Source organism: Spinacia oleracea, chromosome 6 (genome assembly GCF_020520425.1).
Source record: "Spinacia oleracea cultivar Varoflay chromosome 6, BTI_SOV_V1, whole genome shotgun sequence".
NCBI lineage: Eukaryota > Viridiplantae > Streptophyta > Magnoliopsida > Caryophyllales > Amaranthaceae > Spinacia > Spinacia oleracea.
The window spans coordinates 45,540,389-45,684,567 of NC_079492.1; the positions used below are offsets into that span (position 1 = coordinate 45,540,389).

Sequence of the window (144,179 nt, forward strand, 5' to 3'; positions counted from 1 at the left end):
TTCCCAGCGGTGGAAAAGATTTCATAATCTAAATAAGACGATGACACCCTACCCCCCCCCCCCCCCCCCCACCAAATCTCCCATGTCTTATAAAGGAATCAATGGAGTACTCCCTCTAATGCCTCTGTCCGCTGCTTCCCCAACAAAGGAATTAAGCCAATGGAAAAATAAATTTTAGAACTAAGTTCAAATGAAATTTAGTTTCCAAAGAAAATGCAATTGACATTATAATTTCATCTGATCCAAACACGGCCTTAATTGAAGCTCATTTATTGTAACTCGTGACCTAGATAAGGATTATAGTTTAGTAAATCAGTCACATATTACTTACGGCAATGTTTGTGAGGTAAATCAAGCAATGACATCAAATTAAGGATGCATCTCCGATGTTTTCCACAGATGAATCTAATATTAATTCTAGGTGGATCCAACAACCATTTTTCAGATTAGCAAAATCCAATCAAAAGAACCACCACCAAGACCAATTAGCCTGTTGTCAATGTCTGGGAAGGTCAATTAAAAATGTACGCAAACTTAACACTATCTAATCAATGTAGATAGATTACAATTCACTACTCATTTGTTGATCAAATGTAACCCTCAAGCTTGGATCCCACTGATCATGAAAGAAAAACATCCAACTAAAAATGGAAACAATATTCTACGCCTACATTATCATTTGAAAAATCAAAATTCAAAACAAACAAGTAACTGAACACCCAATTACCAATATAAACAAAATCTAAAATCATTCCACAATCAGATCTGACCAAAATTGAGCTAAACTGAACAAATGAAGCGAAATCAAAACTCACCGGCGCCACTCGCGAAGAGCAGACCCTTCCTCATTCATCTGATCAGGAGGAGGAAGAATAGGACCATCAGAGGAGAAAACACCATCTTCATCAGCTCCCAAATCATAGGGCTTCCCATTACCATTTGAAACAGGGATCGGATCACCAAACGGCGATTCAGCATAATTAGGGTTTCCACCACCAAAAGGCATTGAAGAATCGTCCTCCACCTCCTCAGACTCAACGGTGACCTCATCGACGGCAGAGTAATCGTCGGAAGCGTTGGTGAAGGCGGAGGGATCGAAGCGCTGTGAAGGGAGGCGAGGGTCGTAGCCCATGTAGCCGTCGTCGAAGGGACGATCAGAGGGTCTGAGCTCATCGCCGTCGTTGCTGAAGGTGTCGAACGAAGACATCTTTTCAGTCGCTCAAGTTTTCTCTCTCCTAAACACCTTATTTATCTCTCTAGATTCTATCTCTCCTCGAGAAGGCTGGGAGCTCGGAGTGTAGAAATGGCGGATCTCGGTGATCTGAGAAATTGAAGTGGTGCTTCCAAGCTTGCGAGTTTTTATACGACTTTTAGAATTGACAGTCGGTCCACATTTCTATTCTTCGACAAAAGATTAAAGAAAATATTTTTTGAACTTTATTATTTAATCCGTACATACCTTCTATGATTTTTTTCCCCTTTTTATCTCGTGTTTGTAAGAAAAAAAATTACTCCCTCCGTATTTATTTAAGAGATACATTTGATCGGGCCCGGGTATTAAGAAAAAGAATTGAATGAAAAAAAGTAATAAAACAAGTGGGGTTGGGTACATATTTTAACAAGTAAAACAAATGGGGACCATTTCATTTAGGGGATGGGGGGTGGGGGTGGGGTGTAAATAAATTATTTAATTAGATGGTGGGGTTGATAAGTTACTAAATATGGCAAATGTATCTCTTAAATAAATACGGCCGGAAAAGGCAAGTGTATCCCTTAAATAAATACAGAGTGAGTATTGTTTAATGCGTGTTTATTCTCCCTTCGTCCCAAAATTATAGTCCTGTTTTTTAAATTGGACGTCCCAAAATTATAGTCTTATTTCTAATTTTGGTTACTATGTTAATTAAGGTCCACTTTCTCATGTCCTATATTAATTAAAAATATAACTCCACTGATCATGTACTATATTAATTAAGGTCCTCACTTTCATATGTACTATATTATCTTTCACATGTACTTTGTTTCACTTTTCTATACAACTCAATCATCATTTGTACTTTATTCCATTTTTTCATGTACTATATTCCATTTTTCTTAAAACCCGTGTTTTTGGTCAAACGAGACTATAATTATGGGACGGAGGGGGTATCTATCTATTACTATATACTAAGAGAGACACCAGGAATGACACGTGTCATTTCCTGGTGCAATTTTTTCCCGCCAAAATATTTTTTTATTTGTTTATTTTAAAATAAATAAATTACATTACGTTTTTTTAGGAAATTAAGATAAAAATATATTTTAATTACCATAGATGTGTACTGCATAATATATTATTGGAGGAGAGCTAAATCAATATTATTCTTTCCTTTATGATATAATTATTTATGTATTATTATAACTTTTTAATCTGGTAAGAAATATAAAAAAATATTGTTAAATAAACTTCTAATGTTAGTCTACTATTAATAATATAATACATGGTAACTGGTAGTAAGGATGTTAATTAAAATAATAATACATGCATGGTAGTAGATTTTACTCAATTCAAAATATGTTTTATTTGACTAACTCGGTTATGCTCGGGTCTTTTCGAAAATTAGTCTTGAGTCATTCGGGTTTGGTTAACGTAGTTAGATCGTTCTACATACAAATAGATGGCTATAATTTTAAACTTTGCATAGTAATATCGAAATTTAGTTCATTTGAATATTTTTTTTTACACAACTTTGAATTTATACTTTTTCATATATCCTTTTTACTCTCACGTTTTCCTAATATCACAAGTCTTTTAGTTACTATTAAAATAATAAATTGTTTTAGTAGTAGCCGTGCGTTGCACGGGCCCTAAACTAGTTATATATATAAGCAGTTATAATTCAAATAAATCATATGGTTAAAACGTAAATAATTAATACAAATAGGCATTATTGAATAAAACTATTGATATACAGAGTTGATCAAACAATAAAAACCAAGTTTTATTTCCTACGGAGTAATAGTTTTTATATATTTTCAATGTTATGGAAAACCCTTTTCGCCCCATTTTTATTTTATTTTAATAATTTTTTGATTGATGTGGTGCAAAATAGGCAATTTAGGCGGACTTCGAGCTTCTCGAGAGTTGACTTATAAATTAGAGATCAATTTTTTTGTTTGCGTTTCTTTATTATGTTGGCCAGTGTAGACTAGTGTTGAACCGCTAATGTCTTTAGTGCTTTTATATAAGTTAAAATAGATAGAAATGTTAGCGGATTTTTTGCTTAAATGTGAAAATGATGTTAGCGGTTCTATAGTTAAAACCGTTAATAATGTTAGTGGTTCCATAATTAAAACCCTAACCATGTTGGAATTTTTAATAATGTATGAAATACTTATTGAAAAATCTAGTTTGAAGCAAATTACGTTAGCGGTTATAAATTGCATAGAACCGCAAATATGTTAGAAGTTTTAAGCGTAGAACGACGAATGTTTATAATGTAGCAATTTTACACTAAACCCAAAGGGAACAAAATTGCCAATCCTACGTGGGCGACACTAAGGGAACAATTTTCACAGCAATGCAAACAAAAATTTGATTTTGGTATAAGCGACTTCTACGGTTTTAAAAGAAACTAATACGTAGTAGTTTTTTTCACATAGGTTTTGTGTAAAATCGGTAATTTAATTAGTGGTTTATTTGAGTTATCGTTGACCGTGAAATAAAAAAAAAGGACTAGTCTACATGCTAAACCCATGTGGATGGTATATAGGAAATTATTTTTATAATAAATGTATCTTAAGAACTTATTCTTTTTTTTTTGAGGGAACTTATTCATTTTAAAGCACTATAAAGAAAAAAATAGTTCGTTTAAATGAAAATACAAACCTTATTAAAGGAGACGGTTAATTATTTTTTTTAGCGCGAACGAGTTAGTAGCATTACGTACAAATGGGGTTAGGGGTAGTAAACTTCTAACATCTTGTATACAAGCACTCAGTGCCTTTTAACTTATGTGACAACATTGTTTAAATCCATATGTAGAGGAAAATTCTTGCTCAAATCCCCCACTACCCGACTACTTAAGCATCTTGGAGAGTTGGAGGAGGTAAGTTGTAGTAACGGAAATTTCATGAAATGCCCCCGAGTTTTGCTGTAATTCACCAAACGCCCATCAAGTTTCAACAATTCATAAAATACCCCTCACAATCCGTACAAATGCCCACCATACCCTTACTGTTAACAGACGTTAACTCTCCGTTAGAGGGAGTTTACCATTCTGCCCTTATTTTCCTTTTGGACGCCATAACCCTTCCCTACCCCTGGTTACCCATTCCAAAGTTGAAAAAAATCGCGACCCTGAAATTGCTTTGCTTCTCTCTCTCTCTCTCCCCTGTTCTTCCTCCTTCTTCCACCATAACTGCATCATCAATCTAACAAAAAGCTTCTGAATTTTGGTGCGCATTTAGTTGGTGAAGTAGTTTTCTGGGTTTTTAACCACACACGATTTCTCAAAAAGGGGATTTTGGCGAATTGGGCAAGGAAGCTGTAGAAGTTCAAGTGTGAATTTCGTGTTCTTAGGTTACTCGCGCATCGTTTAAGGTATGTAATGTCAATCTCTCAACTTTTTTTCGTTTTTTCAAACTTTTGTTGCGCAAATTTAGGGTTTCTGGAAAATTTGATGTTGGATGATGACTTGTTTGTTTGTGTTTTCATGAAATAAAGTAGGAATTTAGTAGTTAAGTGGCCTGCATGTCAAGTTGGAAATGGAAATTTATGTTTTTTGTTGATTTGCTTTTGTGTGTTAGGATGTCTGCTATTTGGTTGTTGCTGCACTATAAGTCCCATGACTTTGATGTGAGGGTTGTAGACACTGATAGATGTCAGTTGATTGACATATTCCTAGATATTTTTGAGGAATCGACTAAGCAAAATGTGTTTTTGCCTGATAAGTTTAGGTTATACACTAACTCACCCACTGGGAGGGTAGAATTGGTTGATAATAGTGTAATGCTGAGAATGTGGGGATGGAATAGGGGGAAGGACACCATAGAATTGTGGGTAGAGGAATCAGACATTCCAGGGGTAGCTTTTAGGTCTGTTGTAGCTCTGCTTGAGAGGCAAAGGAAGGAGGATGAAAGGAAAACGAGGGAGAGACATGAAGAGGTTTTGATGATGCAAAGAGAGGCTGAAGAACAGAGGAGGGAAGAGGAGGAAAATGAGAGGGTCAGGAAGAAAATGGAGGAACAAATGACGTACACAGTTGCTACGGAGGTCTCCGAGGTGGATGTTGAGAATGATGGGGTTGAGTATGTGAGGATCATTACCTCAGATGATGCTGATGAAGTGTTTCCTGGGCTTTCTCAACCAGAACCACAAACACAAGAATCTCCCTCTTCTAAGAAACCTACCAAGACTAAACCTAAGAAGAAACTGACCCCAAAAAAGAGGACACCAAAACCTGCCAAGACTAAACCTAAGAAGAAACTGACCCCAAAAAAGAGGACACCAAAACCTGCCCTATAACAGCCCGCCCTTAATGAGCTGCTTTCTAAACACACTTAGTCTTAATTTAAACAAACTCAACGAAATTACAACTTTAAACCGTACTAAACAAACTTTAAATGTTCAAACAACTTCAAAGATTTAATCACGGGTTTAGCCTATCTCAAAGACACTAATCAAGACCCTTAAACTTAATTAGTTATTAAAAGAATTTGGCTGCACTTCCCCTAAATATGGACAACCTAAAATACGGTTTAGGATATTACGTTAGATTTTCTTCCACCTGCTATTACATCATTCCAGCATATAACATTTCCCAAAACATCATTAGAGTGACACCAAACTCAACAAGGATATAAAATCCATAAATAATAACAAAAAAAAAAAAAACTCAAGAAAGAAATAATACAACCCATTAATAAATTAGGAAGGACTTAAATACACTTGGAGAATCCATATGCTCGCCTTGAAACATATAAGGCCTCTGGAGGACTCTACGCACCTTGAACTTGAACCGAGACTCGATTCTCGCTGCCTGCAAAACATATTTTAACTCTGCCCTCACCAGGAAAGGTTCATTGAACAAAATCAACGGAAATCTGAGTACACACATCCAACCTAAAATGCATTTGATAGATGGCTCAAAATAATTTTTGTTTAGTTTGTAGGTTTTGTCTTAAAAAGCAACTTCTCTTATCAAACTCAATTGGAAAACATAACTTGATAAAACGTTATAACTTCTTTGAAATCTATTTTGCGAAATCCTTACTATTCAAAAAACGATTTAGAAAAAGATACACTAGTATTACTTTCAATGACTTCAGACCTTACTTACCACAAAGTTTCTAATTTCACAATCACATAAATATAATTAGACTCAAATCCTAAGATTAACCTAGCTTTCTTGATACTCTTAATCATGTCAAACCATGACCATGTCATAACATTTTTATATAATTCCAATATCATGCCCAAGAATCTCTCCACCATAAACTCTTTTCAAGCCATAAATTATTCCTCAAGGTGATATTCATATTACTTATTTATAAGACATTCATAACTTAAGGCAGAATCCATTATTCTAGAAACGGAACTTCATAGTGCTTATTCATACACAATTCACAATTCAATGCGAAACTCATTGCCAAGTAATACAGTTTTGCTTCACAAAAATACTAGCAAACACAATTCAATTTCAACTTAATATTTTGAATATGGGGAAAGTGAACACGAATAGAGAGGGTCAGCACGACCAGCTGTCTCTATGCGGTGGGGGTCATCACCCTCCTGATAAACATACGCTTGCAAGACTTAACTAGGACATGTCCCTAACTACGAGCCAAGTCCGCTTACCACGAGTAATACTCGCTTCCAAATATGGGTCAAGTCCATTTACCACGAGTCTATTGATATAGAACTCGCTTCCAAATATGGGTCAAGCCCATTTACCACGAGTCTACTAATGTAGCACTAGCTTCCAATGTTTTTCATCACCGATGCATGTGAGCACTACGCCACACATACTCGGCTACTTTCCCCAACTTAAGCATTTTATTACCAATTTATGCAATTTCTTTCTCAAAATATGCATTCCCTCATTCATGCATTAATTCTTCCTCAACTAAATTCAACTCAGCTTCTATCTTATATGACTTCTTAACCCGATTCCGATCTCAAACTCTAGACTTGCTGACACTTTCTCTTACACTTAATCAAACCGTAACAATCTACTTAAAATTGGACTTTCTTCTCAACTATTCCCTTTTAACTTAGGATCACTCCTTATCCTTGGTTATACTCTTAGACCATTGATTAGTAATTGATTGTTAGTGAGTGATACTCATTAAAGATCCCAAGGTTATCAATAGGGCATACTTTCCTCAAATCCGAATTCATTATTTAATAGCTTAGTGTGCCTGAAATGTATTTTACAAACATTTACATAAAACATAATTACTCAAACATAATCTTTATTACTCATTGAAATTTCCTCTCGATAGATTTCAAACTATTAGGTTATAAAAATATGAAAACTTGATTATTTATTTTAAAGTATATTTGTTTTCTTTATAATAAACTCTTTTTTAAAACTTGTTAATGATTTCTTTATTTGCAAACTATTGTCATTTAAAGAAATCAAAATAACACTGAAAATATCTTTCATTATAACCTTTCCAACTTTTAAGTTCATTATATAAACACTTTAATATTGTTCAAAGCTAGTTTAAGTTCCATAATTCATAGTTTTAGGAAAAACATGTGAATTTTAGGAAACTCTAAAATGAATATGGCTTGTTAGGAAAGATTATAAAACCATGAAACGACCATTCAAGAATCATTAAAAACTCCGCTTTTGTTATACTTAAGATAGCTTAGAGATCCTCATTTACTACATTAAAAGAATTCTTTTATTATTAACACTTGATTAAGAAAACAAGCCTCTTTTAAGAAAATTAAAACAAGTATGACCCAATTGAAAGAAAACATAAACCTTAATTGAAAACAAGAATTTAGAATTAAAAGTGGTGTCTTTGGTTCCACTAAATCTTACTTTAGGATCTCTTATATAGTTTAATACTAAGACCTCAACTCCTTAGAAACTCAAGTAGGACTACTTCCATTATGCAAGGACTTTTACCTGATCATTAACGTATTCACTTATGATTAACTCTTAATTAACACCCCCTTAAACTTTTGACTCTTTCACATATTTCAAGATTTCCAAGTTCGACCTCAAGATACTCAATGAACTCAATTTTTCTAGTCGAAAAACCTCTCAACCTTTGCCATCTCTTACTTGGATTCCCAATAGCACCAATATTCATTCAGAAGAATAAAGATTCTTAAATTATTACAATTCAATTGCGAGACATAGTTCAATTCATGAAACATACTTAAATTTGTAAAGCACAATTCAATTTGCAAAACACGATTCAATTTCCGAAGCACAATTAAATTTGCAAAGCACAATTCAGAATCTATACATATACATATATACACATAATACTTAAACTTAAAATATGATTTCAACATTGAAGATGGTTGGACGATGTGTACCTTCAATAAACATTCATAAATCCCAAAGCTACATATTCGATCATCATTCTTCGCTTAACTTTATGACTTGAATCTTCTTAAACCATTCTTCATGAATTCACCTAAACAAGAAAGACTTAAATTAATAAACTACTCACTCTAATATATCTAGAACTTAATGAATTCTTTTTGAAATCTTAATTGATTTTCGAAAAAGTTAATTTAGATTTTAGAACTAACATAGCACATATTTTATTTTAAGAAAGCTGTATTGGATGGCTAATTATAATCCGGGATTGAAAACATATAGTTCAACAATTTAAATTTGTATACTTGATGAATATTAGTCGTTTAAATTATCAAATTGGAAATCTTAATTACATAGCTATTCAAAACTTTCTCGAAACAAAAATCTGAATTACTCAATTACATTATCAAAACCCGTTTAATTCGATATTTAGAAAATCAAATTAAACCAATAATCAATAACAAATTAAATTCTCATAACTTTATGGAAATGGATAAATTGAAAAGTAGATAGAATAAAGTTTGGATTGAGTTATACCCTTAAGGAACATAGAAGACAGAATTAGCAACATGAGCTTCCACATCAACAACAACAAGGTGGACACTAATAATACCAAGACGCAGCAGCAACAGCAGCTACGCCGCACCGCCGCAGTGGTGGGCGAGCCTGGCAGGGAAGAGCAAGTGGAGAGAGGAAGAAGAGCAACAACATCAGACAACTAACAACCACCACGTACAGGGTGGGCATCACCACCACCAAATCACGGCTCCGACGGAGGAAGTGGTGCATCGAACAAGAGGAGAGAAAAAAAACCCAAAGAAGAGAAAGTTAGGGTTTTATGTTTTTTTAGATTGAAATTTAAAATAGTAAATCAAGGGAGGGAGATAAATTGATTACCAATTGGTGAAGAGGAATAAGTGATGGTGGATTGGTGGACACCACTAGCGGCGGCGACAATGGCGACACGACTCGGAGCAATGCGAAAGGGAAAGCACAAGCCGCCGGCGAGGGAACCTAATCCCCAAATGCACCGGCAAAATAGAGGAGAGGAACTGGCAACGGAACGAAGACGACGGAGGAGGTGCTGGCACAGGGACAAAGGAACGAGGAGAGGGGAGGTGAAAAGGGAGATCGGGAATGAGGAGAGAGAGAGAAGTGAGAGCTTGGGTTTTTTTTAATTTACTGAGTATTGTTAATCAGGCAAAAGAAGGTAGTAGCTTCTAGGTAGATTTACAATAAGGTAACTTTTTGGGACACTTGGCAAGTAAATGGGTTGTTGGCTTCCATTTGAGCTGACACGTTGCAAATGAGGAGATGCAAACGTTGAAATTTATCAACCATAATCATATTTATAAATAAAATTAAAACTTTAAGCTAGGAGTAAATAAGCTTAAATATAAATAACCCTATTCTTAAATCAAATTCTTACAAACTAGTTTATGATTCATTTATTTAGGAATGATAATTAAACACAAATAATTTTAAACGAAAATAATTTATTTAGGATTAATTTCACAATTAATACTAAATTTCAAATAATTTACTTTGGAATAACAAAATCTCAAATCATTAAACCAATCAAATTCCAAAAATTTTCTTTAAGGTTTGATCACTTAAGCGATAATAATAAAACCTTAAATTCACTCGTCAAAATGATATAATTCCTAAACCTTAACCCTAAAGTAGTTTCAAAAAGCGATTTTTAAGAGCGGTTTAAGATGATAAACATAATTACCACGAGATTAAGAGATGCTTAAAATATGGCTTATTATAATATACCACCCTTAAAATAGGTTTTGTCCTTGAAACTTCAAAACATAGGATTTATTTGGATAAACATAAATGTAATACCTCGTATTTTTATAATATTTATAAGTATATTTTATTATATTTATAAAGCATTTTACGATTTATTAACATTTAAATAATATTTAAATGCATTTTATTTAATATATTTTAATTAATTAGAATATTTATTATTTTAATTAATTACGAAACGAATTTAATTCTTGAGTCGGGAAATAAAATGGGTTGCAAATGATTTTTAAAGGCTTCGGGTTTTAAATGAAAAGTCCAATTCGTTTTATTAAATGAGCCCAATCAAAAAAATTTAATTCAAGTCCTAAGCTAGCCCAATCATTTAATCCCCTAAGCCAATTCTAATTTCCTAAGCCTAGCCCATTAACAATAAGGAGCCTATAAATAGGACTCCTCATCATTAAATGACCCCCTATTTTGTCATAAACCCTTTTCTCCCTTTCTTGCCCAACACTCCTCTTTCTCTCTCCTCTTTGGTCCAGTTCACCCGCACGCACAGCACGAGCACTTGTCGTGCCTTGTGTGCTGCTCGTGCCCTTGTTGCTTGCCCCATGTTCTCGCCCACTCTCTTGCTCGAGCCCAGCCAGCGCGCCCCTTGTGCTGCTGCTGTGCCATTGTTGTTGTTGTTGTGTGCGTTGCTTGCGCCAGCCACACCCGCTCTCCCTCGCTCGCTCTCTCGCGCTAGCGCACGCTGTGCCCCTGCTCTCTCGCCCCTCCGCGCGCGCCCAGCGTTCCGTGTGGCCCTGTCCCGCGCGCCAGCGCTGCTGCGTCCCTTCCTCCCCGCGCGCACACACACAGACGTGTGTGTGTGTGTTGTTCGTGTTCGTAATTCAATTCCTTTTTCGCCCAATCACATTAATTAGTGGTTGTTCCGTGCTATAGGTCGGATTGGTATAATTCTCTTATACCTTACCTATTCTATTTAAATTCCGTATTTTAAATTATTATATTAATATTGTTTGAGTAATTAAAATGCTGGGAACCGGTTATGAATACCGTGGTTTGAGGATTTGTGTGTTGTGATTCATTAGGGTTGTTTTAGTTATTAAAGGATAAATTTTCAGATTTGTTTATGGAATAAAGCATTGATTTTTATGATAATAAACTAGTGTTATTGGGATTTTCAAGTTAGGGTTTTAACCTAGACCTAATGAGTCAATTGATTAGCATAATTAGGTGATGATTTTAATTATGATAATCAATTATATTTTCAGATTTGAATAAAGGTTTAAAGTGTTGATTTTTATTGATTTTAAAGGCGGAAAAAGTATGTTTTCGTACTAGGGATTGATTTTGCAAATTGAGACGTTTTTATTATTGAAAAACGATTGAATTCTAAAGTCTAAAGGAGATTTTAAATTTTATAAAGTTTCTGGAAATTTAATGAACATGGAAATAATTTAAGTCTCATTATTTTGATGATAGGAGGTGATTTCTAGTTGAGTGCTCGTTATTGCAAAGTGGCCCCTACGCTTAGGTATTCAAGGTACGTACAAGTCTAGGGCGACCACACCTTTTGTCAATGACATTACATGATTGTTGATGATGTGAATTACATTATGTGGAATCATGTTTATTTTGGTGAACGAGCATGTGATTTGTGATGTTGTATTTATTGGATAAATTGTTGAACAAGCATGTTGGAATTATTATGAGTACGGATTTCTTTGTCAATCATGTGGTTCAATATTTATGCATGTATGGTTTATTTCACATGCAAGGGATGAATTATTTATTTGTATGCTATTGTACGGGATGTCTAGCATACTTTGAGCCAATTATTCGTACTTCGTTGTACTATTTATTTTACCACATGTGAAGGGTTAGCTCACGTAAGCCACCGCACATGTAGGGTTCAGTTGGGAATATTTTGTATGAAACGAATTAGGATTTGTCGTGCAAGGGCACAACCCTCATGTTAATGTGCATGATGTGGAGTCTCACTTTGGTGAGGAGGAACATGGTAATAATATCACAAGTGTCTTGTTTGATTGATCACAAGTCTTAAAGCATTAAAATAAAATTGTTTTGGTTGATGTTTATTAATTGTATGTGTGTACATTGTCGAGTCTTGAGTTCACCTTGAATAAAATATTAATAAACGTAAAGTGCAACCAGAACAAGCTTCAAAACTCTTGGAACGTATATACCTTGAGTATGAACAATGGGGGGAGTCTTGCCGGAAAGCTCGTACTCCTACTAATGATACAAGACGTTGTTTCATTTATATTATGCGCAGGAATTCCGTCGGTATGGCCCGATTTTATTATTATATATTTGGTGTATGGTTGGCTCCCATCACCCTTTCCCTTTGTGGATTATTCTTTCGGCCCGTTCGAAGCTTATTCTAATTAAATTGTGAGTCAAGAGTCGAGTCAAGAGTCGAGTCTTGTATTCATGATTGATTGTTTATTATTATATGGCTTTTGCATGTTGACTAGTACTTCGCGAGTGATGCATATTTTAGTTTCATTCACTCTATGCTTGTAAGTACTCAGCTTTTGCTGACTACGTGCTTTGTGTGTTTTGGTCATGGCCTTTGCCTTGATGACCCTATGATGATCTATCATTTTCACTTGCATTGATGGGGAGTAGAATAAAATAGCAGGTTGGTAGATCGGAATCATGTGGCTTGGGATGATCGAGAGAGTTGCATGTTTTCGTATTTTGAACTATTTAACTTTACTTTAATTATGTTTGAAATGTTTGAACTATTTACACTTTGGGTTTTGGGCCATTATGGTTCCAAATTGTAGGAGGCCTCAATATTTCATTAATTATGTTTTAAAAGTTAGTTGACATTTAATTCCGCTGCGTAATTCTGGTAATAGCCTTAACCGTTATCACGGTGGCAGTAATGCTTTAATAATTCCTTTATTTTAAGTTGGAAAATGGTTTTATAAAAGCAAGGAATTATTAGGGTGTTACAAAGTGGTATTTGCAGAGCTCTAGTTTGAGAGCTGCTTTGCATTAACTAATAGTGCAAAGTGGTAAATCCTTAAACTACGATTGCGGGACTTTAGGATTTTCGAAAATTATTTTCCTAAAGTCAAAACGTATTATTTTGAGTACTCAATATTTTAAAGGTCAAATATCAATTATTTTGGGTCGTTTGAAATGAGTTGAAAAGTCGGATTATTATTTAATATTAATTAAAAAAAAATTCGAATTTTTTTTATTTTATTCGAAATTTTCGAATTAAATTCGAATTTATTTTATTAATTTCGGAAATTCTTTTATTTAATTATCCGAATTATTTTATTTATTTATTTAATTATTTTTATTCGAATATTTTTTTTTTCGAATTTATGTTTAAATTTTTCGGATTTCCTTTTTTTTTATCCGAAATTTATTTATTTATCTATTTAATTAATCAATAATTCTTATTAATTTTCGATTTTAATTTAAATAATTTCAACTAAGTTAAGAGTTATTTCTTAATTAATTTTGAAAATTAATATTATTTTCAAGTGAGAATTGGGTAGACTAAGAAGGGCATATTAGTCTAAGATTGCATATTATGTGACAATGTGATTTATTAAGTGCCATGAATATGTTCTAACCATGTCTTATCTTGCTTTATGTGATTAATTGCATCAGATTTCATGTTGAGCATATATCTGTGCATTGAAATTGTATGGCTCCACGAACTATTTATTGTATCCTTTGGGGTTGGAATTTCTATGGAAACGCGTTAGTAAGACTTTTGAGTTGTGAATTTTCAGGAATTAAGGATGCTACCTTCTAAGTTCACCAATAGGATACTTAGAGAAGATGGATAATGAGACTCCTCGTACGTATGTTCAGAAGATCGTGTTTGCTTGTGATTATTTGGCTTCGACCAAGAATATGCCCCACCTTAGGCACAAAGATATGATGGCTAGTATGGTTATACATTGTTTACCCCATAAGAACCCTTACATAGACCTCAAGAACAAGTTCAGTGACATGCATTTTGGTGATGGTACCTCTAATTGGTACAAATATGGGACTAGTGATGGTAGGTGGAAGTATGACTCTGAGGTTCTTGCTACTATCTTAGAGGTTGCGGAAAATAGCTATGAGGATGGGAAATACTCTGCGGGTCTAGCTATGGGCTATGGAGGAATAGAAAATGATGGTGAGGATGGCATGCATGATCCATGATGAGCAAACTAGTGAGGTTGAGGAGGATAGTGATGATGATGTGGTAGAGATTGAAAATCCTAACCCTATAGTTCCTGAACCCACCATTGAGATATCCAGTGGATCTGAAGATGAGTTTGAAGAGAATAATTTGGTTGATAGTGAGCCACAACAAAATGATGAGGTTATGGATGAAGACTCGGATCCGGAAGAAGACTTGGATGATCCTGATGATCAAGACTTTACTCCAGAGCAATACAAGGAAAGAAATTATCGTCGTGATGACGTTAGTCTCTAGAGAAATGTAATCCTTAGTTTTATATTTCGTTGATTAATAAAGTGGCAAAGCTACTATTTATGGTTTTAGTTTTATCATAGTCGGAGAATAAATGCTATGGCATTAGTGGATGTAAGACTTATTCATTGGAGTTTTAATAAAAGAATAGAATTTCCTTTTTCGTTATCCTTTAAGTTCAATTCTCAATTCTAAGTCTTGTGGGTATCGCAAAGGGATTACTTGTTATTTCTTCAATGAAATTTTATGTGCAAGGTGGTTTAGTAGCAACCATCTAAATTTACTTGCATCGAATAGTGGGGTGAGAAGGCCCAAGAATGGCGCCAACTCTTCCCCTAGGTTACGCCTAAATGTGTTCTTGTTGTGAGTAGGTTCGTTGTTGAACTAGTGCCTTAGTAATGTCATGTCCAACCAATATTAAAGTTAGCCTTTTTATTTATTCAGGAGAAGGGATATTGCTAACCAAGAGATTTCTGAAGTGGTTAGACAACTAGCTGAGGTAGTTCGAGACCTAGCTCAAACCAGAGCCAACCCAATGCATGATCCGGCTGGGGAAATGTTTAAGAAAATAGCTCAAAGAAAGCCTCCACTCTATAGCGGAGAGATTGAACCCAGTGTTCTTGAGAACTGGTTGAGAGAGTTTGATAAACTCATTGTAGCTGTGAATTGCCCCGAAAACCTTAGGGTGAATAGTGCTGTGTACTACCTAAGAGGTGAAGCTGATTTATGGTGGCAACGATGTAAAAATACCCTTAGATCCACACCTAACTTTGGATGGGAAGCATTCAAAACTGCACTAAGGAACAAGTTTTACCCACCTTATCTGAAAAAGCAAAAGGCGCAGGAGTTCATTGAACTCAAAATGGGAGGTCTGTCTGTGATGGAATACTATTCTAAGTTTATAGAGTTGTCTAGGTTTGCACCTGAAGTGGTGGCAACGGAAGAGCTCAGGGCTCAAAGATTTGAGAATGGTTTGACCATGGACTTACAGCTGTTGTTGGCTGGAGAGACCTTTACCTCATTAGACACCCTGTACGGAAAAGCTGCTCACCTGTATGGGTTACATCAAAGGAAGAATGGTAGTGCTTAAAAGAGAAAGGATGGTGGAAGCTCGAATCAAGGGAATAACCATCAGAATTAGGGGAATTTTAAGAAGCACAAAGGAAATGGGAATTTCCAGTTTAGGGCTAACAATGGTGGTAATCGCAACAACCAAGGTGGTGGAAATCAGTCTGGAAGGAATGGAGTACGGACCTACGAATGTAGGCGTTGTAACATGAATCACCCTGGAAAGGATTATGACGGAAATTTGGTGACTTGTAGATTCTGTCAAAAGTTAGGCTATAGGGAGTATGAATGTTATTCTAAGAATGGAAAGACTAACCAAGGTAACCACCAAGGCAATAACCGGAACAATCAGAACCGGAATGGGGGAAATGGAGGTGGAAACCAAAGGAACTACCAAGGTGGTAACAATGGCAATAACAATAGCAACAACAATGGCAACCACCAGAACCATGGAAAGCCTGGAGGAAACCAACAGCAGAATGGGAACCGAAACAACAATGGGAACACCAATGGAGGTGGCTATAACAAAGGAGTTGCCCAAGGAAAGTTGAATGTGATATCTAGGCAAGAAGCGGAGACTTCCTCTGACGTCATAGCGGGTACTTTTTCTATTAATTCCGTTTTAGTTAAAGTTCTATTTGATTCTGGTGCGACTTATTCTTTTATATCAGTAGATGCTTTGGGGAAACTAGGGTTGAAAGAGCCTGAACCAATTGAGGTACCTATAGTCATACCTACTGGTAGTATAGTGAAGTGTACCAAAATTCATAGAGATGTGCCTTTGACCATAGCCAATACCGTGTTCTTATCTAACCTAATCGAATTTGAGTTAGGAGAGCTAGACGTAATTCTAGGGATGGATTGGTTGGCCAAGTTCAAAGCCAAAATAGATTGTGAGAAGCAGAAGGTTCACTTGAGGTCTAGCCTAGGCAAGGTGGTGTCATATCGTCGTTTTGGTAAGCCTAAGAACATAGGAATCATCACGGAAATGGAACTCGTGAAGCTAGTCAGTAAAGGGAACCCAGCCTTCTTATGTAATGTGAGAAACCTAGAGCATTTGATCAAGGATCATCCTGAGGATATTGCAGTAGTCAATGAATTCCTTGATGTATTTCCAGAAGAGATCCCGGGGATGCCTCCCAATCGACCTATTGACTTTACCATAGATTTAGTGCCTAGAACCGCCCCTATTTCGAAAGCACCTTATCGAATGGCTCCAGCAGAAATGAATGAGTTAAAAGGCCAACTAGAGGATCTATTGGAGAAAGGTTATATTAGGCCAAGTGCATCACCTTGGGGAGCACCAGTGTTGTTTGTGAAGAAAAAGGATGGAAGTATGAGGCTCTGTATAGACTACAGGGAGCTCAATAAGGTCACGATCAAGAACCAGTATCCATTACCTAGGATAGAAGACCTATTTGACCAACTAAAAGGAGCAGGAATCTTTTCAAAGATCGATTTGCGTTCGGGTTATTATCAATTGAGAAACGCTGACCATGACATACCAAAGACCGCATTCAGGACTAGATACGGACATTATGAGTTCACTGTTATGCCTTTTGGGTTAACCAATGCCCCTGCAATATTTATGGACTTAATGAACCGTGTATTCCATGCCTATTTGGACAAGTTTGTAGTGGTTTTCATAGATGACATTCTAGTGTATTCGAAGAGTGAAGAGGATCACGCGGAACACTTGAGATCAGTGTTGAGTACCTTGAGAGATAACCAGTTGTATGCCAAGTTCTCAAAGTGTGAGTTTTGGTTGGAAAGAGTTGCATTTTTGGGACATTTTGTGTCAAAAGAAGGAGTGGAAGTTGACCCTGCTAAGATCAAAGCTGTTAGCGAATGGCCTACACCCAAGAGTGTGACTGACATTCGTAGTTTTCTGGGATTAGCTGGCTACTATAGACGCTTTGTGCAAGACTTCTCTAGGATGGCCAAGCCCATGACTACCTTGATGAAGAAGGAAACCAAGTTTGAATGGAGTGACCAGTGTGAGGAAGCATTCCAAGCCTTAAAGACGCGATTGACAACCGCGCCAGTACTAACCTTACCAGATGAGAGTGGTGCATACGATGTGTATAGTGATGCCTCTAAAAATGGTTTAGGGTGTGTATATATTGATGCAGAACGGGAAGGTTATTGCGTATGCGTCAAGGAAATTGAATCCATATGAATCCAATTACCCTACCCATGATTTAGAGTTGGCTGCTATAGTGTTTGCATTGAAGATATGGAGACACTATCTGTACGGTGTGAAGTGTAGGATATTTACGGACCACAAAAGTTTGAAGTACATCTTCACACAGAAGGATCTGAATATGCGCCAACGAAGGTGGTTGGAGTTAATTAAGGACTATGATTTGGATATCCAGTACCATGAGGGAAAAGCCAATGTAGTTGCGGATGCCTTGAGTAGGAAATCAAGTCATAGTGTTAATGCGTTAGTCGTTGCTAACGAGCTGTGTAAGGACATGCAGCAACCTTAAAATAGTAAGTGGTGAAAGCCTTGTGGGAATAATGAACGCCTTAACCATACAACCGTCGATATTTGATGAGATTAGGGAGAATCAGGCAGGTGATGTAAAGTTGGAGCGAATCAAGGAAAAGATTTCGCAAGGTAAGGAGTTAGATTTTCGAATCCATGATGATGGAAGTTTGAGGTACAAAGGCAGGTGGTGCGTGCCTCAAAAGTGTGGAGAATTGAAGGAGAAATTGATGAAAGAAGGGCATAACACGCCATATTCTGTGCACCCAGAGGGTGACAAGTTGTATAAGGACTTGAAAAAGGTCTATTGGTGGCCAAGGATGAAGAACGAAGTTGCTGAATTTGTGGCTAGATGTCTGACTTGTCAGAAGGTTAAGATTGAGCATAGGAGACCTCAAGGGAAGGTCCAACCTTTAGAGATTCCAAGCTGGAAATGGGACTGTATTTCTATGGACTTCGTCACTTGTTTACCTAAGTCAAAAACTGGGAATGATACAATTTGGGTTGTGGTAGATAGGTTGACTAAGTCAGCAGTGTTTATACCAATGAAGGAAACCTGGAAAATGGAACAACTTGCTAAAGCCTACATTAAGAATGTTGTGAGGTTACATGGAGTTCCTAAGGATATCGTATCAGATAGGGATTCAAGGTTTCTTTCGAATTTCTGGAAAAGTGTGCAGAAGAGCTTTGGTACGACATTGAAAATGAGTACAGCCTTCCACCCAGCCACAGATGGACAAACTGAAAGGACTATCCAAACCCTGGAGGACATGCTTCGGGCATGCGTTATTGATTTCCAAGGAAGTTGGGAAGATAGCCTAGATTTGATTGAGTTTTCCTATAACAATAGCTATCATGCTAGCATTGGAATGGCACCATTTGAGGCTTTGTATGGACGAAAGTGTAGAAGTCCACTTTGCTGGAACGATATTAGTGAAACCGTAGTGTTGGGACCTCAAATGATAGAGGACACCATGAACCAAATCCGAACCATCCAATCAAAGATTCAAGCGGCGCAGGATCGCCAAAAGAGCTATGCAGACTTGAAACGTAGGGATGAAGAGTTCAACATAAGTGATAAAGTGTTGCTCAAAGTGTCACCAATGAAAGGTGTCATGAGATTTGGAAAGAAAGGGAAGTTAAGCCCTAAGTACATAGGCCCATATGAGATCTTAGAAAGAATCGGAAAGGTAGCCTATAGACTAGCCTTGCCTATGGACTTGCATAGAGTGCATAATGTGTTCCACATATCTCAGTGAAGGAAATATATCCCGGATAAATCGCATGTGTTGCAACCGGAGACCATAGAAGTAGACCAAAGTCTAACCTTTGAGGAAAGACCTGTCAAAATCCTTGATAGCAAAGTGCGTAGTACGCGTACTAAAGATGTGAAAATTGTCAAAGTGTTGTGGTCTAATCAAGAATCTGAGGAAGCCAATTGGGAAGCGGAGGACGAAATGAGAAAGAAATATCCCGAGCTTTTTCCCGAGGTTAGTTGAGTTACGGGGTCGTAACTCGTGTCTTTTAAGGGGGGTAGAGCGCGGTAGAATTTCGCGCTTTTTACCTTGTTTTCCCCTATTTTATGCTCAATTTAGTGCTTTTCTATTGAATTTGCACTTATTATTGTCCTGTTTAATCATGTAAAGAGTACAGCAACTTAAAATTTTTGTAAATGAACGTATTGAAAGTCTCAGAAAGTCTCAAGTTTTGAGTTGAATTTTGATTTCCGAACCCAAGTTTCGGGACGAAACTTCTTTTAAGGAGGGTAGACTGTAATACCTCGTATTTTTATAATATTTATAAGTATATTTTATTATATTTATAAAGCATTTTACGATTTATTAACATTTAAATAATATTTAAATGCATTTTATTTAATGTATTTTAATTAATTAGAATATTTATTATTTTAATTAATTACGAAACGAATTTAATTCTTGAGTCGGGAAATTAAATGGGTTGCAAATGATTTTTAAAGGCTTCGGGTTTTAAATGAAAAGTCCAATTCGTTTTATTAAATGAGCCCAATCAAAAGAATTTAATTCAAGTCCTAAGCTAGCCCAATCATTTAATCCCCTAAGCCCAATTCTAATTTCCTAAGCCTGGCCCATTAACAATAAGAAGCCTATAAATAGGACTCCTCATCATTAAATGACCCCCTATTTTGTCATAAACCCTTTTCTCCCTTTCTCGCCCAACACTCCTCTTTCTCTCTCCTCTTTGGTCCGGTTCACCCGCACGCACAGCACGAGCACTTGTCGTGCCTCGTGTGCTGCTCGTGCCCTTGTTGCTCGCCCCACGTTCTCGCCCACTCTCTTGCTCGAGCCCAGCCAGCGCGCCCCTTGCGCTGCTGCTGTGCCATTGTTGTTGTTGCTGTGTGCGTTGCTTGCGCCAGCCACACCCGCTCTCCCTCGCTCGCTCGCTCTCTCGCGCCAGCGCGTGCTGTGCCCCTGCTCTCTCGCCCCTCCGCGCGCGCGCCCAGCGTGCCGTGTTGCCCTGTCCCGCGCGCCAGCGCTGCTGCGTCCCTTCGTCCCCGCGCGCACACACACAAACGTGTGTGTGTGTGTGTGTGTGTGTGTGTGTGTGTGTGTGTTGTTCGTGTTCGTAATTCAATTCCTTTTTCGCCCAATCACATTAATTCGTGGTTGTTCCGTGCTATAGGCCGGATTGGTATAATTCTCTTCTTCCTTACCTATTCTATTTAAATTCCGTATTTTAAATTATTATATTAATATTGTTTTGAGTAATTAAAATGCTGGGAACCGGTTATGAATACCGTGGTTTGAGGATTTGTGTATTGTGATTCATTAGGGTTGTTTTAATTATTAAAGGATAGATTCTCAGTTTTGTTTATGGAATAAAGCATTGATTTTTATGATAATAAACTAGTGTTATTGGGATTTTCAAGTTAGGGTTTTAACCTAGACCTAATGAGTCAATTGATTAGCATAATTAGGTGATGATTTTAATTATGATAATCAATTATATTTTCAGATTTGAATAAAAAAAGTGTTGATTTTTATTGATTTTAAAGGCGGAAAAAGTATGTTTTCGTACTAGGGATTGATTTTGCAAATTGAGACGTTTTTATTATTGAAAAACGATTGAATTCTAAAGTCTAAAGGAGGTTTTAAATTTTATAAAGTTGCTGGAAATTTAATGAACATGGAAATAATTTAAGTTCATTATTTTGATGATAGGAGGTGATTTCTAGTTGAATGCTCGTTATTGCTAAGTGGCCCCTACGCTTAGGTATTCAAGGTACGTACAAGTCTAGGGCGACCACACCTTTTGTCAATGACATTACATGATTGTTGATTATGTGAATTACATTATGTGGAATCATGTTTATTTTGGTGAACGAGCATGTGATTTGTGATGTTGGATTTATTGGATAAATTGTTGAACAAGCATGTTGGAATTATTATGAGTACGGATTTCTTTGTCAATCATGTGGTTCAATATTTATGCATATATGGTTTATTTCACATCACTAGTGGAAAAAGGGTCATTTGCATCGCACTTTTAAGCATATTTGCGTCGCACATCGTGCGTGGCAAAAGCTCTCGACGCAAATGACTAAAAGTCATTTGCGTCGCACATATGTGCGACGCAAATGACCCTTATTTGCGTCGCACAATTAGCAAATGTGCGTGGCAAATAACTTTTCAGGCACCATGTTGAAAAGTCATTTGCCACGCACATTAGCTAAATGTGCGACGCAAATAAGAGTCATTTGCGTCGCACATTTAGCTAATGTGCGTGGCAAATGACTTTTCAGGCACCATGTTGAAAAGTCATTTGCCACGCACATTAGCTAAATGTGCGACGCAAATGACTTTTAGGCGCCAAAAAAAAAAGTCATTTGCCACGCACATTAGCTTAATGTGCGACGCAAATGACAATTTTAGCGCCAAAAAATTAAGTCATTTGCCTCGCACATTGAGCTAACGTGCGTTGCAAATGACTTATTTTTTTTAAAAAAAATTCGTTTTTTAATATTTTAGTTGGAAATTCCGACATGATCGTCTTTGAAATTAGACGCTTCATTCCCAATACCGGGAATACATTTATAAATAATACCTGTCACAAAAGTTTACAACGTAATTAACGTTCCCAATAAAAGGCAATTAAATTCGTCATAGATCGATCAACCAACATGTTACAACAAACATAAAATTATTACAACAAAGGTACGTAGCTAGCTAGAGATCAAGTTCATATTACAAATTAAGCTAAAAATTCGACATTGTTCATGAAGTAATCTGCCCAAAAATCTTTCACCTCATTAATCTCCTCCGGTGAATAAGGCAATGTTCTTGAAAAATCCTAAAAAAGTGTAAATAATTCAATTTATCAACGATTGATCAATATAATAGTTTTGTGTACTTCAATTTATTATATAAAGTACGTAGTTTATGAGAACATACCTTAGTAAGATCTTGACTATTACCATGATTCATTATTATGTCGTACATAAAACGCATGACGTAGTAGCCACAATCTAGTGATCCCGGTTGTTGAGCACACTAAATGCATTAAAATAAATAACACAAGTAAAATTTCTATCACATTGTATGTTATAATTTTGAAAAACTTGCTTCTTAGGTAAATAATAAACTAATTATACCTGTGCTGGAATCCATGTTAATTTAGTTCCCTTAGATTGTCCACCTAGTCTCTTGTAACTCCGAAAAGCACTACACATTCGATAAAATATGCAATTATATATACTTTGTTTACACATGTAAATGCAAAGAATATTTTACATGTAAGTGCAATTATATACTTTGTTTACACATGTAAATGCAATTATATACGTAGTAGCCACATTTAAGGCTAATTGAGTCGTTCTAGGTCATTTTTAGGCAAAAATGATATTTTCGAACCAAACTTTGAACTAAAGAACCTAAGGAATGTTTTTAAACTTATTACACGTCTCATATGCATAGTTATAACTTTCTAAGGCTCTTTACAATCTATTATTTCACATTTAAGGCTAATTGGGTCGTTCTAGGTAATTTTTAGGCAAAAATGATGTTTTCGAACCCAACTTTGAACCAAAGAACCTAAGGAATGTTTTCAAACTTATTACACGTCTCATATGCATAGTTATAACTTTCTAAGGCTCTTTACAATCTATTATTTCACATTTAAGGCTAATTGGGTCGTTCTAGGTCATTTTTAGGCAAAAATGAAGTTTTCGAACCCAACTTTGAACTAAAGAACCTAAGGAATGTTTTCAAACTTATTACATGTCTCATATGCATAGTTATAACTTTCTAAGGCTCTTTACAATCTATTATTTCACATTTAAGGCTAATTGAGTCGTTCTAGGTCATTTTTAGGCAAAAATGAAGTTTTCGAACCCAACTTTGAACTAAAGAACCTAAGGAATGTTTTCAAACTTATTACATGTCTCATATGCATAGTTATAACTTTCTAAGGCCCTTTACAATCTATTATTTCACATTTAAGGCTAATTGAGTCGTTCTAGGTCATTTTTAGGCAAAAATGATGTTTTCGAACCCAACTTTGAACTAAAGAACCTAAGGAATGTTTTCAAACTTATTACACGTCTCATATGCATAGTTATAACTTTCTAAGGCTCTTTACAATCTATTATTTCACATTTAAGGCTAATTGAGTCGTTCTAGGTCATTTTTAGGCAAAAATGAAGTTTTCGAACCCAACTTTGAACTAAAGAACCTAAGGAATGTTTTCAAACTTATTACATGTCTCATATGCATAGTTATAACTTTCTAAGCCTCGTACTAATCTATTATTTCACATTTAAGGCTAATTGAGTCGTTCTAGGTCATTTTTAGGCAAAAATGAAGTTTTCGAACCCAACTTTGAACTAAAGAACCTAAGGAATGTTTTCAAACTTATTACACGTCTCATATGCATAGTTATAACTTTCTAAGGCTCTTTACAATATATTATTTCACATTTAAGGCTAATTGAGTCGTTCTAGGTCATTTTTAGGCAAAAATTTAGGCAAAAATGGCATTTTCATATGCATACTTTACTTACTTGTTTAGTGGCTCCTTAATCATCAAATTTCTCTTCTTCTGTTGAGAATCAAATATGTAGACCTCACGTTTAGACAAGCAAAGAACTAAAAGCATCCAGTGACTCCTACATACAAACAATAAACGTATGTAGTTAGAAAAAAAAAGTTAAATTTATAACAATCAATTAAAAACGAAGTTCAAAGTAATTTTCATACTTTTCGTAGTATGGACATAAGATGAATGTCTTAGAACTAAGTGCACTCATGGACCTCGTCATGTACAATAGAATTCGATCTGCATCGGACTTTAACATGGTGGCCGAGATCATCTCCGGGCACATGAATCCAATAATATTGGGGTGACAATCATCGTGTAAACACAACTCACTCAAAGCCCTATAATATATAGTGTAAGAACGTTAAGACAATCATAAAAATCAAATTTAGGGGCAAAATATGAATTTAGGTAACTCACGTAACAAAAACATGTATTATTGATATATTGAGCCATGCTCCCGAGAGAAGTTGATCGGTGTCTTCAACGGTGACACTAATTTCAAAGTCCTTTTCCATATTGAATGTCCTTTTAGTGCAATATACCTTAACGTGCTCCCCTTCTTTTAATCCCAACATCATAGTTTTCATCACATTGCACTTACCACTCAAATTTTGCACTTTATAATTTTCAAGGAAATAGGTTTTTGATTTAGTGTTGGACGCTTTTGTTCCACTTCCCCCAAGCACTATCTCTTTCCCTTTGTTCCCTTTCCCTTTAGGCTCTTTACTTGTAGGCTTGTTTACCTGAGGTATGATTTTCAAATAACGATATACATATTAGTGAGCATACATGGTATAATAGTTCTACTTCAAATTATCATGCATATGTTAGTTACCTCCTCATTCGTAAGCGACACCAAATGCTTTGGCCACTGAGTGAAGGTACCATGAGCTTGAGCAAGTTTCTTAATATATTGAGAAGGCACGGGGACGGGAACTTCTTTGTACGCGGGCTCAAAATCATCAACGCTCACTTTCACGTTATCGGACGTGACGTCGTTGTGGTGATCAAGGAGCAACTCTGGACATATGGTACCATAGGCAACAAAGACTTTCTCGGAGCCTATGTTCAGGTATAGATGGCACGGGACAGGTTCCTTATTATTTATTTTGAACAATAACGCAAATACAATGTAACATGTTAGAAAAGTTCAATAGAATTAACTAGAAACAAATTACTTGAAAAACACAAATTATCATACCGTAATGTCGGCAAATGGATCTAAACCCCCGGAACGACAACTACTATGAACATTTGCGTCTATCCTCATCTGGCTTGGTATTTGGACACCAAGTTCTTTAGCAAATGTGATAAATTTCTCCATAACCATGGCATCCATCTTGGAGTTCATCTCTTGTATTGTCTCATCTTTGACCCTTTTGGTCACTCTTGCTTCCATTTCCTCCATCTCCGCATCTCCATACCGTCGAAAGCTACGCCGCTCTCCGGTCCCCCACACAGCTTTGATGCCTACTCCACCACCAAATGTTAGTGGTCTCCCTTCTTTGGTCTTACCAAGTGCACGAGATAAGACATCATCTCGTGCACTTTTGGGAACAAATTCCCCTTCATCTTGTTTCCTTTTCCATTCATCCTACATGAAATCAAATGGTTTTGAGAAAAGCTCAACACTTGGTTTCATATTTAAGAACATGTATGAAATTAGAGGAATCACAACATTACGCAAAATTGTTAATGAACTTACAGTATTTTCTTTGACCTTTTGTGTGCCCTCATCCGGCAAGTAAGGATTTCCTTTCTCATCTGGTACCGATCTTGCAAGAAGCCATAAACATGTCCTACTCGGCAAACTTGAAGAAATTGTAGACGCAGAGGAACCTTCAGATGACGAAGAAACTGAGGGAATGTACCCTTTTCTCTGCCATTCACTTGTCATTTCAGCATATGATTTCTGTCCCATATGATGAGGATATATGTTGAAAGATTGACTTTGTCTTGCTTTCTCACTTATTTCCTAATTTTAGGGGGGTAAAAGAAATTATTACAACAAAATAAAACTTAGATTATACCAAGACTTTAAATAAGAATAATTTTTATACCTCAGCTTCTTCGGAGGTACGTATCTTCACAAATTCCTTCCATATATCCTTAGTTATATAACTATACAAATCATATGGCATCTTTTCATCTTTTGGCCTTTTTCTTGTACCCCGGATCCAACCAGTCGTCAATCTTGATTTGAATTCCCTCCAACGCTTATCACAACTCATTAAGACAACTTCTTTCTTAGTTTCATCTGTGATATGAAATTCTCTCTAAATGAAAGAAAAAGAAAAGGAACAAGAAAGTCTTTTAGCACATGAAAAAGACACGTAGATATGTACAACTGAATTTCCAAAATAAAACCGGTTACCTTGACGTCTTCCCACAAAGTGTCTTTTATTCCTTGTGAAACATCTTCCCAGGTTCTGATCAATATTGAAACCTTTGCGCGACTTATCTCGCCAATGTGATTCTTGTAATCCGTTGCCCATTTCCCTGTGGGTCGGTCCAAGTGATCCCATTCAATTATTCTTGGAACCCCGGGCATGGATTTTATTCCTTTTGTAGGGCCTCTTGGCTTCTTTTTTTGCTTTTGGGGCACTTGATTTGGTGATTTGTTAGATGGACCTGAATTTGCGTGTTGATCTTCATCCATGCCTGACGTTACTGCATTGGAAAATCATCAAAATTACATACCTTCAAAAGCAGGATTTTAAAAGAAAAATAAAGAACTGATCAGTTCTGTGCACTGATCTGCACAGTTCTGATCTGAGCTGTGCAGATCAGTGCACAGAACTGGTCAGTTCTGATCAGTTCTGTGCACTGATCTGCACTGTTCTGATCTGAGCTGATCAGTTCTGTGCACTCATCTGCACAGCTTAGATCAGAACTGTGCAGATCAGTGCACAGAACTGATCAGAACTGACCAGTTCTGTGCACTGATCTGCACAGCTCAGATCAGAACTGTGCAGATCAGTGCACAGAACTGATCAGTTCTGTGCATCCATCTGCACAGTTCTGATCTGAGCTGTGCAGATCAGTGCACAGAACTGATCAGAACACTGACCAGTTCTGTGCACTGATCTGCACAGCTCAGATCAGAACTGTGCAGATGGATGCACAGAACTGATCAGTTCTGTGCACTGATCTGCACAGTTCTGATCTGAGCTGTGCAGATCAGTGCACAGAACTGATCAGAACTGACTAGTTCTGTGCACTTCTGTGCACTGATCTGCACAGCTCAGATCAGAGCTGTGCAGATCAGTGCACAGAACTGATCAGAACTGACCAGTTCTGTGCACTGATCTGCACAGCTCAGATCAGAACTGTGCAGATGGATGCACAAAACTGATCAGAACTCATTGATCTGCACAGCTCTTCATTCGCGTATTTACATGCTCAATTGCACTAAAACGCCCAAGGGTTTTGCAACATTTTGGAACAGAAACCCATAAAAGACACCATCAAAATATTGCAATGTAGGGACCGTAACTTAGAAACAGTCACCCAATCTCACAAAACTCTTCTCTCAATCATGCATGCTGTCATTATTTCGATTCTAACCCAAACCATATGCATAGTTATAACTTTCTAAGCCTCGTACTAATCTATTATTTCACATTTAAGGCTAATTGAGTCGTTCTAGGTCATTTTTAGGCAAAAATGAAGTTTTCGAACCCAACTTTGAACTAAAGAATCTAAGGAATGTTTTCAAACTTATTACATGTCTCATATGCATAGTTATAACTTTCTAAGCCTCGTACTAATCTATTATTCTACATTTAAGGGTAATTGGGTCGTTATAGTACATATTTAGGCAAAAATGACGTTTTCGAACCCAACTTTTAACTAAAGAACCTAAGGAATGTTTTCAAACTTATTACATGTCTCATATGCATAGTTATAACTTTCTAAGCCTCGTACTAATCTATTATTTCACATTTAAGGCTAATTGAGTCGTTCTAGGTCATTTTTAGGCAAAAATGAAGTTTTCGAACCCAACTTTGAACTAAAGAACCTAAGGAATGTTTTCAAACTTATTACATGTCTCATATGCATAGTTATAAATTTCTAAGCCTCGTACTAATCTATTATTCCACATTTAAGGGTAATTGGGTCGTTATAGTACATATTTAGGCAAAAATGACGTTTTCGAACCCAACTTTTAACTAAAGAACCTAAGGAATATTTTCAAACTTATTACATGTCTCATATGCATAGTTATAACTTTCTAAGCCTCGTACTAATCTATTATTTCACATTTAAGGCTAATTGAGTCGTTCTAGGTCATTTTTAGGCAAAAATGAAGTTTTCGAACCCAACTTTGAACTAAAGAACCTAAGGAATGTTTTCAAACTTATTACATGTCTTTTAATTCAACAAAACCTTAATGTAATAAACAACTAAAATTCAACAAAACCTAAATCCTAAAATGTACCCAATTAACATATAATTCAACTAAAATTCAACAAAACCTACAACTAAAATTCATCAAAACCTAAATCCTAAAATGTACCCAATTAAAATTCAACAAATAATATCAACCATTAAAATTCAATTATAATGCATAATTAAAATTCAATTATAATGTCCATAATTAAAATTCAATTATAATGTCCACAATTAAAATTAAAATGCACAATTAAAATTCAATAAATATCAAAATTAAAATCCAATACCTAAGAGAGGAGAGATGACAATGAACAAGGGCGGCTGCCGTGCCGTGGACGAATTCCTTGGCCGTGGGTGGCGGCTCTAAAAAGGGAGCAAGCAGTACGTGAAGCGCGCAGTGAGGCGAAGCAGTGAATTAAGTAGCGAAGGAACGACCGTCGCGAAGGAACGGCCGGCGCGACGGAAGGCGGCGAAGCAACGACGACAGTGCCGCCGGTGAGAACGAAGCAGCTAGTGTTGGTGTTGGTGGTGGTTTCGTTTGGGAGGGCGCAGTGTTTGTCGAGCAGTAACCTAAGTCAGAATGAATTCCTAAGCAAATTAAGGTAGAGCGCGAATTCGAAAAAAAAAAAATTTAAAAACCCAGTGCGTCGCATATTTACAAATATGCGTGGCAAATGACTCTAGGAGCATCCTAGAGTCATTTGCGTCGCAGATTAGTAAATCTGCGACGCACTGGATTGAGTAAATTGCGTCGCAGGTTTACTAATCTGCGACGCAAATGACTCTGGGGGGCATCCTAGAGTCATTTGCCTCGCAGTTTAACAAAGCTGCGACGCAAATGACTAAATTTTATGCTAAAATTTGTCATTTGCGTCACATGTTCAGAATGGCGTGGCAAATGCGGGGATGCAAATAAGCCTTTTTCCACTAGTGCATGCAAGGGATAGATTATTTATTTGTATTCTATTGTACGGGATGTCTAGCATACTTTGAGCCAATTATTCGTACTTCGTTGTACTATTTATTTTACCACATGTGAAGGGTTAGCTCACGTAAGCCACCGCACATGTAGGGTTCAGTTGGGAATATTTTGTATGAAACGAATTAGGATTTATCGTGCAAGGGCACAACCCTCATGTTAATGTGCATGATGTGGAGTCTCACTTTGGTGAGGAGGAACATGGTAGCACTAGTAGAAAAATCGCCATGTGCTTCCCTTCAAGTGCGGTTCATTTAATAAATTGGCAGCACTTGAGAACATTAAAAAAACTACATTTTCACAAGTGCGGGTCATTTTAGAAAATTGGCAGCACTTGAGTTCAAGTGCGGGCTTTAAACTCAAGTGCGGGCTCACTTCATAAACTAGCCGCACAAAGAAAGGTGCCTCAATTTTTTTTATTTTCCCGCTCTTCATCTGCTTCCCTCACATTCTCTGTATCCGGCTATCTGCGGCACCGCGAAACAAAACTCACTGCACACACGCTCACCCCATCTATATCACGCCTCCGTCCTCTGCCTTGCCGCCGCTGCGCTCTACTCTTCCTCACGAACTGGTAATCTCCTTAACCCACCTCATTAATTAGATTGAATTAAATTAAAATCCCCAGTTAGGCAAACCCTAGGCATTTCAATTGATTTTCTCCCTCCTCTTGTTGTGGTGCGACGAGCAATCCATTACCGACGGCGTTGCTGACTTGGTGGTGTTGTTCTTGTTGCTAGTGTTGGATTCCCCCACCGCCGAAGTCTTCCTCGTCCTTGATGCGTCGCGCTGTTGTTCCCCCGCTTCCGGTGGCGCCGCCTGAGTCTGAACTGCTGCGTCGCTCCTCCTAATACCTTGTAGGTTTGTAATTTAAAACCCAACCTTTATTAGTTATTGTTGCTTTCTCTGTTTTGATTGGATGGAATTTGGATGTGATTTTAGGTTTATTCTACTATTTGGCTTTATTTTATTTGAACCACAAAATTTGATCTGAGAAATAATTAAATTTTACGCTCAATAGGATGTTAAGTATTATTGTTTTAAGTTCGAATTTGAATTTAGGTTAATTTGATCTGGATAGTTAGTGTAGTGACTGAGAAAAGGAGAAAAAGAGGCAACACCAACCATGATTATTCCAGTTCGTTGCTTCACGTGCGGTAAGGTATTCTCTCTTTGCGAATTGATCATCGCCTTCTTTTTCTACGGTTTTGTCTGCATTGGTTTAGGGTTTTGCAAAACCCTAATTGCTTCAACTTTTTGATTACTTTAGGTTGTTGAATGTGTTCAGGTAATCAGTCAAGCTTCTTATGCGTTTCCAGTTCATTTAAGTTATCCTGTTGTTCCTGACTTAATTCCTTTTGTATTATTAGCCCCTCATTTTGTGTGCTGTATTGCTTTGCCGTTGTGTGTGAAACATGATAAATCATTAGATCCACTGAATAACAAGGCATTTGAGGCATCATGCATGTAGTTCAGAGTATTCAGTATGCATGAACTGCCATTTTGTACGAGTCTACTGAGAACGGTTAGAGGTGTTGGTGACCGCGATTTTGTCCTTGTAAATATGGTTCATTTGGATGTTGAGAATAATGTTTTTTTGTGAGTGAAATTATGATTTGTTACCTTCATTTCTAATGTTTTCTTTTATCCAGTTGACAGCATGTTCTGTTTGTGTTCTACAGTTTATGAGTGGACTGTAAGATCTCAATCTTTCGTGCCAAGTACCAGTTCATGTTCTGTTGTGTTTCCCAGTTGACCTTTTTCGAGCATAATTTTGAGTTTAGCAGTAATAAGCCAAAAAATAACATAGAATTAACTACGTATTAAAAAACGTTTTGGATCTATTGATCAATGAAAACCAGTATAGTTGGTCTTGACCAGTCTTGACCAGAAGCTTCTACTCAAAGATGGACAACGAGTTATAGCATTGGCTCTGCAATGCAACCAAGTTGGTCCTTAAGCACAATATTTGGAAGGGAAATCAACAAAAAATGTATTCTTTCCAAATCTAGCAATGTGTACCTTCAACTTGACAGAGGCATAGTCTCTGAAATGAAAAAGAAAGGATTTCTCCCTGATTTTGCAACTTCTGATATTTCCATCACTAATCCAGCGTTTGAATTGTCACCTTCCCCTGAGAAAATGATTAGAGAAGTTGATAACTTAAATGATGTGGAGTCATCTATTCTGTATGTGTTTGTTATCGAGAAATATGTTGATGCTAAACCATTTGATTTAGTACAAACTTGGAAACTTCCTGTAGTTTGGTCTTGTTCTCAAGCACCATTACTTGCTAATAGATTCTTGATGGGAAGTGGTAATGAAAGGGGTGTTATAGTTATCTCACTGAAATCTATTAATCATCATCAGAGTTTGGTGGGTACTGGTGCTTATGGGGAAAAGTGCAACTTGCGTATCAATGTTTTTCAAGTTGTCCCTTGGTATGTTAAGGTTTATTATCATACATTACGTATATACATTAATGGTCAAGTTCAACCTACTGCAAATGTCACCAGGAAGATGCGAGTATCTCCTTCCTACTTATGATATGCTGCTGCTGCTACTTTCTATATGTTGTTCAAGCCCAATATTGTTGCTCACTCTATTAAATATCTTTCTCGTTTTTCATAATCTAAATGCTCCAATTTGCTTTGCATTTGAATTTTGGTTAATAAAATAGACTGACTACTGGTTTTCTTGTTTTGTGAAGAATCTTTTCAATGTTGAAAGTGATCCAGTCAAGAAAAAATATTTCTAAAAGTTGTGGGCATAAGATTCAGGGATTTCAAGGCTAAGTTAGTGAGTGGTTGGATTACTAAAACGAGACAGAAAGTTTGAAATCAGTGAAGGTAAATGATTTCAATTGTTATATATTTTCATTAGATGTTATTAGCTCAAAAACTTACATTTGTCTTGCATGCATTTTATTTGTGATACCAAGTGTGCACAACAAACGGGCAATACGGAGTGCGGCTACTACGTGATGAAGCTCATGTATGATATAGTCACAAGATCTCGAAAAGGTACACATTATACTATAACTGTATATAACTTGACTAAAAGTAAGTGAGAACGAGTCTTAGAAACATTAAACTAAGTCTAATAAACATGTAGGGGTTTAAAATATTTATTTAGGTTCATTAGTTGAAAGTTGGGAGCGAAATAAGCCATTTTTGTCGAAATGTGACCTATAATGATCAAACAATCCTTATATGTGCATAATTTGACCAAAATGGGTGATAATGAGTCTTTGAAATATAAAACTAAGTGTGCTGAACATGGAAAGGCTTTAAAACACTTATTTAAGTTCATTAGTTGAAAGTTGGGACCAAAATTAACCATTTTAGTCAAAACGTGACCGATAATGAACTAAAGTAGCTTAAATGTGCATAACTTCACCAAAATAGTGAGAATGACTCTTTAGAAAATAAAACTAAGTGTATTAAACATGGAAAGACTTTAAAATACTCATTTAAGTTCATTAGTTGAAAGTTGGGACCGAAATTAGCCATTTTAGTCAAAATGTGACCGATAATGAACTAACGAGGTTTAAATGTGCATAACTTCACCAAAATGGGTGAGAATGAGTATTTGAAACATAAAACTAAGTTTATTAAACATGGAAGGACTTTAAAATATTTATTTAAGTTCATTAGATGAAAGTTGGGACTGAAATTAACCAATTTTATTGTTATACGGTTCATTATTTATTTGTTATGAACAAATTAAGTCTTAATTTATTGTACGATTCAATATTTATAATATAACTAAAGTTTATATATATATTTTGATGGTCGATTTTTTTAAGGTATTCAATAATCCGAGGGAGTGACCTTTCACCTTTGAGGAGATAGATGAAGTTCGAGAAATGTTGGAAAACTTCATTAGCAGTGATTGTCTTTGATATTTTCTTGTATTGAATCTTAAATTACGGATGCTAGCCTGGTTTTCATATGATTGTAATGTAATCGACTTTTATATTTACAATAATATACTATTTAATTTAATTATCTATATAATTGGATACTTTTTATATGACGTATGGAGGTTAATCAGTAGCGTGGTCCAATTGTAATATGAAGCAGGAAAATCGGTTATACAACAAATCTATGAAGTGCAGCTCATTTATAGGCCAAATGCGGCTCATTTTTATGCTTGTGCTGCCCATTTGTATGTCAAGTGCGGGCTCATTTTTAAATTTGGCAGCACCAAATATGTCAAGTGCGGGCTCATTTTCAATATTGGCAGCACCAAATATGTTAAGTGCGGGCTCATGTTCAAAATTGGCAGCACCAAATATATCAAGTGCGGGCTTATATTTTAAAATTGGCAGCACAAAATATGTCAAGTGCGGGCTCATTTTCCAAATTGGCAGCACTTAAAACATCGATCAAGTGCTGCCAATATTTTGGCAGCACTTGAGAAACATCAAGTGCGGGCAGGCCATGTGCTGCACATGTAAAAGCCCGCACTAAAACCCTTAAAATGAGCCCGCACTTGAGGTTTTTTCCTCTAGTGTAGTAATATCACAAGTGTCTTGTTTGATTGATCATAAGTCTTAAAGCATTAAAATAAGATTGTTTTGGTTGATGTTTATTAATTGTATGTGTGTACATTGTCGAGTCTTGAGTTCACCTTTAATAAAATATTAATAAACGTAAAGTGCAACCAGAACAAGCTTCAAAACTCTTGGAACGTATATACCTTGAGTATGAACAATGGGGGGAGTCTTGCCGGAAAGCTCGTACTCCTACTAATGATACAAGACGTTGTTTCATTTATATTATGCGCAGAAATTCTGTCGGTATGGCCCGATTTTATTATTATATATTTGGTGTATGGTTGGCTCCCATCACCTTTTCCCTTTGTGGATTATTCTTTTGGCCCGTTCGAAGCTTATTCTAATTAAATTGTGAGTCAAGAGTCGAGTCTTGTATTCATGATTGATTGTTTATTATTATATGGCTTTTGCATGTTGACTAGTACTTAGTGAGTGATGCATATTTTAGTTTCATTCACTCTATGCTTGTAAGTACTCAGCTTTTACTGACTACGTGCTTTGTGTGTTTTGGTCATGGCCTTTGCCTTAATGACCCTATGATGATCTATCATTTGCACTTGCATTGATGGGGAGTAGAATAAAATAGCAGGTTGGTAGATCGGAATCATGTGGCTTGGGATGATCGAGAGAGTTGCATGTTTTCGTATTTTGAACTATTTAACTTTACTTTAATTATGTTTGAAATGTTTGAACTATTTAAACTTTGGGTTTTGGGCCATTATGGTTCCAAATTGTAGGAGGCCTCAATATTTCATTAATTATGTTTTTAAAAGTTAGTTGACATTTAATTCCGCTGCATAATTCTGGTAATAGCCTTAACCGTTATCACGGTGGCGGTAATGCTTTAGTAATTCCTTTATTTTAAGTTGGAAAATGGTTTTATAAAAGCAAGGAATTATTAGGGTGTTACAATAAATTTGGAAATACATTCAAGAATCACACAATAGAAAGTACTCCAACCTACTTAATTTCAAGTAATCTAGTCAAGATGTTTAAACCTTTGAGATATTCTGATAGGAGAATTTGTGACCAAGGTTTGGAAATACATTCTCAATTGCTCTGGACAAATTCGAGCTATGCTATAGTTATTGAACCAGTGGAAGGATATGTGAGATGAGAGGTGGAAAAGCTTTACCCTATTTAATAGGAGGGAGCTGAATGGATTAACAATAAAACAATACACTGACATCTTCAAGCACGATGCAATTAGCAAGAGTATGAAGGAAATAGTTTTTCTCTCTAGGGTAGAAGTTCAACAACATATATACAATTCTTAAGGCATTGAAGAAGGATTTCAAACAAAATTTTACTTTATAAAATATTACATACATAAAATATTTCTATCAATACTTAAAAACAAGTCGCATCCTCGAAGTTTGAAAATAGCATTTTTAAGACCATTTAAAATTACGACAGGTGCATACTACTATGAACAGCATAAAGATGTACAACTCACCTTTAATTCTCCATCCACCAGTCAACCTTACATCAAAAAGACCTTAATTCTCAAGCTTTTACCACCTATTCTCAACTCTAATTCCAATAATTCGAATAAACAAGAAGGAATTAATAAAGGAATCTAAAATCCTCGCTCACAGATTTCAAATGCGTAACTCTAGTTAGACTCACTTTAAATTTACTTCTTTGATAACCCTACCATGCAATAATTAATCCTTTAAATTACGTTCTAACCTCTACAACTAATTTCCATGCCATTCATTCCAAATTGACATTTCACGAGCCCAAAATCATCATTCCTAACATCCAATTCCATGCTTAATTTCTAATAACCACATTAACTAGGAATCCTTATGCCTTTATCTAATAAACTAACATAATTAAATAATGTCAGGTCCTTAATAACAACTAGGGAGGTCTTTCGAAATCAAATTAACTAAGATCAATCTTTAAAAATCTTAAGAACTAGCATAGTTTGTCTTTTTGCTCCAATATTCAAAATAAAAGCATTTAATCCAATTGAAATCGCAACCATTTAGACTGAACCCGTGATGTATGACTGTTATAATTCAACCAAGCAATAAGAAGTATCCATTCATATTCCTCCATTTCATTTGCTCAAATCTCAACTCCTTTACATCCCAAATACATCATATAAATATAAAACACAATACCTTATACCTAATACACCAAAGATGAAAATCAATCACCTTATTTGACTTTCCAACAAGACAAGTTAACTTTTAATTAACCAAGAAAACTTTGAACATCATAATTATAATATTCTCAAACCACTTCATCGAACTCAATTCCTTTCAAAATCAGCTTAAAGATAAAAACAACAATACACAATACTTCTCAATATTAACTCAATCAATCCTTACTAGATCCACTACTCATATTCCTAACCGACTTCCTTTATTTAAATAGTTTACAATCCTGCTCTCATTCATTAAAACTCATTCCTATCTCCGTAACTTAGATATATAATTGCATAAGGCCATCTTGGCCTTATAACTCAAATTGCACACAAGTCTTTGGAAACTCTACATCTTTCTTTTTAACTTCTTAATCCTACAATTTGATACAACCTCCAAGCAAATCATTCTAAGGGAAATTTATACATTCCTTGCCTCTAAATCAACCCAATATTCAATTCCCAATTCATATGTCGTGATATGAGGATCATAGCAAGCCCAAAATCATCCTCCGCTCTGATACCCCCTGAAACCGCCCTTAACGAGCTGCTTTCTAAACACACTTAGTCTTAATTTAAACAAACTCAACGAAATTACAAGTTTAAACCCTACTAAACAAACATTAACTCTTCAAACAATTTCAAACATTTAATCACGGGTTTAGCCTATCTCAAAGACAATAATAAAGACCCTTAAACTTAATTAGATAATAAAAAAATTCGGCAGCACTTCCCCTAAATATGGACAACTAAAATACTGTTTAGGAAATTACGTTAGATTTTCTTCCACTTGCTATTACATCATTCCAGCATATAACATTTCCCAAAACATCATTAGAGTGACACCAAACTCAACAAGGATATATAATCCATAAATAATAACCAAAAAAAACTCTAGAAATAAATAATACAACCCATTAATAAATTAGGAAAGACTTAAATACACTTGAAGAATCCATATGCCCGCCTTGAAACATATAAGGCCTCTGGAGGACTTTATGTACCTTGAAACTGAACCGAGACTCGATTCTCGCTGCCTGCAAAACATATTTTAACTCTGCCCCCACCAAGACAGGTTCATTGAACAAAATCAGCAGAAATCTGAGTACACACATCCAACCTAAAATGCATTTGATAGGTGGCTCAAAATAATTTTTGTTTGGTTTGTAGGTATTGTCTTAAAAAACAACTTCGCTTATCAAACTCAATCGGAAAACATAACTTGATAAAACGTTATAACTTCTTTGAAATCTATTTCGCGAAATCCTTATTATTCAAACAACGATTTAGAAAATGATACACTAGTATTTCTTTAAATGACTTCAGACCTTACTTACCACAAAGTTTCTAATTTCACAATCACATCAATATAATTAGACTCAAAGCCTAAGATTTACCTAGCTTTCTTCATACTCTTAATCATGTCAAACCATAACCATGTCATAACATTTTTATATAATTCCAATATCATGCCCAAGAATCTCTCCACTATAAACTCTTTTCAAGCCATAAATTATTCCTCAAGGCGATATTCATATTACTTATTCATAAGACATTCATAACTTAAGGCAGAATCCATTATTCTAGAAACTGAACTTCATAGTGCTTATTTATACACAATTCACAATTCAATTAGAAACTCATTGCCAAGTAATGCAGCTTTGCTTCAAAAAATACTAGCAAACACAATTCAATTTCAACTTAATATTTTGAATCTGGGAAAAGTGAACACGAATAGAGAGGGGTCAGCACGACCAGCTGTCTCTATGCGGTGGGGGTTATCACCCTCCTGATAAACATACGCTTGCAAGACTTAACTAGGACATGTCCCTAACTACGGGTCAAGCCCGCTTACCACGAGTAATACTCGCTTCCAAATATGGGTCAAGCCCATTTACCACGAGTCTATTGATATAACACTCGCTTCCAAATATGGGCCAAGCCCATTTACCACAAGTCTACTAATGTAGCACTAGCTTCTAATGTTTTTCATCACCGATGCATGTGAGCACTACGCCACACATACTCGGCTACTTTCCCCTAATTAAGCATTTTATTACCAATTTATGCAATTTCGTTCTCAAAATATGCATTACCTCATTCATGCATTAATTCTTCCTCAACTAAATTCAACTCAGCTTCTATCTTATATGACTTCTTAACCCGATTCCAATCTCAAACTCTAGACTTGCTGACACTTTCTCTTACACTTAGTCAAACCGTAACAATCTATTTAAAATTGGACTTTCTTCTCAATTATTACCTTTTAACTTAGAATCACTCCTTATCCTTGTTTATACTCTTAGACCATTGTTTAGTAATTGACTGTTAGTGAGTTATACTCATTTAAGATCCCAAGGTTATCAATAGGGCATACTTTCCTTAAATCCGTATTCATTATTTAATAGCTTAGTGTGCCTGAAATGTATTTTATAAACATTTATATAAAACATAATTACTCAAACATAAATATTCATTGAAATGTCCTCTCGATAGATTTCAAACTATTAGGTTATAAAAATATGAAAACTTGATTATTTATTTTAAAGTATATTTGTATTCGTTATAATAAACTCTTTTTTAAAACTTTTAATGATTTCTTTATTTGCAAACTATTGTCATTTAAAGAAATCAAAATAACACTTAAAATATCTTTCATTATAACCTTTCCAACTTTTAAGTTCATTATATAAACACTTTAATATTGTTCAAAGCTAGTTTAAGTTCCATAATTCATAGTTTTAGGAAAAACATGTGAATTTTAGGAAACTCTAAAATAAATATGGCTTGTTAGGAAAGATTATAAAACCATGAAACGACTCATTCAAGAATCATTAAAAACTCCGCTTTTGTTATACTTAAGATAGCTTAGAGATCCTCATTTACTACATTAAAAGAATTCTTTTATTATTAACACTTGATTAAGAAAACAAGCGTCTTTTAAGAAAATTAAAACAAGTATAACCTTAATTGAAAACAAGAATTTAGAATTAAAAGTGGTGTCTTTGGTTCCACTAAATCTTACTTTAGGATCTCTTATATAGTTTAATACTAAGACCTCAACTCCTTAGAAACTCAAGTAGGACTACTTCCATTATGCAAGGAATTTTACCTGATCATTAACGTATTCACTTATGATTAACTCTTAATTAACACTCCCTTAACCTTTTGACTCTTTCACATATTTCACGATTTCGAAGTTCGACCTCAAGATTCTCAATGAACTCACTTTTTCTAGTCGAAAAACCTCTCAATCTTTGCCATCTCTTACTTGGATTCCCAATAGCACCAATATTCATTCAGAAGAATAAAGATTCTTAAATTATTACAATTCAATTGCGAGACATAGTTCAATTCATGAAACATACTTAAATTTGTAAAGCGCAATTCAATTTGCAAAACACGATTCAATTTCTAAAGCACAATTAAATTTGCAAAGCACAATTCAGAATCTATACATATACATATATACACATAATACTTAAACTTAAAATATGATTTCAACATTGAAGATGGTTGGACGATGTGTACCTTCAATAAGCATTCATAAATCCCAAAGCTACATATTCGATCATCATTCTTCGCTTAACTTTATGACTTGAATCTTCTTAAACCATTCTTCATGAATTCACGTAAACAAGAAAGACTTAAATTAATAAACTACTCACTCTAATATATCTAGAACTTAATGAATTATTTTTGAAATCTTAATTGATTTTCCGAAAACTTAATTTAGATTTTAGAACTAACATAGCAAATATTTTATTTTAAGAAAGCTGTATTGGATGGCTAATTATAATCCGGGATTGAAAACATATAGTTCAACAATTTAAATTTGTATACTTGATGAATATTAGTTGTTTAAATTATCAAATTGGAAATCTTAATGACATAGCTATTCAAAAACTTTCTCGAAACAAAAATCTGAATTACTCAATTACATTATCAAAACCTGTTTAATTCGATATTTAGAAAATCAAATTAAACTAATAATCAATAACAAATTAAATTCTCATAACTTTATGGAAATGGATAAATTGAAAAGTAGATAGAATAAAGTTTGGATTGAGTTATACCCTTAAGGAACATAGAAGGCAGAATTAGCAACATGAGCTTCCACATCAACAACAACAGGGTGGCCACTAATAATACCAAGACGCAGCAGCAACAGCAGCTACGCCGCACCGCCGAAGTGGTGGGCGAGCCTGGCAGGGAAGAGCAAGTTGAGAGAGGAAGAAGAGAAACAACATCAGACAACTAACAACCACCACGTACAGGGTGGGCATCACCACCACCAAATCACGGCTCCGACGGAGGAAGTGGTGCACCGAACAAGAGGAGAGAAAAAAAACCCAAAGAAGAGAAAGTTAGGGTTTTATGTTTTTTTAGATTGAAATTTAAAATAGTAAATCAAAGGAGGGAGATAAATTGATTACAAATTGGTGAAGAGGAATAAGTGATGGTGGATTGGTGGACACCACTAGCGGCGGCGACAATGGCGACACGACTCGGAGCAGTGCGAAAGGGAAAGCACAAGCCGCTGGCGAGGGAACCTAATCCCCAAATGCACCGGCAAAACAGAGGAGAGGAACTGGCAACGGAACGAAGACGACGGATGAGGTGCTGGCACAGGGACAAAGGAACGAGGACAGGGGAGGTGAAAAGGGAGATCGGGAATGAGGAGAGAGAGAGAAGTGAAAGCTTGGGTTTTTTTTTTAAAATTTACTGAGTATTGTTAATTAGGCAAAAGAAGGTAGTAGCTTCTAGGTAGATTTACAATAAGGTAACTTTTTGGGACACTTGGCAAGTAAATGGGTTGTTGGCTTCCATTTGAGCTGACACGGTGCAAATGAGGAGATGCAAAAGTTGAAATTTATCAACCATAATCATATTTATAAATAAAATTAAAACTTTAAGCTAGGAGTAAATAAGCTTAAATATAAATAACCCTATTCTTAAATCAAATTCTTACAAACTAGTTTATGATTCATTTATTTAGGAATGATAATTAAACACAAATCATTTTAAACGAAAATATTTTATTTAGGATTAATTTCACAATTAATACTAAATTTCAAATAATTTACTTTGGAATAACAAAATCTCAAATCATTAAACCAATCAAATTCCAAAAAATTTCTTTAAGGTTTGATCACTTAAGCGATAATAATAAAACCTTAAATTCACTCGTCAAAATGATATAATTCCTAAACCTTAACCCTAAAGTAGTTTCAAAAGAGAATTTTAAGAGCGGTTTAAGATGATAAACATAATTAGCACGAGATTAAGAGATGCTTAAAATATGGCTTGTTACAATATACCACCCTTAAAATAGGTTTCGTCCTTGAAACTTCAAAACATAGGATTTATTTGGATAAACATAAATTTGGAAATACATTCAAGAATCACACAGTAGAAAGTAATCCAACCTACTTAATTTTAAGTAATCTAGTCAAGATGTTTAAACCTTTGAGATATTCTTATAGGAGAAATTGTGACCAAGGTTTGGAAATACATTCTCAATTGCTCTGGACAAATTTGAGTTATGCTATAGTTATTGAACCAGTGGAAGGATATGTGAGATGAGAGGTGGAAAAGCTTAACCCTATTTAATAGGAGGGAGCTGAATGGATGAACAATGAAACAATACACTGACATCTTCAACCACGATGCAATTAGCAAGAGTATGAAGAAAATGATTTTTCTCTCTAGGGTAGAAGTTCAACAACATATATACAATTCTTAAGGCATTGAAGAAGGATTTCAAACAAAATTTTACTTTATAAAATATTACATACATAAAATATTTCTATCAATACTTAAAAACAAGTCGCATCCTCGAAGTTTGAAAATAGCATTTTTAAGACCATTTAAAATTACGACAGGTGCATACTACTATGAACAGCATAAAGATGTACAACTCACCTTTAATTCTCCATCCACCAGTCAACCTTACATCAAAAAGACCTTAATTCTCAAGCTTTTACCACCTATTCTCAACTCTAATTCCAATAATTCGAATAAACAAGAAGGAATTAATAAAGGAATCTAAAATCCTCGCTCACAGATTTCAAATGCGTAACTCTAGTTAGACTCACTTTAAATTTACTTCTTTGATAACCCTACCATGCAATAATTAATCCTTTAAATTACGTTCTAACCTCTACAACTAATTTCCATGCCATTCATTCCAAATTGACATTTCACGAGCCCAAAATCATCATTCCTAACATCCAATTCCATGCTTAATTTCTAATAACCACATTAACTAGGAATCCTTATGCCTTTATCTAATAAACTAACATAATTAAATAATGTCAGGTCCTTAATAACAACTAGGGAGGTCTTTCGAAATCAAATTAACTAAGATCAATCTTTAAAAATCTTAAGAACTAGCATAGTTTGTCTTTTTGCTCCAATATTCAAAATAAAAGCATTTAATCCAATTGAAATCGCAACCATTTAGACTGAACCCGTGATGTATGACTGTTATAATTCAACCAAGCAATAAGAAGTATCCATTCATATTCCTCCATTTCATTTGCTCAAATCTCAACTCCTTTACATCCCAAATACATCATATAAATATAAAACACAATACCTTATACCTAATACACCAAAGATGAAAATCAATCACCTTATTTGACTTTCCAACAAGACAAGTTAACTTTTAATTAACCAAGAAAACTTTGAACATCATAATTATAATATTCTCAAACCACTTCATCGAACTCAATTCCTTTCAAAATCAGCTTAAAGATAAAAACAACAATACACAATACTTCTCAATATTAACTCAATCAATCCTTACTAGATCCACTACTCATATTCCTAACCGACTTCCTTTATTTAAATAGTTTACAATCCTGATCTCATTCATTAAAACTCATTCCTATCTCCGTAACTTAGATATATAATTGCATAAGGCCATCTTGGCCTTATAACTCAAATTGCACACAAGTCTTTGGAAACTCCACATCTTTCTTTTTAACTTCTTAATCCTACAATTTGATACAACCTCCAAGCATATCATTCTAAGGGAAATTTATACATTCCTTGCCTCTAAATCAACCCAATATTCAATTCCCAATTCATATGTCGTGATATGAGGATCATAGCAAGCCCAAAATCATCCTCCGCTCTGATACCACCTAAAACCGCCCTTAACGAGCTGCTTTCGAAACACACTTAGTCTTAATTTAAACAAACTCAACGAAATTACGACTTTAAACCCTACTAAACAAACTTTAACTCTTCAAACAACTTCAAAGATTTAATCACGGGTTTAGCCTATCTCAAAGACAATAATCAAGACCCTTAAACTTAATTAGTTATTAAAAAAATTCGGCAGCACTTCCCCTAAATATAAACAACTAAAATACTATTTTGGAAATTACGTTAGATTTTCTTCCACCTGCTATTACATCATTCCAGCATATAACATTTCCCAAAACATCATTAGAGTGACACCAAACTCAACAAGGATATATAATCCATAAATAATAACAAAAAAAATACTCTAGAAATAAATAATACAACCCATTAATAAATTAGGAAGGACTTAAATACACTTGAAGAATCCATATGCCCGCCTTGAAACATATAAGGCCTCTGGAGGACTTTATGCACCTTCAAACTGAACCGAGACTCGATTCTCGCTGCCTGCAAAACATATTTTAACTCAGCCCCTACCAGGACAGGTTCATTGAACAAAATCAGCGGAAATCTGAGTACACACATCCAACCTAAAGTGCATTTGATAGGTGGCTCAAAATAATTTTTGTTTGGTTTGTAGGTATTGTCTTAAAAAGCAACTCCGCTTATCAAACTCAATTGGAAAACATAACTTGATAAAACGTTATAACTTCTTTGAAATCTATTTCGCGAAATCCTTATTATTCAAACAACGATTTAGAAAATGATACACTAGTATTTCTTTAAATGACTTTAGACCTTACTTACCACAAAGTTTCTAATTTCACAATCACATCAATATAATTAGACTCAAATCCTAAGATTTACCTAGATTTTTTCATACTCTTAATCATGTCAAACCATAACCATGTCATAAATTTTTTATATAATTCCAATATCATGCCCAAGAATCTCTCCACTATAAACTCTTTTCAAGCCATAAATTATTCCTCAAGGCGATATTCATATTACTTATTCATAAGACATTCATAACTTAAGGCAGAATCCATTATTCTAGAAACTGAACTTCATAGTGCTTATTCATACACAATTCACAATTCAATTCGAAACTCATTGCCAAGTAATGCAGCTTTGCTTCAAAAAATACTAGCAAACACAATTCAATTTCAACTTAATATTTTGAATCTGGGGAAAGTGAACACAAATAGAGAGGGGTCAGCACGACCAGCTGTCTCTATGCGGTGGGGGTCATCACCCTCCTGATAAACATACGCTTGCAAGACTTAACTAGGACATGTCCCTAACTACGGGTCAAGCCCACTTACCACGAGTAATACTCGCTTCCAAATATGGGTCAAGCCCATTTACCACGAGTCTATTGATATAGCACTCGCTTCCAAATATGGGCCAAGCCCATTTACCACGAGTCTACTAATGTAGCACTAGCTTCCAATGTTTTTCATCACCGATGAATGTGAGCACTACGCCACACATACTCGGCTACTTTCCTCTACTTAAGCATTTTATTACCAATTTATGCAATTTCGTTCTCAAAATATGCATTCCCTCATTCATGCATTAATTCTTCCTCAACTAAATTCAACTCAGCTTCTATCTTATATGACTTCTGAACCCGATTCCAATCTCAAACTCTAGACTTGCTGACACTTTCTCTTACACTTAGTCAAACCGTAACAATCTATTTAAAATTGGACTTTCTTCTCAATTATTACCTTTTAACTTAGAATCACTCCTTATCCTTGGTTATACTCTTAGATCATTGATTAGTAATTGACTGTTAGTGAGTGATACTCATTTAAAATCCCAAGGTTATCAATAGGGCATACTTTCCTCAAATCCGAATTCATTATTTAATATCTTAGTGTGCCTGAAATGTATTTTATAAACATTTACATAAAACATAATTACTCAAACATAAATATTCATTGAAATGTCCTCTCGATAGATTTCAAACTATTAGGTTATAAAAATATGAAAACTTGATTATTTATTTTAAAGTATATTTGTATTCTTTATAATAAACTCTTTTTTAAAACTTTTAATGATTTCTTTATTTGCAAACTATTGTCATTTAAAGAAATCAAAATAACACTGAAAATATCTTTCATTATAACCTTTCCAACTTTTAAGTTCATTATATAAACACTTTAATATTGTTCAAAGCTAGTTTAAGTTCCATAATTCATAGTTTTAGGAAAAACATGTGAATTTTAGGAAACTCTAAAATAAATATGGCTTGTTAGGAAAGATTATAAAACCATGAAACGACTCATTCAAGAATCATTAAAAACTCCTCTTTTGTTATACTTAAGATAGCTTAGAGATCCTCATTTACTACATTAAAAGAATTCTTTTATTATTAACACTTGATTAAGAAAACAAGCATCTTTTAAGAAAATTAAAACAAGTATGACCCAATTGAAAGAAAACATAAACCTTAATTGAAAACAAGAATTTAGAATTAAAAGTGGTGTCTTTGGTTCCACTAAATCTTACTTTAGGATCTCTTATATAGTTTAATACTAAGACCTCAACTCCTTAGAAACTCAAGTAGGACTACTTCCATTATGCAAGGAATTTTACCTGATCATTAACGTATTCACTTATGATTAACTCTTAATTAACGCTCCCTTAACCTTTTGACTCTTTCACATATTTCACGATTTCGAAGTTCGACCTCAAGATTCTCAATGAACTCACTTTTTCTAGTCGAAAAACCTCTCAACCTTTGCCATCTCTTACTTGGATTCCCAATAGCACCAATATTCATTCAGAAGAATAAAGATTCTTAAATTATTACAATTCAATTGCGAGACATAGTTCAATTCATGAAACATACTTAAATTTGTAAAGCGCAATTCAATTTGCAAAACACGATTCAATTTCCAAATCACAATTAAATTTGCAAAGCACAATTCAGAATCTATACATATACATATATACACATAATACTTAAACTTAAAATATGATTTCAACATTGAAGATGGTTGGACGATGTGTACCTTCAATAAGCATTCATAAATCCCAAAGCTACATATTCAATCATCATTCTTCGCTTTACTTTATGACTTGAATCTTCTTAAACCATTCTTCATGAATTCACCTAAACAAGAAAGACTTAAATTAATAAACTACTCACTCTAATATATCTAGAACTTAATGAATTCTTTTTGAAATCTTAATTGATTTTCGAAAAACTTAATTTAGATTTTAGAACTAATATAGCACATATTTTATTTTAAGAAAGTTGTATTGGATGGCTAATTATAATCCGGGATTGAAAACATATAGTTCAACAATTTAAATTTGTATACTTGATGAATATTAGTCGTTTAAATTATCAAATTGGAAATCTTAATTACATAGCTATTCAAAAACTTTCTCAAAACAAAAATATGAATTACTCAATTACATTATCAAAACCTGTTTAATTCGATATTTAGAAAATCAAATTAAACTAATAATCAATAACAAATTAAATTCTCATAACTTTATGAAAATGGATAAATTGAAAAGTAGATAGAATAAAGTTTGGAGAGTTATACCCTTAAGGAACATAGAAGGCAGAATTAGCAACATGAGCTTCCACATCAACAACAACAAGGTGGCCACTAATAATACCAAGACGCAGCAGCAACAGCAGCTACGCTGCACCGCCGCAGTGGTGGGCGAACCTGGCAGGGAAGAGAAAGTGGAGAGAGGAAGAAGAGCAACAACATCAGACAACTAACAACTACCACGTACAGGGTGGGCATCACCACCACCAAATCACGGCTCCGACGGAGGAAGTGGTGCACCGAACAAGAGGAGAGAAAAAAAAACCCAAAGAAGAGAAAGTTAGGGTTTTATGTTTTTTTAGATTGAAATTTAAAATAGTAAATCAAGGGAGGGAGATAAATTGATTACCAATTGGTGAAGAGGAATAAGTGATGGTGGATTGGTGGACACCACTAGCGGCGGCGACAATGGCGACACGGCTCGGAGCAGTGCGAAAGGGAAAGCACAAGCCGCCGGCGAGGGAACCTAATCCCCAAATGCACCGGCAAAACAGAGGAGAGGAACTGGCAACGGAACGAAGACGACGGAGGAGGTGCTGGCACAGGAACAAAGGAACGAGGAGATGGGAGGAGAAAAGGGAGATCGGGAATGAGGAGAGAGAGAGAAGTGAAAGCTTGGGTTTTTTTTTTTTAAATTTACTGAGTATTGTTAATCAGGCAAAAGAAGGTAGTAGCTTCTAGGTAGATTTACAATAAGGTAACTTTTTGGGACACTTGGCAAGTAAATGGGTTGTTGGCTTCCATTTGAGCTGACACGTTGCAAATGAGGAGATGCAAAAGTTGAAATTTATCAACCATAATCATATTTATAAATAAATTTAAAACTTTAAGCTAGGAGTAAATAAGCTTAAATATAAATAACCCTATTCTTAAATCAAATTCTTACAAACTAGTTTATGATTCATTTATTTAGGAATGATAATTAAACACAAATAATTTTAAACGAAAATAATTTATTTAGGATTAATTTCACAATTAATACTAAATTTCAAATAATTTACTTTGGAATAACAAAATCTCAAATCATTAAACCAATCAAATTCCAAAAAATTTCTTTAAGGTTTGATCACTTAAGCGATAATAATAAAACCTTAAATTCACTCGTCAAAATGATATAATTCCTAAACCTTAACCCTAAAGTACTTTCAAAAGCAAATTTTAAGAGCGGTTTAAGATGATAAACATAATTAGCACGAGATTAAGAGATGCTTAAAATATGGCTTGTTACAATATACCACCCTTAAAATAGGTTTCGTCCTTGAAACTTCAAAACATAGGATTTATTTGGATAAACATAAATTTGGAAATACATTCAAGAATCACACAGTAGAAAGTAATCCAACCTACTTAATTTTAAGTAATCTAGTCAAGATGTTTAAACCTTTGAGATATTCTTATAGGAGAAATTGTGACCAAGGTTTGGAAATACATTCTCAATTGCTTTGGACAAATTCGAGTTATGCTATAGTTATTGAACCAGTGGAAGGATATGTGAGATGAGAGGTGGAAAAGCTTAACCCTATTTAATAGGAGGGAGCTAAATGGATTAACAATGAAACAATACACTGACTCTTCAAGCACGATGCAATTAGCAAGAGTATGAAGGAAATGATTTTCCTCTCTAGGGTAGAAGTTCAACAACATATATACAATTCTTAAGGCATTGAAGAAGGATTTCAAACAAAATTTTACTTTATAAAATATTACATACATAAAATATTTCTATCAATACTTAAAAACAAGTCGCATCCTCGAAGTTTGAAAATAGCATTTTTAAGACCATTTAAAATTACGACAGGTGCATACTACTATGAACAGCATAAAGATGTACAACTCACCTTTAATTCTCCATCCACTAGTCAACCTTACATCAAAAAGACCTTAATTCTTCAGCTTGTACCACCTATTCTCAACTCTAATTCCAATAATTTGAATAAACAAGAAGGAATTAATGAAGGAATCTAAAATCCTCGCTCACAGATCTCAAATGCGTAACTCTAGTTAGACTCACTTTAAATTTACTTCTTTGATAACCCTACCATGCAATAATTAATCCTTTAAATTACGTTCTAGCCTCTACAACTAATTTCCATGCCATTCATTCCAAATTGACATTTCACGAGCCCAAAATCATCATTCCTAACATACAATTCCATGCTTAATTTCTAATAACCACATTAACTAGGAATCCTTATGCCTTTATCTAATAAACTAACATAATTAAATAATGTCAGGTCCTTAATAACAACTAGGGAGGTCTTTCGAAATCAAATTAACTAAGATCAATCTTTAAAAATCTTAAGAACTAGCATAGTTTGTCTTTTTGCTCCAATATTCAAAATAAAAGCATTTAATCCAATTGAAATCGCAACCATTTAGACTGAACCCGTGATGTATCACTGTTATAATTCAACCAAGCAATAAGAATTATCCATTCATATTCCTCCATTTCATTTGCTCAAATCTCAACTCCTTTACATCCCAAATACATCATATAAATATAAAACTCAATACCTTATACCTAATACACCAAAGATGAAAATCAATCACCTTATTTGACTTTCCAACAAGACAATTTAACTTTTAATTAACCAAGAAAACTTTGAACATCATAATTATAATATTCTCAAACCACTTCATCGAACTCAATTCCTTTCAAAATCAGCTTAAAGATAAAAACAACAATACACAATACTTCTCAATATTAACTCAATCAATCCTTACTAGATCCACTACTCATATTCCTAACCGACTTCCTTTATTTAAATAGTTTACAATCCTTCTCTAATTCATTAAAACTCATTCCTATCTCCGTAACTTAGATATATAATTGCATAAGGCCATCTTGGCCTTATAACTCAAATTGCACACAAGTCTTTGGAAACTCCACATCTTTCTTTTTAACTTCTTAATCCTACAATTTGATACAACCTCCAAGCAAATCATTCTAAAGGAAATTTATACATTCCTTGCCTCTAAATCAACCCAATATTCAATTCCCAATTCATATGTCGTGATATGTGGATCATAGCAAGCCCAAAATCATCCTCCACTCTGATACCACCTGAAACCGCCCTTAACGAGCTGCTTTCTAAACACACTTAGTCTTAATTTAAACAAACTCAACGAAATTACAAGTTTAAACCCTACTAAATAAACTTTAACTCTTCAAACAACTTCAAAGATTTAATCACGGGTTTAGCCTATCTCAAAGACAATAATCAGGACCCTTAAACTTAATTAGTTATTAAAAAAATTCGGCAGCACTTCCCCTAAATATGGACAACTAAAATACTGTTTAGGAAATTACGTTAGATTTTCTTCCACCTGCTATTACATCATTCTAGCATATAACATTTCCCAAAACGTCATTAGAGTGACACCAAACTCAACAAGGATATATAATCCATAAATAATAACCAAAAAAAATACTCTAGAAATAAATAATACAACCCATTAATAAATTAGGAAGGACTTAAATACACTTGAAGAATCCATATGCCCGCCTTGAAACATATAAGGCCTCTGGAGGACTTTACGCACCTTCAAACTGAACCGAGACTCGATTCTCGCTGCCTGCAAAACATATTTTAACTCAGCCTCCACCAGGACAGGTTCATTGAACAAAATCAGCGGAAATCTGAGTACACACATCCAACCTAAAATGCATTTGATAGGTGGCTCAAAATAATTTTTGTTTGGTTTGTAGGTATTGTCTTAAAAAACAACTTCGCTTATCAAACTCAATTGGAAAACATAACTTGATAAAACGTTATAACTTCTTTGAAATCTATTTCGCGAAATCCTTATTATTCAAACAACGATTTAGAAAATGATACACTAGTATTTCTTTAAATGACTTCAGACCTTACTTACCACAAAGTTTCTAATTTCACAATCACATCAATATAATTAGACTCAAATCCTAAGATTTACCTAGATTTCTTCATACTCTTAATCATGTCAAACGATAACCATGTCATAAAATTTTTATATAATTCCAATATCATGCCCAAGAATCTCTCCACTATAAACTCTTTTCAAGCCATAAATTATTCCTCAAGGCGATATTCATATTACTTATTCATAAGACATTCATAACTTAAGGCAGAATCCATTATTCTAGAAACTGAACTTCATAGTGCTTATTCATACACAATTCACAATTCAATTCGAAACTCATTGCCAAGTAATGCAGCTTTGCTTCAAAAAATACTAGCAAACACAATTCAATTTCAACTTAATATTTTGAATCTGGGGAAAGTGAACGCGAATAGAGAGGGGTCAGCACGACCAGCTGTCTCTATGAGGTGGGGGTCATCACCCTCCTGATAAACATACGCTTGCAAGACTTAACTAGGACATGTCCCTAACTACGGGTCAAGCCCTCTTACCACGAGTAATACTCGCTTCCAAATATGGGTCAAGCCCATTTACCACGAGTCTATTGATATAGCACTCGCTTCCAAATATGGGCCAAGCCCATTTACCACGAGTCTACTAATGTAGCACTAGCTTCCAATATTTTTCATCACCGATGCATGTGAGCACTACGCCACACATACTCGGCTACTTTTCCCCTACTTAAGCATTTTATTACCAATTTATGCAATTTCGTTCTCAAAATATGCATTACCTCATTCATGCATTAATTCTTCCTCAACTAAATTCAACTCAGCTTCTATCTTATATGACTTCTTAACCCGATTCCAATCTCAAACTCTAGACTTGCTAACACTTTCTCTTACACTTAGTCAAACCGTACAATCTATTTAAAATTGGACTTTCTTCTCAATTATTACCTTTTAACTTAGAATCACTCCTTATCCTTGGTTATACTCTTAGACCATGGATTAGTAATTGACTGTTAGTGAGTGATACTCATTTAAGATCCCAAGGTTATCAAAAGGCCATACTTTCCTCAAATCCGAATTCATTATTTAATAGCTTAGTGTGCCTGAAATGTATTTTATAAACATTTACATAAAATATAATTACTCAAACATAATCTTAATTATTCATTGAAATGTCCTCTCGATAGATTTCAAACTATTAGGTTATAAAAATATGAAAACTTGATTATTTATTTTAAAGTATATTTGTATTCTTTATAATAAACTCTTTTTTAAAACTTTTAATGATTTCTTTATTTACAAACTATTGTCATTTAAAGAAATCAAAATAACACTGAAAATATCTTTCATTATAACCTTTCCAACTTTTAAGTTCATTATATAAACACTTTAATATTGTTCAAAGCTAGTTTAAGTTCCATAATTCATAGTTTTAGGAAAAACATGTGAATTTTAGGAAACTCTAAAATAAATATGGCTTGTTAGGAAAGATTATAAAACCATGAAACGACTCATTCAAGAATCATTAAAAACTCCGCTTTTGTTATACTTAAGATAGCTTAGAGATCCTCATTTACTACATTAAAAGAATTCTTTTATTATTAACACTTGATTAAGAAAACAAGCGTCTTTTAAGAAAATTAAAACAAGTATGACCCAATTGAAAGAAAACATAAACCTTAATTGAAAACAAGAATTTAGAATTAAAAGTGGTGTCTTTGGTTCCACTAAATCTTACTTTAGGATCTCTTATATAGTTTAATACTAAGACCTCAACTCCTTAGAAACTCAAGTAGGACTACTTCCATTATGCAAGGACTTTTACCTGATCATTAACGTATTCACTTATGATTAACTCTTAATTAACACTCCCTTAACCTTTTGACTCTTTCACATATTTCACGATTTCGAAGTTCGACCTCAAGATTCTCAATGAACTCACTTTTTCTAGTCGAAAAACCTCTCAATCTTTGCCATCTCTTACTTGGATTCCCAATAGCACCAATATTCATTCAGAAGAATAAAGATTCTTAAATTATTACAATTCAATTGTGAGACATAGTTCAATTCTGTTAGGTTATGATACATATGAATAAACATAAATCATGCGGAAAAACCATAAAGCCAGGAAACATATTATTAACACATAATCATTTAGCATAATTAAGATGCATACACTTTGTAGCGTGCCCTCCCTAGCTGCGCTCGAACCAAACAAGAACAAGTCTTTAGGACTCCAAGTGTCGTCCCTCTGTAGATAGTCCACAGCACGTCCGGATCCGCCTTAAGCTTGACCAACTAGAATCGCCCTTAAGGTAGTATGAATTTCGGCTATTATGGGGCAAGAGAGTGACTGATTTTTCTTGAAAATCTTACCTTTGAATACTTCAATTGTCTCGATAAATATGTGACCCTAGGCCCTTATTTTAGAGTTTATGGAAAGGAATTATAATCCTACTAGGATACGAATTAATTAACTTAGAATCCTAGTAGAACTCTAAAACAATTAATTTTATCTTTTAGAATTAGGATTTAATCATATGTAGAATCCCGATAGTTTTAGGATTCACAAACACTCATGCACGCACGAGCCGCACGCACATGCGTAAGCCTCGCGGCCCACGCACGGCGCACAACCCCTTTGCCCGCAGCCCATGATCCGCGCGCGCGCCAAGGCTTGGCTGGGCCTGGCCTTGCGCTGGGCCTGGTCGAGCTTGGCGTGTGGTTTGTTGCGTGTTGGCTTGCTGGGCGATGGCCCGGCTTCGTGCTGGGCCTTCGTCTGGCAGGCCTCGTCCGATGCTAATTCGTACGATACCTTTCCGATTAAATTCTCGATTCCGGAATTCATTTCCGATACGAACAATATTTAATATTTCCGATTCCGGAATTAATTTCCGTTTCGAACAAATATTTAATATTTCCGTTTCCGGAATTATTTTCCGATTTCGATAATATTTCCGATTCTGACAATATTTCCGTTTCCGGCAATATTTCCGATTCCGGCAATATTTCCATTTCCGATAATATTTTCCGATACGTACCATGTTTCCGTTTCCGGCAACATCTACGACTTGGATAATATTTATATTTCCGACACGACCCATATTTCAGTTTCCGGCAATATCATCGTTTCCGGAGTATTCATTTCTTGCTTATGACGATCTCAGCTCCCACTGAAACCAAGATTCGTCGATTCCGAATATCCATAGATGGAGTATTTAATGCCATTAAATACTTGATCCGTTTACGTACTATTTGTTTGACCCTACCGGTTCAATCAAGAGTAAGATGTGGATTAATATCAATAATTCCACTTGAACTGAAGCGGCCTCTAGCTAGGCATTCAGCTCACTTGATCTCACTGAATTATTAACTTGTTAATTATTACTGAACTGCATTTATTAGACTTAACATTAAATGCATACTTGGACTAAGGGCATTATTTCCTTCAGTCTCCCACTTGTCCTTAAGGACAAGTGTGCATTTCCTAATTCCTTTGTCGCTCGATGCTTGCTCTTGAACATAAGGTAAGAGTTGTCATCCTTATTACGTCCAGAGGTGTTTCTCAGTTTCAGAGTTCAACTGATCAAATAAACAGATAATCATAGCCTATGATTCATCTGAGCACGGCCATGCATTTTACAGTTTCTAGCTCTCCGAGTGGCCTTGTACAACTTTTTAGCATCTCATCCCAATTTATGGGAGGACAATCCCAATCTTGCGATCTTGAGATTAGACTTCGTTTGATAGGTGATTACCTGAGCGTTTCCTTTATAGCCTCCTTTTACGGTGCGACGGTTGGTCAACGTCAAAGTAACCAGTTCTCAAACAAGTAATCTCAAATCACTCAGGTATTGAGGATTTAGTGTCTAATAATTTTAATAAAATTTACTTATGGCAGATTTTCATCTCTTACAGTAAAGTTTCATAGGTCTATCCGATACTAGTCTTTCCAAAGTAAGTATCTATGCAAATGATTATGACATTGCCATGTCCACATAGTTCAAGAAACAGAACAACTAGTCATCTTGCATTCTAGTCGTCTAACGTTTTCTATGCGTCCAATTTTATAGAAAACTCCGACCAGGGACCTTTTTCAACTTTTGACATTCAAGTTCACTTGATAGACATTTCTTAGTCAAATTGAAGGGACTCATCATTTAATACTAAACCAAGATTAAATGGAATATGAAAATACATTTCATATACGATAAATGTTCAACCCCAATGTTTTACAACCATGGGCCTCAAACCCATCTTTAAAACAGTTCATGGAATTCAAAGCTATGCTTGATTTCCAGTGCTACAACGTGAGTGTTGCTTCTCACTTGTTGCATAGGTTTAGTTATTATGCTTTGTCAATCTTAATATCCTTTTCATAGAATGTTCTTCGAGATATGATGATAAGATCTTTTGAGTATGTTTATTTTGTGATCTAGTCTTTCTTGCTACATTAGTGGTTCTACGCATTTTGCAATGAAGAACCATTAAGTCAACAGACATGTGATCTTCCCAAGTTCAATGAAGAACTCATTAATATAAACAACTCTGTTTTATTGCTTCTTAGGCAATAAGTACTTTTACTTCAACTGTTTAGGTTGCTAGTGATGCTTTGTTTTGACTTACTTATCCAAGCAGTTCACAGATATGTGGAAGACTTTCCAGCTGTATCTTTGGAACATAGAAATTAATATTTTAATTTCCCACGCAACAACTCATGGTCTCCAACCCATGTTGCCATTTTCAAAACACGATGCTCTATAGCTCGTCCTTGCCAATGGTTAATTCCAAGGGAATCTTGCTTGATCCTTTGCCAGTGTTTATGCGTGTAGCATCAATATTTAGCATATCTTTATTTTCTTGAATCAAGAACTATTCCTATGTACCTTTTCAAGTACCATAAGTTTTTCTTGATCTCAATCTAGTTGATCTTCACTTAGATCAATAGAGACTGGTATATGTTCGTCATGCCTAAAGCCATACGATACGTTTTTGGCGATCCTCATATTATATCATACATGATAAATTCTTTTGCAGAATAATTCCCAATTGAATTCTATTCATGTAACTTTAGCTCATCTAGTTTCAGTAGATACTAATTCCAGCTAAATTCTTTGACATATAATATAGGTTAAGAATCTCATTTAGACTCTTTGATGTTTAACTTAGTAAATGCTTATACATAGTTCAAACATCCTTTACTTAGATTTATTCATATGGGTCGAATATCTTCACATAGTTCAAACATCCTAAGGAACAGGACCTATCACAAGAATATTTTGTTTATTGGGGCGATAGCTCTGAAAAGAAAGATTCCCTATCTTTTCCTTCATTTCTGGAGAAATACGATCGGGTGGGGCTAATTCAAATCCCTCAGGTAAAATAAGAACATCCCCCACAATCAAGCCACCCTTTTTACCGTTAGCTAAAACTTGTTTTAATTGCATATCATAAGGAATTCGAACAACTGCTTCAAATACAGTATCTGGAAGGACCGCTTGTGGAACCTCAATATCCACAGGCTTATTAGCTAAATGGAAATTGGCACATACAATACGTCCCGTCGCCTCTCGTGGATTTTCATAACCTTGTTGTGCGAAAATGGGATAGGCATTCGCAATGGATGACCGAGTTATTATATATAATATAAGTGATATGGAAATGGATCGAGTAATCTATTCTTTTATCCAAGAAAAGGTATTTATAGTTTGCATAGTCCAACCATTGATTCCGAAAATTTATACAATAAATTGGGTAGGTTGCTAGTAAAGTTCCCTATCCACGATTCTGCTATTTACTTTAACTGAAAACTAAATTTAATAAAAAAATATTACTGGAATATCGGAGGAACTCCCCGCCTGAGACGGGTAGAAATAGTAAAGAGGGGGTGCAATTTGTAATGCTTTGATTATTTTTATGTACAAAGCAACAAACATTCGAATTAGAAATTTGAATTGGATTTATATCCGTATACCCTTTTTCTTCTTTTCAGTCATTCATTGAATGATAAATCACTACAAGCGATGGGGATACACGATTTAAAGAACGGAATATCCAATATTTCAAAATTGTATCTAGAATGGCTGGAAAAGTGGAAACAAGACTTGATATAATTTGATCGTTATCGGCAAATCCAAAATCTTTGTAGATAGATTCAATTAGTAGTTCCCAACCCTGGGGTGAATGAAATCCGATACATAAATCGGTTACTAAAAGAATAGAAAAAGCTTTTATTGTGTCGCTTAAGTTATATAGGAATTCCTGGACCCAAGAATTAAGAAGAATAAGTTCTTTATTTCCCAGAATGGAATAACCGCCTATAATAAGGAAACAGATTAAATTTGTCGAGAAGTGCAAAATCATATGGATACAATCCTCATTGTGCATCTTGATCAATTGAATCATTTCATTGTGGATTCCTATACCGAGTTTTTGTAACTGTGTTTCTGGATATTCCTTTATCATTTCGTCCAACAAGCGGAGCTCCTCTAATTCGATGAATTTTTCGAGAAGCTTTTTTTCTTGAATATCATTCAAAAAAGTTTCAGATTGCTTAGTATTCCACCAAGTAGTAACCCAAGATTCCAGACTTTTTTGAAATGATAGATAGATCCACCAGGGTAAAAATACTATAGATATAAGATATAGAAAAGGAATAAATACTTTCTTTTTTTCAATTTTTTTTCATCTATAAATTGTTAATGAATACGCGGCAGAACCACTTCATTTTTCAATTAAGTGATATTATTTCGATTTCAAGATGAAATAACTCACTTTCTACCAAAATAGAAAATATTTTAAAAAATTGCACAAGTTAATCATAGCACAAAAAAAGAATTGAAGGCCTGAATGTGATGATAAAAATGGGTGGCAAAACACAAAAGAGTTTGGATAATGATCGTTATAAATTATAATAAATCCAATTATTTGATCATTAAAGCGAACAAAAGAAAGTATTACTGAAAAAGAGATAACATAAAAAATTTACATTATTTATTTGTATTTTATATATCAATTACAAATACTTACTGGACAAAAAAAATACTATTTTTTTGTTACGGGATTGAATGGATTTCCATTTAAAGACCTATTATTTGTAGGCATAAAAAGTTTTCCCTTTTGGTTCTTCTGTATACGTCTGTTTTGACCCGAGTGGGCGTTCTGATGAGATTAAGGTATGCCGTAGAAAAAAATATTCTAGATTTTTTATCTTACGCCAAGTTAAGAAAGCATTCATAATTTCAGCCCATTTTTCAAAATACTTTAATTGGTACACGCAAGAAATAGGCCAATTCAGCCGCTTTTTGTTCCATTTCTCGTGGAGTCAAATTCTCATCAGTACGAGTCAAAGGAATGGCTCCTTGACCTCTGATTTCCAGATAAAGGACACGACGAGTATAAATACCCTCTTTAAGTTCTATTCTAATAGACTGAATATCTTTTATAAGATATCGAAGAAGATGCGACGATTTTTTCCAGGGAATCCCCAACGAAAAATATAGACTGCTCCTTCTTTTCTATCGAATCGATCATAACCACTACCTACATTCCATGAAATTGCACACCACAAGTAGGCGCTAATAAAGAGGCCTGCAATCCCATAGAAAGACATCACCAGCCCTTGTGGAAAAAAAAGAATTTGCTGGGGGGGAAATAAAGATATAAAATTCTTACCAAGATAGCTGGAATTTCCAACCAATAAAAATCCTGATGAACCTAAAAAAAGTATAAAGGCCCAGCAGAAATTACTTATTTTTCGAGATCCCGTTATAAATTCTACCCATATACGTTCTGATTGCCAATTCACAAGGGGGTTTTTATAGCCTACCAGAACCAACGACTACTTTTCATATACAAAAACTAGCCGTTGGAACACCAAAACTAGCTAAATTTAATGTTAGGGCATTTGGTGAAATAAGTTTGAGATTAGGGGCATTTGGTGCATTAAATTTAGTAATAGGGGTATTTGGTGAATTAGAAACTTAGCTAACGGCGGGCTAACGACACGTTAGTAGTAAGGGTATGGTGGGCATTTGTACGGATTGTGAGGGGTATTTTATGAATTGTTGAAACGTGATGGGCGTTTGGTGAATTACAGCAAAACTCGGGGGCATTTCATGAAATATCCGTTGTAGTAAATTATCAACTAGCAACTAGCATGTGTCTCCTTTGGTCAGTGCACATAAGGTTACATTTTTTACAAGATTTAAACCTTGAACGCGACATACATTTTCAAACTTAGCCTCTGTAGTCCATTCTCTTTACCAATTGAGCTATGTTAGCTGGTAGTCTGTTTCTCATTTTAGATAATATATCCCTCTCGATCACCAAAAACACACAAAAAATTGTTGTAAATCTGGTCCATAAGAAAATATTTGCTTATTTTTTTTGGGTTTTTCATGAAATACCCCCAAGTTTTAGCACAATTCACCAAACGCCCATAAAGTTTCAGAAATACATAAAATACCCCTCATAAATGGCTCAATACCCTAAATATCCCTCGATGAAGTCATCAACCCTTAATCAACCCAATTAACATCTAATTAATCCTTTAACCCATCTTTCAAACCCACCCTTTAACCCATTTTTTTATCTTTTTTAATTTTGTTTTCCCTTTCCCATCTCCCTCCTCATTCTTCCTTGACATTTCCTCCATGAACACTTCCCTTCAAACACTAGCAACCTCCACCACCATTAAAGCCAAGCTCAAGATTTCTCACTCCTCCATGCTTACCCAAAAAAATAATCCGACCACCAAAAAAACTCTGTCCATTATCACCCCCAACCAGAGCTCCTTCTTCAAGCTCCATTGGGCCATCGCCGCTCTGCCCGCCGCCATGCCCGATCTCTCTCCTTCCCTCCACCATCTTTTTCCTATGCAAATTCCAATTCTTCAAAGCAAATGATGCGTCAAATCTCATCAACCGACATCCAACAACAACTCTAAACTCAATCATCCTCCTCCTCCAGATCCACTATCTTTCTTCAAAATGAACCCATGTTTTTCCATTATTGATTTCTTTGCATTATTTAGGTTTTCATCTCCATTTTTTTGGATGAATTCGCACTTTGCATCTCCTTATGTCACACAAATAAAATTTTGTAGGTAATTAGATGTTAATTGGGTTGATTAAGGGTGGATGACGTCATCGAGGGATATTTGGGGTATTAAGTCATTTAGGAGGGGTATTTTATGTATTTATGAAACTTGATGGGCGTTTGGTGAATTATGCTAAAACTCGAGAGTATTTCATGAAAAATCCGTATTTTTTTTTAAAAGGAACTCGATTTATATCCTTCAGTATATGCCTTACATATTTTTTATTTATTTCGGTGCGAAGGGTATTACAGCAAAAGAGTTAAGTTATGGCATTACGCCTATTACAATCTACACGGTATATCTTATAGCCAACAATTATACACAATTGTACATCATAGATGTGAATGTGAGAAAAAAAACATCCAGCAACGAAGCAGGAAATTGCCGGAGAAAAAATTCTTTATATATTCAACTCAAATTTGCACATCAGGCAAAAACAATGACTAGTATTCTTTGGCTTCATTTGGGAAACCTGGTATTGTGCAACAAATACTAGCTATAATTCTAGCTATATCATATCATACAACGCATATTATGGTACATGATATTGAAAATTGTCAATGTTACCGGCGGCTTCTAACAAAATTAAGCCAGGCCAAGGTTGCCGTTGTCAGATGTATCTAAAAAATGATCTTCCCATCCTGCAAGCTTTGAGCGACCACAAACAAAATTGCCAAGAGAAGAGAGATGCTTGTTAAATCAATCTTCTACAGCAATGAGTCTCAACTGTACATCAGGCATTGTACAAGTCAAAGTACACCAACGCCCTTGAGATTCACCAGCACCTTTAAAGACCATCTCCGTATGATTATTCATTGGATCAGCATAAGACCATTACATAACGTCTGAACGTCTGGATAAAACATGGCCTGTTTTTGATTCTAAGCATACATTCGACATCAAACTCAATTGGAACAACTCGAGCTTGTCTTGATAATTGTGTATCCTAGGAAAGGCCGGTTGGGTGATTGGGCTTTCATGGCAATAAACCATGGCCTGGTTGGTGATGCCGGATGTGGCAACTGCTGTACATCGGCCACACCATATAATCAAAAAAGAGTGCAATTCTATGTTCTTGGTTTCAAGGCACAGGTGATGCATTCCTTGGATATCTTGAAGACGGCATATGCTCTAAAACCCGAGCATATTCTGGTTTAAGGCGTTTACTGGCCATCCCTTGCAACAACCTGCAATTCACATGATCAAACAGTGGAAAACTCTGATAGCAACTCATTCAATATTTGCGCTCAAGCCTAAGTCAGCGCGACTCACAGCTGGCTAGGTACAAGATTTTGCATTTGCTCCTAATTTAATTTAAGCAGATAAAAATACTCCCTCTCTCAATGCTACGCTATACATAGAGTATCACGAGGAAAAAAAACACATACATCAAGAACTCAAGTTTTACTACCCTGCTTCTCGATCCTCCAACAATCCCTCCATAACTATTCTACATATAGACCTGGATCATGTGAAGATATTAACCGCGGAGAGCTACACTAGTTAATAGAAACATTTGAAGGTACTAACCGCGGAGAGCTTGGACGCTTAGTAATTTGACCCAGCATGGATTTAAGACTTGCAAGAGCAAGCTCAGCAGCCTGACAAAAGGCAGAAAAAATTACCACACAATCTTCCATACAATCACCCCCTTCCCCCCGATTTTTTTCTATCTCTCTTTGTGTGGACGTGCTAAATATTCGTCTCTCGACTTCTAGAGAGATGGAGGATTGCAAAGGACTTAACAGAAAAAGCTCATACCTGCATCTTTGCCTCATCCCATGTCAATCCTGTGCCCTTGCCAAGAACTTGTCCATTTATTTCTACCTACATTACAATTACACCACAGAGACATGACCATTAATTAGGCACAGAAACTAGTATCAGTTTACCAAACCGCCCATGATTAGGAATACGTCATAATTTCACAAAAGACCCTTCAGTTATTGGACTATTCACACAATCCCCCTTTGGCCTTTACCCACTCTATGCAAGGTAAAAATTAAACAATTACTTCCTCATTTCTTTTTGTTCTACCAAATTCACTTTTTACGTTTGCCAACACGCCATTTTTTGTCCAATAATATCTTCAATTATCTATTAGTAAATAATTATAAATTTTGATACTTTGACATATACATTGAGATAAATCCAACATTTTACACGATAACATTTGATTTTATATATTAGTAAAAAAAAAAGCTCAAATTGGGTAATGTGAATAGTGAAGAAAAAGTCAATATCGTAGAACTAAAAAACGAAGGAAAAGTGAAAACATTTATGCTACTCCACAATCAGAATAGTTAAAGAGACTATTATTGTTGGACGGTTGAAGTAAAACAAAACAGAATCACAAGGAACCTACACTATGCTAGATTCAGTACCTCTGCGTGTATTTCATCTCCGTGGACTGGATTAGTTGAAGTCGGAGACTGACCTTTAAATTCGACACCAAGGCCCTCTATCATGCACTGGAAATGACACAACCAATTACTCAACCATTAAAATAGATTTTTTTTAAAGTAAAAACAAGTTATGGGAATAGACAAATGAGCATCACCTACCAATTCTTTAAGAACGGAAACAGAGCCCATGGAGTCCTTAGAGCCCTCTAGAATAGAATCATCCAGCCTGGTAAGCTCCGATGAAGGTGTTGTTGTCTCTTCCTTTTTTGAAGTGCAATCCCCTTGAGAATTTGCATCACTTGCAAATCCCATGTCCTTTGGACTCGGACCCCTACTTGTATCACTTTGTGGAGTGCTAGCATCGGACTTTATATGGGTCAAATATCTATCTGCAATTACCAAGCCTCAAATGTCAGTCACCAACGAATCATACAAAAAGAAAAATAAAAAACAATCACATCGAATTCTCAAAATTAGCAGACGGCAGGCCAGAAGCATATTGAATGATCATTAAAACGCATGGCACAGAAAACCATAAATGCAACAACAAAACTGTTACATGTATTTACAGGGGAAATTTTCCATTTTCCGTGTTCAGTTAAGCAAACAGATTTACTATTCTTTGGTTTAAAATCCACCCCTTCACTCAATTCCACAACAGGGTAAGAAGGATCAGAAGGTAAAGGGTACAGGATCCTCTGTTGTGAAATCAGTCACTTGATTCCACGATCAGAAGTTAAAATTGAGGCAGGCTTCCTCTGTACTATGCAATTGTACGAATTGTTAAATACACATAGTACGAATTGTTAAATACATTTACAAAAATCTCATTCTTAAGTTTCAATTAGATTATGATACGAAGTATATAATTATTTCCCCAATGTTAAAATGTTATGAAATCCATAAGGGACCAAAACCATCAACAGGACTATATAGAGAGAGATTATGATATGTAAACATTTGTTTCATTTCAACGGTACACAATACAAAAGAACACAAAAACGAGAACCACAGAGAACAATTTGTAATCACAAGAAAGTGCAATATTGGTCAAAAAACCACTAGTTATCCAAAGGAACCATAACGATCTAATGGACATCATTCAATGTGAAATCAGGAAGGATGAGCCTGCAACACATGGTTAATCAAAGGCAAGAAGGAAAAATAACACCAAAACTTAAAACCACCTCACAGAAGTGAAAAAACTATGAGGCTATACACTACGCTGATAGGGGTGGAAGTGTAATTAGTTTTCAAAATGGAGTTTAAGAAGATTTTTAATAAATTAGCTGGAGTTCCCTTGATTGCGCGACGGGTAGATGGGCTTTGACATTAGATAAAGAAACATATTTGAAAGTCCCATGTACGACCTTATACTGTTTATTTCGTAGGAACGGGACATCATCTATTCATCTCCATATTGGAAATACAGGAAGTAGTGTTTCAGGGCAGCAACTCCATACCGGAAATATTGTATTGAAAGCTATGAAACTATAAGAATATGCTCAGGACAGCAACTCCATACCGAAATATTGTATTTAAAGCTATGGAACAATAAGACTATGCTTGTTAAAGATGTAAAGCATCAGAATTCTCAGGAGTCACTGAAGAGTCATAGAGGAAAATAACTCATACTACAAAACAGATGGGAACTTTTTTCAGGAAATTTTACCAGCCAGATTCATCAAAGCAGCCTCTGCAGCACGATACTGGGCTTCCCTTCTGGTTGTACCAGTTCCTTCACCAATTTTCTCTCCAACAAAATAAGCCTACAAATTCATATAGTAGAGAAGTTGAAGCAAGATACATCGGAAAAAAATGAACAGACAATCAGTTCAATAAAAGAAAAACACCAGATTTTAAAAACAAATCAACTAATAGATAAGAAGAGGGACCCTACTGAACCAGCACCTAGCACAGGTTAACCAGCCCAGACAATGAATCATAGATTGAACATAATACTTTAGTATGGATAATAGCGGAGACATCATAGCAGCCAAGCTATTTTATCACGTGCTTACAATGGAGCATCAGAATGATGCAAATTTTTAAACTAGTTAGGACTTAGGAGGGAAAACCGGTGGAATAGAAAAAGAACAAAATGATCAAATACAGCATATTAAGGTAGACCAACCTCCGTAAAGAACTTCAACTCTGAGGTAGCAACCAACCCTAGCTTAAACTCAACCTACAAAATAGATGCAATAAGTCACTGAGGTAGAAACATGTGAAATAGATATGACAATTTCCAGTAAAACCTATGTGTTTACCTTTGCTCCACACCTCATTGCAATGTCATGTAAAGCAACTGAAGGATTCTCCGACAATGAACTGCCTTTTTCAGGTTCAACTTCGAAACCCTTGTTGCTTGAGACTGATCGGCTCAAAGAAATTTCATCGCCTTCAAAAGAGAACAGCAATGACAATGAATCAAAGAGGAATAGTCCTCAACAACATAACACAAAATCTATAGGCCACAGAGAACGAAGAATTTAGAAACTATATTGAAAAGGTTCATTATATACAAATTTATACCAAAAGTTCATTACATTCAAGAACTTTCCCAAGCTGCCACTAGGAGAAGGGGATGGGGATTATACAAGAGTAGCTGGTGTTAAATACAACATACACTAGTAAGATTATAAACAAAATACCCGTCATAATACGCCTCTCATACAAGAGTAACAAGAGTACGAACAAGAGTATTTGTTAAAAGGCACAAGAGTACGAACAACGAAACATAAGCATCTACAGTAAGCAGCACATATGGAGCTATTATTATCATTCTCCAATATTTAACCCAAGCTTTGTCCTCAAGTTGAAGCAAAAGAAAAGCTGCATTATCCGGACTCGGCAAAGATACAAAACAAGAACATGATTGTGTGTCATCAAACTTAGTATTGGCAAAAACAAAGGTGCCCAACTTATTTCAAGTATGAACTAATCATAGATCGCTAGAAAACATGCAGCTTGCACCCATACAAAAATAGTACAACAGGATCAAGAATCCAAATAGTTCACATAGCATAGAACACAAAGTTCATATGCGCAAGCAGAGAGGAACTTGATTTAAATCATTACCAAACTTGGGTCGGTAATATCTAATTGCTGGTTCAACATTCTTGCCCTATAAGCAGCTAATCCTGAACCAGCCTATATGACATTATGATTTATGACCCAAAGTTCAAACAAGTCCCTGTATCAGGATATTATCCGCTGTCCAGTCAAAAGACTCAAAACACATGCTTAATTATAAGAAGGCAGCACAAAGGAGCTTGACAAGTAAAAATAAAATAAATGAATAAATCAGACAGACCTTTTCCCCTTTTGTCTCGTGAAGAGATCGTAAGTATTTATTCCCCCCTAAAAATAGGTATGCCAAGCCATTTGGTTGAACATTTTCATCAACATGACCAACCACCATTTTTGAAGGGTGGATAAGTTATCCAGGTAAAATGATGGTCATGTTCTCTGAGACCAACACCTAATAGCAAATTCCTAGAAACAGGCAACAATTTCCTGGCATGGGTTACATCACACTACTAAACAACAGTTTCTGCTCTGTTGTCAAGAGTACAGTCGCAAGTGATTTCGTCACATGCCAAAGTCATAGACTAACATTAAGGAGTTAATTTTCTTCATGTTAATAGCTTTAGCCCTCAATGAAAATCATGACCTTTTAGAGAGATACCGGGCTAACAGAAAATGCAACACACATCGTCAGGAATACCATGATAGGCAGTCTCCTCGTTAATGACCCAACCAAGTAAATAATAGATTCATACATACCCTAACACATGGACATACAACTGTTGCAAAAGTTTACAGTTGAATTAAGTGAAAACTACAGTTGGCTGTATGTAGGTATGCATTACGCAATTAAGTGGGATACAAGGTACTCTACTGCTAGGAACTCGTATGTTTGATCCAAAATGAAATGATAAACATCACGCAAGTTATTTTAACTATATGGACACTACCTAGCCAAAGAGTAGAATTTGGAGGCAAGCATGTGACAAAATCACCTATGATAAAAATATGACCACTGACCGCTGTCCCCTTTAATGCAAAAAATGGACAGGTCATGCTTTTCAAGTCAAATTAGAGGATTCTGTAAGTAAGCAAAACGCTGTTTTAAACTGTTAACATTCTCTCATATATTTTATTATTTCAGGAGTATTATAAACAAGGTCCCTGTTTAAAAAACAAAGAAACACCAACAAAAAAAACCTACTTCAGATCCTACTCAAAACATCTAATGCCTATAGTTATGACACTTATGCTTAGAGGAAGCACAAGAGTTACAAAATGGCCTATGGCACAAAATATGATCTCGGACTTGGGCATCTACCCCAGGAGAGCATATATCTGGAGTGAACTCCATCAATGACGACTGACGAGTCATCAATTTTACCTTTTTTGTGCTGCCACCTAGAAATAAAACACGACACAACAAAGAAAGTCAAAAATGCATTAATTAAAAGCGAAGGTTATGAAATGAACCCAAATTATTCGTTAGATGTAAGATTTGACTGGTATATACAAATATTCAGTTCATTTAAGAGATGGCTCCAAATAGTGAACAGAAATCCTTGCAAAGTGGCGAAAACAAGACGATCTCGGCAATTGCGCACCAATTATACCAGCACCTATGACAACCAACATATTATATCGGATGGTAAACTATGACCTACTTATAGCCAAATTAGCAATCACATTTGATCTGCCTTTTAAAAAAACGCTGTTGGGAGAAAAAAGATGGATCAGACCCCTTCCAAAGGAAGAGCTTAAGGAAGAACAAGAAAGAAGTTAACGAATAGTCAAAGGTCATCAAGTCCTATCAGAAACTTTAAACGTAAAAGGTTCAACAACAACTAAGTCCTATTCAAATTTAAAACAGCCATCCAAAACACACAAAGGCAGTGCTTCGAAAAGAAGGTTGGGTCATTATGTTACCTGCAAATAGAATTCCACGGAATACATGCAAATTTGGGAACAGATAATTCATATTTGATCCCACACCAGGTAGGATCAGATAACAAAAGGAAAAGGCATCCATATTACTGCTCAAAATATTTACAAAGTCATCGACAGCAAGCACCCCAGTTACAAATCTCAATGCAATAACACCACACAAAAATGCAAGATCTGTGACTTCAAGTCGATGATTACCTCGAAATGATTGATGACTAGGCACTGAATAGTTTGACCTCAATCTCTCATCTCTGCGAGAAGCCTGCAGATGAAGAAAACTCAGCATATACCAAATAAACACCAACATTTTAGGTTACTAAGTAGTAAGCCAGAGGTATGAATCAAAACGAAAGTTACCTCCCTCGGCAGTCTTTGTTTTTCAGGGAAACTTCGATCAGACCAAACTGGATTCTCCACTTTTCGAGGAAAAGGGGGAGGTGGCCGCTGCTTCTCAACATGTACAGCATCAGGAGACATAGGAAATTCTTTAGTGGCTGATCGGCCCAGAGGACTTGGGTTCATGTGATCCTCGACTTGAAACCAACTACCGCGTGATTGTACCCGTGGAACAGGAACAGGAGCAGGAGCAGGAGCTGGAACAGAACCAGACATAGGAACAGGACCAGGACCCGGAACTGAGATTGAAGCTGAGCCAGGACCTGCAACAGGCACTGGACCAGGGACTGGAACAGGACCAGAACCAGGACCTGCAACAGGAGCTTGAACTGGAGGTCTTCCCGGGAACGGAGGCTCATTTGGTAAGCCTTCTCTCATATCTTGGCCATGCTGCAATATAAGAAGCCGTCTCCTTGTATCAGGATCTAACTCAGATTCAGGTACTTCACCTTCTTCTCGAGCAGGGGAACTGTGCAGGCCAAGGTCCTTGGGACCAATACTAGCCAATGTTCTCGCTAAAGGACCTGCTTGTGAAAATAGGTTAGCATGGAAAGGTGCAATTGATGCTTGAGGTGCAGGTTGTGGAATTGTCATGGAAGAAGCAGCAACAGAGAACGGGAGAGAAGATGCCAGCCTATGATCAAGATTCACAGTCGCCAAAGATGTTACACACGGAAGAGAAGGGGCTGAAGAAGAGGATAAAACTGCTTCCTGGAGAAAGAGGAAAGCCAAAATTATTTTCCTCACAATAAGAAAGTGACATAGAAACTCACAATTATGATGAACGAATTCCTGAATTTTTCCTAACCGAACCCGGAAAGGGGGAGGAAAAGGAGACAGGGAAGCTGTCAAATTCCCATAGTTGTCAACCAAAGAGGGATGAAATTTACCTTAAGCCTTCTTTCAACCTCGGCATCCGCCATCCCGTCAAAACAAATCGGTTCTTTGTTTGCATTGGAACCGGAACCGTCATCCTGCAGGTTCTGATGTTAACAACTTGCCAGGCAGAAAAAAAACTGACAAATGACAGATATGGTTGTTTCCCGGGTACGAAGCAAAGCATCAAATAAACAATAAAAATTGCAGACATCTTCCCAGAAGACATAATGAATTAAAATTAATGAAAAAGGAAGCCCCAATACCTCTGATACCAAGTAATTGCTCACGTCAGGGGGGGAAGGAAAATCTTTGGGATCATCTTCAAAATAAACGTCAGACATTCGTTGCAAGAGACCCTCATCAAATTCTCTGGTGTGAAAAAACCCACATGTCAGCAAAAGCTAGAAAATATTATATAACATACCTACTTAAGCTAGTCCAGGGAATGGCCAAAATTTTAAAGACCATTTGAGGTAGAATTTACTTTTACTTGATAGAGTAACAAGGTTGATTAATATCAAAATTATGTAAGATCCTCACAAGAACATAACCTTGCTACAGTGATTTCTAATATTGTACAAATGGAAATAACTTACTTGAAAAAACCACCTCGGACATTGCAAGCTACATTCCTAGCCACGCAGAGAACTGGGATGGCATTATTTGCCTGAAATAAGGAGGCACAAACAGAAAAAATGAGCAAAAAAGGTTTGTTAGCTAGAAGTGGCTCAATGACAACTCTGGTATACATACCTCGGCTTGGGGAGCATAATAAGGAGCAAATGCAGGCACAACATGCACCCGTGGCTGATCTTTCTCATCCCACACCTTTAGACGATCATCAATTACTAAAGCCATTTTGGGGTGACAAATCCCACCTTGGAAAACATTAAACAACGACTTCCTTGATCCTATCAAACACATGAAATGAAGAAAATGAACACTGCAGTTGAAAAAGAAAAATAACTGTACAACCTCTTCTTAGCAAAAGCGGAGGAGCAACAATTACAAATTATTAGAGCCATTTACACACAGAGCGTTTTCTTTTGACTCTTACCAGATTTGACACACACAATGCGATCCAAAAGTTCCCTCCCACCAATCAAATTTGAGTCAGGATCAAGAAGCCTCCACATTTCTAAAGCGTAATCTCTTTCAGCCATTGTACAAACATAAACCTCAAAGCGTTTACGGCCTCTGGCAGTTAGATAGCTGCGTAGATCTTCCCATGCAGGTCTTAATCTTACAAGAACACTTGTATCGCGTATCTAGACATATACAACAGTTAATTATTTGCCGAAACAAAACCAACTTTGTACAGAGTATAAATTTAATTTTTTGCAAACCAATTTTAACTCATTGAGACAAAAATACCACCACATGTTCCATTGTCAATGTCAATACACTTACTCGTGAAGCAGGCACATTTAATTGACAATACTTGTTTACACAGTGATGATATGACAAATGATTAGAAGGGCAAAAAATTTCAAGCAATAGTTCATCCATTTCTACATAACTACACGATAAAACAGGCAACATACCTGAGGATTAATTCGAGTAAGGACAATATTTTTATCCTGTAACCGAATAAGCGGTCGAACAACTGTTTGGTGGTTGTCAGATAGAGCTGGAATAACTTCAGCTTGAATTTTATGGACTTTCCCATTATCCACCACCTGGTCAGTTTCAGCATATTGCTTCAGTATAGCCTTATCTTCCTGGTATCGTTTCACTTCTGCCATCATACCCGCCATACGTTGCGGGTCAGCTTCTACAGTCATTTTTCTTTGCAAGGCCTCAATTCTATCCTCGAAAGATCGCAGTGTGTTTGCAACAATCAGCGTCTCATCAAGATCAAACACAATACCAAGACATCTAAGATTTAACATGCCAAGACAAGATTCATATAACCCTGGCATGACAATGAAACCCCAAAAGCAAGGGGTTGTTACACCATCCATTCTCCTTGAACGCATTGCCACCAGATGAATCTCCTGCTCACCCAGGGACACCACAGCCGTCTGCAAAATTTGACAAGTATTTAATACTAAACGTAATCAAAATACACATGTAAACCATGGATGTCTACATAACTCCAGTCCAGTTCACTAAACCAAGAATTTTAAACCATGATCCCAAAAGAACTGAGCTCAAATTAGGTTTTTTATTTGCATATAAATTTTCCCATATACATTGACTACCCTTCAATTCCTCCATGACTAAACAACAGTTGTCGGTCAACACGAATACTAAACCAAACTCCAAACCAGTTCAAAGTTTCAATCTTGGATTTATTTTCTGGGAAAAAAATTATGAACCAATATTCTAACGCTTGTCCAAATGTATTGATCCTGGGTCAAACCAAAATATCCACCGTAATCCAAATTATTACATTTGTTCACATTGAATGGCAACCAATTTAACCCACATTCTAATTTTAACCCATAATATCTGTCATAATCAATTAAGCTCAATTATATCAAATTGGACAACTAATCCAGAACTAACAAATAAAATCACCACAGTTCATTCCTGTTCGATTATGCCTTTCAAGTTCTGAATTACACCTTTCGTGCTTGGGTGGTGTTCGGGTTTTACTCGTATTACAATCGTAATCGTTCTGTTAAGTTATTCTTGTTGTTCTTGAAGTTCTTGTTGTTGGATTAAGGGGCTTTACCTTGTTGCCTCTGAGACAGGAAGAATGCAAAGCAAAAATCTGGGAATCATTGTGTTGTTGAAAGTAGAGCGACTTCTCCATCATTTTGAAGGAAACACCACCAGTTGATTTAGTAATAGTATGAAGAACAGCAAGAGGTGGACATCTCTCACTTGCTTCTGAATAATGACTTATCCTCATCAACATCCCCTTCTTCATCATTTCAATCTTGTTGGCGTTGTTCTCAAAATATATCTCTACTTCACCCAGTAGATTATCACCCTCATAAACTACCGTTTTCATCATTTTTTGTTCTTGATTTTTGTTACTGTTCTGTGAATTTATGAAAATAAAATTAGCCGGAAATCCGAAAATTAATAATGAAAAATAATAAAAAATTGAATTAAGGGGGAAATTGTTCTGACTTCAAGTTTCTGGGTTCGATCTGGACTGTTAGGGTTTCTGATTTTCAATTCTTCTTCGTCGTCTTCTTCGTCGAGATTCAAATTTCATGTAAACACACGGATCTATCAAATTCGAGCAAAGAAATCCAGAAATCCGACTAAAAAAGGGAAAATTATCCCAAAATTTAAAAATGAAAATTAGGGTTTGTAAGCGTGAATAATCAGGCCAAATTTTTAAGCAGATCTGATCTGTGAGAAGAACAATGATCAAAAGCGTCAACGATTTCAGATGGATCAAATTCTGTAGATTTAGTCCGTCAAGATTTATTAGGGTTTTTCTAAATATTTTGATTTCTAATTTCTTTTTGATGTTGTTGATGATGATGATATGTGATGGAATCTTCGGCGAGAAAAGAAAAAAAGAGGAAAAATATAAAGAATTTAAGAGAGAGAAAGAGGAGAGAGAGAGAAAGAGAAACCCTAATTCGTTCGAAGGGGGACGAGGGGAGGTCAAATTTGGGACTCCAAAAAGCTGTGGTGGTAAATATTTTATAATTAAAATTAGGAATATAATTTATATAGTGATAAAACAATAATGGAGTGTACTAGTACGGAGTAATATGAAGAGTCAAGGGGACTAATGGGCTTTGGTACTAGCACAAGCGTTACGTTTTAGGTTCCCTACACCATTATCATGTTGAAGGATGTTGTAGAGCTGAAAAACTGATCCGATCCGAAAATTCGACCTGAACCTACCGAACCCGTAACCGATTATGATCCGAAATTACGGTAAAATAGGTAATCCGAAACCCGACCCGAAAAAACCGATAATCGATTTTAACCCGATGTTGTAACACCCGAACCCGAACCCGACACCCGACCCGAAAATGACCGATAACCGAACTGACCCGACCGAACAATGACCCGAACCCGATTTGATACCCAACCCGATGTCAACCCGAAACCGATTGTAACTCGATGAAACCTGCTATTGAACCGACCTGTGAGAACCCGCTACTCGATTTACCCGAGTTATCAATGACACGACCAAATATTAACTTCATTGATATATCTATTTTAATTATTTGTTGCTAAATATTGAAAAATTTAACTCTAAAATAAGTTAAACAAAATTTTTTAGAATATAAAATCCTTAAAATGTATAGGTTAATTATCAGACCCGAGTTTGACCCGTCTCTGAGAGTAACCCGATCTGAATTCTATTTGATCTGATTATTATCCGATCCAAACTAAGACCCGAACCCGAAAATAACTGTGTTGCAAACCGACTTAAACTCGACTCGATAAGACCCGAATCCGAAATTATCTGCTACAAACCGACTTAAACCCGACCCGATAAGACTCGAACCCGAAATCAAACCTGACCGAAATGTGACCCGACTCGAACCCGACCTGAACCTGGGATAGGAAAAAACCCGATATGACCCGACCTGAAATCGACCCGACCGAACCCGAACTCAACCCGAATGAAATATTGACCCGACACGACCCGACCTGATCATGACCCGACCCGATGACATGTTTTGACAGCTCTAGGATGTTGTAAGGATCGTGTCATAAATATAAAATTCGCGTTTATTTGGGCGATCTGTCTATGTTAATCTCAAACTTTTCATTATTTTTGAAAAATCGTATTGTTAGAGATAAATAATATGTCTATGTTAGAGCCGGTTTCGGGTGATCTGTAACTGTAATGTGATAAGTGGGGTCAGGGTGGGAAGAGAACATTCGGAGCTAGTTCTCGTTTTCAACAATGTGTTCTCTGAAGTTTTTGAAATCATTACAATAACTCACACGATCATAATTATCATGTTCAACCATTTAAGGATTTTGTAAGGATTGCCATCATAAATGTCTTCCCCTTTGTTTCATTTATCTGTATCACTGTATGTATATGTTAATCTTAAGTTTTAATTATTTTTGAAAAATCTTACTAGTTAGAGATAATTTTTGCATGCTGGAGTACGTCGAATTTGAATGATCTGTAACTGTAATTGATCAGTAGGGTTGGGGCAAGGAGAGAACTTACGGAGCTCTCATGTTCAACATGTGTTCTCTTAAGTTTATGGATTATAGCAATAACTCACACTAACACCATTATCATGTTTAACCATTGAAGAAATTTGTAAAGATTGGTGTTTCGCGTTTGTTTCAGCTATCTTTATATGTTATTCTCAAGTTTGAATTTATTTAAAAATAACTATTGTGGGTTGAAGTTGTCTTTTCAAAGAATCGGTCTCAAGTGATATATAACTACGTGTTTATTAAGGGGGTAGAAACGGGAAGGACTTTTGGTATTCTCATGTTCAACATTGCGTTCTTTTCATCCCTCATGGAGTAATGGCCGTTCCAATATAGCTTTGATGCCTCACATTATATGCTGTTAAGTATATAGTTGATTGTAGCTTTGATACAACAAGATATAGGAGATTACTTAAACATAATTATGCATATAGTTGGACGTATCTTTAATTTAATACCACACAGGTGAATTCTATCATAAGATAATATCATGAGTTGCATGTATATATATATATGGCTATAAAATTAAAGTTTATGAATATATATGTCTTTCATGGCATTAACTCACACTAACACAATAGTATAATTTTAAACCATTTAAGTAATTTGTACGGATTGGCTTTATAAATGTCAGGTTTTGTGTTTGTTTTGACTACCCAGTTAATCTCGAACTTTAATTTATTTTTGAAAACTATTGTGGGAAGACGTTGTCTTCTCATGCATGATGAATCAGTTTCAGATGATGTATAACCATACCATATTATATACGTGGATCGGGGGAGAACTTAATTATTCTCATTTTCACACCGCATTCTTTATGAACACTCCTCGCCTTTTCAATGTAACTTTGACGCAACATACACTTTATATGTGTACATAATAGGTGGTTGTAGATGTTATATACTGCATAGTTTACATGCATGTTATATGTGCTTTGAGCATGTATATTGATAGACATAGCTTTAATTTGTTACAACTCAGGATTACTATCATAAAAATAAATAAAAAATTGCAACTTTGCATATATCTTTCATAACATTAACTCAAACCAACATCATTACCATGTTTAACCATTTAAGAAGTCTGTAAAGATTGGCTCTATAAATGTCAAATTTCACGTTTGTTTTAGTTATATGTACTCCCTCCGTCCCGGAATACTTGACCTGTTTTCCTTATCGGGCCGTCCCTTAATACTTGACCTGTTTCTAAAAATGGAAATATTCTAACAATATTATATTATTTCTCACTCCACCCCTATTAACCCACCTACCCCCTACTCCATACAAAAAATAATTAAAAATTCAACCCCTTCTCTCCCCCAACCCCACCCCTTCACACATTTCCCATTAACTACATTAAAATAATACCCCACTATCAACTACTACCTATTAAATTAAATAAGTCAATTCAAGTCCCTTAAACTCTGTGCCGGTCAAACTGGGTCGAGTATTCCGGGACGGAGGGAGTATATTGTTAGTAATATATTTAAATTTATATTTGAAAACTATTGTGGGTAGAGAGGTTGTCTTTTCATACATTAGCCAGTTTCATATAATTTGTAATGTAACATGGTAAGTGGCCAGGATCGGAGTCCCTGTTGTCATTCTCAAGTTCACACTGTACTATACGTAGTATTCTAATTTTGTGAAACACTACCTTTAAGTTTGGTGGTTTTGTGAATTGCTAACTTATAAAAACTTTTTTTAATTTAACTACCTTATAAGTTTGGTTTGTTTGACTAACACTACCATTTGACGTTTTTCGTTAATGTTTTCCGTCGTGTATTTCTTCTATTCTTTTAAATATCTCTGTTCATTTGTCATTTTGTGCATTTGCCATATTAAATAACCGTTGTAGTGGAGTCCAAAGACGTAAAACATTAACAAAAAAACGGCAAATGGTAGTGTTAGTCAAACAAACCAAACTTATAAGGTAGTAAAATATAATTTCCTTTTTAAAAGGTAGCAATTCACAAAACCACCAAACTTAAAGGTAGTGTTTCACTAAATTTCCTTTTAAATATAACTCTGATGCTACAGGTTACTCCGTATTTGCGTTTTAAGTATAAATACATTTACAATTGGTATACATATACAATTGGTTGTAGCTCTAATGCATTTGATATTGGATGTAATACATGCTTTGAGAATAATTATGTATATAAATGGACGTACATGGTTTTAATTTGATATCATGCACGTGAATTACTATCATAAGATAATACTCTCTTTATCCCTATCTGTTTGCCCCATTTGTCAATTTAGTTTAATTTGTTCTCTAAAGATTGCCCCTTTACTATAAATGCTCATGGAACCACAACTTTACTTACATAAGAACATATACATTGTGGTTCTTGAAGTGGCTCTTCAAATAATTCTCTATGTACTAATTGTTTGTTGGTTCAGTGGTGATTGAGGCTGAACTTGGTAGGGAGAACCCGTGTTCGATCCCCTGCAACAACAATTGGGAGGGGACTGAAACATATCCACCCAGAACTCGCCCCGAATCCGGATTAGCCCTAAAAGTGAACCGGGTGCTAACACCAAAAAAAAAAATTCTCTAAGTAACTCTCCAAAAAGAACTATATCTTGACCAACATTTGGGCTCTTGTGTAGCTCTTCATGGAGAGCTACTTCAAGATAACTCTTGCCCAATACACCTTCAAGAGTTGTTCTTGTTGAAAAATAGAGAGTAACTTTGAAAACTGGATAGTAAATTTAGTCAAAAAGTCAATTAATTGTACGTGGACCATCAAATGGTAAAAAAGAGATTGGAGAACTCACTTAAGCAATCAACCAATGTTGGTTGTTTTTAGAAATGAATTCTTGAGAGTGTCTTGTAGAGAGATAGCGGTAGATAGAGAGGGTGAAGAGCCCTCCAAGAGCTTTTTTGAAGAGCTAACCAATGTACATCCACTTTTGTCTTTTCTTAATTCCACTCATCCATTTCTTAATAAAACACATTTGGTTCATGGGGCGGCAAACAATAAGGGACAAACTAAGGGAGTATATAAGATGAGTTGCGTACTTGGCTATATAATCCAAGTTTCTATATATATCTTTCATAGAAGATGCTCACCCTAACATCATTATCATGTTTAATCAAAGTAATTTGTAAAGATTATTAATTGGTATTATAAATGTCAAAGATTTGTATTGGTTGGACTATCTATTTATGTTAATCCCAAGCTTTTATTCTTTTTTTAAAATTATTGTGGTTAGAGGTCGATTTTCTTTCCATGCTAAAATCAATTTCAACTGTTCCGTGGTTTTTGATTTGCAGATTCTAGGTATGAGGTATAGATTTAGAATTGTCTTAACTCATATTATGACCCTGTTTGGTTAGGAGCTGTTAGCTGTTAGTTGATAGCTGGTTTGACTAGCTGTTAGCGGTTAGCTGTTTACATTAGCTGATTTGACTAGCTGGTTGCATTAGTTGTTTGTGTAAAAGTGTTTGGTAAATTAGCTGATAGTTGTTAGCTGTCTAATATGTAAAATGACCATTAAGGACATTGACATACTTTGTTTCTTATTAATATTAGACAAATATTTTATTATGTTAATTTTTTCTCTCTATATTTTTCTAATAAACATCGACTAAATAAAATAAATTTAATTTTTTTTTAAAAATTATTCTTTATTTAATTTTTGTTAATAATATATATTTTTCAAATAGATAAATATTACTAATGAAATTTTAAGCATGATTGCAATATACTTCAATTGCTTCAAAAAACTAATATTAAATTTATTATAACAAAAAACGAATCTAGTAAATATGGCGAAATAAAAAAGAAAGTGAGTAATGTTTTTAGGAGAGAAATATGTAGGGTACCAAGGTTGATAGTGGTTGTAATAATAAGCAATAGTAGGACAAAATAGTCATTTTCATCCACTTTCTCAAACCTCTAATTGCAAAAAGCTCATATATTGAGCTTTTTCAAAATTAGCCTTTTCACCCCAAAACTCTCTTCCAATCCTCTCCTAACCAAACACTCCGATCCCATTTAGCTTTTTCTAATGGTCAAACCTCTAATTCACCCCAAAAAGCTCTTTTTCACTCAAACCTCTCCTAACCAAACACCCCCTATATGTTTGGTTGAAGATTTTAAGAATTTCAAAACCACATATAAAAAACTCAAGGTATGGGATATAGAAACCTAGGAGGAGAGGTGAGTTTGGCTCATACCTCTACTCCAGGTATCAAATAAAAGGAAAAAAATTCATCCCAAACTGAACCAAATACACAATACTAAGAATCAAGATCCAAACTCATACTACCTAGATATCATTTCTAATTTCAACCCCATATCAGTGTGCGAACTAAACGCCTCTTGGAGATTTGTCTTTTTAGTCCGGAATCAAATTGGTACAGCAATTAAATTGGGAAGACAGAAAGTGAAGTTGGTTGACTTTACTAGGTACTCCCCCCGATTGCCCCATTGCAACTTTTTTTGTCAAACTTTGAAAAATTTGGCCAAAAATTATCATTAGCCTATAAGAAATAATATGGGTTTTTGTTAGATTCGTTACAAATTATCGAAATATCAACTTTTCATAATTTCTATGCATATTTAATTAGGGATATTTACGTTTTAAGTCGTGTATTAGAGACCGTAAAAAATTAAATGGGACAACCTTTTAGTGACAGAGGGAGTAGTAAAAATTTACCATTTCCATCGGCAGTTTGTCGGGCCACTTAATGCAATTCACAATGAACGCCACTACAGACGTATAGTCAATGTAAATTACTCCATAATACAATGAGTATTTTTTTTAATCAGTAATATTTTGTTAGCACAAAGTCTTTGGAGCAGGTTTCTAGGAACTGGGAAGGACTAATCTAAATCCAGAACACTATAATTAACGCTAAATAACACGTACAACAAGCTCAAAATCAATAAGTGTGAAAAAATGAATGAGAAAAAACTAGCAGCATGTTTCATGTTACTGGAGTATGCGACTATCGGCGTTGTACTAACCGTAGGAAGCAGGCTACTAGACGGGATGAGTTCCCGTTGCTTCGGCTTTCGCTTCCTAGGCGTAACACTCGTGGTCATTGGTGTAACACTCTTAATCATGGTCTACATTGCTTGTGCAACCATAGATCTTGCACCGGGTTTAGCTTTGGCAAAGTCGTTATGTTGTTCGGTACCTTTGTTGGTTGTGTTGGTCACTTTAGGGATCTTCGCGTTGAAGGTTAGCAGTAAAGGAGGCGGAAAGTCGTTGCCGGGGCGGTCTTATGATGAGTATCATGTAGAGTCGTACTCAAAATGGATGTATAACAAGGTTAATGATACTTATAATTGGGAAAGGTATTATAAGAAGGTGCTTGTTAAGCATCATGTTTGCAAAAAGTTTGACACCCTTGATGAGTTTCACAAAAGAAAGTTGTCTCATTTTGAGGTAAATTGAACTCCTCTTTCTCTTTATTGAGTACGTATGTTCTTAGCAAGCATTTTGATAAACACTCACTATTCGATCAACAATATTGCACTTGATTACTACTATTCTCGTTTCTGAAAGTTTTTTAAATTTTGAAATTTGTGTCCAAATTTGATTTTTTTTACCATACATTTCTAGTATTATATTCATTGGACATTAATTTTGTTAAATTTCTCGATACATGTTTTCAAAATACCTAACATTTATTTTAATTTCAAATACGAAATTGAATAATTGAAGATTGCATTGGATTCCGAAGTATATTTATCCATATTAATAATTGAAGATATCCATTGGAGTTCGAACAAAGGGTAAATGTTATTACTTGAGATCTCAATAACTTCAAATTTGGTCATCATCTAAAAGAACCATTATTATTAAATGAAAAAAATTTATGTGCCCTATAAGCAAAATTTTCTAAGATACCACCGGAAATGAGATTGTAATTACGAGTGCATTCTACTAATTTGATTTTCACTTAACTGATCTTATCTGAAAATGAATAACAGGCTTGTTGTTGCAAGCCCCCAGAAGATTGTAATTTCAATTACACAAGCCCGACCATTTGGGTAAAGCAAGAGAATGGAAACTACACCAACAATGACTGTAATAGATGGGATAATGTCCCAACGACTCTATGTTTCAATTGCCAATCATGCAAGGCTGCCTTTCTTCAAGATCTAAAGAGTAATTGGTTTCAAGCGGGTGTAATTTTAGTTTTGTTAGCGGCTAAACAACTCTTGCTTGTTACTTGTTTTCTTTGTAAATTATGCCATGATAAATGAAAGATGATGGCTAGCAATGGTGGAGCCAGAATTTTTAAGTCAGGGTGTTGGCTTGTAATCAAACTAGTTTTATATACACACAATGCATGTGAAAGTAAAAATAAAAGCTAAATTAGGTAATTTATTTAAGGAAATTTTGTTATTAATGACCTTTTATAGTCCAAAAATTGGAGAGGGCGCGCGTTTCTCTCTCTAGTTTTTCTCTCCTGCTTAGCAGTGATGCCATGGCAAGGAAAGCTAGAGCTCGGATGAAGGCAACAAATTCGAACCTCGATAAGAATGGAAGTGACACACAAGCTACTGGATCATCTGCGAGAATCTTGGAGGACCTTGAACAGGAAAGGGAGGCGTTGGCGCCACTAATTGTTAATACCCAGAATGTTGGAGATGGCGGTTTTGGGGATATTTTATCTCCGGCGGCGTCGCTTTTGGCTCTGCAACACCAGTCATCAGCACGAAGGGATTTCTCTGAGTGGCTATCACACATTCACTCGAACTCGAGGCCGATTGCGTGGGTGGATGACATTGAAGGTAACCCTGTTTCTCCGATTAAATTTGGGGATATAAGGAGTAACTTGAACACTGATTTTGACATAGCTGCACATAATACTGTTAATACTGAAGCAACTCCACATAATACTGAGAACATTTTGAATCAATCCATACCTTTCCATAATCTGGAAACAGGGGATTGTGTGACTATTGATTTAGAGGACATTCAGGAGGAAATTGATTATTGGAACTCTGCTGTAATGTGCTATGTGGTGGGTGCTAATCCCCCTATTCATGTCATGGAAGGGTTCATTCGAAGAATTTGGAGGAATATGGGGGTGGACAAGGTGGTATTGGGGGCAAAGGGGGTATACTTGGTGAGATTTGCTACAATGGAGAAGAGAGATGCTGTGCTAAAACTGACTCGACCCTTTTTTGATAGTAAACCAGTTATACTGAAGCCTTGTACTCAGGACATGGATTTCACAAAGGAGGATTTGAGATCTGTCCCAATCTGGGTGAAACTGCACAGGTTGGGATTCATGTATTGGGGGGAGAGAAGTTTGAGCAAGATAGTAGGGAAGCTTGGGGTACTGAAAAGGGTAGATAATGCAACTGCAAAGAGAGATAAATTGCAGTTTGCTAGGGTGCAGGTGGAGGTGCTTGTAGATCAAGAATTTCCTGAGGTGCTCAAGTTTGTAAATGAGAAGGGGGTGATGGTGGAGATTGATGTGGAGTATGAGTGGAAACCACTGGTGTGTACTGTCTGTAAGACTATGGGGCATGATGCCAGAAAATGCAGGAAGGGTGGTAGTAGAAAGATGTGGGTTCCTAGACAACAGGCTGCACCTGTTGTTGCACCAATTACCAGAACTGTTTTGGTGCCTGAGAATGGTGGGTTCCAAACTGTGTTGCAATCTAGTAGGAGGAGAGAGCAAAGACCTCCAATTATTCCCATTGTGAACCATTTCCAGGTGCTAGACACTGATGATGCCACAGTGGATGATGCCTCAGTGGAGGATGATGGGGGTGAGGATCAACTTGGGGGTGATGATGTAGGAGGTGAGGAGATGTTGCAGAACATTGTTTCTGGGAGGGGGGACTCTCCTGGTCACAATGGATAGGATTGTTAGTTGGAATGTGAGGGGGATCAACACCCAGAGGAAGCAAAATGAGGTGAAGGCTTTTATTCACTCTCATGGAGCTGGGTTAGTTGGTCTCCTTGAGACAAAGGTGCCTCATACAAAAATGGGGGCCTTATATGTTAATATGTTCAATGGTTGGTGTTTCACTACCAACAGTAGCAGCTGTAAGGGAGGGAGAATTGTGTTAGCATGGAATCCAAATGCTTTCACTCTTAGTGTTCTGAAAGTTACCAGTCAATTGATTCATTGTTTGGTTTGTCCAAAAAGTGGGAGTGTGGATTTTTGCTGTACTTTTGTCTATGCTTTTAATCAGAGCAAGGAAAGAGAGGATCTATGGAGGGATCTGTGTGGCTTGGGTATTGGTGTGCACAAGCCTTGGATAGTTCTGGGTGATTTTAATTGTGTTCTGAATATAGATGAAAGGGTGGGAGCTCCTGTGAGGCATCATTCAATGGTTGCCTTTAGGAATTGTGTAGATATATGTGGCCTAGAAGATGTTAAAGCTGCTGGACACTTCTACACTTGGAGTAATAAACAAGCAGGGGAGGCTAGGGTGTTTTCTAAAATTGATAGGGTTATGGCTAATGACTTGTGGTTTCAGAATTATCCTAATGCTGAAGCTGGTTTTTTGTCTGAAGGAGAATATGATCATTGTCCTATTGTGCTTGCTGTGTACCCCTGTGATAACATTGTAAAGAAGCCTTTTAGGTACTTTGCCATGTGGAAGTATGCGGAAGGCTATACTGATCTGGTTAAGGTGAATTGGTCAAAGGGTGTGGTTGGTACTCTGATGTATCAGGTGGTTCAGAAGCTAAAAAGAATGAAAGGGGTTTTTAAAGAGCTGAATAGAACAGGTTTCAATGATATCCATGCTGCTGACATAAAAGCTAAGCAACATTTGGATTTGTGTCAGAAGAATCTTCACCTAGCACCTGGTGATAGTGAGCTTGCTGATAGAGAAGTTGAAGCTGCTAAGAGGTATAAATTGATGCATGCTGCTTATATTTCTTTCCTGAAACAGAAAGCAAAAGAAGCCTGGGCAAAGGATGGAGATGAAAACAGCTCTCTCTTCCATAAAAGCATTAGAGCTCGGATTATTCATAACACAGTGCATGCTATCCATGATATGCATGGTAAGTGGGTGTGTGATCCAACATTTGTGTCTGCTGCTTTTCTGGAGTATTACCAGAATCTCTTGGGCACTAAAGCTTCTAGTAGAAGTCATGTTATGATTGATATTGTGCATGCTGGTCCAACACTTGAACAACTGCTGAAAGACCAATTATTAGGCCCTGTCACTAATGAGGAAGTCAAGTATGCTATGTTCTCTATTAATGGTGACAAAGCCCCTGGCCCAGATGGGTTTGGGAGCCATTTTTTCAAAGAAAACTGGAACATAGTTGGGGAGGATGTAACAAAGGCTGTTCTGGACTTTTTCCACACTGGAAAACTCCTAAAAGAGATTAATTCCACTACTATCACTCTGATTCCCAAGACAAAATGTCCAAAAAATGTTACTGAATTCAGGCCCATATCCTGTTGCAATGTAATTTATAAATGCATCACAAAAATCCTCTGTGAGAGAATGAAATGTGTGCTACCTATGTTGATAGCTGAGAATCAAGGGGCCTTTGTGCATGGTAGATTTATCATGCATAACATAATGATGTGTCAAGAAATTGTCAGACAATATGGAAGGAAGAATGCATCACCTGGTTGCTTGATCAAATTGAAGGAAATAATGCCCTTGGTCCAAGTATGCATTCTATGTTAAGTCTAATAAATGCGGTTCAGTATTAATTAACAAGTTAATAATTCAGTGAGATCAAGTGAGCTGAATGCCTAGCTAGAGGCCGCTTCAGTTCAAGTGGAATTAATGATATTAATCCACAGCTTACTCTTGACTGAACCCGTAGGGTCACACAAATAGTACGTAAACGGATCAAGTATCTAATGGCATTAGATACTCTATCTATGGATATTCGGAATCGACGGATCTTGGTTTCAGTGGGAGCTGAGATCGTCACAAGCAAGAAATGAATACTCCGGAAACGATGATATTGCCGGAAACGGAAATATGGATCATATCGGAAATATAAATATTATCCAAGTCGTAGATGTTGCCGGAAACGGAAACATGGTACGTATCGGAAAATATTATCGGAAATGGAAATGTTGCCAGAATCGGAAATATTGCCGGAAACGGAAATATTGTCAGAATCGGAAATATTATCAGAATCGGAAATATTATCGGAATCGGAAAATAATTCCGGAAACGGAAATATTAAATATTTGTTCGAAACGGAAATTGATTCCGGAATCGGAAATATTAAATATTGTTCGTATCGGAAATGAATTCCGGAACCGGGAATTTAATCGGAAGCGCATCGGACGAGGCCTGCCGGACGAAGGCCCAGCACGAAGCCGGGCCATCGCCCAACAAGCCAAACGCGCGCCACAAGCCCAGCCAAGGCAGCGCCCAGGCCTACCGCAAGGCAGGCCCAGCGCGCGCCAAGGCCACGGCTGCGTGGGCCTCGCTGCGTGGACTGCTGCTCGCACACACGCGCATGGGCGGCCCTTGTGGCTGCCGTGTGTGTGTGTGTGTGAGTTTGTGTTCATGCATGATTCCTAAAACTATTAGAGTTAGTATATGATTAAATTCCTATTCCTAAAAGGATAAATTAATTAATTAGAGTTCTTGTAGGATTCTAAGTTTAATTAATTCGTGTCCTACTAGGATTACAATTCCCTTTCCATAACTCTATAAATACGTGCCTAGGGTCACATATTTTCAGAGATTAATTCAAGTATTCAAAGTGAGTTTTGAGAGAAAAATTCAGCCACATTCCTTGCTCAAAAGTGCCGAAAATTCTAGTACCTTAAGGGCGATTCTAGTTGGTCAATCTTAAGGCGGATCCGGACGTGCTGTGGACTGTCTACGGAGGGACGACACTTGGAGTCCTAAAGACTTGTTCTTGTTCGGTTCGGGCGCAGCTAGGGAAGGCACGCAACAAAGAGTATGCATCTAAATTATGCTATATGATTATGTGTAAATAATATGTATTCCTGGCTTAATGGTTGTTTCCGCATGATTTATGTATTGTCATATGTATCATAACCTAACAGTGGTATCACGAGCCCCTTATTATTTTCATAATCTAAATTGCATGAACATGGTTAAATATTACAAATTTGCAAGAATTAAAAGGGGTGATTAATTTTCGTAATTGTTAATTAATTGCAAATTGCGTTTATTTAATTATACGTACGCAGTTTTTCGGCAGTTTCTTCGTTACTCATCCAAATCGAGTGATTTTTGTGTCAATTCCGCATGTAAAAGGCATTCTAAAATTTTGACAAAAAAAGTACTTTTCTGCCGAACCCAGAATTCTCAAATTCGAAGCCTAACTATGACTTTTCGAAGGTTTTAGTTTTTCGAATGCAAAATTTCGTAAATTTAAGATGTTAAATTAAATATTTGCGATTCTTGTTGATAAATCTTGAATTTTTGATTGACCTACTGTATATGTTTAACAAGTTTGAATGCCTAGCCTTGTTAATTATGCAATCTAATTTGTAATTATGATTAATTTGTTGAAAATTAGAATAATTTAGAATTAATTTGATTTTCATAATTAATTATAATTTAATTAGAAACCTATGATTAAAAACCACCATAAAAATTGTAAATTTATAATAAATTTTAAATTTTTATGACCTAGACTTGAATCCATAATAATCGGAAATCAATTGGATAATAAATTTTCGATTTTTCGCCCTAAAATTATGAAATTAATATTATTTATTAATTTGTCATTAATTTTAAGTATAAATTTTAAATTTTTATGCGATTCGTTCATATTACTTGCACGCACAAAGCAATGGACGCTTCGTGTTACCCTTAAGGGGTGTTGTATAGTGCGGGCATGCGACGACGAGCAAGGGAGTTCGTCGCCCGTGCGGCACGAATGCAATGAGCAAGGGCATGGTGCACGAGCACAAGGCAGCAGCCCTGCCTTGTGTCGTGGGCCACGAGCTATGAACAAATGGGCATGGGCGAAAGGCAAGCCAAGGCAGTCGCGTGTGGGCAGCAAGCGAGCTGCGCCACGACGTGCACTGCCTCGCGCAAGCGCGCGCAGCCTCGCGCGCAGCGAGCGCAAGCTCGCGTGCCACGAGCGCTGCGCCCAGCGTTGAACGCGCGCAATTGCTTGCGCACAACGAGCGATGGCTCGCGCGCTCAGCGAGCGATGGCTCGCGCGCACAGCGAGCGATGGCTCGCGCGCACTGCGAGCGATGGCTCGCGTGCGTCGAGCGCTGGCGCGCGCACAGCGAGCACCACAGCGTGCGATGGCTTGCGATGGAGATGCAGCAGCTATGCGACGAGCGCATGGGCTGCGCGCACATGGCCAGCAATGGCTGTGTGCGTGCGGCCCATGGGCGTGCAATGCGTAGGGTGTTTGCGTTGCGATTAGATCGTTTTGAATGTTTAATTTGAAATTTTTCAGTTTACGTAATTTTAATTAATTTTAAAATTAATAAATTAAATTATTTTCTTGGATTTTAATATTTTAATTTTAAATTATTTTCTTGGATTACGTAATTTTAAATCGATAGGTTTACCTAATAAGTTCTTAGACGTACCTATCAACCAAGAATAGTTTCTAGACTATTAGCAAAAGGCTTTTGCTTACCTAAGATGTTCTAGGATTAAGTCGACAAACTGTGCTTAGTTCTTCAATGATTTTAGGATCTTGGAATCATTTTATTCACACCTGCCGGAACACATAACTTGAATAAAATGCTTAATAAACATTGAATTATGCATGTATGCTAGAATTTAAGTTTATTAAGAGAAACTGTGAATGATTATTTATTTGTTTATTCTTTTCAATTGTAGTTTTTAATATGGCAAACAACAATTCATTCAACATTCGATCAATTCTCGAAAAGGAGAAGTTGAACGGGAAAAACTTCCTTGACTGGCAAAGGAACTTGCAAATAGTTCTTATGCAGGAAGAAAAGGAGTATGTCCTAGATGAGGCGATGCCCGAAGCTGCAGGCTGAAGGAAATAATGCCCTTGGTCCAAGTATGCATTCTATGTTAAGTCTAATAAATGCGGTTCAGTATTAATTAACAAGTTAATAATTCAGTGAGATCAAGTGAGCTGAATGCCTAGCTAGAGGCCGCTTCAGTTCAAGTGGAATTAATGATATTATTCCACAGCTTACTCTTGACTGAACCCGTAGGGTCACACAAATAGTACGTAAACGGATCAAGTATTTAATGGCATTAGATACTCCATCTATGGATATTCAGAATCGACGGATCTTGGTTTCAGTGGGAGCTGAGATCGTCACAGGCAAGAAATGAATACTCCGGAAATGATGATATTGCCGGAAACGGAAATATGGATCGTATCGGAAATATAAATATTATCCAAGTCGTAGATGTTGCCGGAAACGGAAACATGGTACGTATCGGAAAATATTATCGGAAATGGAAATATTACCAGAATCGGAAATATTGCCGGAAACGGAAATATTGTCAGAATCGGAAATATTATCGGAATCGGAAAATAATTCCGGAAACGGCAATATTAAATATTTGTTCGAAACGGAAATTGATTCCGGAATCGGAAATATTAAATATTGTTCGTATCGGAAATGAATTCCGGAACCGGGAATTTAATCGGAATCGTATCGTACGAATTAGCATCGGACGAGGCCTGCCGGACGAAGGCACAGCACGAAGTCGGGCCATCGCCCAGATGCTTTCACAATCATCAGTGAGTTGAAGAACATGTTCCATGACTTTTCGAAGGTTTTAGTTTTTCGAATGCAAAATTTCGTAAATTTAAGATGTTAAATTAAATATTTGCGATTCTTGTTGATAAATCTTGAATTTTTGATTGACCTACTGTATATGTTTAACAAGTTTGAATGCCTAGCCTTGTTAATTATGCAATCTAATTTGTAATTATGATTAATTTGTTGAAAATTAGAATAATTTAGAATTAATTTGATTTTCATAATTAATTATAATTTAATTAGAAACCTATGATTAAAAACCACCATAAAAATTGTAAATTTATGATAAATTTTAAATTTTTATGACCTAGGCTTGAATCCATAATAATCGGAAATCAATTGAATAATAAATTTTCGATTTTTCGCCCTAAAATTATGAAATTAATATTATTTATTAATTTGTCATTAATTTTAAATATAAATTTTAAATTTTTTATGCGATTCGTTCATATAACTTGCACGCACAAAGCAATGGACGCTTCGTGTTACCCTTAAGGGGTGTTGTATAGTGCGGGCATGCGACGACGAGCAAGGGAGCTCGTCGCCCGTGCGGCACGAATGCAATGAGCAAGGCATGGTGCACGAGCACAAGGCAGCAGCCCTGTCTTGTGTCGTGGGCCACGAGCTATGGACGTATGGGCATGGGCGAAAGGCAAGCCATGGCAGTCGCGTGTGGGCAGCAAGCGAGCTGCGCCACAACGCGCACTGCCTCGCGCAAGCGCGCGCAGCGAGCGCAAGCTCGTGTGCCACGAGCGCTGCGCCCAGCGTTGAACGCGCGCAATTGCTCGCGCACAGCGAGCGATGGAGCGCGCGCAGCGTGCGCTGGCGAGCGCGCACAGCGAGCGATGGCTCGCGTGCGTCGAGCGCTGGCGCGCGCGCACCAAGCACCATAGCATGCGATGGCTTGCGATGGAAGATGCAGCAGCTATGCGACAAGCGCATGGGCTGCGCGCACATGGCCAGCGATGGCTGTGTGCGTGCGGCCCATGGGCGTGCAATGCGTAGGGTGTTTGCGTTGCGATTAGATCGTTTTGAATGTTTAATTTGAAAATTTTCAGTTTACGTAATTTTAATTAATTTTAAAATTAATAATTTAAATTATTTTCTTGGATTTTAATTTTGAATATTGTAATTATAATAAATTTTATTTATTCTAATTATTTTACTAAAATTAAAATCATGAATTAATTTAAATACGACTGAAATTAAATTAAACTTTTTGATTCAATTATAAATTTATATGAGCTTTAAATTTTAATTAAATTTGTATGTTTCCGGTTAGACTAGAAATACATTTTTATGTTTAAAATTAGTAAAGCATATGAATTTATTGGTTTAAGTGGGAGCCCTTTTAGTCATAAACTCTTGATTAGGTCTACAAATCCTTAAGGTTAAAACAACTTGATTAGAATTAATAAGGACTGAATAATTGGTAGATTATTGGTGCCCTTGATTAATTGCTGCAAATGTTTACGTGATGCATAATGTGTTTTACTAACCAGCTATGTGGGCCATTCATGATAATGAATGGGTGAATGGTATATATTGTATATGTACTGTTTTGCAGGTTATGAAGTGACTAGTATGGCCCAAATAGGATAGAAAATATGGTCTGCGTACCATTAATTTGAATGTAATTGGTCTAGAGTACCAAAGTTGTTTTTCAATTCAAATATGGTCTGCGTACCATCAAATAGTTGTAATTAGTTATAGCTTATCCTATTTGAAGAAAATGGTGCCTCCCACGGAGATTTTCAAGACGGACTTTGAAGTCAAAACTTCAAGATGAAGTCGGGCCATACTAGATCACATTTATCTTATGCATGTTTTAAGTTATTTATTGCTTTTAAATATGTCTTAAAATGCATGAGATCAAAAGCTTGATTATGTTGCATGATTAAGGATTTTAGTTCACTTAAAATCTAACCAACATAGTAAGAGCCTTAAGTTCCAAACTTAAAAAATTGAGTTATAAGGTGCCATGCCAAAATATACACTTGCTTGGATATCCTTTACATCAATCTAATAATAGTTTTCGCTCAGCGAGGTGTTACTTATTGGTCCTAAAGGGGCAAGGTACACAAATAATTGTGAGTACATGTTAGTTTTGGTGAAACTCAACGATATAAGTAAGGAGTCCTTTTATGTCGTGGCAAAATCGATAGGTTTACCTAATAAGTTCTTAGACGTACCTATCAACCAAGAATAGTTTCTAGACTATTAGCAAAAGGCTTTTGCTTACCTAAGATGTTCTAGGATTAAGTCGACAAACTATGCTTAGTTCTTCAATGATTTTAGGATCTTGGAATCATTTTATTCACACCTGCCGGAACACATAACTTGAATAAAATTCTTAATAAACATTGAATTATGCATGTATGCTAGAATTTAAGTTTATTAAGAGAAACTGTGAATGGTTATTTATCTGTTTATTCTTTTCAATTGTAGTTTTTAATATGGCAAACAACAATTCATTCAACATTCGATCAATTCTCGAAAAGGAGAAGTTGAACGGGAAAAACTTCCTTGACTGGCAAAGGAACTTGCAAATAGTTCTTATGCAGGAAGAAAAGGAGTATGTCCTAGATGAGGCGATGCCCGAAGCTGCAGGCGACGGGGTCACTCAGGCAGCCCTCAATCGTTGGATTGATGCCAACAAGGATGTGAAATGTCTAATGCTCGCCACCATGAGTGCGGATCTGCAGAAAACGTTCATCAACTCAGATGCTTTCACAATCATCAGTGAGTTGAAGAACATGTTCCAAGATCTGGCTCGAGTCGAAAGATTCGAGACTCATAGGCAAATTCTTGGGACCAAGCTTAAGAAAGGCGAGCCCGTAAGTTCACATGTTCTCAAAATGATTGGACTCATTGAGAATATGAGTCGGCTGGATCAGCAATTTTCTCAGGAAATGGCTATAGACACCATCCTCCATTCTCTTCATAGCGGGTATGATCAGTTCAAACTGAACTACAGTATGAATAGTCTGGACAAAACGCTCACTGAGCTTCACGGTATGCTGAAGACCGCTGAAAAGACGCTCAAAAGTGATAGGCAGGATGTGCTTATGGTGCGTGGGGGCAAGTTCAAGAAATTTCAAAAGAAGAGGAATGCTAAGAAAGGTGGCAACAAGGCCAGCCCAACTAAGCAAACTGGCACCAAATCTGTAAAGAGGAAGGTCAGTCAACCCACTTCTGAATCCGAATGCTTCTACTGCAAGAAGAAGGGGCATTGGAAGAGAGATTGCTTGAAGCTAAAGGAAGATCAGAAGAACGGAACAGTCGTTCCATCTTCAGGTATTTTCGTTATAGACTGTATACTTGCTAATTCAACTTCTTGGGTATTAGATACAGGTTGTGGCTCACACTTATGTTCCAATCCACAGGGACTAAGAAGAAGTAGAAAGTTAAGCAAGGGTGAAGTCGACCTACGAGTGGGAAATGGAGCACGGATTGCTGCATTAGCTGTAGGAACTTACTATTTGTCGTTGCCCTCCGGGCTAGTTTTGGAACTGGAAGAATGTTTCCATGTTCCAAGTCTTACTAAAACCATCATTTCAGTTTCTTGCTTAGATGCTAAGGGATTTTCCTTTTTAATAAAAAGACAATAGTTGTTCGTTTTATTTTAAAGAGATGTTTTATGGATCTGCTAGATTAGTCAATGGACTTTATTTATTAGATCACGACAAACAAGTATATAACATAAATACCAAAAAGGCCAAAAAGGATGATTCAGATCTCACTTATCTGTGGCATTGTCGATTAGGCCATATAAACTTGAAACGCTTAGAAAGACTTCAAAAGGAAGGAATTCTAGAACCATTTGACTTAGAGGATTATGGTAAATGCGAATCATGTTTACTTTGCAAAATGACAAAGCAACCTTTCTCTAAAGTTGGAGAAAGAGCAAATGAACTATTGGGTTTAATCCATACAGATGTATGTGGACCAATGAGTACAAATGCTAGAGGTGGTTTCAGCTACTTTATCACTTTCACTGATGACTTCAGTAGGTATGGTTATGTCTACCTAATGAAGCATAAGTCTGATTCCTTTGACAAATTCAAAGAATTTCAGAGTGAAGTAGAGAATCAATTAGGCAAGAAGATTAAGGCACTGCAATCTGATTGAGGCGGTGAATATCTGAGCTATGAATTTGATGACCATCTGAAAGAATGTGGAATTCTATCAGAATTGACTCCTCCTGGAACACCACAATGGAACGGTGTATCGGAACGGAGGAACAGAACCTTGCTAGACATGGTCAGGTCAATGATGGGTCAGGCCGAACTTCCATTAGAATTTTGGGGACATGCACTAAATACAGCTGCACTCACTATAAATAGAGCTCCGTCTAAAGCTGTCGAAAAGACTCCATACGAATTATGGTTTGGAAAGCCTCCAAATGTGTCTTTTCTTAAGATTTGGGGATGTGAAGTATACGTCAAACGATTAATTTCAGACAAACTTCATCCAAAATCTGACAAATGTATCCTTGTGGGCTATCCAAAGGAAACAAAGGGGTATTACTTCTACAATACATCTGAGAACAAAGTGTTTGTTGCTCGAGATGGTGTCTTTTTGGAGAAAGATCACATTTCCAAAATGACAAGTGGGAGAAAAGTAGACCTCGAAGAAATTCGAGTCGAACAACAAACTCTAGAGAATGCTCAAGATGACATTCAGGATGAAACTCAGAGATCTTTAGAAGAATCTGGTAAGAATCATGGTCAATCTAGAAATGTTACCCCGCGTAGATCGCAAAGATATAGATCTCAACCGGAAAGGTACTTAGGTATTTTGACGAACGAGAGCTATGACGTTCTATTACTTGAAAGTAATGAACCTGCGACTTACAAACAAGCTATGACGAGCCCTAGCTCCAAGCAATGGCAAGAAGCCATGCAATCTGAATTAGACTCCATGTCTGAAAACCAAGTATGGGATTTGGTCGATTTGCCAGATGGCTACCAAGCCATTGGAAGCAAATGGGTTTTCAAACTGAAAAAGGACAAGGATGGGAAACTTGAAGTTTTCAAAGCTAGATTGGTTGCAAAAGGTTACAGGCAAGTCCACGGTGTGGATTATGATGAAACCTTTTCACCAGTTGCAATGCTAAAGTCTATTCGGATAATGATAGCAATCGCTGCATATTACGATTACGAAATATGGCAGATGGATGTCAAAACTGCTTTCTTAAACGGCGTTTTAACAGAAACTGTGTTTATGACACAACCTGAAGGTTTTGAGGATCCAAAGAATGCTAAAAAGGTATGCAAGCTAAAGAAATCAATCTACGGATTGAAGCAGGCATCCAGGAGCTGGAATATACGTTTTGATGAAGCAGTCAGTGACTTTGGTTTCATCAAGAACGCAGACGAATCTTGTGTATACAAGAAGGTCAGTGGGAGCAAAATTTCTTTCCTAGTATTATATGTCGACGACATATTACTTATCGGAAATGACATTCCTATGTTGAACTCTGTCAAGATTTGGCTTGGGAAATGTTTTTCGATGAAGGATCTAGGAGAAGCACAGTACATATTGGGCATCAAGATTTACAGAGATAGATCTAAAAGGATGATTGGACTTAGTCAAAGCACTTATATCAATAAGGTGCTTGATAGGTTCAAGATGGCGGACTCCAAGCGAGGCTACCTACCCATGTCTCATGGAATGACTCTAAGCAAGACTCAGTGCCCAAAAACACTTGATGAGCGTAGACGAATGAATGGGATTCCATATGTATCATTGATTGGTTCAATAATGTATGCTATGTTATGTACACGCCCGGATGTTGCGTACGCACTCAGTGCTACGAGCAGATACCAGTCAGACCCAGGAGAGGCGCATTGGACTGCTGCCAAGAACATTCTGAAGTACCTGAAAAGGCACAAAGATGACTTCCTGGTCTATGGTGGAGATGATGAATTAATTGTTAAAGGCTATACGGACGCAAGTTTCCAAACCGACAAAGATGATTTCAGATCACAGTCTGGGTTTGTCTTCTGCCTCAACGGAGGAGCAGTAAGCTGGAAAAGTGCTAAGCAAAGCACCATTGCGGATTCTACAACTGAAGCGGAGTACATTGCTGCACATGAAGCAGCAAAGGAAGCTATATGGCTAAGGAAGTTCATAGGTGAACTTGGTGTAGTCCCCTCCATTAAAGGACCAATAGCCCTGTATTGTGACAATAACGGAGCTATTGCACAGGCAAAGGAGCCTAGACACCACCAGAGAGTCAAGCATGTACTTCGTAGATTTCACCTTCTACGAGAGTTCGTTGAAAGAAAAGAAGTCGAGATTAGCAAAATTGGAACTGATGACAACATATCAGATCCATTGACTAAACCTCTGCCGCAGGCGAAGCACAACTCGCACACTGCAGCTATGGGAATCAAGCATATTGGAGAATGGCTTTGATGTCTCTGTTTACTGTTTTAAAGTTTTAGAGTTTAAATCTTTGTAAAACATTATTGCTTAATCATTCACAATAAATGAAAAGAATTCATTTTTCCATTTAATTTGTGGTTTATTAAATGATGAGTCCCTTCAATTTGACGATATATTCAAGATAGACTGTCAGGACCAGTCCTGTGACTAAGAAATGTCTATCAAGTGAACTTGAATGTCAAAGGTTGAAAATGGTCCCTAGTCGGAGTTTTCTATAAAATTGGACGCATAGAAAACGTTAGACGATTAGAATGCAAGATGACTAGTAGTTCTGTTTCTTGAACTATGTGGACATGGCAATGTCATAATCATTTGCATAGATACTTACTTTGGGAAGACTAGTATCGAACAAGACCTATGAAACTTTACTGTAAGAGATGAAAATCTGTCATAAGTAAATTTCATTAAAATTATTAGACACTAAATCCTCAATACCTGAGTGATTTGAGATTACTTGTTTGAGAACTGGTTGCTTTGACGTTGACCAACCGTCGCACCGTAAAAGGAGGCTATAAAGGCAACGCTCAGGTAATCACCTATCAAACGAAGTCTAATCTCAAGATCGCAAGATTGGGATTGTCCTCCCATGAATCGGGATGAGATGCTTAAAAGTTGTACAAGGCCACTCGGAGAGCTAGAAACTGTGAAATGAACGGCCGTGCTCGGATGAATCATAGGCTATGATTATCTGTTTATTTGATCAGTTGAACTCTGAAACCGAGGAACACCTCTGGACATAATAAGGATGACAACTCTTACCTTATGTTCAAGAGCAAGCATCGAGCGACAAAGGAATTAGGAAATGCATACTTGTCCCTAAGGACAAGTGGGAGACTGAAGGAAATAATGCCCTTGGTCCAAGTATGCATTCTATGTTAAGTCTAATAAATGCGGTTCAGTATTAATTAACAAGTTAATAATTCAGTGAGATCAAGTGAGCTGAATGCCTAGCTAGAGGCCGCTTCAGTTCAAGTGGAATTAATGATATTATTCCACACCTTACTCTTGACTGAACCCGTAGGGTCACACAAATAGTACGTAAACGGATCAAGTATTTAATGGCATTAGATACTCCATCTATGGATATTCGGAATCGACGGATCTTGGTTTCAGTGGGAGCTGAGATCGTCACAGGCAAGAAATGAATACTCCGGAAACGATGATATTGCCGGAAACGGAAATATGGATCGTATCGGAAATATAAATATTATCCAAGTCGTAGATGTTGCCGGAAACGGAAACATGGTACGTATCGGAAAATATTATCGGAAATGGAAATATTACCAGAATCGGAAATATTGCCGGAAACGGAAATATTGTCAGAATCGGAAATATTATCGGAATCGGAAAATAATTCCGGAAACGGCAATATTAAATATTTGTTCGAAACGGAAATTGATTCCGGAATCGGAAATATTAAATATTGTTCGTATCGGAAATGCATTCCGGAACCGGGAATTTAATCGGAATCGTATCGTACGAATTAGCATCGGACGAGGCCTGCCGGACGAAGGCCCAGCACGAAGTCGGGCCATCGCCCAGCAAGCCAAACGCGCGCCCAGCCAAGGCAGCGCCCAGGCCCACCGCAAGGCAGGCCCGGCGCGCGCCAAGGCCATGGCCTCGCTGCGTGGGCTGCTGCTCGCACGCACACGCATGGGCGGCCCATCGTGGCTGCCGTGTGTGTGTGAGTTTGTGTTCATGCACGATTCCTAAAACTATTAGAATTAGTATGTGATTAAATTCCTATTCCTAAAAGGATAAATTAATTAATTAGAGTTCTTGTAGGATTCTAAGTTTAATTAATTCGTATCCTACTAGGATTCCAATTCCCTTTCCATAACTCTATAAATACGTGCCTAGGGTCACATATTTTTAGAGATTAATTCAAGTATTCAAAGTGAGTTTTGAGAGAAAAATTCAGTCATATTTCTTACCTAAGAGTGCCGAAAATTCTAGTACCTTAAGGGCGATTCTAGTTGGTCAATCTTAAGGCGGATCCGGACGTGCTGTGGACTATCTACGGAGGGACGACACTTGGAGTCCTAAAGACTTGTTCTTGTTCGGTTCGGGCGCAGCTAGGGAAGGCACGCAACAAAGAGTATGCATCTAAATTATGCTATATGATTATGTGTAAATAATATGTATTCCTGGCTAAATGGTTTTTCCGCATGATTTATGAATTGTCATATGTATCATAACCTAACACAGGCGACGGGGTCACTCAGGCAGCCCTCAATCGTTGGATTGATGCCAACAAGGATGTGAAATGTCTAATGCTCGCCACCATGAGTGCGGATCTGCAGAAAACGTTCATCAACTCAGATGCTTTCACAATCATCAGTGAGTTGAAGAACATGTTCCATGACTTTTCGAAGGTTTTAGTTTTTCGAATGCAAAATTTCGTAAATTTAAGATGTTAAATTAAATATTTGCGATTCTTGTTGATAAATCTTGAATTTTTGATTGACCTACTGTATATGTTTAACAAGTTTGAATGCCTAGCCTTGTTAATTATGCAATCTAATTTGTAATTATGATTAATTTGTTGAAAATTAGAATAATTTAGAATTAATTTGATTTTCATAATTAATTATAATTTAATTAGAAACCTATGATTAAAACCACCATAAAAATTGTAAATTTATGATAAATTTTAAATTTTTATGACCTAGGCTTGAATCCATAATAATCGAAAATCAATTGAATAATAAATTTTCGATTTTTCGCCCTAAAATTATGAAATTAATATTATTTATTAATTTGTCATTAATTTTAAATATAAATTTTAAATTTTTTATGCGATTCGTTCATATAACTTGCACGCACAAAGCAATGGACGCTTCGTGTTACCCTTAAGGGGTGTTGTATAGTGCGGGCATGCGACGACGAGCAAGGGAGCTCGTCGCCCGTGCGGCACGAATGCAATGAGCAAGGCATGGTGCACGAGCACAAGGCAGCAGCCCTGCCTTGTGTCGTGGGCCACGAGCTATGGACGTATGGGCATGGGCGAAAGGCAAGCCATGGCAGTCGCGTGTGGGCAGCAAGCGAGCTGCGCCACAACGCGCACTGCCTCGCGCAAGCGCGCGCAGCCTCGCGCGCAGCGAGCGCAAGCTCGCGTGCCACGAGCGCTGCGCCCAGCGTTGAACGCGCGCAATTGCTCGCGCACAATTATTAGACACTAAATCCTCAATACCTGAGTGATTTGAGATTACTTGTTTGAGAACTGGTTGCTTTGACGTTGACCAACCGTCGCACCGTAAAAGGAGGCTATAAAGGCAACGCTCAGGTAATCACCTATCAAACGAAGTCTAATCTCAAGATCGCAAGATTGGGATTGTCCTCCCATAAATCGGGATGAGATGCTTAAAAGTTGTACAAGGCCACTCGGAGAGCTAGAAACTGTGAAATGCATGGCCGTGCTCGGATGAATCATAGGCTATGATTATCTGTTTATTTGATCAGTTGAACTCTGAAACCGAGGAACACCTCTGGACATAATAAGGATGACAACTCTTACCTTATGTTCAAGAGCAAGCATCAAGCGACAAAGGAATTAGGAAATGCACACTTGTCCCTAAGGACAAGTGGGAGACTGAAGGAAATAATGCCCTTGGTCCAAGTATGCATTCTATGTTAAGTCTAATAAATGCGGTTCAGTATTAATTAACAAGTTAATAATTCAGTGAGATCAAGTGAGCTGAATGCCTAGCTAGAGGCCGCTTCAGTTCAAGTGGAATTAATGATATTAATCCACAGATTACTCTTGACTGAACCCGTAGGGTCACACAAATAGTACTTAAACGGATCAAGTATCTAATGGCATTAGATACTCTATCTATGGATATTCGGAATCGACGGATCTTGGTTTCAGTGGGAGCTGAGATCGTCACAAGCAAGAAATGAATACTCCGGAAACGATGATATTGCCGGAAACGGAAATATGGATCGTATCGGAAATATAAATATTATCCAAGTCGTAGATGTTGCCGGAAACGGAAACATGGTACGTATCGGAAAATATTATCGGAAATGGAAATATTGCCAGAATCGGAAATATTGCCGGAAACGGAAATATTGTCAGAATCGGAAATATTATCGGAATCGGAAAATAATTCCGGAAACGGAAATATTAAATATTTGTTCGAAACGGAAATTGATTCCGGAATCGGAAATATTAAATATTGTTCGTATCGGAAATGAATTCCGGAACCGGGAATTTAATCGGAAGCGCATCGGACGAGGCCTGCCGGACGAAGGCCCAGCACGAAGCCGGGCCATCGCCCAGCAAGCCAAACGCGCGCCACAAGCCCAGCCAAGGCAGCGCCCAGGCCTACCGCAAGGCAGGCCCAGCGCGCGCCAAGGCCACGGCTGCGTGGGCCTCGCTGCGTGGGCTGCTGCTCGCACGCACGCGCATGGGAGGCCCTTGTGGCTGCCGTGTGTGTGTGTGTGAGTTTGTGTTCATGCATGATTCCTAAAACTATTAGAGTTAGTATATGATTAAATTCCTATTCCTAAAAGGATAAATTAATTAATTAGAGTTCTTGTAGGATTCTAAGTTTAATTAATTCGTGTCCTACTAGGATTACAATTCCCTTTCCATAACTCTATAAATACGTGCCTAGGGTCACATATTTTCAGAGATTAATTCAAGTATTCAAAGTGAGTTTTGAGAGAAAAATTCAGCCACATTCCTTGCTCAAAAGTGCCGAAAATTCTAGTACCTTAAGGGCGATTCTAGTTGGTCAATCTTAAGGCGGATCCGGACGTGCTGTGGACTGTCTACGGAGGGACGACACTTGGAGTCCTAAAGACTTGTTCTTGTTCGGTTCGGGCGCAGCTAGGGAAGGCACGCAACAAAGAGTATGCATCTAAATTATGCTATATGATTATGTGTAAATAATATGTATTCCTGGGTTAATGGTTGTTTCCGCATGATTTATGTAATATCATATGTATCATAACCTAACACAAATTAGATATGCAGAAAGCTTATGACACAATTGAGTGGGATTTCTTGGAAGAGATGCTGCTTGCTTTGGGATTTCCAGCTCAGTTTGTTAATTGGATCATGGTTTGTGTTACAACTCCCAAATTCTCAATCATGCTAAATGGTTCAGCCCAAGGATATTTTGCTTCCAGCAGGGGGTTAAGTCAAGGGGATCCCTTGTCTCCTTTATTGTTTGTAGTATGTATGGAATATCTGTCTAGAACTCTATACAAGGTGGGTGAGGATAGCTGCTTTAAATTTCATCCAAGGTGTAGGTCTACAAAGTTGACTCACCTCTGCTTTGCAGATGATCTCATCTTATGCTGCAAAGGTGAGTTTCACTCTATTCAGCTGCTTCTCCAAGGTTTCAAACTTTTTTCTGACACTTCTGGTCTGAAGGCTAACATTCAAAAGTCAGCTGTGTATTGTGCTTGTATGAAACCAGAGGTAGTTCAGCAGGTAGTGGACTTTTCTGGGTTTGCCTTGGGTTCTTTTCCCTTTAGGTATTTAGGGGTTCCTATTTACTTTAAAAGAATCACTAATGCTGATTGTGAAGGATTAGTTGATAAAATGATGGCAAGAATCAAGACTTGGAGTTCTAGGAACTTGTCTTTTGCAGGAAGGATAACTCTTATCAATTCAGTCCTCTTAAGCATCCACTCTTACTGGGCTCAAGTGTTTATCCTTCCCAAACATGTGCTTAAAAATGTTGAAGCTATCTGTAGAGCCTTTTTATGGCAAGGCACTTACTTCTGTTCTAAACCAGGTTATGTTGCCTGGGATAGAGTTTGCAGACCTAAAAAGGAAGGGGGATTAGGAATAAGGCAAGTTCAGGCATGGAATATTGCAGCTTTAGGGAAATATGTTTGGGCTATAGCCAGAAAACAGGACACAATGTGGGTTAGATGGGTCAATACAATCTACATTAAGACTGCAGGTTGGTGGAATTATCAGCCAAAGGCTGATAGTGGTTGGTACTGGAGAAAGATTTGTAGTGTGAAGGAGAAACTAAAGGGTTTGTTTAGTGAGGCTGAGTTGGATCAAATGCCTAAATACTCTATCCAGAAGGTATACCAGAAGTTGGTTCAACAGCATGAGAAGGTCCCTTGGGGATCTGCAGTGTGGAATAGAGCCTCTATTCCCAAGACTAGAGTGATTTGCTGGCTGATGGTCCAAGGGAGACTGCAAACAAGAGAAAGGCTACATAAGATTGGGGTCTGTAACACTACTACATGCTTGCTTTGTGAGGCAAAAGATGAAACTCACCCACACCTTTTCTTTGACTGTGAATACAGTAGAAGATGTCTACAGGGGGTTGAGGAATGGCTAGATATTCCTACTAGCAAAGTACATTATATGGGCCTGCTGAGGTGGGTTAAATGGAAGAGCCAGTGCAGCAAATTTCAAAAGACAGCAATACACACTGCTGTCAATGCTACTGTGTATAATCTATGGAGAGCAAGAAATGATGCTCTCTGGAATCAGAAGGTTCCTACCCCTTCAACTACTATCAGATGCATTCAGAGGAGTGTGATTGACAGATTAGCTCATATAGGTGCTAAGCAATCTAGCACAAATGACCAGATTTGGTGGAAGAGCAAATGCACTATTTAGGCTTTGTTTCTTCTCTTTTCTTCCCTATGACTGTTGTCATGTTGTTTGCTCCTTAGCCTCCCTGGCTTAGGACTTTGTTTGTAATCTGGTTTTTCAAGCAATGAAATCTACTCTGACTTATCAAAAAAAAAAAAAAAAATAGTCCAAAAATTGTGACAAAGGATAACTTTTGGACTATGAATGCTTTGACCACCGGAATTGGGATTTGGTCCCTATTCACAACAAAAAACATAAATTGGGTCCTATCTCACAACTTTTTTTTAAAAGGTCTTTTGTCACAATTTTTGGGCTAGGAAATTTTGTAATTTGTGGTAAAAAACCATAGAATTATGTGTTTCACCATTATTTTTTGTTCTCCTTTTAACTGTAATGTTATAGAACCTAAAAATGCTTATTTTTCACTTGTACTGTACCTCTATTGAGCGTAATGCAAAATCAAGATCAAATCAACAAAAAAATAAAACTTCATGGTTCACGTGCTTTAAATCGACGGAAATGGAGTACATGAAAATGTTTGAAGAGAAAAATTAAAAATTATATCATACTTCGTATATCGGAGTAACAAAACATAATCACATCATAAACCCTCACACACAATTACAACACCACAAAATCCCAAATACAATGTTGATGAAATCAATTTGTCTAATTTGAATATGCCATATGTTAATTGTACATCTAAGACTACATGACAACGTATATCCTTTTTTTTTTTAAAAAAAAAAAAAACAGAATAAATGACTCAACGAGTATACGAAGGTACTAAAAGTCTAAACTTAATAATACACGATAATTTATTAACCAATGTTTGGGACCATAGAATCCAAAATTTACTTTTAATAAATTCATCAATGTAAACTCGGATTTTTCCGATGTATTTTGATGAATGATCTAGTCCAGCCACTAAAACAATAATGGTATAAGAGAATCTAATGGTAAAAAAAAAATTAAGTACGTAAGAATAATGATCGTCACGTTGTGTATAACGTAAAATTGGTTAAATGCTTTTTTTTTTTTGTCAAATAAAGAGTATTATTATTACCAAAAGAAATGAAGAACATGCAACAACCATACAAGCACAAAGCCAAAAACCAACAACAATATTACAAGTAAAGCCAACATACCAGCGAGGAACTCATTGTTAGGAACTTCATCTTCCTTTGCATATTTAAAGACCACTTGATTTTAGGAGTTGTTGCTCGTATATTATTGACTTTGGTGCTTTAGTGTTTACTGCTTTCAACTCAGGAACTCCAGTAGCCATTCCTAGTTCCTCACAGAAACTCAATCACTTAACTGTCAACAAGGAAGTTTGCAACGCGTGTGTCATCGGCCAAAACCAGGAACAACAATATGGAATTACGCAGTTATGCTCGTAAACATAAAGTATTCGAAGGAATTAAGATAAAGAGATAAAGTTTGTATTCCATCACATGATAACTAAAGATGTGGAAAAAGATCTTAGATAGGGATGTCAATGAGCCGATACACTTGCGAACAGCTCGTGAACAAGCTCGGTCAAAGCTCGTTCATTAGTAAACAAACGAGCTTGAACAAAAATTTTAAGCTCGTTTAATAAATGATACTAGCTCGAACAACCTATTGTTCGGCTCGTTTAGGCTCGCGAACAACTCGTTCATGTTCGTTTCCAAGCTCGTTCGTGTTCGTTTAAAAGCTCATGTATATTAAATTTCTACAAAAATATTTCTATAGTAAATATAATAAAATATTAACAAATAATTTATTATGATATTATTCATATAATTATGCTAAAATTAAGGGTAAGAAATTAACTAAATACTAGTATACTACCCATTTATCCAAAGTATCAAGATCGTATATGTTTACTATTCTTATTTCTTCAATCAAGGATATATTAATATTCTTAAAGGTCAAAACCCTTAAGTTTATGTTTTATAATTTTTGAAAATAATATTTCTCTAGCTTATTAATATGATCGATTAAATTCAATCTTGTTTGTTTATTAAGGCTCGTTTGTTAAAAGCTCGTTTATTAAGGCTCGTCTGCTTATAGCTCGACTCGACTCGAGCTTGAACTTAAACAAGCTACTCGTGAGCTAAGCTCGAACAACGAAAAACTTAAATGAGCCAAACTCGAACAGGAAAAATGAAAGCTCGGTTAAGCTCGGCTCGAGTTCGAGCTCGAAAATTTCTTATCAAGCCTAGCTCGAACAGGAAAATACTCGGCTCGGCTCGGCTCGGCTCGTTGACATCCCTAATCTTAGAACTAACTGGATGTTATTGTGGTGTGTGGTCGAGGGAAAGTAATGATTTATTGATGATGGAAAACAAAGAGGCCCGTAGGAGATGCCCTCACTTTGGAGAATATATTAAAGGAAATTTTGGTTAGGATTTAATTTGAGTTGTATGGAGTAATAGATTTAAGTTTATGTTGAAACTTGATCCAAAGTTCCAAACTATGAAACGAAATGTAGAACATCATGAATTAGCTGCCTGGATCACTGACCTATCATATCAGGGAAAAAAATAACAGTCTATTAGCTTTATCTATACATGCTAACTGAGTAACATTCCACGTTCTGGTTTTCTTATTCTCGTATCACGAAATAAAACTCCTTATTCTATACTACTTGACAAAACAATTCAGATAACGCCTGCTTGGTATAGCAAAGTAAATTCAGGTGAAATCAGAGAGAGACAACAAGAGATTGAGTTACACAATGTCATCTGTAATGACTCATCACCATTAGGGGTCTTCTTTCCTGAGGTGGAACTAGGACAACTCCATATCGGAAGGCCCTTCTGCATTATCGGAATGAATTAGACTTGTACTTGAACCAGTGTTACTGATATTAGAAACTCGCTGAGACCCCGTTACTTGAGATGGATTGATAATTGGCCTCATGCTTCTTGGATCAGGGGCCCTAACAGGAGCAAGTACCTCATACTCCAACTCTTGAGATGGCTTAAATGCAGGTTCACTTGTTGAACTATTAGTTCTAGAAACAGGTTGAAAGCTACAAAACCCCTGATTGGTTATATGGTTCATTGTTGGCCTAAGGCTTCTTGAAGTGAGTTGCTGATACCCCAGCCCTTGAGATGGCTCAACTGCAGGTTCACTTGCTGAACCGGGTCGAGGCTGCGACTGAAATCGAAATCCGGGAGGCCAATGAGGATTAACATTTGAAATGCTAGCATTATTGGATTTCTGCCTTTTTGGATCATCACCAGTTAGGCTACTAGAACTTCCAATTCTTCCAGTTTCGGGAAGCTCATTGTCAACTGATCTCTTCCTTCCAGAGTCATTACCAGTTAGCCTATTTGAGGGTCGAATTCTTTCAGAAGGCTCATTGTCATTCTGCCTTGAAGTCCTTACTGTAAATCCAATATCTTCCTCAACATCAACATCCATAGGATTCAACTGAAACACAGAAATCAAATCTTTAAGTACAAATCTAATCCAGAATATTGGTACTTTGTCAAATTAACAGCCAAATTAAACACCCATTTATTTCATTCAGAAGGCAAGTTATATGAACCAACAAAGTCACACATAATATCGAAATGCAATAATCAATTGAACAAAGTACGAAATTATTATTTCATAATTGCAAGAAATAATTAACGAGAGTTAAAGATAATCAAGTCCAGAAGAAACTAGTTTATGCCAAGTAGAATGAAGCAATAGTTTAAACACCCATTTGATTATTTTCCCCTTCTCAATTTTCCTTTAAAAGACATTCAAAAGGTATTATGAACACAGAAATAGGAAATGCATAAAGTAATTGAGAGATATTTAAAGAAAAAAAATCCAAGATTCTTACCAAAAAAAAAAAAAAACAGTTGATCGAAGAAATAAAGTTGAAAAACTTACATAAGAGCCAATCTCTGTTCTAAGTTCATCTACTTTGTTGTTGCCTTTCCTGTTATCCATGGAATTTACAATCTTGAAAGATTTTAGTGTTTGGGTTTGATCAGAGTTGAGTTACAGGGGAAGGAGAGAGGTTTACTTCTTGATTTTTTTGTGTTGGAAAACAGAGGTTGAATGTTTTAGGAGAGGAAGAGTTTGAGTTGTGTTTTTGAGCGCTAAAATATAAATGACCGGATAAGTAGATACTTAAATAAACCTATTTTCATTAACAACATTATAAACCTATTTTCAGTAACATTTTTTCTTGTAATATCATACCTTTGCTGTATTCCAACCCTTTGACCAAAAATTGCCGGCATTGACTGTCAATTGTTCCTTCTTTTTTGAGTTTTCCATTCTTTCTCCCTCCTTTGCTTCCTTCCTTTCTCTTTTGATTTTCCATTCTTCCTCCTTCAGCTCTCTGCTTCCTCTCAGTCTTCTGCTTCATGGTCATGGCATTCCATGAAACCTGATTTCTCTTCGGCATGGCATCGAACTCCATTCCTGCGCTAATCAACTTCTCAAAATAAACATACCCATCAAGCATACACTGATACAAGTCCAAGAAACAACATTTCTCCCAAACATTTCATCAAACACCTCATGTGCATCCCTAATTAACTTATTCAACTTCTATCTTTATTGCTAGAATCCCAAATACCAACTTTGTTAAAATGAGTGAGTTAACATTGAAGGTTCCACTTGTAATTCGCAATTGAATTCTTCAATTTCGGCGCAATTTGATCAATTAATTTGAGAGTTAGGAAGAAAACTTGAGGAGAATCGAGAATAGGATGGAAACAAAGTAAAATAAGTAAAGCAGGGAAATCAGAAATGGCTTTGTTTGAGGTCACATGACGTAACACAAGAATGGGTCAACGCCAGGAATTTTCGGTCTAACGGACGAAATTTTGGTACTACTCTGTCCGGAGTATTTTAAAACAAAAGTTATACTCCTCTATCTAGGGATGTCAATGGGGCGGGGCGGGGCGGATGCGGATGTATGTCCCTCCATCCCCATCCCCACCTAAAATTTTCATCCCCATCCCCGCCCCATCACCCATGGCGGGTACAAAATTCATCCCCATCCCCGCCCCAACGGGTATAAACTAAAATCCATCCCCGCCCCACCACCCAACTGGGTATCCATCCCCGTCTTATCCCCGCCCCATACCCACGCCAATATCCGCCTAATTTTTCTTATTAAACAAACATTTTCCATATGTACGAAGTAATGAAAGTTAACTTTAGAGCATGGCCAATGGTGAGTAACTACCATACATGCTCACATCAATAAATAATCTTATCTCTCTTCCACATCATCGTCTACATCATTTTTCACTATCTTGAGTTATTATTATGAGTCACCTTTTTTATTTTTCTACAATGGTGAGTTTGCCCACCACTCTCTCTCCTAATTTTATCAATAAATCACCATTTATTCTCTCTCTTATGCATTACTAATTATTTCTAGTTATTGATCCTATATAATTAATTAATAAAACTAATGACATTGTTAATTTTTTTTATTAATTAATATTAAGAATCACTTAAATATGTTAAGCTATTTTAAATTTAAGGGTGAAAAACTATATCAATATTGTGCTCTATTTAGGCATTGTTTGGTCAAGCTTCTGTGAAATTGTTTTTGTTTCTTAGAAGTAGTTTTCAGAAACAGTTTCTATAGAATCACTTTTGAGAAACAGTTATGTTTGGCCACATATATAGAGAAATATTTTTCAGAATCAGAAACAGTTTTATATTGTTTGACATATTCTTTAGTTTAGCAGTTTCAAGCCCATTATTTATCAAAATATCTTTTAGCCCATAACATATTTTGTAAATATTTATATGTTATGTATATTATCAAAAAAAAAATTACTCCATCTGTCCCAGATTAGTTGTTACACTTTCCTTTTTCGTCCGTCCCAGATTAGTTGTTACACTTCTAAATCAGGAATGACCCCACAATTATTATATTGTCTCTCTCCTCCCACTAAATTTTTTTTTGTCCCACACCCTCTCTCATTCAATTAAAATAATACCCCACTAACTCCTATCACATCTACTTTTTCAATAAAATAACAATTGATAATCACACTTCAATTCTATTTATCGCATTAAACTGTGTGCCCAAGAGAGTGTAACAACTATTCTAGGACGGAGGAAGTATCTAACAAAGGAAAAACAAAACGGTAACAATTAAACCAAACTGACAGTCATTTGTTTGTAGAGGAAAAGAAATGATAAAGGTGGACAAATGTCGATATTATATTGGTCCTATTTTACTTCTGACGCGCGTCAATTCTTTGCAGATTAATTTTTTTTTTAAAGAAAAACGTTGTCGTTTTAACAGATTACGGGGCAAAAAAAAAATTTCTTCGAGCGTGGGTCCCACCGGTCAGTGATGCTGCAGTAGTTGCTTCCCCTCCCCAGGGTAGAGTTGTGAGTTACTACCTACAATGGTGAGTTAACTCACAAGTAGGAAAGAGAGCATGGCGAGTTAGTAGCAACTCACCATTGCATATGCTCTAATACTCGTCCCGCGTTGCTTATAAAATCGTCTCTTAATACTTCGTTTCAATAAATGACATATACTTTGCTAATAATATACGGAGTATTTCGTATCATTTCTCTCACTTATCATGGAACCACACTTATTCCTCTTTCCTTAAAAATAATTAAACAATTCAACCTACCTTTACCCCCCGCCTCTTTATTTGATACATTTCTCACTAAGTATATTAAAAAAATATCACACTATCAGCTACCACTAATAAATTAATAAGTCAATTAAATTGTCTAAACTGTGTGTCGGTCAAATCGGGGCGAGTACTAAGGGCGGATGGAGTACTTCCTCTTTCAATATTCTTGCATCATTCACATTTTAAGAAAATTTCACACATATTATACCATTTTTATTTTAGAAAATAAAATATTTACTTTCACTCTACAAATAACTAATAGTATATCCTTATTTATTAACTCTGGTTGATTAATTTAGAATTTCGATTAATTTAACGGTTCAATCACATAGGCAAGTTTACATTTGTGGATTTCTCTTTTTCTTTTCTTTTCTTTTTCTACTATAAAAAAAATCTACTCTCAGCCCTATGGTGCAATAAATATGGAATCGATAAAGTACAACAATTCTTTTTATACAAGACAGTTTCTCACAAAAATCAATTTTGTTTAAATAGAAAATGTTGATAAAACTATTAAGTGGTAGTGATTTTCAAAATTTTAGATAGTTCAATGTGGTAATATAATTTACAAACTTTGTTCTTTAAGGTGGTAATTCTTAAAGTATCTTACATGAAGTGGGTAGGAATATAATTATTCAATTATCAAATTATAATCGTTTAATCTACTCATAGTGATGATTATCTCCTAATTAGTTTATGTGACTTACAAGATTAGATCCCATACACGCACGGATATTCTAAAATTATTATTTGACGAATTTTGTTTTCTTCCAAAATTACTGCATAATTAATAAATCTTAAGTATACAACATTTAATCATCTAATATGCAATAATGGGTGACAAAAATATTCTACTATATGCTTAAATTAATAGGTCAGAAAAAATTTACATGCTAATTAATTTGACAAAAATATTGAGTAAAAAAGTGTGGATAACTTTAAATACGTTGAGATAAGTTCAAACATAATAAAAAGAAAAATTAAGACAATTTCAGACATACTACGTACGTAACATACTTTTATACCATGCCCATTGAGTTATCGCGCGTGTTGAGTCAAAGTTGACTAAACTTGACTCATATCGTGTCGAGTCGGAGTTGATTATTAAACTTAATTGGCTCATATCCGTTCCACTAATTGGGTGTTGTAACATAAATTTTTAAAACCTGACCTATGTATAACCCGAGCCTATGTGTCACCATGCCGAAGCCAAATTGAACTTATTATACCTGTCGTCTTTTTTAAAAAAGTGTCTCACCCACGAAATGCACATTAATGTGTCTTATCAACAGACCAAGCATATTGGACATAGTTTTATTTATCTTGAAGATGCTTACGATGTATCCCGTTGATTTATTGAACTTATTTTCTTTTAACTTTTCGCTCTCCCAATTTCTTTAACGAGTTGCCAAAAATCTAAATTGAAATGCCTATTTCCATTAACACCGTCATAAACCTTGACCAGCAAACTATCTTGTCTAGCTTTTTTTTTTTTTTGATGTACTCTATAGTATGATACCTGCCATAGAACATTGACCAAAATTTTCTGACATTTGACCTACCCATATGTCAATCAATATAACCTTTTTTTTTGAAGATTTTTCTTTCTTTTTGGCGCCGAATTCCCTTTCTTTTTTAGTTTTCCATCCTCCCTCCTTTGCTTCCATTCCTTTTTCTTTTGATTTTCCCTTCTTCCTCCTCCAGCTCTCTGGAACAAATCAGAGTGTAAATAACGTTTATGAAATGACTAAAACAGAAAGCGTAAAGATCTTAAGTTCATGAATGGAGGTAGTTGTAGAAATGACGAGTTTAGATAATGTTTGTCTCACATCTATGCTAGCTAGGTGGGCAAAGGAGAAATATAGAGATAAATATTAATCAATATAATAATAAAGAAGGATTGATTTTAAGGTCAAACCTCAATAACGACACATATTTACTCATTCTAAATCTAATATATTATATATATAAAGAGGAGTTTTTTCAAGAGCATTGGGAGCGTCCACGTAGGAAAGTCCAGTCATCAATCAAATATTAATTATTTCAAAAAATTTAGTAAATAGATAAATATGGTAAAAAGATTAAATTTACTTCATAATATTTTAAGATAAAAAAGTAAATAGATAGAGTTTTGAGAAAAATAAAATACTGATTTATCAATTTATATAAACTCCATTTCCTTTTCATAGATCCATGTCTTCAACGGCGAAACTTTGTTCGTCCACCATATTCGTAATAGAAATAGTAGTATTTGTGGGTTTGTGGCCTCCAAGGATTCATCAATTAACTTAGGGAATTCCAATTCCTTACACATAAGGATCCAATATATATAATCACCAAATCTCGATACAAAAGTGATGGATACCCTCCTATTAATTGCTACAATTTTTATCCTCTCCCTTTATTTATTCATCATGGCAAACAACTTTTAAGATCATGTAGATTATTTGTCAATATACCGTACATTATTTAGAAAAATTCAGCGCCAGATTTGTTTGTTTACAGCTGGATTAAACCCTTATCTTGCGTGATTGTGTGAGAAACAAATTACAGCGCCAGAAAATAATGGCGCTGAGGATTTGTGCGCTGGAAATAAGTGGCGCGTACAATGCCAGCGCTAGAATTTTCTAGCGCTGGTGTTTTACTTCACATTTCCAGTTTTATCCGGTTTTTACCCGAATCTCTGAAGGCTCTAATAAGAGATTAATGGTAAAATTTGAAGGTCCCAACGACTGGATTAAGTCAGTTCATGAATCAAACAGTTTAAAAGGAGAAAATTGTAGCATGGTATTTTCGTTTTTAATTTTGTTAAGTTAATTTATTCTTTTCAGTTTATTATAGTTTTTATAATTTTATTTGTCATTATCAGAACCTAAGCCGTTTGTTTTGATTTTGTAGGTATCCATACTCTATATTTTTTTGTAATTGAATTTTTCGGGGATGATTTGTATGAATTTATTTTAATAATCATATTAAGTAGAAGAACTATCAAAAATAGGTTTATTTGTAAATCATAAATAAACATGATATAAAACATCTTGATTTTGTGTTAATTTGATAATTTTGAGTTGTTTTCCTTTTGAGTTTCATTAGATTTTTAAGAAGAGTGGTTCAAAAATAATAGTATTTCATATTCAAAATTTATATATTAAGTAGATTAGTTTAGTATTATTTGATTTTTATTTTAAGGATGAAAAAAACATAGACTCAAAGAGTTTGGTTATATTTCACTATGTTTCCAATGCACAAAATATTATCGTACAACCCGGGCAACGACCGGGCTTCACAACTAGTATTAATTTAATTTGTAGTTTAAGAATAATTTTTAAATAGCTAATTTAATGTCTATATATATTCTCAAATAATAAAGGGTTAATATAGATAAAATGTGATTTTCATCCAAAAAAATAAATTAAAAGGTGGTGGGTAAGATGTATCTTTGGTCGAAAAGGTGGGTGGACATTTTAATGGTATGTCAATGAATATGTCACGTTTTGGGAAGTGGGGCAATGCTAATTTGAATTTCTCACTCCATAAGTTATATACTTTATATTGGTTATATCTTATAAAGATTTGTATTGAAGTATTAATTTAATAATATAATAATAAGCTTTATTATTATATTCGCAACACAAAATTAATATTAATATGTGAATGCAAAGGACTGCAATATCACTTATACATAAAAAATTTTGCAAAATTATTTTAATATGTAAATTGTGCATCACAACTTGGTGATGGGGCAGGTTTGAATTTATTGGACTTGGGAACACTCGCCCCATCCTAAAAATGTAGAGTCGCATTTAAATATTTTTTTTATCAATATTATGATTATAATAAAATCAATTTTAATAATAAATTTATGTCATTATATTCAAAAGTTAACTAAAAGGTAAAGTCAATTTTGACCAAACAAAGGGATATCATATTGTCATTTGGGCGAGTTTTTGGGAGACGTCCACCCACTCCGCCCCAACAAAGTTGTGATGCACAAGTCGGTGACAGAGCGGAAATAAATATTCTTATGCGGGGAACGAGACATGGATGAAGAAAAGTGGTGGGTGATGGCCATAAATCACTTAATGTATCTAGATTATGATGGATTCTATATTTCACATGCGCACCTCACTTATCCTTTATCTAATTGAGTATGAATACTTTGAATGTTTTTGCTTACTACTAACCTACATATGATAATATTTGGCTTAATTATTTATTTGATTTCTTTAATCAGACAACCAAATTCCCAAATACTCTAGAATAGAGTTTCAAAATTCAAATTCTCTTACAAAGAAAATGATGTCGGGTCTAGGCAGTCACGGAACCAAAATAATATAGTAGGCAGGATTTTATTTTATTTTATTATATTTTTTTTTTGTGGGTGCACATTGCCAAAAGGGATTTTATTATTGAAAAACTACTCCCTCTGTTCTTGATTATTAGTTCCTTTTGGAATCTTGTCACTATTTACAATTGAAGAGAATTTTCTAATTTTTTCCAATACGATAGTATTTCAAAATATATTCATGTGAGATATTGTTTTTTCGTCTCAATGTGTAGTTTAATAATATTAAATTTTTATACTTCCTCCGTTCCGGAAATATCGCACCATTTGTTTTTTTACACTATTCACACTACGACTTTGTCCATTTTTTGTGATTCGTACGTAAGAAAATTTTAGTCAGGTGGGGTCACGTTAGATTCGTATCGATATATATTTTCTAAATATTAATTTTTTATAATTTTTATTTCCACACAATTTGAGATATTAAGAGTCAAAGTAATGGTTAAAGCAGCGCGTCTCCTGTGAGACCAATCACACCATCTACTGGATGGTGTGACGAGCGCCAAACCAATAGCGTACCTCCCCTAAAACTATAAAAAAATGTAACAGATCTAAACTATAGAAGTAACATACCTAAACTAAAAAAGTACCTCCTCTAAAAAAAAAAAAAAAAAAAGTAACATGTCTAAACTATAGAAGTAACATACCTAAACTAAAAATGTACCTCCCCTAAAACTATTCCGTATAAAAAAAAGTAACATGTCTAAACTAAAAAAGTACCTCATCTAAAATTATAAAAAAAAGTAACATGTCTAAACTATAGAAGTAATACATAAACTAAAAAGGTACCTCCCCTAAAACTAATCCGTATAAAAAAAAAGTAATATGTCTAAACTATAGAAGTAACATACCTAAACTAAAAATGAACCTCCCCTAAAACTACTCTGTATAAAAAAAAGTAACATGTCTAAACTATAGAAGTAATATACCTAAACTAAAAAAAATACCTCCTCTAAAATTATTAAAAAAAAAGTAACATGTCTAAACTATAGAAGTAACATACCTAAACTAAGAAGGTATCTCTCCTAAAACTACTCCGTATAAAAAAAGTAACATGTATAAACTATAGAAGTAACATACCTAAATTAAAAAAAGTACCTCCTCTAAAATTATAAAAAAAGAAGTAACATGTCTAAACTATAGAACACTAGTGGAAAAAGGGTCATTTGCATCGCACTTTTAAGCATATTTGCGTCGCACATCGTGCGTGGCAAAAGCTCTCGACGCAAATGACTAAAAGTCATTTGCGTCGCACATTTGTGCGACGCAAATGAACCTTATTTGCGTCGCACAATTAGCAAATGTGCGACGCAAATAACTTTTCAGGCACCATGTTGAAAAGTCATTTGCCACGCACATTAGCTAAATGTGCGACGCAAATAAGAGTCATTTGCGTCGCACATTTAGCTAATGTGCGTGGCAAATGACTTTTCAGGCACCATGTTGAAAAGTTATTTGCCACGCACATTAGCTAAATGTGCGACGCAAATGACTTTTAGGCGCCAAAAAAAAGTCATTTGCCACGCACATTAGCTTAATGTGCGACGCAAATGACAATTTTAGCGCCAAAAAATTAAGTCATTTGCCTCGCACATTGAGCTAACGTGCGTTGCAAATGACTTATTTTTTTTAAAAAAAAAATTCGTTTTTTAATATTTTAGTTGGAAATTCCGACATGATCGTCTTTGAAATTAGACGCTTCATTCCCAATACCGGGAATACATTTATAAATAATACCTGTCACAAAAGTTTACAACGTAATTAACGTTCCCAATAAAAGGCAATTAAATTCGTCATAGATCGATCAACCAACATGTTACAACAAACATAAAATTATTACAACAAAGGTACGTAGCTAGCTAGAGATCAAGTTCATATTACAAATTAAGCTAAAAATTCGACATTGTTCATGAAGTAATCTGCCCAAAAATCTTTCACCTCATTAATCTCCTCCGGTGAATAAGACAATGTTCTTGAAAAATCCTAAAAAAGTGTAAATAATTCAATTTATCAACGATTGATCAATATAATACTTTTGTGTACTTCAATTTATTATATAAAGTACGTAGTTTATGAGAACATACCTTAGTAAGATCTTGACTATTACCATGATTCATTATTATGTCGTACATAAAACGCATGACGTAGTAGCCACAATCTAGTGATCCCGGTTGTTGAGCACACTAAATGCATTAAAATAAATAACACAAGTAAAATTTCTATCACATTGTATGTTATAATTTTGAAAAACTTACTTCTTAGGTAAATAATAAACTAATTATACCTGTGCTGGAATCCATGTTAATTTAGTTCCCTTAGATTGTCCACCTAGTCTCTTGTAACTCCGAAAAGCACTACACATTCGATAAAATATGCAATTATATATACTTTGTTTACACATGTAAATGCAAAGAATATTTTACATGTAAGTGCAATTATATACTTTGTTTACACATGTAAATGCAATTATATACGTAGTAGCTGTTAGGTTATGATACATATGACAATTCATAAATCATGCGGAAAAACCATTTAGCCAGGAATACATATTATTTACACATAATCATATAGCATAGTTTAGATGCATACTCTTTGTTGCGTGCCTTCCCTAGCTGCGCCCGAACCGAACAAGAACAAGTCTTTAGGACTCCAAGTGTCGTCCCTCCGTAGATAGTCCACAGCACGTCCGGATCCGCCTTAAGATTGACCAACTAGAATCGCCCTTAAGGTACTAATAATTTTCGGCACTTTTAGGCAAGATATGTGACTGAATTTTTCTCTCAAAAACTCACTTTGAATACTTGAAAACTTGTTTTAAATTGTGAACCCAGGCCACATATTTATAGGGGTATGGAAAGAGAATTGGAATCCTATTAGGATACGAATTAATTAAATTAGAATCCTAATGAAACTCTTATTTAATTAATTTATCAAATAGGATTAGGAATTTAATCATTAAACGAATCCTGTACGTTTTAGGTTTCGTATGTGAACACAAACACACACGCACGCACAGCAGCCCACGGGGGGCCCCATGCGCGCGCGCGCACAACCCGAGCAACGCAGCCCACGACTGCCGCAGCCTTGGGCGCGCGCTGGGCCTGCCTTGCGGTGGGCCTGGCGCAGCCTTGGGCTGGCGTGTTGTGGCGCGCGTTTCCCTTGCTGGACGTGGGCCTGGCTTCGTGCTGGGCCTTCGTCTAGCAAGCTCGTCCGATGCTAATTCGTACGACGCGCTTCCGATTAATTTTCCGATTCCGGAATTCATTTCCGATACGAACAATATTTAACATTTCTGATTCCGGAATTAATTTCCGTTTCGAACAAATATTTAATATTTCCGTTTCCGGAATTATTTTCCGATTCCGATAATATTTCCGATTCAGACAATATTTCCGTTTCCGGCCATATTTCCGATTCCGAAAATATTTCTATTTCCAATAATATTTCCCGATATGTACCATGTTTCCGTTTCCGGCAAAATCTACGACTTGGATAATATTTATATTTCCGATACGATCCATATTTCCGTTTCCGGCAATATCATCGTTTCCGGAGTATTCATTTCTTGCCTGTGACGATCTCAGCTCCCACTGAAACCAAGATCCGTCGATTCCGAATATCCATAGATGGAGTATTTAATGCCATTAAATACTTGATCCGTTTACGTACTATTTGTGTGACCCTACGGGTTCAGTCAAGAGTAAGCTGTGGATTAATATCATTAATTCCACTTGAACTGAAGCGGCCTCTAGCTAGGCATTCAGCTCACTTGATCTCACTGAATTATTAACTTGTTAATTAATACTGAACCGCATTTATTAGACTTAACATTGAATGCATACTTGGACCAAGGGCATTATTTCCTTCAGTCTCCCACTTGTCCTTAGGGACAAGTGTGCATTTCCTAATTCCTTTGTCGCTCGATGCTTGCTCTTGAACATAAGGTAAGAGTTGTCATCCTTATTATGTCCAGAGGTGTTCCTCGGTTTCAGAGTTCAACTGATCAAATAAACAGATAATCATAGCCTATGATTCATCCGAGCACGGCCATGCATTTCACAGTTTCTAGCTCTCCGAGTGGCCTTGTACAAATTTTAAGCATCTCATCCCGATTTATGGGAGGACAATCCCAATCTTGCGATCTTGAGATTAGACTTCGTTTGATAGGTGATTACCTGAGCGTTGCCTTTATAGCCTCCTTTTACGGTGCGACGGTTGGTCAACGTCAAAGCAACCAGTTCTCAAACAAGTAATCTCAAATCACTCAGGTATTGAGGATTTAGTGTCTAATAATTTTAATGAAATTTACTTATGACAGATTTTCATCTCTTACAGTAAAGTTTCATAGGTCTTTGTCCGATACTAGTCTTCCCAAAGTAAGTATCTATGCAAATGATTATGACATTGCCATGTCCACATAGTTCAAGAAACAGAACTACTAGTCATCTTGCATTCTAGTCGTCTAACGTTTTCTATGCGTCCAATTTTATAGAAAACTCCGACTAGGGACCATTTTCAACCTTTGACATTCAAGTTCACTTGATAGACATTTCTTAGTCACAGGACTGGTCCTGACAGTCTATCTTGAATATATCGTCAAATTGAAGGGACTCATCATTTAATAAACCACAAATTAAATAGAAAAATGAATTCTCTTCATTTATTGTGAATGATTAACCAATAATGTTTTACAAAGATTTAAACTCTAAAACTTTAAAACATTAAACAGAGACATCAAAGCCATTCTCCAATATGCTTGATTCCCATAGCTGCAGTGTGCAAGTTGTGCTTCGCCTGCGGCAGAGGTTTAGTCAATGGATCTGATATGTTGTCATCAGTTCCAATTTTGCTTATCTCGACTTCTTTTCTTTCAACGAACTCTCGTAGAAGGTGAAATCTACGAAGTAAATGCTTGACTCTCTGGTGGTGTCTAGGCTCCTTTGCCTGTGCAATAGCTCCGTTATTATCACAATACAGGGCTATTGGTCCTTTAATGGAGGGGACTACACCAAGTTCACCTATGAACTTCCTTAGCCATATAGCTTCCTTTGCTGCTTCATGTGCAGCAATGTACTCCGCTTCAGTTGTAGAATCCGCAATGGTGCTTTGCTTAGCACTTTTCCAGCTTACTGCTCCTCCGTTGAGGCAGAAGACAAACCCAGACTGTGATCTGAAATCATCTTTGTCGGTTTGGAAACTTGCGTCCGTATAGCCTTTAACAATTAATTCATCATCTCCACCATAGACCAGGAAGTCATCTTTGTGCCTTTTCAGGTACTTCAGAATATTCTTGGCAGCAGTCCAATGCGCCTCTCCTGGGTCTGACTGGTATCTGCTCGTAGCACTGAGTGCGTACGCAACATCCGGCCGTGTACATATCATAGCATACATTATTGAACCAATCAATGATGCATATGGAATCCCATTCATTCGTCTACGCTCATCAAGTGTTTTTGGGCACTGAGTCTTGCTTAGAGTCATTCCATGAGACATGGGTAGGTAGCCTCACTTGGAGTCCGCCATCTTGAACCTGTCAAGCACCTTATTGATATAAGTGCTTTGACTAAGTCCAATCATCTTTTTAGATCTATCTCTGTAAATCTTGATGCCCAATATGTACTGTGCTTCTCCTAGATCTTTCATCGAAAAACATTTCCCAAGCCAAATCTTGACAGAGTTCAACATAGGAATGTCATTTCCGATAAGTAATATGTCGTCGACATATAATACTAGGAAAGCAATTTTGCTCCCACTGACCTTCTTGTATACACAAGATTCGTCTGCGTTCTTGATGAAACCAAAGTCACTGACTGCTTCATCAAAACGTATATTCCAGCTCCTGGATGCCTGCTTCAATCCGTAGATTGACTTCTTTAGCTTGCATACCTTTTTAGCATTCTTTGGATCCTCAAAACCTTCAGGCTGTGTCATAAACACAGTTTCTGTTAAAACGCCGTTTAAGAAAGCAGTTTTGACATCCATCTGCCATATTTCGTAATCTTAATATGCAGCGATTGCTAACATTATCCGAGTAGACTTTAGCATTGCAACTGGAGAAAAGGTTTCATCGTAATCCACACCGTGGACTTGCCTGTAACCTTTTGCAACCAATCTAGCTTTGAAAACTTCAAGTTTCCCATCCTTGTCCTTTTTCAGTTTGAAAACCCATTTGCTTCCAATGGCTTGGTAGCCATCTGGCAAATCGACCAAATCCCATACTTGGTTTTCAGACATGGAGTCTAATTCAGATTGCATGGCTTCTTGCCATTGCTTGGAGCTAGGGCTCGTCATAGCTTGTTTGTAAGTCGCAGGTTCATCACTTTCAAGTAATAGAACGTCATAGCTCTCGTTCGTCAAAATACCTAAGTACCTTTCCGGTTGAGATCTATATCTTTGCGATCTACGCGGGGTAACATTTCTAGTTTGACCATGATTCTCACCAGATTCTTCTAAAGATCTCTGAGTTTCATCCTGAATGTCATCTTGAGCATTCTCTAGAGTTTGTTGTTCGACTCGAATTTCTTCGAGGTCTACTTTTCTCCCACTTGTCATTTTGGAAATGTGATCTTTCTCCAAAAAGACACCATCTCGAGCAACAGACACCTTGTTCTCAGATGTATTGTAGAAGTAATACCCCTTTGTTTCATTTGGATAGCCCACAAGGATACATTTGTCAGATTTTGGATGAAGTTTGTCTGAAATTAATCGTTTGACGTATACTTCACATCCCCAAATCTTAAGAAAAGACACATTTGGAGGCTTTCCAAACCATAATTCGTATGGAGTCTTTTCGACAGCTTTAGACGGAGCTCTATTTATAGTGAGTGCAGCTGTATTTAGTGCATGTCCCCAAAATTCTAATGGAAGTTCGGCCTGACCCATCATTGACCTGACCATGTCTAGCAAGGTTCTGTTCCTCCGTTCTGACACACCGTTCCATTGTGGTGTTCCTGGAGGAGTCAATTCTGATAGAATTCCACATTCTTTCAGATGGTCATCAAATTCATAGCTCAGATATTCACCGCCTCTATCAGACCGCAGTGCCTTAATCTTCTTGTCTAATTGATTCTCTACTTCACTCTGAAATTCCTTGAATTTGTCAAAGGATTCAGACTTATGCTTCATTAGGTAGACATAACCATATCTACTGAAGTCATCAGTGAAAGTGATAAAGTAGCTGAAACCACCTCTAGCATTTGTACTCATTGGTCCACATACATCTGTATGGATTAAACCCAATAGTCCAGTTGCTCTTTCTCCAACTTTAGAGAAAGGTTGCTTTGTCATTTTTCCAAGTAAACATGTTTCGCACTTACCATAATCCTCTAAGTCAAATGGTTCTAGAATTCCTTCTTTTTGAAGTCTTTCCATGCGTTTCAAGTTAATATGGCCTAATCGACAATGCCACAGATAGGTGAGATCTGAATCATCCTTTTTGGCCTTTTTGGTATTTATGTTATAAACTTGTTTGTCGTGATCTAATAAATAAAGTCCATTGACTAATCTAGCAGATCCATAAAACATCTCTTTAAAATAAAACGAACAACTATTGTCTTTTATTAAAAAGGAAAATCCCTTAGCATCTAAGCAAGAAACTGAAATGATGTTTTTAGTAAGACTTGGAACATGGAAACATTCTTCCAGTTCCAAAACTAGCCCGGAGGGCAACGACAAATAGTAAGTTCCTACAGCTAATGCAGCAATCCGTGCTCCATTTCCCACTCGTAGGTCGACTTCACCCTTGCTTAACTTTCTACTTCTTCTTAGTCCCTGTGGATTGGAACATAAGTGTGAGCCACAACCTGTATCTAATACCCAAGAAGTTGAATTAGCAAGTATACAGTCTATAACGAAAATACCTGAAGATGGAACGACTGTTCCGTTCTTCTGATCTTCCTTTAGCTTCAAGCAATCTCTCTTCCAATGCCCCTTCTTCTTGCAGTAGAAGCATTCGGATTCAGAAGTGGGTTGACTGACCTTCCTCTTTACAGATTTGGCGCCAGTTTGCTTAGTTGGGCTGGCCTTGTTGCCACCTTTGTTAGCATTCCTCTTCTTTCCAGATTTCTTGAACTTGCCCCCACGCACCATAAGCACATCCTGCTTATCACTTTTGAGCGTCTTTTCAGCGGTCTTCAGCATACCGTGAAGCTCAGTGAGCGTTTTGTCCAGACTATTCATACTGTAGTTCAGTTTGAACTGATCATACCCGCTATGAAGAGAATGGAGGATGGTGTCTATAGCCATTTCCTGAGAAAATTGTTGATCCAGCCGACTCATATTCTCAATGAGTCCAATCATTTTGAGAACATGTGGACTTACGGGCTCGCCTTTCTTAAGCTTGGTCTCAAGAATTTGCCTATGAGTCTCGAATCTTTCGACTCGAGCCAGATCTTGGAACATGTTCTTCAACTCACTGATGATTGTAAAAGCATCTGAGTTGATGAACGTTTTCTGCAGATCCGCACTCATGGTGGCGAGCATTAGACATTTCACATCCTTGTTGGCATCAATCCAACGATTGAGGGCTGCCTGAGTGACCCCGTCGCTTGCGGCTTCGGGCATCGCCTTTTCTAGGACATACTCCTTTTCTTCCTGCATAAGAACTATTTGCAAGTTCCTTTGCCAGTCAAGGAAGTTTTTCCCGTTCAACTTCTCCTTTTCGAGAATTGATCGAATGTTGAATGAATTGTTGTTTGCCATATTAAAAACTACAATTGAAAAGAATAAAAAAATAAGTAACCATTCACAGTTTCTCTTAATAAACTCAAATTCTAGCATACATGCATAATTAAATGTTTATTAAGCATTTTATTCAAATTATGTGTTCCGGCAGGTGTGAATAAAATGATTCCAAGATCCTAAAATCATTGAAGAACTAAGCACAGTTTGTCGACTTAATCCTAAAACATCTTAGGTAAGCAAAAGCCTTTTGCTAATAGTCTAGAAACTATTCTTGGTTGATAGGTACGTCTAAGAACTTATTAGGTAAACCTATCGATTTTGCCACGACATAAAAGGACTCCTTACTTATATCGTTGAGTTTCACCAAAACTAACATGTACTCACAATTATTTGTGTACCTTGCCCCTTTAGGACCAATAAGTAACACCTCGCTGAGCGAAAACTATTACTAGATTGATGTAAAGGATATCCAAGCAAGTGTATATTTTGGCATGGCACCTTATAACTCAATTTTTAAGTTTGGAACTTAAGGCTCTTACTATGTTGGTTAGATTTTAAGTGAACTAAAATCCTTAATCATGCAACATAATCAAGCTTTTGATCTAATGCATTTTAAGACATATTTAAAAGCAATAAATAACTTAAAACATGCATAAGATAAATGTGATCTAGTATGGCCCGACTTCATCTTGAAGCTTTAACTTCAAAGTCCGTCTTGAAAATCTCCGTGGGAGGCACCATTTTCTTCAAATAGGATAAGCTATAATTAAAACTAATTACAACTATTTGATGGTACGCAGACCATATTTGAATTGAAAAACAACTTTGGTACTTTAGACCAATTACATTCAAATTAATGGTACGCAGACCATATTTTCTATCCTATTTGGGCCATACTAGTCACTTCATAACCTGCAAAACAGTACATATACAATATATACCATTCACCCATTCATTATCATGAATGGCCCACATAGCTGGTTAGTAAAACACATTATGCATCACGTAAACATTTGCAGCAATTAATCAAGGGCACCAATAATCTACCAATTATTCAGTCCTTATTAGATCTAATCAAGTTGTTTTAACCTTAAGGATTTGTAGACCTAATCAAGAGTTTATGACTAAAAAGGGCTCCCACTCAAACCAATAAATTCATATGCTTTACTAATTTTAAACATAAAAATGTATTTCTAGTCTAACCGGAAACATACAAATTTAATTAAAATTTAAAGCTCATATAAATTTATAATTGAATCCAAAAAGTTTAATTTAATTTCAGTCGTATTTAAATTAATTCATGATTTTAATTTTAGTAAAATAATTAGAATAAATAAAATTTATTATAATTACAATATTCAAAATTAAAATCCAAGAAAATAATTTAAATTATTAATTTTAAAATTAATTAAAATTACGTAAACTGAAAATTTCAAATTAAACATTCAAAACGATCTAATCGCAACGCAAACACCCTATGCATCGCACGCCCATGGGCCACACGCACACAGCCATCGCTGGCCATGTGCGCGCAACCCATGCGCTGCGTCGCATAGCTGCTGCTTCTACCCTTCGCAAGCCATCGCGCGAGCTGGTGCTCGCTGCGCGCGCGCCAGCGCTCGATGCACGCGAGCATGTGCTTGCTGCGCGCGCGCCAGCGATCGATGCAAGCGAGCCAGCGCTCGCTTCGTGCACTCGCCAGCGCATGCTGTGCGCGCTCGCTAGCGCTCGCTTGGTGCGAGCCAGCGCTCGCTGCGCGCGGCATCGACGCTGGGCGGAGCACTCGTGGCACGCGAGCTTGCGCTCGCTGCGTGCGCTTGCGCGAGGCTGCGCGCGCTTGTGCGAGGCAGTGCGCGTTGTGGCGCAGCTCGCTTGCTGCCCACATGCGACTGCCGTGCCTTGCCTTCGTCCATGCCCATTCGTCCATTGCTCATAGCCCACGACACAAGGCAGGGCTGCTGCCTTGTGCTCGTGTACCATGCCCTTGCTCATTGCATTCGTGCCGCATGGGCGACGAGCTCCCTTGCTCGTCGTCGCATGCCCACACTATACAACACCCCTTAAGGGTAACACGTAGCGTCCATTGCTTTGTGCGTGCAAGTTATATGAACGAATCGCATAAAATTTAAAAAATTTATATTTAAAATTAATGACAAATTAATAAATTAATATTAATTTCATAATTTTAGGGCGAAAAATTGAATATTTATTATTCAATTGATTTCCGATTATCATGGATTCAAGCCTAGGTCATAAAAATTTAAAATTTATAATAAATTTACAATTTTTATGGTGGTTTTTAATCATAGGTATCTAATTAAATTACAATTAATTATGAAAATCAAATTAATTCTAAATTATTCTAATTTTCAACAAATTAATCATAATTACAAATTAGATTGCATAATTAACAAGGCTAGGCATTCAAACTTGTTAAACATATACAGTAGGTCATTCAAAAATTCAAGATTTATCAACAAGAATCGCAAATATTTAATTTAACATCTTAAATTTACGAAATTTTGAATTCGAAAAACTAAAACCTTCGAAAAGTCATAGTTAGGCTTCGAATTTGAGAATTTTAGAATGCCTTTTACATGCGGAATTGACACAAAAATCACTCGATTTGGATGAGTAACGAAGAAACTGCCGAAAAACTGCGTACGTATAATTAAATAAACGCAATTTGCAATTAATTAACAATTACGAAAATTAATCACCCCTTTTAATTCTTGCAAATTTGTAATATTTAACCATGTTCATGCAATTTAGATTATGAAAATAATAAGAGGCTCGTGATACCACTGTTAGGTTATGATACATATGACAATTCATAAATCATGCGGAAAAACCATTTAGCCAGGAATACATATTATTTACACATAATCATATAGCATAGTTTAGATGCATACTCTTTGTTGCGTGCCTTCCCTAGCTGCGCCCGAACCGAACAAGAACAAGTCTTTAGGACTCCAAGTGTCGTCCCTCCGTAGATAGTCCACAGCACGTCCGGATCCGCCTTAAGATTGACCAACTAGAATCGCCCTTAAGGTACTAATAATTTTCGGCACTTTTAGGCAAGATATGTGACTGAATTTTTCTCTCAAAAACTCACTTTGAATACTTGAAAACTTGTTTTAAATTGTGAACCCAGGCCACATATTTATAGGGGTATGGAAAGAGAATTGGAATCCTATTAGGATACGAATTAATTAAATTAGAATCCTAATGAAACTCTTATTTAATTAATTTATCAAATAGGATTAGGAATTTAATCATTAAACGAATCCTGTACGTTTTAGGTTTCGTATGTGAACACAAACACACACGCACGCACAGCAGCCCACGAGGGGCCCCATGCGCGCGCGCGCACAACCCGAGCAACGCAGCCCACGACTGCCGCAGCCTTGGGCGCGCGCTGGGCCTGCCTTGCGGTGGGCCTGGCGCAGCCTTGGGCTGGCGTGTTGTGGCGCGCGTTTCCCTTGCTGGACGTGGGCCTGGCTTCGTGCTGGGCCTTCGTCTAGCAAGCTCGTCCGATGCTAATTCGTACGACGCGCTTCCGATTAATTTTCCGATTCCGGAATTCATTTCCGATACGAACAATATTTAACATTTCCGATTCCAGAATTAATTTCCGTTTCGAACAAATATTTAATATTTCCGTTTCCGGAATTATTTTCCGATTCCGATAATATTTCCGATTCAGACAATATTTCCGTTTCCGGCCATATTTCCGATTCCGGCAATATTTCTATTTCCAATAATATTTCCCGATATGTACCATGTTTCCGTTTCCGGCAACATCTACGACTTGGATAATATTTATATTTCCGATACGATCCATATTTCCGTTTCCGGCAATATCATCGTTTCCGGAGTATTCATTTCTTGCCTGTGACGATCTCAGCTCCCACTGAAACCAAGATCCGTCGATTCCGAATATCCATAGATGGAGTATTTAATGCCATTAAATACTTGATCCGTTTACGTACTATTTGTGTGACCCTACGGGTTCAGTCAAGAGTAAGCTGTGGATTAATATCATTAATTCCACTTGAACTGAAGCGGCCTCTAGCTAGGCATTCAGCTCACTTGATCTCACTGAATTATTAACTTGTTAATTAATACTGAACCGCATTTATTAGACTTAACATTGAATGCATACTTGGACCAAGGGCATTATTTCCTTCAGTAGCCACATTTAAGGCTAATTGAGTCGTTCTAGGTCATTTTTAGGCAAAAATGATGTTTTCGAACCCAACTTTGAACTAAAGAACCTAAGGAATGTTTTCAAACTTATTACACGTCTCATATGCATAGTTATAACTTTCTAAGTCTCTTTACAATCTATTATTTCACATTTAAGGCTAATTGGGTCGTCCTAGGTCATTTTTAGGCAAAAATGATGTTTTCGAACCCAACTTTGAACCAAAGAACCTAAGGAATGTTTTCAAACTTATTACACGTCTCATATGCATAGTTATAACTTTCTAAGGCCCTTTACAATCTATTATTTCACATTTAAGGCTAATTGGGTCGTTCTAGGTCATTTTTAGGCAAAAATGATATTTTCGAACCCAACTTTGAACCAAAGAACCTAAGGAATGTTTTCAAACTTATTACACGTCTCATATGCATAGTTATAACTTTCTAAGGCCCTTTACAATCTATTATTTCACATTTAAGGCTAATTTGGTCGTTCTAGGACATTTTTAGGCAAAAATGATGTTTTCGAACCCAACTTTGAACCAAAGAACCTAAGGAATGTTTTCAAAATTATTCTACGTTTAATATGCTTATTTACAACTTTCTAAGGCTCTTTACAATCTATTATTTCACATTTAAAGCTAATTGGGTTGTTCTAGGTCATTTTTAGGCAAAAATGATGTTTTCGAACCCAACTTTGAACTAAAGAACCTAAGGAATGTTTTCAAACTTATTACACGTCTCATATGCATAGTTATAACTTTCTAAGGCTCTTTACAATCTATTATTTCACATTTAAGGCTAATTGAGTCGTTCTAGGTCATTTTTAGGCAAAAATGATGTTTTCGAACCCAACTTTGAACTAAAGAACCTAAGGAATATTTTCAAACTTATTCTACGTTTAATATGCTTATTTACAACTTTCTAAGGTTCTTTACAATCTATTATTTCACATTTAAGGCTAATTGGGTCGTTCTAGGTCATTTTTAGGCAAAAATGATGTTTTCAAACCCAACTTTGAACCAAAGAACCTAAGGAATGTTTTCAAACTTATTCTACGTTTAATATGCTTATTTACAACTTTCTAAGGCTCTTTACAATCTATTATTTCACATTTAAGGCTATTGAGTCGTTTTAGGTCATTTTTAGGCAAAAATGATGTTTTCGAACCCAACTTTGAACTAAAGAACCTAAGGAATGTTTTCAAACTTATTACACGTCTCATATGCATAGTTATAACTTTCTAAGTCTTTTTACAATCTATTATTTCACATTTAAGGCTAATTGGGTCGTCCTAGGTCATTTTTAGGCAAAAATGATGTCTTCGAACCCAACTTTGAACCAAAGAACCTAAGGAATGTTTTCAAACTTATTACACGTCTCATATGCATAGTTATAACTTTCTAAGGCCCTTTACAATCTATTATTTCACATTTAAGGCTAATTGGGTCGTTCTAGGTCATTTTTAGGCAAAAATGATGTTTTCGAACCCAACTTTGAACCAAAGAACCTAAGGAATGTTTTCAAACTTATTACACGTCTCATATGCATAGTTATAACTTTCTAAGGCCCTTTACAATCTATTATTTCACATTTAAGGCTAATTGAGTCGTTCTAGGTCATTTTTAGGCAAAAATGATGTTTTCGAACCCAACTTTGAACTAAAGAACCTTAGGCAAAAATTTAGGCAAAAATGGCATTTTCATATGCATACTTTACTTACTTGTTTAGTGGCTCCTTAATCATCAAATTTCTCTTCTTCTGTTGAGAATCAAATATGTAGACCTCACGTTTAGACAAGCAAAGAACTAAAAGCATCCAGTGACTCCTACATACAAACAATAAACGTATGTAGTTAGAAAAAAAAGAGTTAAATTTATAACAATCAATTAAAAACGAAGTTCAAAGTAATTTTCATACTTTTCGTAGTATGGACATAAGATGAATGTCTTAGAACTAAGTGCACTCATGGACCTCGTCATGTACAATAGAATTCGATCTGCATCGGACTTTAACATGGTGGCCGAGATCATCTCCGAGCACATGAATCCAATACTATTGGGGTGACAATCATCGTGAAAACAAAACTCACTCAAAGCCCTATAATATATAGTGTAAGAACGTTAAGACAATCATAAAAATCAAATTTAGGGGAAAAATATGAATTTAGGTAACTCACGTAATAAAAACTTGTATTATTGATATATTGAGCCATGCTCCCGAGAGAAGTTGATCGGTGTCTTCAACGGTGACACTAATTTCAAAGTCCTTTTCCATATTGAATGTCCAACTCGACTAAAGTTTACAAGTGTCAGGTACCCATGTTCATCCTTTTTGACACCGCGACTAATATCAACCCACTTGCACCGGAATAGAGGAATCTTAAAATACTTATATTCCAACTCTAATATTTCTTCAATGACTCCATAGTAAGAGTTCGTCTTATCTACAAGTGTTCTATCTTTTACACTAGCATACTCTGAAGACAAACATATTGCCGTAACACCACTATTTTGCATCGTCGTTTTGTCATCTTGTCGCTTCGTATAAAAAGAATATCCATTGATGTCGTACCCCTCATAAGATATGACTTGATATTTAGGACCATATGCTAACCATCTCACCATGTCAGATACCTCATTAGGCGTGTCGGAAAATTGATCCATCACTCGACGTTCAGTCGACGATTATGCTCTTTTATCAGTTGAGGACCATTTTTTGAAGGATATTGCTCTCTAAGAAAGTTCATGTGCTCAGCCACGTATGGATGGACTTCACTAAGACTTTGCACCACAAACAGCTCAACCTTACACATCATTTCAGAACCGATTGATATCCTTTTCTTGCCAATTGTACCTTGACCCCCAAGTCTCCCATCATGTCTAGACTTTGGTACTCCGACTTCTTTCAAACGTGCCATATATTGAGAAACCCATGCAGCAACTTCCTCCGCGACGGTTCGTTGGACAATACTAGCTTCAGGTTTGGCCGGATTCATCACTCTATCTTTCAAGGTACCCATTTCCCGTTCAAGGGATACATGTACCTCATACAAACTGGCCCACAAAGCTTAATTTCACGAACAAGATGAATAATCAAATGAGGCATCATGTCAAAGAATGATGGCGGAAAATACTTTTCAAACCGACACATGGTCTCAAGTACATCAGCCTGCAAATCATCCAGTATTGTTGGATTAATCACCTTGCTACAAATTGTGTTGAAAAAGAAACACAATCTTGTAATGGTATACCTCACTTGTGGCGGCAATATCCCTCGAATTGCAACCAGCAGCAATTGTTGCATCAACACGTGACAATCATGAGATTTCATTCCAACTAATTTCAAGTCAGACATGGACACAAGTCTACGAAAATTTGAAGAGTAACCGGCAGGGACCTTTAAGCCATGCAAAGACTCACAAAAGCTAACTTTCTCCTTTTTAGACAAGGTGAAACAAGCTGGGGGAAGGTACCAGCGTTTTCCCCTTTCTTGAGGTGCCAACTCGGAGCGACCCATAGCAGCCATATCTTGTCTAACTTTAGGCCCATCCTTCGTTTTCCCTTGCATATTCAACAATGTCCCAACAATGGCATCACAAACATTTTTCTCAATATGCATTACATCCAAACAATGCCTAACTTCCAAATCTCTCCAATATGGGAGATCCCAAAAGATAGACCTCTTCTTGTAACCACCACTTGGCTGACCTTTATAAGGCTTACCAAACTCTGTCTCAATGTCTTCAACCCGTTCATAAACCTCACACGCACATAAGGGGGCAGGAGCTTCTCTCATCTCCAATTCTCCATTAAAAGCTTCCTTCTCTTTTCGAAATGGGTGATCTTCAGGAAGATACATCCGGTAATCCATGTACACATCTTTCCCACAAAATTTTAGGCGCCTCGAGACCAAATCATCATGACAAACTGGACATGCCTTCTTTCCCTTTACAGAATACCCTGACAAATTTCCATAAGCCGGGATATCATTTATCGTACAAAAAATCATGGCACGTAAAGTGAAATTGGTTTTGGTGTATGCATCAAACATCAACACCCCTTCATCCCACAACAATTTCAAATATTCAATGAGTGGCTCTAGATACACATCTATGTCATTTCCGGGTTGTTTAGGCCCAGAGATTAAGAGCGACAACATGATGTATCTACGCTTCATGCATAACCAAGGAGGCAAATTGTATATGGTGAGAAGAACCGGCCAAGTGCTATATTGGGTACTAAGTGTCCCAAATGGGTTCATTCCATCGGTGCAAAGAGCAAGCCTGAGATTCCGAACTTCTTCCCTAAAGACCTTGTACTTTCGATCAATGTTCCTCCATTGTGGAGAATCAGCAGGATGCCTCATTAACCCATCTTTCTTCCTCCCTTCGGCATGCCACCTCAAGAGTTTTGCAGTTTTCTCTTCTGAGAAAAGGCGCTTAAATCTTGGTATAATTGGAAGATACCAAAGCACCTTAGCCGGAGAAGGTTTCTTCTTAGTTGATGTTGCATCATTCTCCACGATCTTGTAACGGGACAATCCGCATCTTGGACACTCATGCAGATTTGCATACTGCTTTCGATACAACACGCAATCATTTGGACACGCATGATTTATGAATTAAATATTTGCGATTCTTGTTGATAAATCTTGAATTTTTGATTGACCTACTGTATATGTTTAACAAGTTTGAATGCGATTCTTGTTAAATTAAATATTTGCGATTCTTGTTGATAAATCTTGAATTTTTGATTGACCTACTGTATATGTTTAACAAGTTTGAATGCCTAGCCTTGTTAATTATGCAATCTAATTTATAATTATGATTAATTAGTTGAAAATTAGAATAATTTAGAATTAATTTGATTTTCATAATTAATTATAATTTAATTAGAAACCTATGATTAAAAACCACCATAAAAATTGTAAATTTATGATAAATTTTAAATTTTTATGACCTAGGCTTGAATCCATGATAATCGGAAATCAATTGAATAATAAATTCTCGATTTTTCGCCCTAAAATTGTGAAATTAATATTAATTTATTAATTTGTCATTAATTTTAAATATAAATTTTAAATTTTTATGCGATTCGTTCATATAACTTGCACGCACAAAGCAATGGACGCTTCGTGTTACCCTTAAGGGGTGTTGTATAGTGCGGGCATGCGACGACGAGCAACGGAGCTCGTCGCCCGTGCGGCACGAATGCAATGAGCAAGGGCATGGTGCACGAGCACAAGGCAGCAGCCCTGCCTTGTGTCGTGGGCTACGAGCACTGGACGAATAGGCATGGGCGAAGGCAAGGCATGGCAGTCGCGTGTGGGCAGCAAGCGAGCTGCGCCACAACGCGCACTGCCTCGCGCAAGCGCGCGCAGCCTCGCGCGCAGCGAGCGCAAGCTCGCGTGCCACGAGCGCTGCGACCAGCACCGATCGCGCGCAGCGAGCAATTGCTCGCGCACAGCGAGCGATGGCTCGCGCACAGCGAGCGATGGCTCGCGTGCATCGAGCGCTGGAGCGCGCGCAGCAAGCGCTGGCGAGCGCGCACAGCGAGCGATGGCTCGCGTGCATCGAGCGCTGGCGCGCGCGCAGCGAGCACCACTTGTGCGATGGCTTGCGATGGGAAGATGCAGCAGCTATGCGACGAGCGCATGGGCTGCGCGCACATGGCCAGCGATGGCTGTGTGGGTGTGGCCCATGGGCGTGCGATGCGTAGGGTGTTTGCATTACGATTAGATCGTTTTGAATGTTTAATTTGAAATTTTCAGTTTACGTAATTTTAATTAATTTTAAAATTAATAATTTAAATTATTTTCTTGGATTTTAATTTTGAATATTATAATTATAATAAATTTTATTTATTCTAATTATTTTACAAAAATTAAAATCATGAATTAATTTAAATACGACTGAAATCAAATTAAAATTTTTGGATTCAATTATAAATTTATATGGGCTTTAAATTTTAATTAAATTTGTATGTTTCCGGTTAGACTTGAAATACATTTTTATGTTTAAAATTAAAGCATATGAATTTATTGGTTTAAGTGGGAGCGGTTTTTAGTCATAAACTCTTGATTAGGTCTACGAATCCTTAAGGTTAAAACAACTTGATTAGAATTAATAAGGACTGAATAATTGGTAGATTATTGGTGCCTTTGATTAAATGCTGCAAATGTTTACGTGATGCATAATGTGTTTTACTAACCAGCTATGTGGGCCATTCATAATAATGAATGGGTGAATGGTATATATTGTATATGTACTGTTTTGCAGGTTATGAAGTGACTAGTATGGCCCAAATAGGATAGAAAATATGGTCTGCGTACCATTAATTTGAATGTAATTGGTCTAAAGTACCAAAGTTGTTTTTCAATTCAAATATGGTCTGCGTACCATCAAATAGTTGTAATTAGTTTTAATTATAGCTTATCCTATTTGAAGAAAATGGTGCCTCCCACGGAGATTTTCAGACGGACTTTGAAGTCAAAGCTTCAAGATGAAGTCGGGCCATACTAGATCACATTTATCTTATGCATGCTTTAAGTTATTTATTGCTTTAAATATGTCTTAATTATGCATGAGATTATGGCTTGATTATGTTGCATGATTAAGGATTTTAGTTCACTTAAAATCTAACCAACATAGTAAGAGCCTTAAGTTCCAAACTTAAAAATTGAGTTAAAAAGGTGCCATGCCAAAATATACACTTGCTTGGATATCCTTTACATCAATCTAGTAATAGTTTTCGCTCAGCGAGGTGTTACTTATTGGTCCTAAAGGGGCAAGGTACACAAATAATTGTGAGTACATGTTAGTTTTGGTGAAACTCAACGATATAAGTAAGGAGTCCTTTTATGTCGTGGCAAAATCGATAGGTTTACCTAATAAGTTCTTAGACGTACCTATCAACCAAGAATAGTTTCTAGACTATTAGCAAAAGGCTTTTGCTTACCTAAGATGTTTTAGGATTAAGTCGACAAACTGTGCTTAGTTCTTCAATGATTTTAGGATCTTGGAATCATTTTATTCACACCTGCCGGAACACATAACTTGAATAAAATGCTTAATAAACATTGAATTATGCATGTATGCTAGAATTTAAGTTTATTAAGAGAAACTGTGAATGGTTATTTATTTGTTTATTCTTTTCAATTGTAGTTTTTAATATGGCAAACAACAATTCATTCAACATTCGATCAATTCTCGAAAAGGAGAAGTTGAACGGGAAAAACTTCCTTGACTGGCAAAGGAACTTGCAAATAGTTCTTATGCAGGAAGAAAAGGAGTATGTCCTAGATGAGGCGATGCCCGAAGCCGCAGGCGACGGGGTCACTCAGGCAGCCCTCAATCGTTGGATTGATGCCAACAAGGATGTGAAATGTCTAATGCTCGCCACCATGAGTGCGGATCTGCAGAAAACGTTCATCAACTCAGATGCTTTCACAATCATCAGTGAGTTGAAGAACATGTTCCAAGATCTGGCTCGAGTCGAAAGATTCGAGACTCATAGGCAAATTCTTGAGACCAAGCTTAAGAAAGGCGAGCCCGTAAGTCCACATGTTCTCAAAATGATTGGACTCATTGAGAATATGAGTCGGCTGGATCAACAATTTTCTCAGGAAATGGCTATAGACACCATCCTCCATTCTCTTCATAGCGGGTATGATCAGTTCAAACTGAACTACAGTATGAATAGTCTGGACAAAACGCTCACTAAGCTTCACGGTATGCTGAAGACCGCTGAAAAGACGCTCAAAAGTGATAAGCAGGATGTGCTTATGGTGCGTGGGGGCAAGTTCAAGAAATCTGGAAAGAAGAGGAATGCTAAGAAAGGTGGCAACAAGGCCAACCCAACTAAGCAAACTGGCGCCAAATCTGTAAAGAGGAAGGTCAGTCAACCCACTTCTGAATCCGAATGCTTCTACTGCAAGAAGAAAGGGCATTGGAAGAGAGATTGCTTGAAGCTAAAGGAAGATCAGAAGAACGGAACAGTCGTTCCATCTTCAGGTATTTTCGTTATAGACTGTATACTTGCTAATTCAACTTCTTGGGTATTAGATACAGGTTGTGGCTCACACTTATGTTCCAATCCACAGGGACTAAGAAGAAGTAGAAAGTTAAGCAAGGGTGAAGTCGACCTACGAGTGGGAAATGGAGCACGGATTGCTGCATTAGCTGTAGGAACTTACTTTTTATCGTTGCCCTCCGGGCTAGTTTTGGAACTGGAAGAATGTTTCCATGTTCCAAGTCTTACTAAAAACATCATTTCAGTTTCTTGCTTAGATACTAAGGGATTTTCCTTTTTAATAAAAGACAATAGTTGTTCGTTTTATTTTAAAGAGATGTTTTATGGATCTGCTAGATTAGTCAATGGACTTTATTTATTAGATCACGACAAACAAGTATATAACATAAATACCAAAAAGGCCAAAAAGAATGATTCAGATCTCACCTATCTGTGGCATTGTCGATTAGGCCATATAAACTTGAAACGCTTAGAAAGACTTCAAAAGTAAGGAATTCTAGAACCATTTGACTTAGAGGATTATGGTAAATGCGAATCATGTTTACTTGGCAAAATGACAAAGCAACCTTTCTCTAAAGTTGGAGAAAGAGCAAATGAACTATTGGGTTTAATCCATACAGATGTATGTGGACCAATGAGTACAAATGCTAGAGGTGGTTTCAGCTACTTTATCACTTTCACTGATGACTTCAGTAGATATGGTTATGTCTACCTAATGAAGCATAAGTCTGAATCCTTTGACAAATTCAAGGAATTTCAGAGTGAAGTAGAGAATCAATTAGGCAAGAAGATTAAGGCGCTGCAGTCTGATAGAGGCGGTGAATATCTGAGCTATGAATTTGATGACCATCTGAAAGAATGTGGAATTCTATCAGAATTGACTCCTCCAATGGAACGGTGTGTCGGAACGGAGGAACAGAACCTTGCTAGACATGGTCAGGTCAATGATGGGTCAGGCCGAACTTCCATTAGAATTTTGGGGACATGCACTAAATACAGCTGCACTCACTATAAATAGAGCTCCGTCTAAAGCTGTCGAAAAGACTCCATACGAATTATGGTTTGGAAAGCCTCCAAATGTGTCTTTTCTTAAGATTTGGGGATGTGAAGTATACGTCAAACGATTAATTTCAGACAAACTTCATCCAAAATCTGACAAATGTATCCTTGTGGGCTATCCAAAGGAAACAAAGGGGTATTACTTCTACAATACATCTGAGAACAAGGTGTTTGTTGCTCGAGATGGTGTCTTTTTGGAGAAAGATCACATTTCCAAAATGACAAGTGGGAGAAAAGTAGACCTCGAAGAAATTCGAGTCGAACAACAAACTCCAGAGAATGCTCAAGATGACATTCAGGATGAAACTTAGAGATCTTTAGAAGAATCTGGTGAGAATCATGGTCAATCTAGAAATGTTACCCCGCGTAGATCGCAAAGATATAGATCTCAACCGGAAAGGTACTTAGGTATTTTGACGAACGAGAGCTATGACGTTCTATTACTTGAAAGTGATGAACCTGCGACTTACAAACAAGCTATGACGAGCCCTAGCTCCAAGCAATGGCAAGAAGCCATGCAATCTGAATTAGACTCCATGTCTGAAAACCAAGTATGGGATTTGGTCGATTTGCCAGATGGCTACCAAGCCATTGGAAGCAAATGGGTTTTCAAACTGAAAAAGGACAAGGATGGGAAACTTGAAGTTTTCAAAGCTAGATTGGTTGCAAAAGGTTACAGGCAAGTCCATGGAGTGGATTACGATGAAACCTTTTCACCAGTTGCAATGCTAAAGTCTATTCGGATAATGTTAGCAATCGCTGCATATTACGATTACGAAATATGGCAGATGGATGTCAAAACTGCTTTCTTAAACGGCGTTTTAACAGAAACTGTGTTTATGACACAGCCTGAAGGTTTTGAGGATCCAAAGAATGCTAAAAAGGTATGCAAGCTAAAGAAGTCAATCTACGGATTGAAGCAGGCATCCAGGAGCTGGAATATACGTTTTGATGAAGCAGTCAGTGACTTTGGTTTCATCAAGAACGCAGACGAATCTTGTGTATACAAGAAGGTCAGTGGGAGCAAAATTGCTTTCCTAGTATTATATGTCGACGACATATTACTTATCGGAAATGACATTCCTATGTTGAACTCTGTCAAGATTTGGCTTGGGAAATGTTTTTCGATGAAAGATCTAGGAGAAACACAGTACATATTGGGCATCAAGATTTACAGAGATAGATCTAAAAAGATGATTGGACTTAGTCAAAGCACTTATATCAATAAGGTGCTTGATAGGTTCAAGATGGCGGACTCCAAGCGAGGCTACCTACCCATGTCTCATGGAATGACTCTAAGCAAGACTCAGTGCCCCAAAACACTTGATGAGCGTAGACGAATGAATGGGATTCCATATGCATCATTGATTGGTTCAATAATGTATGCTATGATATGTATACGCCCGGATGTTGCGTACGCACTCAGTGCTACGAGCAGATACCAGTCAGACCCAGGAGAAGCGCATTGGACTGCTGCCAAGAACATTCTGAAGTACCTGAAAAGGCACAAAGATGACTTCCTGGTCTATGGTGGAGATGATGAATTAATTGTTAAAGGCTATACGGACGCAAGTTTCCAAACCGACAAAGATGATTTCAGATCACAGTCTGGGTTTGTCTTCTGCCTCAACGGAGGAGCAGTAAGCTGGAAAAGTGCTAAGCAAAGCACCATTGCGGATTCTACAACTGAAGCGGAGTACATTGCTGTAAATGAAGCAGCAAAGGAAGCTATATGGCTAAGGAAGTTCATAGGTGAACTCGGTGTAGTCCCCTCCATTAAAGGACCAATAGCCCTGTATTGTGATAATAAACGGAGCTATTGCACAGGCAAAGGAGCCTAGACACCACCAGAGAGTCAAGCATGTACTTCGTAGATTTCACCTTCTACGAGAGTTCGTTGAAAGAAAAGAAGTCGAGATAAGCAAAATTGGTACTGATGACAACATATCAGATCCATTAACTAAACCTCTGCCGCAGGCGAAGCACAACTCGCACACTGCAGCTATGGGAATCAAGCATATTGGAGAATGGCTTTGATGTCTCTGTTTAATGTTTTAAAGTTTTAGAGTTTAAATCTTTGTAAAACATTATTGGTTAATCATTCACAATAAATGAAAAGAATTCATTTTTCCATTTAATTTGTGGTTTATTAAATGATGAGTCCCTTCAAATTGACGATATATTCAAGATAGACTGTCAGGACCAGTCCCGTGACTAAGAAATGTCTATCAAGTGAACTTGAATGTCAAAGGTTGAAAATGGTCCCTAGTCGGAGTTTTCTATAAAATTGGACGCATAGAAAACGTTAGACGATTAGAATGCAAGATGACTAGTAGTTCTGTTTCTTGAACTATGTGGACATGGCAATGTCATAATCATTTGCATAGATACTTACTTTGGGAAGACTAGTATCGGACAAGACCTATGAAACTTTACTGTAAGAGATGAAAATCTGTCATAAGTAAATTTCATTAAAATTATTAGACACTAAATCCTCAATACCTGAGTGATTTGAGATTACTTGTTTGAGAACTGGTTGCTTTGACGTTGACCAACCGTCGCACCATAAAAGGAGGCTATAAAGGCAACGCTCAGGTAACCACCTATCAAACGAAGTCTAATCTCAAGATCGCAAGATTGGGATTGTCCTCCCATAAATCGGGATGAGATGCTTAAAAGTTGTACAAGGCCACTCGGAGAGCTAGAAACTGTGAAATGCATGGCCGTGCTCGGATGAATCATAGGCTATGATTATCTGTTTATTTGATCAGTTGAACTCTGAAACCGAGGAACACCTCTGGACATAATAAGGATGACAACTCTTACCTTATGTTCAAGAGCAAGCATCGAGCGACAAAGGAATTAGGAAATGCACACTTGTCCCTAAGGACAAGTGGGAGACTGAAGGAAATAATGCCCTTGGTCCAAGTATGCATTCTATGTTAAGTCTAATAAATGCGGTTCAGTATTAATTAACAAGTTAATAATTCAGTGAGATCAAGTGAGCTGAATGCCTAGCTAGAGGCCGCTTCAGTTCAAGTGGAATTAATGATATTAATCCACAGCTTACTCTTGACTGAACCCGTAGGGTCACACAAATAGTACGTAAACGGATCAAGTATTTAATGGCATTAAATACTCCAACTATGGATATTCGGAATCGACGGATCTTGTTTTCAGTGGGAGCTGAGATCGTCACAGGCAAGAAATGAATACTCCGGAAACGATGATATTGCCGGAAACGGAAATATGGATCGTATCGGAAATATAAATATTATCCAAGTCGTAGATATTGCCGGAAACGGAAACATGGTACGTATCGGGAAATATTATCGGAAATGGAAATATTACCGGAATCGGAAATATTGCCGGAAACGGAAATATTGTCAGAATCGGAAATATTATCGGAATCGGAAAATAATTCCGGAAACGGAAATATTAAATATTTTTTCGAAACGGAAATTAATTCCGGAATCGAAAATATTAAATATTGTTCGTATCGGAAATATATTCCAGAATCGGGAATTTAATCGGAAGCGTATCGTACGAATAAGCATCGGACGAGGCCAGCCGGACGAGGGCCCAGCACGAAGCCAGGCCATCGCCCAGCAAGCCAAGCGCGCCACACGAACAGCCAAGGCCACGCCAGGCCCAGCGCAAGGCCAGGCCCAGCAGGCTGTGGCAGCGCGCACAGCGCGCGCAGCGCGCGCAGCTGCGAGCAGTGGGCTGCGAGCATTGTTGCAGCTCGCATGGGCTTGTAGCTCGCGTGGGCCGTGCGGCCGTGTGGGCTGGGTGCGGGCATGGCCTGCACGCTTGCGGGTCATGCTCGCGTAAGTGTTTGTGTTCGCATACGAAACCTGAAACATGCAGAATTCGTTTAATGATTAAATTCCTAATTCTATTTGATAAATTAATTAAATAAGAGTTTTATTATAATTCTAATTTAATTAATTCGTATCCTAATAGGATTCCAATTCTCTTTCCATACCCCTATAAATATGTGGCCTGAGTTCACAATTTATAACGAGTTATTTCAAGTATTCAAAGTGAGTTTTTGAGAAAAAAAATTCAGTCACACATCTTGCTCAAAAGTGCCGAAAATTTATAGTACCTTAGGGGCGATTCTAGTTGGTCAATCTTAAGGCGGATCCGGACGTGCTGTGGACTATCTACGGAGGGACGACACTTGGAGTCCTAAAGACTTGTTCTTGTTCGGTTCGGGCGCAGCTAGGGAAGGCACGCAACAAAGAGTATGCATCTAAATTATGCTATATGATTATGTGTAAATAATATGTATTCCTGGCTTAATGGTTGTTTCCGCATGATTTATGAATTGTCATATGTATCATAACCTAACACATACATCCAACTCCGATCCATTTTCAACCACTAAAGATAAAACAATATGACCAAATTTTGTCAAAGGTTAGAATATAAACTAGGCTATTCATATCATTATAAATCCATGGCTTCCAACAAAACCTACCATAACTAATAACAAGTTCCCATAGTACAATTCATTTCACATCACAAATTCACAAACCCGAATTTTGTAGCAAACCCAAAACATCATTTCATAACCTACACAAACCATCTCATAAACCTACACAAACCCAAAAATTCATTTCATAACCTTAATTCAACAAAACCTAATTGTAATAAACAAATAATTTCAACAAAACCAACTATTACAATTCATCAAAAACTACAATTAAAATTCAACAAAACCTAAATCTTAAATGTGCACAATTAAAATTCAATTAAATAATATCCACAATTAAAATTCAATCTTAAAATTCAACTAAAATGTACCATTAAAATTCAAACATAATATCCACAATTATAATTAAAATGCACAATTAAAATTCAATTAAATAATATCCACAAAATAAAATTTAAATGTACCGAATTAATCGATGAAGCAATTGAAGAGAGGAGGGCCAGCGGCGTGGCAGCCGGCGGCGTTAGCAAGCAGCGGCGACAGTATAGGAGGAAGCGGCGACAGTGACATGTGAAGAGGCCGGGGGTTGAACGACGATCAGGGGGCGGCGACGAGCAGGAAGTTGAAGGACAATGAGCTGTGCGAAGAGGAGGTTGACGCGGCAGGAGGACGAACAGCAGGTCGAGGAAGACGGAGGTTGACGGCGGAGGACGAGGTTGACGGCGGAGGACGAGGAAGGCCGAGGAAGTTGGAGGAAGGAATTGAAGCAGTGAAGGGGTGAAGCTTTTGCAATTGGGTTTCAATTTAGGTCGCTGTGGAATATCGAATTGGAGAGCTAGCGCCAACAAAATTAAATTTTAGAAAAATTCAAAACATCATTTGCGTCGCAGAATTACTAACCTGCGACGCAGATGACTCTAAGATGTTCTCAGAGTCATTTGCGTCGCAGGTTAGTAATTCTGCGACGCAAATGATTAAATAAATTGCGTCGCAGAATTACTAATCTGCGACGCAAAAGACTCTGAGAACATCTTAGAGTCATCTGCGTCTCAGGTTAGTAATACTGCGACGCAAATGACTAATTTTAATGATAAGAATTGTCAATTGCGTCACATGTTTGAATGTGCGAGGCAAATGTGGCGATGCAAATGAACACTTTTCCACTAGTTGAAGTAACATACCTAAATTCGCAAGTGTGAACTGGTCTCACCATCAGTTGATGGTGAGGACAGTCTCATATAAGAATTTGGGTGGTTAAAGGAGTAAAAGTCAACCATGGTGCGATATTTCCGAAACGGAGGAAGTATTTATTTGAAGTACGTATTTGGAGATAAATACGTTTAAATATGGAGTTAAAACGGATAAAAAAGTCAATAGGGGACTAATATTTAAGAACGGAGGGAGTACAAATTTTCTGATTTTAATTAAAAAATTATCAATCCTATACATTCAAGTGGGATAAAGTATATGGTGGGGGTAGGTGTTAAATGACCGGGTAATGATTTAGATGACGAGGAAGTATTAAGTGGATATGACTATTGAAGTAAAAAGCCGGCGATAATGACTTGGTGTCTTGGTGATAATAACTTAATGTTCGAAACAAGTTAGGAAAGAGAAAAGAAAGCAATTTATTTACATACTCTTACCTTTTTTTCCGCTGATCAACTTCTCAAAGTACAACCCTTCCAAGCTAATAAAAGGTCATGCAACAAAATCAATATTATCAAATGACAAAAATTTTCTAATTTGGCATATGATCATGGTTAAATAAGGATCTGACAATTTTATCTACCCTCTTCTATATCGTTGTTTTGATAAATGCTTCCACGAGAGGGTCAATCAAAATTAACAAATGAAGTACATATCAAAATGAAACAAAAAATTCTAATGTAGTTTTGAGATAGGAACTAAAAGGTTGATTGTATGTTGATGAAGTCCATGTTCAACTTTTAGTGAGTTCATGGTAAGCTTCTAATTTTTTTGAAATAATTCGTAAATCGTATCGAAAAACTTGGAACTTAGAAGAAAGACTAATAAACTATATGACAGTAGTTCAACATATATGACTTAACTAGGAGTCTATAACCTACACTCGTATACTAAATTACAAACATTTGTACCAAGTTGTTGCAGAAACCTTTAACGCAAATATTTAGGACAATACAAGGCCATATTCAGAAAAGACCACAACCCAAAAACGAACCTGCATCCTAGTTAGAAAAACTACTAACAAACAGAACCTCCAAATACCAAATTACATACACTACTGCCGCATTCATGAACCTTTATCGCAAATAGTAAGGACAATATAAGGCCATCATTTATATTTCCATAAGAGAACACCACGTCCACTATTCTAGTAAGAAAGACTACTGCGAAACATAAACACCGAATTCAACACTATCAAAGCTCCTCATCGCGGCGTTGCTTAGGCATCGATCTCTGGGCCTTGGCATCGTCTATACTCTCACTAGCTTTCTTGTTTCCTTCACCATATCCTCTCTTTTCCTTCTCCTTGGTCCAATTTATGTTATCCTCCACCTCAGCCTCCTTCGATGTTGCCTCTTCGGGCACCTTCTTTCCCCATTCACGAGTCGTCTCTTTTGCATCTTGGGCTGTATCAACCACTTTCTCCTTTGCTTGCTCAACCTTTTGGGCTATGTCATCTTTAGCCTCCTTGGCCTTTTGGGCTGCTACTTCCGCTTCTTGTTGGGCCTTGTTTTTTACCTTCTTCGAGGCGTATTCTACATTATCTTGGACCTTCTCCTTCACATCTTGGGCCTTCTCGATGGTTGCATCTTTCATCGATGAGGCCTTGTTAGCTGCATCACTAACACTTTGGTATGCTCTTTCCTTCCCTTGTCGGGTTGTTTCACTTGCCTTGTTTGCAGCCTCTTTTGCATTGTCTCGAACCCTTTCTCCCACTTCTTGGGCCTTCTCGGTGGCGGAGTCCTTGTAGGATGAAGCCTTGTTAACACTTCCATCTTTGACATTCGAAGCCTTGTTTACAGCCTCACTACCAGTTTCATATGCTTTCTCCTTTGCTTGTTGAGTTGATTCACTTGCCTTCTTCTTAGCCTTTTCAGCACTGTCTTGAACTTTGCTTCCCACTTCTTTCGCCTTGTCAGTGGCAGAGTCCTTTAACGATGAAGCCTTGTTTGCGGCCTCATTAGCTTGTTCATATGCTTTATCCTTTGCTTCACGGGACTTCTTAACAGTGGCATCTTTTGCATTTGACGCTTTATTGGCTGCCTCGTCAGCAGCTTCGTATGTCTTCTCCTTTGTTTTGCCTGAGGCTTCACTTGCAGTTTGACATGCCTTTGATTTTGCTTCTTTAGCAGAGTCAGACATACGTTCTCCTGTATCAACCACTTAGATATTCACATTTTGGCTATTCTAGCACATGAAATTATCAGATTAACATTGATAAATTCGCCAGTGTTGTTGCAAATTGCAATAATTGACCCCTATTCCCTAAAATAAACAAAAGCCACACCAACCTCATTACAACAACTACTCTAGTACGGAGTATAGTAGTACTCAGTTGTGAATGCGCCTCAAACAAGTTACTCGGTGTTATTAAGGTACTACAGTTACTTTACATGGGTGATGGGACTCATCCAAACTAATTAATCTACCATTTGTTCTAACAACTGACTCGATCTTATATCATCACATCACACGTACTACAAACAATTAAATTGAATTTCAACCCAATGCTAAACCTAATTAAACAAAACTCCTTGACATAAATATAAGGTATCGATCACAACTATAGTTTTTGACTTTTTGGTGCAACGTATTACAACTATATACACTCTCTCCAAAACTAGGATATGCGAGAATCAACAACTTTGAAAAAAAACCGTAATAAGTAATAAAATAAATTACTAAATATGATTCTTACCTTAGCGGTTATTTCTGATTTTATAACTAATGCAGACTCCTTGGTCTAGGTCTAGGTCTAGGTCTAGGGTTCGAATCCTTTATACTACCTTATTTATGCAATATTTACAAAAATGAGAAATTAACAATAAGGTACGGGGGTAATATACACACGTACCAGACACAACTTGCTGGATATTATCATTGCCGTCCGCAGCCGCATCGTCAGCAGAGTTCTTCAAGCCGAGCCCCTTTTGAATTTTCTCCTTAGCCCATTCTGTCCAAGGAGTAGCTTCCTGAGTGATCTCTTCCCCCACTTGATCAATACCAACTTTCGCTTCTTCTGGGTGCCCCTCTATCTTATCCGTCGCTGCCCCTGTCCCACTCCACGCCACCGTGGAGTTGCTTTCCACCATCACCACCGCCGCGGCGGCCACCACCATCACCAGTAGGCCCACCATTCTCAACCTCCTAGAATCCCCCATTCTTGCCTCCCGGAAACACAAAGTGAAGTATAATATATATAGTATGTTTTCTTTTGGTAAGCAAATGACTGTAAACAAATTGGTGTTGTAGTGGATATATAGAATGTTAAGGCAGTTGTAGAAATAAAGAGATTCATATATATATGTATAAATATGTTGGGAGGGGTTAACGTGTTCATAGGGTTGGACACTTGTCACTCAATCAACACAAGTTGAGGTGCATGTCTTCGTGGCATCGTCGTTACGCGACATCTTTTTTTCTTTTATCTTTTTGCCACTATGAAAGTTTCCATTATTGGAATTCATTAATGCTACGGTGTATTTCTTTTGCAACACCTAAACACTAACAATTTTACTTAGGGATACTTTAAGGATGTGTCCAACCATAACACCAAAGTGTATTTTATTTATAGGTGATTTTTATTTATCTGAATTTTCTTATTATTTAATACAGAGTAACTGATTAATTAATACAAAATTTTAACTGACACTAACAATTTTACTTAGGGATACTTTGATATCACCTAAGATGTCACACGAGTGTTGATGTCAATAATTATTTTATTTTCTTTGAAAATATATATGGAGTATATATCCTTTTCTGATTTATTTCACTACTACTCCCTCTGTCCCTTAATACTCGACCTGTTTTGATCGGACACGTTTGTCAATCTACAACTTTGATCACCAATTTCTTTAACTATATATTATAAAAACTTATAAAAATATTAATATTTTAAAAGTATATATTAAGATGAAGCCAACAATATATTATATACTAGCATTTGTTTTCATATACTATAAATAAAATAGGGTCAAAGTGAATTATGTGAATAGTGCAAAAAGTCAAAACAGGTCGAGTATTAAGGGATGGAGGGAGTACATTTTTACACAAATGCAACGGTTAAAAAGGGGCTAATGCAACGCCTACCTTCTTACCGTTGCAATAGATTGAACTAATGCAACGACTTTTAATGCAACGGGTTCAAATAAGTCGTTGTATTAGAAATAGATAATGCAACGACCTTTGCAACGGCTTCTGTGAAAAAATTGGCGCACAACTTATATGAATTCCCTCCTCGTTTTTTCCCCCAAAATTTTAAATCATTTACCCAAAATTTTAGAATACCGCCAACTCTTTCTCTCAGTCCTTCAAGAACATTAGAATTTTAAAAAAAATAAAAAATTCAGGAAAACGAAATTAAGAAAAAAACATACCCAATTCCCCCCCACAATTTTATTAGTTCTTCACTCTCAACTCTCTCAAAAGAACAGGAAGTAAAGAATTTGAAGGCAAGCGACTTAGGAAAGAAGGTGGCAAAGGAGGGAGACGGATCGAACATCACTCAAATGGTAATCATATCGTTTAAACTCAAGCCTTACTTAGGGTTTGCTATTTTGGTTGAAATTCATACCTAATTCGCTGAATTGCATTGTAACGAGTGTCATTAACTTAATCTGGTTGGGTTTTTCATCTGGGTAGTTTTTAATTATTGTTTTTAGGTATACGATATTTGTTTGATATAATTGTTGGTGTGATGTAGACAATTATGGAGCTGGAATTGTACTTATACCTTCTCAAGATTACTTTTTATGCTATGATATTATTCAAAGGGTTTGATTATTTAATTGCATATGGAAGTGAATTGTTTTGTGTGATTTTGTGATTGTTGATTTCAGTGATTTTAGCCTTGAATTGAAGATAATAATACTTGTTTTTGCGTGTAATTTTGTGGTTTTATCATGGTCATTTGAAAAGACT

At 36.5% G+C, this 144,179-nt stretch overlaps 8 protein-coding genes and 2 long non-coding RNA genes across 13 annotated transcripts in view; 4 read left to right on the forward strand and 6 right to left on the reverse strand.

The window, feature by feature from the left end:
• LOC110797495 (clathrin light chain 2) overlaps positions 1-1,452 on the reverse strand; it is a 4,748-nt gene extending 3,296 nt beyond the window's left edge. The window contains exon 1 of the mRNA XM_022002604.2: positions 816-1,452. Coding sequence (XP_021858296.1) covers positions 816-1,207 — 392 coding nt within the window. The 5' untranslated portion in view covers positions 1,208-1,452. The remainder of the gene's footprint in view (positions 1-815) is intronic.
• Positions 1,453-22,372: 20,920 nt separating this feature from the next.
• Positions 22,373-26,642, reverse strand: LOC130462817 (uncharacterized). The gene is made up of 10 exons (XM_056831737.1): positions 26,481-26,642; positions 26,141-26,395; positions 25,622-26,014; positions 25,256-25,516; positions 24,838-25,163; positions 24,579-24,758; positions 24,383-24,487; positions 22,977-23,046; positions 22,777-22,875; positions 22,373-22,675 (listed from the first exon to the last, which is right to left on the reverse strand). The coding sequence occupies exons 1-10, from the start codon at positions 26,559-26,561 to the stop codon at positions 22,577-22,579; spliced, it is 1,869 nt and encodes a 622-aa protein (XP_056687715.1). The 5' UTR covers positions 26,562-26,642; the 3' UTR covers positions 22,373-22,576.
• Positions 26,643-30,179: 3,537 nt separating this feature from the next.
• LOC110797493 (uncharacterized) lies at positions 30,180-33,832 on the forward strand. Of its 2 annotated transcripts, none has more exons than XR_008924179.1 (6): positions 30,180-30,368; positions 30,483-30,655; positions 30,876-30,956; positions 32,505-32,643; positions 32,736-32,817; positions 33,603-33,832. It is a non-coding gene; the product is annotated as an uncharacterized lncRNA (long non-coding RNA). The 2 variants fall into 2 exon arrangements; XR_002535847.2 differs by having other exon boundaries at positions 30,183-30,368; positions 30,535-30,655.
• Positions 33,833-56,728: 22,896 nt separating this feature from the next.
• LOC130463111 (chloroplast envelope membrane protein-like) lies at positions 56,729-59,964 on the reverse strand. Its single transcript, XM_056832155.1, has 2 exons — positions 59,781-59,964; positions 56,729-57,777 (listed from the first exon to the last, which is right to left on the reverse strand). The coding sequence occupies exons 1-2, from the start codon at positions 59,962-59,964 to the stop codon at positions 57,086-57,088; spliced, it is 876 nt and encodes a 291-aa protein (XP_056688133.1). The 3' UTR covers positions 56,729-57,085.
• Positions 59,965-60,578: 614 nt separating this feature from the next.
• Positions 60,579-72,449, reverse strand: LOC110797492 (RNA polymerase II C-terminal domain phosphatase-like 1). Of its 2 annotated transcripts, XM_022002602.2 has the most exons (18): positions 71,936-72,448; positions 71,532-71,843; positions 70,396-70,875; positions 69,909-70,119; positions 69,605-69,762; positions 69,448-69,518; positions 69,115-69,220; positions 68,863-68,946; positions 67,934-68,683; positions 67,775-67,838; positions 64,873-65,003; positions 64,737-64,790; positions 64,275-64,371; positions 62,762-62,991; positions 62,582-62,668; positions 61,959-62,024; positions 61,728-61,798; positions 60,579-61,384 (listed from the first exon to the last, which is right to left on the reverse strand). In XM_022002602.2, the coding sequence occupies exons 2-18, from the start codon at positions 71,814-71,816 to the stop codon at positions 61,279-61,281; spliced, it is 3,051 nt and encodes a 1,016-aa protein (XP_021858294.2). In that variant the 5' UTR covers positions 71,817-71,843; positions 71,936-72,448; the 3' UTR covers positions 60,579-61,278. The 2 variants fall into 2 exon arrangements, with proteins under 2 accessions (XP_021858294.2, XP_021858295.2); XM_022002603.2 differs by lacking the exon at positions 61,728-61,798 and having other exon boundaries at positions 71,936-72,449.
• A 6,421-nt stretch (positions 72,450-78,870) lies between these two features.
• On the forward strand, positions 78,871-80,186 carry LOC110797491 (tetraspanin-7-like). Its single transcript, XM_022002601.1, has 2 exons — positions 78,871-79,362; positions 79,911-80,186. Exons 1-2 carry the CDS (start codon positions 78,871-78,873, stop codon positions 80,184-80,186), a joined length of 768 nt encoding a protein of 255 aa, XP_021858293.1.
• Positions 80,187-81,926: 1,740 nt separating this feature from the next.
• LOC130463112 (uncharacterized) lies at positions 81,927-83,547 on the forward strand. The gene is made up of 2 exons (XM_056832156.1): positions 81,927-83,463; positions 83,510-83,547. Exons 1-2 carry the CDS (start codon positions 81,927-81,929, stop codon positions 83,545-83,547), a joined length of 1,575 nt encoding a protein of 524 aa, XP_056688134.1.
• Positions 83,548-103,180: 19,633 nt separating this feature from the next.
• Positions 103,181-105,505, reverse strand: LOC110797489 (uncharacterized). Of its 2 annotated transcripts, none has more exons than XM_022002599.2 (2): positions 104,856-105,505; positions 103,181-104,087 (listed from the first exon to the last, which is right to left on the reverse strand). In XM_022002599.2, exons 1-2 carry the CDS (start codon positions 104,931-104,933, stop codon positions 103,440-103,442), a joined length of 726 nt encoding a protein of 241 aa, XP_021858291.1. In that variant the 5' UTR covers positions 104,934-105,505; the 3' UTR covers positions 103,181-103,439. The 2 variants fall into 2 exon arrangements, with proteins under 2 accessions (XP_021858291.1, XP_021858292.1); XM_022002600.2 differs by lacking the exon at positions 104,856-105,505 and adding an exon at positions 104,541-104,815.
• A 34,564-nt stretch (positions 105,506-140,069) lies between these two features.
• On the reverse strand, positions 140,070-142,507 carry LOC110799654 (late embryogenesis abundant protein D-29-like). The gene is made up of 2 exons (XM_022004938.2): positions 142,111-142,507; positions 140,070-141,406 (listed from the first exon to the last, which is right to left on the reverse strand). The coding sequence occupies exons 1-2, from the start codon at positions 142,415-142,417 to the stop codon at positions 140,451-140,453; spliced, it is 1,263 nt and encodes a 420-aa protein (XP_021860630.2). The 5' UTR covers positions 142,418-142,507; the 3' UTR covers positions 140,070-140,450.
• A 968-nt stretch (positions 142,508-143,475) lies between these two features.
• LOC110799652 (uncharacterized) overlaps positions 143,476-144,179 on the forward strand; it is a 4,803-nt gene continuing 4,099 nt past the window's right edge. Inside the window, exon 1 of the long non-coding RNA XR_008923502.1 lies at positions 143,476-143,770. This is a non-coding gene — a long non-coding RNA (uncharacterized lncRNA). The remainder of the gene's footprint in view (positions 143,771-144,179) is intronic.

Excerpts from the sequence above, each read along its gene's own strand:
- LOC130462817 (XM_056831737.1), bottom strand. The coding sequence starts at position 26,561 with ATGCCATATGATTTGTATAGTTATATAACTAAGGATATATGGAAGGAA. Across the intron at positions 25,517-25,621 it reads ATCCATTTGCCGACATTACG|GAACCTGTCCCGTGCCATCT; the intron begins GTATGATAATTT and ends ATAAATAATAAG. Across the intron at positions 24,759-24,837 it reads ATAATACATGTTTTTGTTAC|GGCTTTGAGTGAGTTGTGTT; the intron begins GTGAGTTACCTA and ends TATATATTATAG.
- LOC130463111 (XM_056832155.1), bottom strand. The coding sequence starts at position 59,964 with ATGGTGGAGGGAAGGAGAGAGATCGGGCATGGCGGCGGGCAGAGCGGC. Across the intron at positions 57,778-59,780 it reads TGGCTTTAATGGTGGTGGAG|AAATTGAAAAAAAGAAAGTA; the intron begins GTTGCTAGTGTT and ends ATAGATGAAAAA.
- LOC110797492 (XM_022002602.2), bottom strand. The coding sequence starts at position 71,816 with ATGATGAAAACGGTAGTTTATGAGGGTGATAATCTACTGGGTGAAGTA. Across the intron at positions 69,519-69,604 it reads ATTATGCTCCCCAAGCCGAG|GCAAATAATGCCATCCCAGT; the intron begins GTATGTATACCA and ends TCCTTATTTCAG. Across the intron at positions 62,992-64,274 it reads TGCTTTGATGAATCTGGCTG|ATAGATATTTGACCCATATA; the intron begins GTAAAATTTCCT and ends TGGTAATTGCAG.
- LOC110797491 (XM_022002601.1), top strand. The coding sequence starts at position 78,871 with ATGAATGAGAAAAAACTAGCAGCATGTTTCATGTTACTGGAGTATGCG. Across the intron at positions 79,363-79,910 it reads GAAAGTTGTCTCATTTTGAG|GCTTGTTGTTGCAAGCCCCC; the intron begins GTAAATTGAACT and ends AATGAATAACAG.
- LOC130463112 (XM_056832156.1), top strand. The coding sequence starts at position 81,927 with ATGGGGGCCTTATATGTTAATATGTTCAATGGTTGGTGTTTCACTACC. Across the intron at positions 83,464-83,509 it reads TCAAGGGGCCTTTGTGCATG|ACAATATGGAAGGAAGAATG; the intron begins GTAGATTTATCA and ends AGAAATTGTCAG.
- LOC110797489 (XM_022002599.2), bottom strand. The coding sequence starts at position 104,933 with ATGGAAAACTCAAAAAAGAAGGAACAATTGACAGTCAATGCCGGCAAT. Across the intron at positions 104,088-104,855 it reads AGGGTTGGAATACAGCAAAG|TTGAATCCTATGGATGTTGA; the intron begins GTATGATATTAC and ends TCTGTGTTTCAG.
- LOC110799654 (XM_022004938.2), bottom strand. The coding sequence starts at position 142,417 with ATGGGGGATTCTAGGAGGTTGAGAATGGTGGGCCTACTGGTGATGGTG. Across the intron at positions 141,407-142,110 it reads TATCCAGCAAGTTGTGTCTG|GAGAACGTATGTCTGACTCT; the intron begins GTACGTGTGTAT and ends TGGTTGATACAG.